The sequence below is a fragment of the Oenanthe melanoleuca genome, chromosome 1A, assembly GCF_029582105.1.
Source record: "Oenanthe melanoleuca isolate GR-GAL-2019-014 chromosome 1A, OMel1.0, whole genome shotgun sequence".
Classification (NCBI taxonomy): domain Eukaryota; kingdom Metazoa; phylum Chordata; class Aves; order Passeriformes; family Muscicapidae; genus Oenanthe; species Oenanthe melanoleuca.
This window is the reverse complement of record NC_079334.1, coordinates 56829171-56952058: the sequence shown is the minus strand read 5'-3', so window position 1 is coordinate 56952058 and position 122888 is coordinate 56829171. Positions and strand designations below refer to the sequence as shown.

General features: G+C 37.7%; 2 protein-coding genes across 8 annotated transcripts; one reads left to right on the top strand and one right to left on the bottom strand.

Annotated features, from left to right (window-relative positions):
- Positions 1-2700: 2700 nt before the first annotated feature.
- On the bottom strand, positions 2701-115086 carry ATXN7L1 (ataxin 7 like 1). Of its 7 annotated transcripts, none has more exons than XM_056514864.1 (12): positions 114817-115086; positions 114255-114323; positions 76940-77044; positions 34478-34700; positions 26551-26834; positions 21625-21707; positions 20516-20772; positions 18348-18540; positions 15887-16008; positions 12401-13355; positions 8478-8552; positions 2701-5804 (listed from the first exon to the last, which is right to left on the bottom strand). In XM_056514864.1, exons 1-12 carry the CDS (start codon positions 114905-114907, stop codon positions 5796-5798), a joined length of 2466 nt encoding a protein of 821 aa, XP_056370839.1. In that variant the 5' UTR covers positions 114908-115086; the 3' UTR covers positions 2701-5795. The 7 variants fall into 7 exon arrangements, with proteins under 7 accessions (XP_056370839.1, XP_056370829.1, XP_056370847.1 ...); XM_056514854.1 differs by having other exon boundaries at positions 2701-5357; XM_056514872.1 differs by lacking the exon at positions 76940-77044 and having other exon boundaries at positions 2701-5357; positions 114817-115084.
- LOC130265665 (translation initiation factor IF-2-like) lies at positions 114907-118102 on the top strand. The gene is made up of 3 exons (XM_056514912.1): positions 114907-115314; positions 115548-115687; positions 117976-118102. The coding sequence occupies exons 1-2, from the start codon at positions 115096-115098 to the stop codon at positions 115566-115568; spliced, it is 240 nt and encodes a 79-aa protein (XP_056370887.1). The 5' UTR covers positions 114907-115095; the 3' UTR covers positions 115569-115687; positions 117976-118102.
- Positions 118103-122888: the final 4786 nt, after the last annotated feature.

Sequence of the window (122888 nt, the reverse complement as noted above, 5' to 3'; positions counted from 1 at the left end):
GTTGGTGTTACAAACACAAATCCTAAAGAAAAGTAACATGGAAGGAGTAGCTCAAGGCAAGATTATAAAAACAACAAAAACCCAAAATGTCCAAGAAACCATACCACAAAACCCACCAACTGATTATTGGTCAAAACAAGAGAAAACTAAAGAAAAAGGAAGGCAAACAATTGCAATTTAAGAGCAGAGCTGACCAGAGAGGAAGGTTTCTTGTGTAAGCTATTGAGAACAGCTTAGAACTGAGGGAAGATATCTATATATTTATATTAAAATATATATATATTTTGCACCTGTGGTGGGAAAGGCAAAGAGGTTGAACTTGTGGTCATTTCTCAGTAGTGACCTATCTCACTCACCTGTGCCACAGCTCACCAAATCAGCACTGAAGAAATTTCCCACTGGGAAGGGACGATGGTTTCTCTTCTGCAATGATTTCACTTGCTGCCTCAGTAGAGCCAGGCTGGAAATGAGCTGACACAGACACAGGACTCCCAGGGCTGCACTCGTGTGCATCAGGCCATTCTTTGTACTCACACCAAAAGGCCTTCACACCTGTGGATTCTGAAAGTGGACTTTGTCCACAACAGACAGCTTTTCTGAAAAACTGCCCTTGTGGTGTCACATCAACCATGTTAGTAATTGCTCCAAGTTAATCAAACCCAGACTGAATTTCAGAGCTTAATATGCCACATTTGGGAAATCAGCAAAGGGCACAGCTAAAGGTAGTGCCCCATTTCAAATCCCTTCTGATGTCCTTACCCTCAAATCAAGTTCTCCTGGATCCTGATTATAATTGCTGGCAAATTTCCCTTAAAGCTTCTCTTCTCCTTTCTGGAGGGACAACAGATCACAGATTAGAGCTAAATATATTTGGGTCAGCCATAAACAACAAAACCCCCACACAAAAGAATCCAGCCTGTGTCATTTGTGGTGCATCACAAAATGAAAACAAGAGCTCAGCACTGTCTGCTGTGGATCCTCCAGTCAAAGGGCAGACTGGGACCTGCTGCTAAATGATCAGCTTTAGCTCTCTGCATTTGCTTTGAATAGTTGCTTTGAGGAAGTATTCAAGGAGCAAAAACAGTATAGAAAAATTTGCATGAAATAAACATTCTTTTGTTCTGAAGTCTGAATGTGTTGTATGACTCCCCTCCAAATATTTCTGGAATCATTATTTGGCATTTTTTCCAATTGTGAATCCTGACAGATTCGGAAGAATAAAACAGATCTTGGTTGCACACAGCAATGATTTTCTTCTAAAATAAATAGTTCAATTGTAAAAACAGAAGCATGAAAATGAGAGTGCAATGAAGAAAGAAGTTACAGTGTGATCTGCTTCCCTCTAAAATTGCTGGTATTTAGCACATGTTAGAGAATACGAGCAGGAGAGGAGTGCTACAAGCAAAATACTTGTGCATAACCAAAAAATGGAGGGAAAACCCAACTCCAAATATGTGAACAGCTTATAGATCATTCCAACAAACCCACAAGAGCTAAAAAAGTACTGATTAATTTTTGGGAAATAAAGTCAGTGTTCTTCAACCTTTGCTGGCCACAGGCAATGATGGCAAGCAACTAATATATCAGCCATATTCTGTTTTCTTGGCTGTAGTTTTGATTTCTAACAGCTGCAAGAAATAGCAAAGCATCTTATAAACAGAGTGTTACTCTTTAGCCATACATGGGGACCACTTTTAGCAGATGAAAATTCAGCATCTACTGCTGCTTCATGATACTCATTATTTCTGTAGTGGAAAAAATAAACTAAAGAAAAAAAAAAAAAAGCTTTCAAAATACAAGTCTCTCAGAGTATCTCAGATAAAGGCATTAATAAGACAGTAGAGAGGAAATTCAGGATTTGCTTTTGTGACAGGTATCAGAAATTCCAAGACATCACACAAAGAGCTGTTTACCTAGAAGGTAAAATTTCCCTCCTTCAATTCCCTTTTCCTGCAAGGCAGCCCAGCTTCCTATCTCCTCTGCCAGTTCTGGCTGTATGCACACAAAAATGCAGTTTGCAGTCCAAACTGCTTGCTTTTAAAATAGGTACTGTAATTGTGAGCATCTTCCCTACCATATCTCCAAGACAGTTTCCAGATACTTCATAAAAGGAGCATGAAAATGTATGTCTTCCCTAGATTTGCAGAAGAGGGTGGTTGCAAGAGAAAAAACTGCAATCCTCTCTGCAGAGCTGTCGAGCCAATGAACAATTTGAGTCTCATTTGATCTGTAATTGGAACAGGCTTTGCACAGAACAAGAATCTTAATGCCTAGATAAGAGCTGTGGTTTTAGTATTAACGATGATAAAAAGACTGGTTATAAATTTGTACTGCCCATTGAAGTGAGAATTTCTAAATCTAGCAGCTGTAACAAAGTTAATTCTTACACTGATAAGGAAGGAGAAAATGCATTCAGCTAAGCAAAGGAATTTAAAAATGGTCTATCAGTGCAAAAAACCTCAGTAGCTGATCGCTGCACGTGTCTTGACATGTAAATACAGAAATATTTTAGACATGAATGCCAAAAATAATCCCAGGGCAATTCAGCCCTGTATAGAAAGCTGGGCAGATCCTTTGAACTACCGTGGAATTCTCAGTGCAGGGCATCTGCAAAGTGTATTTCAGCCTCTGGGAAGAGAAAGGGCAGTCTTGCAATACACACCATTTTTGCTTTTCAAAGAGAAATAATGACAAACCCCATCTGTTTCTTACAAACATATAAATTATTTTATTTACAAAGCCATGTTACAAAAAAAAATAATAATAAAGCAAAAAACAAAAAATACAATCGCTCACTAGAGAATATCTCCAGGCCCGGTGTTGAACCATGGCAGTATCAATCAGATACATGTTTGTTCTGGTTTTCCTTTTTTAAACTGTAAGCCATAGAATTTACTATTTACACCTACTTTAGACATTTATTCTGCTTACAATTATCACAAGCATGGAATGAATTCTATTTGATACTGCTAATACATAAAGGTGCAGGACAAAGAATGAAAATACTTAGTGTTACAAAATATGGATTGTAGAAAAGAAATTGGCTGTACAAGTATGGCATTTTTTTTTCTTAGAATGATTGGACATGCTTTCTTCAAAAGTCTTCTGGAAAAGGTTCTAAAATCTGTAGTAGGAAAGCACAATATAGCAGGTGCAAATTCATTTCTGTGCAACAACAGTTATTTAATATATCCCATGACTGACCAGCTATGCAAAACCCACAGAGTTTTGTTAAAGTGCCATGGGTCAACAGCATAACAAAATATAAGGTGTAAATAGAAAAATTTCTTTTTTTCTTCTTTTTTTTTAAAACAATAGTTCACTGAGAATCAGCAATTATAGAATATGCTGTATAAACTATTCTCTACAAAGGTCGATCAGCACTATTTACAATTGTTACATCGATACAAAAGAAGGCATACAAGTTATCCAAGTCGCTTTTTATGGCTGACGGGCCTATGCATTGCGTATGTGTAACAACCAAAGCTTCTGAGCCTCTATTGCTGGAAACAAATCACAAGGTTTTCAGGCAAATGGGGAAGAAAAAGAACTACATGTGAATGCTACACTAAGAATGCATTATAGGCTGGTCCAGTTTGTATCCACTTTTTTCCAAAAAGTTTACTTCCATTTCATTTTGCAGGCTAAAATTTCCAATACATTTAATTAAATAATGATTCTTTGATGATGAATGAACACCACGGGATTTTACTTCGTGCTTAACTTTCCTGAAATGCTGTCAGGTGTAAGCCAGTTGAAAATAAAATTTAAGCAGCATTCAAAGGACAGGCTCCATAATTCAGCTTTCCAATTAAAAGATGCATGGAAACAGCTAAAGCTTCCTAAAACTACAAAATTGCTCCTTCAGTCACTGATTAGCATTATTTCTCAGAAGCAACCACTGAATCTCACAACCACTGTTTTCCCTCAACAACTAGAAATAGCAGTTCATTGATTACAGAGGATGACTTTGTTACTGAGATTTTTAAAATCCTGCAGTTTTATAACTCAAAATAAATTAAAAAAATCAACATAGTACTGCTCCTAAAACTGAACAAGACAAAAATTGTGCAAAAATAACAAAGATATGTACACATTTTTCAGTCTGAAGAAATGTACAATAAAAACATAATTCAAAGAACATTTTAAAAATATAAACATTGCTTAAACTTTCCTAAGTTTCATACTGTTTCTGAAACTATACCGGTCAGTTAGCTCTGAAGTATAGCAAAACATAAATTATTACAAAATTAACACTATAAAAATTTATTTTAAGAATATTTCTAAACTTTTTTTTTTTCAAAGGGTCTAGCCTTGTTTATAATTGCTTAAACATTTTTAGTCTTAAAATTTGCCTTAACCCTTCTTTTTTTAAAAAAGAAAGTAGTAATAATCTCCCTATTTGCAGTCTCTCGCCTTTCCCCAAGATGTAAATAAACCAGCATATAAGTGCACTTTTAACACTGTAGAAATAAAAATTAACTCCTCTGTACTATTGTTCCAGTACCTAGTATTGGCTTCCTGATTATAAAATCTATATTTTATTAAAAAATTATTCAGTAATCCTATAAGAAACACTGTCAGTGCAATTCTATTAATGCAAGCCAATCTGCTCAACTCCTGTCCTCACAAACCCAAACTGCTCACTGAAGTTATCAAGTGCTGTGTTCTTAAGGGTCTGAAAATCCCCCAAGATATGGGGATTTTACACACTGGGCCCCCCTGATAAACAGTAATTACAGTTTGGTGCAAAATTCTGCTATGCATTGATTGAAGATAGATTCCTTAAGAGCCTGATCCTGGAAGAGGCTGAACACTCAGAATTCCCACTTAAATTATTAAATGCTGTAGGTACAGAGCACCAATCAGGATTAGTCCCTAAAGTTGCAGTGCCCCAGCTGTTTGCAAATTACTAAGAAATGCACTCAATTTTTATCCATAGGACAAGCTTAAATACAGAATTACTGTAATTTTTATTTAATGAAAAAATTTGGAGATCCTTTAAATAAATTCAAATCATAATCTGGACTTTTTTTTTTGGAATGTCCATTGTGTTCTGGTTAGGAAACAAAGGGAGCATTGCAACGCTAACAGCTTTAAAAGGCATGAAACGTAACCAAGCAGAACGCACAGATCAGTGGCAAATACAAGTGGAAAAACTAAACAAATCACTATTACAGTTTTCTGTAAATTTAATTCTCTTTAAAACCACAAATTCATAAAAGATTAAATCCATCTGCAGGACATAGAAAAGAAAAACCCTGTGGAGTAGGGCTGCTGAGAGCTAGAGATTATAGGCTGGTTCCTTTTCCTTGTTATGGAAGAGTCCTTATTCTACCAGTCCGGTTTGATGTCTTCTAAAAGAGAAACCAGAGCCAGGTTCAAAATCACACAATGTCTTTTGGTATAAAACACTTCAATAATGTCTGTGGCTGACTCAAAGCAGGAATTTATTTCAAGTCCCTGAACTAAATTTCCTCCCTGTTTACTGACTATATTAGACCTTTAAGAAAAGGAACTGCTTTGAATAAATGGCATATTTCCTTTTGGGACGGTCTGATTTTAGTAAGCTTTGGTGAATCTCATGTTCATTAACTTGGTTATTGTTACAAATAAAGAGCAGCAATTAGACGACAACTCTGAAGAATCTTTTCCTCTACACAGCATGTTTTCATGCACAAGGAATCCTCATACAGCATACACGTTGTCACCTTCCCTTAATAAAATGATCTAGTTATTCAGTATTTAAAAACCACCGCATACTGAGGTCTTGAAGTGTTAACACTTTCAGGCACCTAAAAGCACTATGAAGACAAAAAGACTTGATTAGTTAAAAACCTAGAACAAGAATAAAATCTGGAGAAAATACACTTTTAATACATACAGGCACAAATAATTTGACTATAAAACTACCATTCCATTAATTTTTGTTAAAGACCAAATAACTTTTGTAGGGAAAAGTAGTATTTCTTTTACTAAAGCAGCAATAGTTGGAAAAACAGGCACGCTTTTATGTATACAATCTCTAGTTCGGGTCTCAAAGAGAGGCAACAATATTCATATTACACATTAATTAAGAAGAATCCATTTGAGTTTAACCTGATGGAGTTTAATGCAAAGGGCGAGAACTGACAGGGCCACAACAATTCTCATGATCAGTCCCACGGGAGTACCCGAGTGAACTGCAACACATGGAGCTAATGATCAAAAGGAGCTACTCCTGTGACATCAAAACAACTACAGGCCACCTTCAGCTCACAACTCAATAAAGAGAAACTCTCAGGTATGGGTGGCAGGTGACTTTCCCAGCACTGCCATGTGTCCTCTCACTCTGACCAGCTGCTGTGGGAAGGCCAGCGGGAAGCTCTCCCAGCCGGACTGTGCCCGGGCGGTCACAGGTGCAGACAAGACTGGGTTTACAGCCCAACATAATTTTCCAAATGCCACATTCTCACCCAGCCACTCAATCCTGTGACGAGTTATGGACCCCTCTCCCTTCTCTTGAGAACAGCAATCTTGTCCTCCCTTTGGCTCCCCCTCTGCACCAGCAGACAGCTCCGCCAGGTTGCCTGGCCAGGGAACACAGCGGAGGCAGTCCAGAGGAACTGCTCCATATGCACATTTAGCTCAGCAGCTGCAACTCTTCTTCCAAATGCATTGTTAGAAGTCTGTTGTTGTGATGTATTCATGAAAACTTGCCAGATTTTTCCAACTATAAACCCTGGTGTATAGCAGAGATTGTCTCTGCCTACAGACCTTGCTTCACTTGGACTCCCTGATTTTCATGGTTATGTCAACACTAACATTCAAAACAAGTGAGCTCAGTAATACCTTTACTGACACAGCATATACTTGTAGATCCACTTATTGTTACCTAATTATTAACACCTTTACAATGAAATATTACAGCATAGTTTAAGACAGAAATTTTATTTAGAGACTCTTTAATTGCTAGATTGGAAATAAGAGCTGCCAACAAAGCAGCTCAGATTTGACAGTGACAAGCATTCATTAAATAGGGAATCATTATTCATGGTTCCAAATACTAAAATCCTGTGTAAGTTTAGAAAAGAAAAAGTGTAATAAAACTTAGTATCAGGTTGATTTTTTTTTGGATTTGTACTTTGAGCTTCACATTCAACTACCAAACTGAAAGAAACATTTTTTTAAAATAAAGAGTTTGTGGGGCTTACAACAAGCAAACACTTTTATTTTTTTATAAAGTTATGAAAACAGGCAGCTGAAAAGCTCTGCAATAATCTCAGTTTACATAGAGCTGACACAAAATTAATGTTTTGTACTCTCAGGTTTTCCCCATGGGATCTAGGCAACAGATCCCAACAAGTTCTGCTCCCCGGGTAGTGTGTATTTTATACTAACACAGGAGCAAGATGTTAAAACAGAAACAGTTTTGCACTTCAGAACAGTTTGTCACTGGCAGTTGGATGAGTGTCATACAGGAAAATGCCACTCCCTAGAAGTATGAAGAAACTTTCTACTTTTTTCCCTTCAGAGTACTTCTTCTATACATATATTACTTTGCATTCAGCAGTGAGAGAAAAAAATAAATTACTGTTTGGCAGGTAATCTCAATAAACGAGTGCTTCAGAGTCTTTTGAATGGGCATACAGTAGTGGGTTATCATTACTATTCTTTTCCTGTGTCTACACAGCAGAAACTAAGCAGCACAACCATTTGGAACAACTATTCATGCATAATTTAGCTAGAATACATAACAGAATTCTAAGACACTGGCTGTACAGAAAAATCCTCTGGATTATTTGTGACTATACCTTGCTGAGATGGGAAATGTTTTCACACTAAAGAACTTAATATGAAATTCTTGACAAAGTACTCAACTTGGAGAGTCAAATAGTAGGGGCCATATTAAAATAAACCAGTGTAGCAGTCCTCCAGACAGATGAAGGCTAGATCAAAAAAGCTGAGTTACAGCATTTATTATAGCCTATTTAAGAAGAGCTCATATTATACATGGATTAGTTATGCTTTCAGATTAGTTTCTCTGAATAGCCAAGTGCCTATTTCTGCTCTCCCTTTGCTGCTTCATTCTGGCCTATTTTTAAATGCTGTCCCTCCTGTGCCAGTCTGGGGACTCTGCTGTGCCATCTTGCTCAGCAGAAGTTGGATAGAAAAACCAACAGAGATCTGCTGCTGCTGCTGCTGAGCCTCTATCACCAAAGCAACAGCCAGGGAGCAGCTGGCTGAGCCATGAGCCAACCTGAGCTGCAATTCAGGTGGTGAAAAACAAGCAAAAAAATTGTAATTCATAATTCTTTGAGAGGAAAATAGCTGAAAAAAAAATTACATGAGAGGAGAAATCTAGTATTAGTTCACCGAATGGCAGCTTCTATAAAGAACTGTATTCATAAAGAAATTGTATTTTAAGGTTTTATAGTACAAAATGCTTCAAAACTGCTTACAGACTACTTAAGTACACGTCTTTAAAAGCAACTTACTTGTCTGTTGTGTACTGGGTTTGATGTACTCGAAGGACTGGATTGTGACAAAGCTACACTGCTATTTTTTCCAATCTGAAAAACATTAATTGAGCAGTATTGAGAGGCATATTTGTCAGTTGAATTCAGATGCTGGCGATGGCCTCCCCTTCCCTGTGTAACGTGGTACTAATCGTGTTGAACTTGGAACACAGGTTTTTTGCCATTGCAAAAGATACTCTTCAGATAGAATCATCATTATCTCTCAGAGCCTGTATACTTTAAAGAGTCTTAAAAGGCACACAAATACTGTTACAGGTCAGAAAATAACATACAAAACAGTTGCTGAGGGAATATAAACTGTAACCCCCCCACCTCCCTAGACTGTAATACTGGTTTCTCTAGTTACTGGAGTCACTTAGAGCAGCTGTGCTCTCTGGTCATGGGATCCTCCCCAGGAGACCTTCTCCACTCCTGGGGAGCTTAAACCAAGTGGCCAAGCACCAGAGCACACCCTAAGTTATTCCATTTTTTTCCATGTATCATTAATCAATAAAGCAAATATTAATCACAAGAACCAAACTCCAGAGATTCAAATTTTCATTTGTATCCATTTACTGCATCAGAGAATTTCTTTGAGAATGAGTGTAAATTGTATACATGTAAAATGTAGTATACATTTTAAAAGTATTTAGTTATAATACTGCAATATTCCAACTGGTTGTTTCAATGTTTGTGAGTTTACAGCACTCTGCAAGAGCAGCCTGTCATAGGTTTTTCTACAATGACCTGTAAAAATGGTGTAGGTATTTCTGTTGTGACACAAGAAGGGACACAGCTGTTGAGTCAGAGTGATTCCTCAGGGGTTACAAAACTACATAAAAATTAACCATGATAGAAATTAACCATGGACACCTGTCTGCAAATGGCAGGTGACTGCAGTGTGAGTAGTTGTTCACGAATCACTGACTTCAAGTAGCATAATATTAATCTTTTGATTGAGACATAGCAAGGACCTGTCTCCTGAACAGTGAGAAATGCAGTAGGCAGTTTCTTACTGACTTGGTGGGGCTGTGGCATTGTCTGGCAGGGCCTTCACAAGAGCAGCTTTCTCCTTCCCTTCCACAGCATCATTTGTTATTCTGCCATTTCACATTCAGAGTGAAAGGTAGCCTCTCTCTTTCTCTCCACACCTGCCCTTTCTCAGAGACTGTTTGAAACAGTGTTCTCTGTTCACATTCTATCCAGAATAAATGTGTAAAGTTTTTATTTACAATCAGTTTTGAAGATGTTCCCATGGGCTTGAAGATTAAAAGGATGGGTCTTTGCCTGTCCTGCTCCCTTCAGCTTGTTTTGTCTGTCACAGCTGTTCTTTGGAGCATAACATTCTTTAACTATAAATCTTGACTAAAGACACACAACCTTGTATCTTTCCTGGTCCTTCAGAACATTGGGGCACACCTGCAAATCTGTCTTCTCTACATACACCTTTACAACATTCATAAACCCCTGCATAAATAGTCACACAGGCTGTACAGGTACAGCACTCTGAAACTAGAGAAAGGTTCCCAGATATCTTGGGTCTTTAATGATGGGAAACCATTTCAAAAGCATAAGTGGGAGGCCAAAACTCAAATCCTTTTTTTTTCCCCCACTGTTTTTTAAAAATGAAGTGTACTTCAAAACCAATGGTTAACGCTTCCAGTTACTATCTATCCAGTCTAGAGTTGAATTAAATAAGAAAACTGTACCTGAGCCTATCACCCATTGCTATGTTCTTAGTTTCTTCAATTTGCCCTATCATATGAAGGAACAAGAGCAAGATTTTAAGCCACATAATTTTTTGGGTGGGATTTTTACTGTAATTGTATTACTAGAACACAGCAAGTCAAACAGCATAGCTTAAAAGGGAATTTAAGTATTGTATTCTCCAGAGCTTCAATAAACACATGTAGAGTATTTATATTTAACCCATATGCTTAAATGGGTACAAATTCCATTTATACAGTATCATACATGCATACAGTATTCTTCCCAAAGACAATTAGCTGCCAGACTGACTTCTGAAACACAATTAACTCCATTTTATCTCCTATTTTTGACTACTGCTGTAGCTCCAAAAACCAGCAGCATAAGAGGAAAGTGTGACCAACTTTTACATATATACATACACATATATGCATATATATATGTATGTATGCATCTGGTCAAATATATATACTCATAACATATATATATATATGTATAGCATATTTAAATATTTCTATATTGTAAGACTCATTACAAATATTTAACCTCTTACTTAAAAAATATTAGTCAGAATTACATTTTTACAAATATTCAGCAAAGACCTCTGATTGATTTCTAATGGTTTATTTACTTCTACTGCTGTGCAGCATGATGAAATACATCTCAAATTGAAACAGGAATGACACACAGGAACAGATTTGATCCCAAGGGAACTCAGAATTTGAACTCAGAACCTCCTCTGTAAGATTTCCTCATACTGCACTAGCTACTGTGAAAAGATGATACAATCCATCTCCTATTACCCATGGTTGTACCAAAGTATCAATTTGTACTTACTTACTTTTTCTTTCCATTTGACACTTTAAACCTTGGGGCAATTTAATCTTTTTGGGCACATTTCAAAATTCAGATTGTGTGAGAGAAGGAAGAATTTACAGCAACCTCTGCTGACTTCAGTTACTTGAAGATCAGTTCTGATTGCAGGACACATTTAAGAGGCTTACAATAGAAGGGCAATGCCACTCCCCATTTTAAAAAGCCCAACAAGTCATCTGTTGCACCTCTGCTGGAAGTAGAAAGAGAAAATACATCTGCTAGGCCATTCTTTGAGACCTTCATTCTATCTCCTATACCATCTTTAGGATTCATTTATTCCTTTTTTCCTCTCCCATTTCTGCCATTATTACTTATGGATTGCTTTACCCCTACCATCTTCTTTTCTAAATTACACTTGTTTTTATATCCGTAGGAAATGAGTGTCACCAAAAAAACAAACAAAAAAAATCTCCTAAGCTACCTTCTCTGGATTCTCTCTGAGGTATCCAAATTTCTATGGCTTTGTCTTTCAGATGCCAGGGCCAAGTACTGTTCTGTGTGCACTGCACAGCACTGCACACGGTAGCAGAATGCAACAATAGGTCACTATAAAGACTGTATTGGCAGTTTTCCCACCAGATCTTACTCCACATACACTTTTGTCCTTAGCACCACTAAAAGAGGAGCCAAAGCTCTGTTGCTATCAATGAAACAAGTGTGTCTAACCTTAATGTGCTGCACTGACTTCAATACTCTGTGAACACATGTACTCTGAAAAAGGTCACCAAATGTCCACTAAAGGTCATCTGATTAAGATCCTGATTTTTAATTTTTCCAGTTTCAAGCAGGAAACAGCATCTGAGGTCAGGCACCTCAGACTCTCCCCAGGAGAAAGGTAGATGTGTTTTACAGAAGAGATATCAAGAGACTTGCATAACATTAGGAAATGAACCAGCAACAAGTTTGGGAAAAGAAATAAACAGAAATTATGACTCTCATCTTCCTGTTTCAATAACACAATTTATTTCAGAGAGATGAGAATTAAGAATTCTTTTTTTTTTCTAAAAATTATTTATCCATTCTGGACATTCAGTTTTACTTTCAGAGATACAAATAGCTACTTTAATAATTGAATAAAAAATCTCATAAAAATATTTTGAGAAAGTATATATAGATGTATATATATAATTTTTTTAACTCTCCAAACATCTTTCTATGACAGGTACAAAACAAATACAAATAGGTTTCTGTATTAACCTAGAAAGTAAGCTATGTGATGAAAACCCATCTGAAGCAAATATGGTATTTTCTTTTCAGCACGAAATATTTCAAGGAAGTCAGACATGATCTGCAAAAAAATAACTGGAAGAGTCCCTTACCTGCCGAGAGATGGAGCTGCTTGTAGGATCTGGCACCGCAGAAATAAGGTTGGCAGTGCTCTTTCTATGAACACTATTCATACCAGGCATTTTAGTGATTTTACAGGCTTTGCTACTAGAACTAGAGTTTTTACGTTTTTTTCCTTCTGATTTGTCAAAAGAAAGGGGTAGAGAAGACACTGCATTATGTGCTCCCAGGGAGTGGTCCCCTGAGTGGTGCACAAGAGAAGATACAGACAGATTAGAAGAGTCAATACTGCTCACTACCATGCTCATGTGTTTCACTGAGTCTGTTGAACTACTTGACAATGAAGTCCGTCCTGAGGGCTCCGATTTGGCACTGAGTGGGCTTGTTCCATTATTGGTATTGTGCACAGACATGCTGTTATAGGAGGATGTTGCCTGATAGGAGTTCAACGTTGAACTGGGGTTCAGGACACAGTTCTTTTTGTGGGACCCTGAAAATGAAGATGAGGAAGATGTCTGCAAAGATAATGAGGATGATGACGACGACGATGAAGACGACGACTGCGGCTTTTTCTTTTTGTTACTTGAAGACTCATCACTCCGAGATGACAGGTCTTTCACTTTTGAGGATTTGCTGGTTTTTGTTTTGGATGGCTTGTGGGATGGGGAAGGGATGACTGCTGGCACTGGTGACACAGCTGATGGCGCCTTAAAAGTTGAGTCCATGATACTTAGGCTTGCAGCCACGTGAGGAAAAGCTGTGGTGTGTGACATAATGGAATTCGTCTCTGCCGTTGTCACAAAGGCTGCATTTGATAACATGGCTGATGTCATTATGTAAGAAGAAGTGATTCTTGAACTGATAGGTGTTGAAGGAATATACACTGCACTGGGGTTGCTGAAGGGCTGTAAGACTGATGCTGGAAAAGGAGTGGAGACATGTGCTGCTGGAGAAGGCATGGGACTGTCTGCCGCAGGAGGAATTTTCCTAAATAGAAAAGAAAGAAAGGAAAAAAAATAAGAAGAGAGATACATAAAAAATTTCATCCAAACAATGCAGAGAGGAAATAATTTCCATTAACTTATTCAAAAAGGCAAACCTAGTTCATTATAATTTTGATTCCTATTGTATTCTATTAATCATATACAGCAATTAAGTGCACAGTATTACAATTAAAACAATTATTACAAATTTCATTTCCTTTTTCCTTTTCTTATTTTACCAAACAATTAAAAAAGGCAAATAAAATGCCTGACATTGGCACCTATACTTATCCTAGTCACTAAGTTTCATTAATTGCATATGTTTTGCTTCAAAGTTCAAGTTGTAGAACAGTTTCAATACCAACCTAAACTCATAGGCTAGATTTCATTAAACTAGTTAATGAGCCAGTCTGCGGGGTTGCGAAGCACTTAATTATTGAGCATAAGGAGGAAAGATCATCTCTTTCCAATTGCACTGCTATTCCCAACAGCTCATTTGAGAGCTGGTTAGATTGGATTAAACAGGTAAGTTATTGATTAATTTTCACTGATACTGAAAAATTGACAAAATATTCAACGCAGCTTGATAAGCTTTATAAACAGCTGAACATTCTTTTGAAAAGAAAGTATAATAATATTACCTGTGAAATTAGTAGGATGTATTCAAATTCCTTTCCATTCAGTCATCATCTATTATTTTATCTAATGTGGTATTATCAAAGAACCAGACCTTCATAAAGTCTCTTGAAAAACTATTATGGGAGCTTTTCCCATTATTTAGACTTAAATTTATAGCCCAGTTTAATCCTATTTCTCTTTTCTAAGAAGCTGCACAGCCCCATAACTCTGCCCTTTTTATCCTCACTACTGACACTTTTCCCATTTTTAAAGGCATACTCTTGCCCTCACAGATAAAAGAGCAGCCCTGGGTGTGCTGTTATATCATAAATGAAATCCTAATTACAAGTGCTCTTTTCAGGTATTCCTCCTATGGAGACTGTTGGACACAACACTCTCTATGGCACAATTACCTAAGAGATTACATACAGTCCATGCCACCAGAAATGAGGAAGTCCTACCACTTGCAATGCAATCAAAGCTGCTTATCAGAGCTGTCCTCCAGGTTTCTTTTAAAGAAGGGCCAACAATTTCTACTCACCTTTGCAAAGTACTTTGAGAACTAGGGATGAAAGTACTTTGTTAATGCTACAGTTCTGAGAACATGGCCCTGCACCCCTGCACCTCTGGCCACAGCTGCAGAGCTATAGCACAGCAGCCTCACACCCAGCTCTGCTTGGGGAGCACAGGGAAAGGTCAGTCAGACGAGAGGAATAAAAGAGGGTTTAGGCACTGTCAGCTTCCTGTGTTATACAGACAGGTGAGTATGGCTGGAGCTCATTAAAGTGTTAGAGATTACATAAACAGCTAAAATTTAGGAAACCTTTTAAAATCAGATTTAGTGGGAGCAGGATAAGGCCTGTTTACTTCTGGTATCAAATAACTACTAAAGTTTTGTTTTCTGTACTAGTTTGTAGTAGTTGTGGCACGTATTTTTTCAGATAGCCAAGCGTCTTTTCTCCTGACAAATAATGCCAACAGGTAACAAACTTTAATCTTCCTATATAAGGAAACTAAAATATTATTATTTGTGGAAGGTGACAAACACTAGTTTACGGATTTACAAAGCAGATTGAGCATGATCAGTCTCTGAACAGACATGAAACTGGCCCTTTTATGACAGAACCAATCATTTCCAAACTGTATCTCCTAGCACAATGGCACTGTTATCATTAAGTTACCAGGTTAGTCAGACAAGCCAAGCATTAGTGCTTAAAAATATATATTTAAATAAAAATCAGACCTTGTTTATCTAATGGCTGGCATCCAATGAATATAACACAGTCCTGATAATAAACAGTGACATGAAACACTGCACTTTAGCATCATTACATTGGAAGAAGAATGCATATTCTGTAGCAGAGTACCCCCAAAAAATCCATCCTATCTGCAGATGCCATGAACTTATATTTACTTTTTTAAAAAAACAATTAACATCTATTTTAGAAGTGCAGTTTATTTCAATGGATCTGTGTAGTCAAAACCTATAGTGCTTGTTACCTGCATATGTGATGGAGAGGTGCTTCAACAGTGAGTAACAATCAGAATTTTAAGGTCCCAAAGGTAGTAGGGGCATTATGGATTAAAAACCTATCATATTCCATCTTACACACAGAAGATGTGCACCAGGTTCCTTATCTTACAACTCAAAAGTCTTGCACAGGAAAGCCTGAATGGGTAATACAGGGGCATGATAAAGGCATCACATTCTAAGCAAAAATCTCTGGCAGAAATTTACATTGGACTAGGAGAATGGGCTGTATATTCCTCAACAGAGAAGAGAAGGTTTGTATACAAGTTACTGCTATACCTTAATACAGAGGTAATTTTACAAACAATGGCCATGGAGTGTTTCATTTAGAAATTTTACAGAATTAAAAATGTAAATTACCCACCAAGTGTAAAAATCCCACTTACTTCCACATCTGTGAGTTCAAGTGTTTTTCTACCATGGAGTTCAGTGCGAATCGAAAATGGTCCCATCTTCTGTCAAAGACATAGTACCCTCTTCCAATTAAGCGACTGCCATATGAACAGAACTGAAAGAAAAGGTATGTTGCTTATAGGAATGTATTTCTACATTATGAAGTATTTATTGATAGTTCAAGGAACACTGTTGTAATTTGTATCATGCATATAAAACTTCTTTTAAAGTTTTAAAGTGTGGTTTTTATTATCTACAGCATAAATACGTTTTTTTTTAAAATTATGAAATATGTGCATAATGTTTCAGCTTAGTGTAAAGTATATTTCATACTTCATTAACAAATCAGTGCCAGAAAAAGAACATAACTGCTGAGGTACTTTTGAAGAAAACTTTCTTACTGCCTCAAAAAGGCAAGTTACACTGTTCTGTGTGTCTTAAATCTCATAATTGCATGACAGCAATAAAAATAAAACTGAAGAGGAAAAAAAGTGCAACGGGAACATCTTTAGTATCCACTTAATAAACAAACCCCTGACATTTCAGTAAAAAAAATTAATTATCATCCATGGCATCTGTGCTACAACAGAACATGGGATACACTCTTCACAGTGCATGAAAATCAACTGTAGGAGCAGTATTTAGAGAATTCTGCAGAGCTCAGGAGTACTTGCACCACTTCCTCTGGAGAACTTCCTGAAAAGCCCTACTACACTGAAATGTTACAATCAGGAATCTGCTCTTGCTTCAGCTCAGTCTTACTCATCTACATGATGCAGAGAACTGCTGCAATGCATGTTTGTAGTAGAGAAATCTGTTACAAATCATCCTCAAAAAACAAGACAACTCTCCATCATACAAGGGATGCAGTCACACCAATTCTGGCTGACAGCAGAAGCACTGATGCAGTAAAACAGCATCCATTCAAAGCACTTGTCAGCTCAATGGACAGCAAGTGGTGACTGCAATTGTTCATTTTGAGTATGTTTCATGACAAGGTTAAAGAGGTTAATTAAAACCTAAGTTGATAAACTAGCCTCACCTCCCAGTGAGCTATTGCTAACACCAAGTACCACCAAGAGGCAATTTAAGTAGCTACTGACTTTCCCCCAATCAATTATTACCTCTCCTGGCTGGGAGAGGGACTTAACAAGGAAAACACTCTACTCGAATATGAAATTCAGCAATTTAGCATGAACTGGAGGTGATTTACACTATCTTTTCTGACTTCACACTGATATAGACTAAGAACTGGTCTCACTACCAGTAACTGCTTCAGTTGAGAGATGCTAAGATTTCAGAGAACAGATGAGTCAGTGGGTTTGCCTTGAACAGAACTAGGATCCTAAATCAAAATGGCTATTGACAGCCATGCCTCACTGCTGAGGCAAGTACAAGAACTGGCTTCACTTACATTATTTTTGAATTGTGTGGGCACCCATGCAGGGAACCTTTAGTTTTTAATTCACAGAGAAGCAGTCAGCAAAACCAAAGTAGCATACAATAGTACCAAGGAAATAGAAGGTTTCTGCATATCCTAGTATTATGTGGACCATGGTCATTCTCATTTTCTCTGCAAGAACCAAATGCAGGATTTCATCTGACAGTCATTTAATGCTTGGGTCATACTTTTTCCTGGTCTCTGACATTAACAAGTTCTTCTTTGCTCTAGAGAATACAAGCAATGCTACCAGTCATCACAATGTTTGTTTTATTCTGCATATCATGTGGAAAACACATAAGTGTATTCCTTGGCTCTATTTTTATGAGAACCAACTCCTAAAAACTTCAAATGTTCTTCCACTGTTTTTGGTTTGAACAGTGTAAACAAATTCACACTGCAGAGATAATACCACAAAGCAGCTTTTACTACTTACAATGAAATTTCTCATTAACACAGGAGAAAGACAAAACCAGCTGCTCAAACATCCTCAAGCCACCACCAGAGCCTTTCCATTTTGAGTGAATGAAGCAATAGTTTCTAAGTCCACATATACTCACATAAATGACATTTAATTACTGCTTTAAATCAGACTACAGAAATGAATGGAGGACTGTATAGCCTTCTGCCACCAACTGCAAGGTACAGTTTTGTAAGAACTGCAACAACCAAGAATATCTGCTCATGTCACATTTAAAGCAAAGCAACCTTCCTCAGTTTAGCAGAACTACACCCAATTTGAGGTCTACTGAGAGGACAATCTAAAAATAGAACTTCTGATTATCTGCTGCCCATCTTGTCCTACATCAGTGTATCATGTGTACTGACCAGTGGTCTCCTCCTACCTTATCACATCCTCACCCCTTTCTGTTGAATGTTATTTTTTTCTCTTTAGAAACAGTTCTCAGAATGTAAGGTCTTCATTCCTTACCTTCTTATTAAATTACTTATTTGTTTGCCCCTCCCTAATTATGCAAGAACAATGGCAAAGCATGCCAGAGACTGACACATACCCCAAGAGGTCTGGGATGGTGTCCAGAAAAATGACAGTCTAATTTCTCAGATTCTTCAGCTCCATCCGCTTCTCCTTCATCACTGGACAATCTGCTTGTGATATCTCCTCCCATGGAAGGCAGTGGCAGTTCTGGTACGTACCCACTGTGATTTGAAGAACTGTTGCTGTTTATGCTATTTGCAGATGAAGGTCTAGAAGGAGAATAAACATTTAAATCACCAGCACTCAAAGGCTCTATAAATCTACCTGCTGGCATCAAGCATCAAAGCAAATGATGCCAGAAATGCTCAAATGTAAACAAGGACAGTAAAAGACATTAAACAGCTGACATTTGGTCTTGTCAGAATTATATTGTGAAGTTGTCATCAAGTTAATGTTAATAGAAGCACTCTTCTATTGCCTGAAATTTTAAATTTGCCATGAAGTTGGATTTCAGATCTTGAGAGAGACAAAGTATATTTAAAACACTAATAAAAATCAGGTATATAAAATCTTCTTATGCTGAACCATTACTCTGCTACTTGATTAATCCTAAGGATCCAGTTACAAAAATCCTGCTAAAATGAGTGTACTAAACACAGGAGTGTTTAGCTGACCCCCTTCTATAGGCAGATTAGTGAGTGAAGTAACTGGGAGAACTCCTCACAGCATTTAGGTTTTCTTTACCTTTGTCTAAAATGCAATAAAACAAAGTAGGAGCATCTTTGCATCACAGGATATGACGGTGCCTTGCCTTTCAAAAGTAGTTTGAAAACAATTAGATTAGAAGTGAGGGTGGAAAAGGTTCTCAATTACAGTCTGCACAACCAAGTATGTTTGGAGAGCTCTGAGGCTGGAGATGTCCACACTGGGCAAAATCTGTAGATGACCTTCTTCAGTCTCACAAATTCACACACTCAGGACAGAGCAGTCCCTCAGTCCTGCAGACAGGAGCCCTCTCCTGACCTGTACAGGGATTGCTCACCAATGGCATCAGCACAGGACTCACACTGTGTCTGACTGCTCAAATCCTCCTCCTCCAGTACTGCTACCTCTGCAACTTCTGCAGCTGACTCTTGTGGAATTGCACTTTAGTTTAGCTACTTTGACTGTAACACCTACTAAACCCCATCTCTACCTGTCTGTCTGCACTCCTCTCTATGGAAGGTTGGTGTAAGGTCACTGCTTTTAAAATATTAGGCAGAGAAGCACCAATTCATTAGTGGGTATTCCTTAATTTTCTTTTCATTCAAACCCTCCCACCTCTGCCACAGTAGGAATGAAACTTCATTCAGGCTTGGTGCCCCAAGAGAAAACATTAGAAACAGCTGTCTCTGTAAAACCTGATATAAGAAATACAAGAAATATCTCCTTGAAACAGGGACTATTGTAGTAGAAAAGTCCCAAAATGACCACCCAATCTGGACCAAGGTTTCTGCAAAGAAATGAATGATGTAAAAGTATAAATATGAACAAACTAATTATAGCAAACTAATTTAGCTCTATGAGCGGCAGCCAAAATTAGTACTAAAACATCCTACAAATAAACAAAACATATGTGAAATTTTCTAGAGGATAACTAGAATTCAGTAGATCAAATACCTCACATTGTTTTTTGCAAAAGGATGCCTTCAGAAGTTTTTATTGTCTTTCTCAAGACTGTTTTTGTCCTTTCTAAGAAAAATCTTCAAAACAAGGAAAGATATGCTATGGATGGTTTCATATCAGTAGTTTTAAATCAACACTAAATTACTCCTTTTTTTATGACAATTCCATTGATGTAATTGGCAAAGTATTTCTGTAGAAAAATTCTATATAAATGTGCAGAATTTTACCACTAATACCTACACTGATTCATGTAAACAGATTTTTATTCTCAAATGCGACTGAATGACTTGAGTATAATGTTTCCTAATTATTACCGACCATTTCAGCAAAAAAATGCTGTTAGTCTAAGATTCTGAGCCAAAGGTGGACACTATTCCTTTCCTCATTCCCAGTTAGATCAGAGGGTACCATGGACAGAGTTCAGTTAACATAAGCTAGCAGAAATTCTTATATTAATATATGTTTTATTGTGCAATAGCCTAAAGCATTAAATTCTTACAAAAGGATCTGTATGAAAGTCTTAAGAAATTTCACACAGCACCTTCAGAATGCAACATTCCACACTGGAGAACTGCTTACCTTGGAAGTACAGAATTTGGTGGTCTAGATTTTGCAGGAGATGTTACTTTAGATTCTTGCCCAGAGTTCACTGAGGATCCTGACAGAGAATCTTGTGCTGGTGTGGGCTGGCTCTGATAGCTTTCCCTTGCAGATGGTGGATGCTCTTTGTCTTTTGCAACTTCTTTTTCCCTGGATCGAGCTTTGTGTTCAGCTAGAAGGATGTCAAACTGTTTTTTACGGCCTGGAACTGCTCGTCGATGATTAAGTGAATGAGTCTAAAAATAGGGTGGTTAAAAAGCATTTGTGTGTGTATGACATTATTTATGAGTCCTCTATACTTCTGATACACTGCTACTCTAAAAGATAAAATCTACTTCAAACAACTTTAGCCACAGTTATGGAAATAAAGCTGCTATTCCACATTATCTTTGATAATTTATAAAGTCCTTCTTAAGAAATGCCAACAACAAGGCTAAAATTACTTTTTGCAATGATTTTTATATAAAAGAGACTATTGACTTACCTTTTCTGAGATGGAAAATAGAATTCTAGAGATTTTAAGAGATTAGGAAAATCATTGTAGCTTTTAGCTTACAATGAAAAGCTGATTTCATTGGATTGAAAAACATGAATATATTTAAAAGCAAATTTAGCTGATCATCTCTACTGACAGGCAGAACATACACATACAAATGTTCATTAGAAATGTCTCACGTTGCAGCTACTTTTTGACACAGGAGTTATTACTACCACAAGGGCAGCCTCCAAGTAATTTATTATACAAAAATATGGTAAGTTTTTTTACTAAAAACTGACTATACTTCAACATTGTTGCACACATGAACCAAAAAAGAAGCATTTAAAATAACACTTGGGCTTCTACATGAAACAGTAATGCTTTTTGCATAATAAAATGACAAGAAAAAAATCTTTTTAGAAATATCAGTGGAATAATGCAGATGCTCTGATTCAAAGAAACAGAATTACACAAAAGAATTACCTGAAGACAGCGCCTGAATACCATACCCATTGTCTGTTAGACAGGAGCAGGTATGACCTCTCAAACTACTGTGGTAGGATTTAAACTATAACAAAGTATCTGATATTTTATCTTCTAAGAAAAATACCTTGCAGGTGAGTGATCTTGTGCAAGGTTTCTTTGTTTCAGGATCCAGTACTCCACAGTGCTTATTTGGGTCAAATTCTCTTTCTGTTTGATGGGAGAATAGAAAACAAGAAAAAAATTGATTATCACAGAAGTTTTAACTGGAGTAGCTTATAATGTTAGAATTTAATTTAATCAGGTTCAACCTGAACCACTGATCCCAACCCCAGCATCTCATAATTGCTATATGCATCACTCATATAGATGTGCATTTTTTTGCCCTTGCATGTTTAAAACCATTTAGAGCAGGATTTCAGCCAAACACTTCATGGAAATAAGTCTGCTTACAGTGGAGTGGCCCAAACAAAGGACCAAGCCAAATCCCTGTGACTTCAGTTCCCTCTCTAATTCTGGCTTCCTGCAAGGCCATAAAATACAGCATTTGCAGTTCTGGCTCCAGAGCTGGGCTAAGACAAAAATGGTATCACAAGTGCTTTAAACATCATTTCTCTGACATACTTAGAAACTCCAGAAAATAACCCATGGTTGATTACTGGTGGCATTTTAAAAATAAAATTTATCTAAACCTTTCCCCCAAATATTTATAAAAATAACATTTATGTTAGTTTTTATTTCCCCTCATGAAGGGAGGGATAGAATTTAAAGTTTGAGATTATGAAAAAAAGGCATTTACATGAGTTCTACTCATGCTTAACATTAAAAGGGCATTAATATTTAATATGTTATATCTGAATATTTAATTTCATTAATATTTTAGTATTTCTATACCACAGATAGCATCATCTCCTTTAGATTATGTTAATATAATTTTAGGGTTTGCACTAAGAGATGTAACAAAACTATGGATATACACTTTTTAATTTATGCCATCAAAACCCTCTACCATTACCTTCATACACCTTGACAAATTATGGTGTAATTGGCAGACTGAATTGCTTTTGTTTGGTAGCAGAATACAAACTATTTGCCAAATCCTATTTTAACTTAGAGTGGTGTTACATCCAGGTACAACAAACATCCTGTACTCAAATACAACATTTAATCAGAGGATTTAAAAATTCTTTATAAACAAACAAATGGAGCTAAGAGGAAGACAGTGATTCACAGCTGTGTAACACTGTTACGACAGCATCACAGCAAGTAGAATAGCTGGAAAAAGAAAAGTAAGGACAAGTAGCTTATGTTAGACAGCAGCTAGCTTCCAGATATCACAATTTCTAGCAGTTTTATGTACTCTGTTATCTGGACTTAAAAATGCTTATGCAAACATTACATGGTTATATTATTAACCTATTAGCAGAGCCATACAAAAAAGTGAGCTTGGAAAAACCAGGTGGCATGGATTTTTTTTTTGTGAAATCTATAAAGGGACTGAAATATGTTATAGGTAGTTGTAGTTTCTCTGGTATTTACAACAGAAATACAAAAGTAGCTGTGTATGACTCAATACAATAAATATTCTTTTTCTACTTAATAGATGAAAATACATGTTCATGAACTAAAGGAGTTAGTTACTCCTGGGGTTTGAGTGTAAGATATTCTTCTTACAGTTTCCTGAATGACCCACCTAAAACCTTCAAAGCAAATTGAAAAAACAAACTAAAGAGACAATATGGACTAATAAATATGCCTTCAAATGAAAAGTCCTGAAGACAATTATAAGGCTAGGGAATGTGTTCTGAAAGTCACCAAGCAAGGACTGTTTTGGACCAACAGGGAAACACTTCAAAAATCAAAAGTGCTCCAGATTGGTACTTGTCAGTAAGTGGCCCAACCAACCAAGACTTGTAGGACTGATTATAGCAAAGCCAGTTATTAGGAAAACATATACAGATAAAATCAACATAAGAAGTTGTAAGAGGAAAGAGTAGAAGCCTCTGCTATTGACTGAACAACAAAATAATATGGTTTCCCATATTATTTTGGGAATAGAGAATTTGAGAAACAGAAAATACTGAACAAACAGGAAACCACTTCTCCTGGCTGAAGCATCTATGGCTGCTCCAGAGAAATCATGAACATCTAATTGCCAGCTACAGACACGCCTTGTTTGGGCAACACACTACATGAAACTTACCACCTTCTTATCAATAACAAAATGCAGCTTCTGACTATTGTGTTAGGAAATGTGGAGTGTGTGTGCCCCCTGTGCACAGGCACAGCTTAAGAAAGCTGCTTTTCTGGAATGGATTCCACTTCTCCATGCTCAGTGGACAAAGTGAAGAGCATTCTCACCAAGAGAAGAGCAAGGGCCAAAACTGAACTGTTATACACTTCTGTTTGCAACAGAACAGTTTTTCTTGGCATAAGCTGTACATCTGCATTTTTTAATGTCATCCCAAAGAGAACAAGAACCAAGAAAGATTTAGGAAAAAATTTTTTTTTTTGCAGCTGCTACTAGGAAACACTGATCCCTTATGCTGGGCAGCTACAGACTGTCTTTTGTGGTTCTGCAAGCTGTTTCCTCTCTCTCAACAAGGACAGTGCTCCTGAAAAGAGGGCAGGTTCATTCATCACACAAACAACCACCAGCTCTCAGCAAAGAAAAAAACAAACTTCAATCACAATCAGGGAAATGGTGTGAGAGACAGCAGAGGTTGCTAAAAAGGGAAGGAAACAGATGCAAACTGGCCAAACTTATTAGGGAGCTTCAAAACTAGACATTCATACAGCTATAGGGCAGCAGACTGAGGGAAACCTAAATCCCTTAGCTGCAGTTTCATCCTTTTCATGTGAAATGAATGAAATTATGGGATATCTCAAATAATCATCTCATTGACCTTCCAAAATCCTCTTCTCAGTCTTTGCACAGTCCTGTATAATAATGGAGAGGAATACATCATAGTGACACACAATCTACAGGCAATTCATCTCCAATGCTCTCAGGACTTCTACGATTTGCATAATCCCTAAGTTATTGTGTTGCTGCATCAATACTCAAGGCAATGGAAGTAAGACAGAACAGATCACAAATCTGATCATGATAGAGGAGCTGTAAAAAAAGGTCTCAGTTCAATGTGTTTGTTAACTATATAAAAGCAAACACATGCCTATCCAGGTACTCAGTCAGTCCTGTGCAGAAATTTCTACCATGTTCCCTAGCCTAGAAGACACAGCAAGTCAGAGCTTAGAGAAAGAATAATGCCAGAGCCACCTCCACAAAAAAAACCCAGCAAGCTGTAGGAAGGCCCTACAGAACTAATTCTCCTTTATGAACACAGTTCTGCAAGCACTTGCACAAAATTGTACAAGTATCACCCACAGCCCTGCAGTGGTAAGTGGTGACATGAGGAAAACCACTAACAGTTTCAACTGCTCAAGGAGGAATTTTGATTAACTAAATTAGCTAAATTCAGTATCTAAACCATTGCAGGAAATAATAGGTTAAAAGGAAGCAATATTCTAAATTAACTGTAAAATGTGGAGTGTTTTTATTAGAATAATATATTGGATCTTAAAAACTGAAATTACTTAAAAAATTAAATGTAAGGGTTAAAGCATAATCTTTAGTGACTCTCTTGTAACATTTTTTTTATGTTGTGAAAAGCTATAAATGAACAACGGCTCTGTTTTCTTGTATGCCACCTCTAACTAGTTAAGAAAGCAATCAGTGTACTGAATCCTTTCAGGCAATGGCATTATTCCATGCCCCACACAGCCCTAGCAAACACCTCACACTGGTCTGAAATCCAGCCAAGGTAGCAGTACCATAGGCTAACTGCCAAATCTGAGAAAATGAAAAAAATAAACCTGATATTCAGGCAAAAAATAGGACACACTCATTAACTGGAAATGAAAGCATTTATCTTGTACAAGTTATACTGGTTCATAGTGCACATTCAGAAATCATGTGAACTAACTTTGTGCCAAAGTGACGATCTAATGCAGATCATGCTGCCATTAGCAAAATTAGCCTTTCAGTACACACAAGAAGTTTCTGCCCGAGTCACAAAGTACTGCCAGCTGATGAATAGACCCTGCACAGCTTCTTCAGCCATAAACTTGAGTCAGTTACTTTTGCTTTAAAAAAAGCCCATAAAATAAAAATCCTCAAAACACTTTGTTTCCTTTCATTCAGAGCAAAAATCTGCTTGCTGCTTTCAGGGGCAAATTCTCTACTTGCTGCCCAACAGCTGGCATGGGTCACCTCTAGGGAACTCCATGGAAAAATAATGCTTTCTCCCAGTGGATGGCAATTTTTCTAACAGAGCCTCTGCCCTCCCACAATGTGGCATTCTGTGCTTTGGTGGCAGGCTTGGACAGGGACCTACATCCTCAAAATTACCCTGCCTAAGGCCATCCAGGGCATTTCCCATTTGATGCAATTTTCTCAACTCCACTGTCCTGTTTTCCTGAGAAAGATCAAGATTCTCACGCTAGAAACATCGTCACTCATGTGAATTGCAGGCAGAGAGGGGTTAAGGGAAATTATGACTTTTAACACTTCTCCAGCATTTCCCATATCTCCTTAAGAATTTTCTCATATCTAAAACAAACAAAACAAAACAAAAAAGTCTTTAAAAAAATCAAGACTTGGAGGATAAACCAATATCTTAAACCTGTTCAACCTGATCATGACTGATCTAAAGTCACCCAACCAAGGCACATTTTCCTTTGTTGTAAACAGACTCAAATCCCATAACGGCATGAAGAAGTCTTCTGCCTTTCCTTTTTAATGAATTTGCTTCCTTAAAAATTTGTATTTGGCCTGTTGATCAGCAATTTCAAGCTAAACAGAATGTGTACTTTGAAAATACTTTACACATGCTGAAAGTGTGAAAGCTTTCATTTTCATACATGCAACCTGGCATCTCACAGCAAAAAAAATCAAACCAAACCCAGCATTTTATTAGCTGCATTATGAGCTATAGGAGCATTAACAAAGAAAAACCGACTGTCACAAACAGTGAATTACAACATCACTTACCTGAAAGTCTTTTGTAAGGCTTGTTACTGCTTTTAGTGCCATTTTGGTGTTTCTTGTCTATTGATGGAGCTACAATTCCTTTGCCGTTCAGAATCTTTTCTGGTGATGGTGGCACTGACTTGGATGTCAAACCAGATTTAACCAAAGTTGGAGCAGGTATGGTGGATGAAGAAGCTGAGGAGGAAGTGATGGTGGTAGTGGTTGCAGAATTCATTTTTACATTGGCACCATCTGCCTTCACTAGGTTAGGAATTTTCTCTAGACTGACTACTGGAACAGGAACGCTGCAAGATCAAAGAAAAATATTCATGTGGTATTTTCTGCACCAAAGATTTATGGTTACTTAATCCCTTTCCATAGATACAAAAATTTCAATGCAAGTGACACAGTATCTTAAGACTAGACTAAAATGAAATACTTGGTACCAGTATTGACTGTTTTTATTCAATCAAGCATTTACAAAGCCAGGCATCTGTAAAGCCTGGCAATGTAGAGAATTATGAAAATGAACCTTTGTATTTTTTTTTAAGATCCACTCCCCTACTATTCAAAAGCAAAATCAGTATTTGGTACTAAGCAAAACATACCCCTTACAAATACGGACTCATGCCTTTAATACAAACACATACCAGATATGTGTATGCTGTACTAAACTCACCATGATAACGAAGCAGTTTGCTAATAATATTAATATTTTTAAACAAACACAAAAATAATTCATTTGCTGAGATGTGTCTGAATGACATACAAGTTCTGGAAACAAGGAGAAAAGAGATTTTAAGCACAGAAATCTTAACAGTTGCCCCTTTAAAAGTATTAAAATCCTTGATGACATGAGCATTACTAAATGTATTTTAATAAAATCTTAGGGACTTAAAAATAAAAATTCTCAGTATAATTATTAACTCAGTTGGCCCTTTTTAGAGTAAATTTTCAGTAACTAACTTACTCTAACTTAACTACCACCACTCCATATTTCTGACACTAACAAATGTTACCTTCTTAATTTGGCAGCAAAAAAGATTGAGACAAATGATTTACAGCTGCAACAGAATTTTAATATTTCTGGGTTCTATCTGCATGAGGAAATGGCCAGTGATAGCTTTTTATCTACTCAGCAGCTCCAAAACTGGATATCTTGTGACTACCAGTTAATATATAAATTACAAACCCCTCCCTACTGAAACAAACCCAAATAAAAAATATAACATAATGCATGTATGGTTAGGGACATCCCCCCATTTACAACTCGCACATAATTTCACTCTTGTGTCTCAAAAATGGCACCTTTGCTGCACCTTTCTACAGAAGGAATGTTTTACAGGTGTGGAGTTTTCACAATCAGAAAAAGATGACTTTGAGATGGCATTCTCCATGGGACACACTTTGGAAACATTGAAGCAGGGTCCAAAATAACTCAAGTCTTGACTTTCCTGGGCTCCTACCAACCTCTGTTTCTCTGTAGCTGCTGAAGACAATAAGCCTTATTCTAAGGGTATTTTAACATAGGAAAATGTATAAACATTGATATAAACAATAACCATATACAGTTATGAAGAAGATTTAGGCACCAAGACATCTTCTGGAGCTGGAATTAAATAATATAAAACTTCTATCTCCTGTGGTACTATAAATGTAGCAGTTAGTCAGAATACAGATGCAACTGCAGTAAAGTGTAGAGCACTGGCCAGTAATTAAGCAAAAAATGCACCTTACAAAATCAGAACTGTATTGAGTATTTCAGTGAATGCAAACGTGTAGCTATGAAAGGGAGGATTTGATCCTCTCCTTTTTTAAACTGCTCTGAATTTATTAAGTTAAACGGCAGGCAAAAATTGTAACTTCTCAGCATAGGAATTATTTTGTTTTTGTTTATAAACAGATGGCAATTACATTTTCTGAAAACAGAAGAATTTTAAATTAAGTAGTTTTACTATATATAAACTATATAAAAACATATGAGCAAATCTTCATGCCTACTTTCTAACAACTATCCTAATCCTAAATACTAATATTCAGTGAAAAAATCAAATGCATTATCTGGTTTAATGGTGAAATATTGTTAATAAAAATGAACAAGGTTTCTCTGTTTTGCAGTGCTCCGAATCTCAGATCCTAGGGCACATATGGATGGATCACTGTGATAATGAAAAATGCCCAGGGGAGGGAATATTTTTGCTTTACTTTGTTACAGACCAATAGGTCAACCTTCATTATGCGTTTCATTGTAGTGTAGAAAAAAAGAAAAATACTCCAGTACTTGTGGACATACACATTCTATAAGATTCCTGGTACTCTACAGTAAATTATTTATGATTTCAGAAGCTACAGATTATAATTTCTCTCTCTCTTTTACTACATTCAACAATGAGGATCTCTAGTTTAGTCTCAGCATAACAAAGAAAGATGAATTTATAACCAAACAGCAAACTGGAAGTTCCACAGGACCAGTGACTGCAGCCAACTACTACAGTCTTAAAAAGTAAATAAAACACAAATGTTTCTATTTGTATTTGATGGTTAGAAAGAATTTTTTTCCCGAATAGAGTTTTTTGAGTAAAAAATTGAGGATTTATTTCAAAAGTTTATTAGAAAAAAAAAAAAAATCCAGGTTTTTAATCTTATTTACTGTATTTTAAAAAGAGTTTTTGATCAATAAGCTTGTTTAGACTTTTTAGACAGCTGTTGAAAGGGACAATTAGAAAAACAACATGCAACAAACATAAAAAGTGAGGAAAAAATCTATTCAGTAAAGATAAGTTTACTTTTTTTGACAAAAGAAACTCTAGTCTAAAGAATAGCAGTATCTACCTAAAACGCAGTAAGTTTGCATGCTACCAAAGCAAGCACATCAGGAATATTCATTATTTCTTCTGCACTTAGAAGGAAATAGGATAACTCTCTCCAGTCAGATAAAAAACACTTTTTGATTTCTTCAGTAAGTGCAAAGTGCCAGTTGAAAAGTACTAATTGCTTGTTTTCTTTTTACATAAGGGAATCTGCATCACGTGGCCAAGGGTTCCAAAAGAGTTGGAGCAATATTGGATCTCAGCATTTTAATTTCCAATTGAATGCTGGCATCTTAGAGGAGCTAGCTGAGTGCTGCACTTGCATCCATGCTGAAAACCCAAACCAAAGTGTCTTGGAAGAAATATTGGGAAAGCAAATAAAATAATCTGATAAACAGTAAGTTGACATGGTTTTGCTGAGGATCAGATTCTGGCAAAGAAATATAGTTTCACTTTTTGATGAGGTTACCAGTTAAGCTGACAAAGATAACTATGAAAACGCTATAGTTTTTGAAAGGAATTACAAAACACAAATAAGAATGATTTAAAAGCAAATGTTAAAAAATATGAAAGTCAAATCTAATTTTTCAGAGATTTATGATTCATTAGGGGTGTTTTGCTAGGGGCATTTTTAGCAATCATTACCAAGTCTGACATGGCCAAAACCTTCAGTGGACTTGAGAAATAAAGATGAGATTACTGGTGATAACATTTGCTGATGCAATCAGGATTGAGGGCAACTAAATAATGAAGAGACAAAGTTATAAAAAGCAGTGTGTTTGGGGTGTTTGGTGAAATTCATTAACTCAAAGAGACATTTTAATACAAATGAATGTAAAGTTACACATGGAATAACAGGCTTTTCAGTCTGCAGTGAAATACAGGGAAACAACACACTGGAAAATACTGACAGAAATATTTACTGGTCACAGTGAAATAAGCAATATGAGGTTTTATTGTATTGTTGTGCTTATATCAAAAATGGGATATGACAAGTAGGAAACAGTTTTCACATGTCCCTGGTTATACTGGTATTGGAATATGGCTTCCAGTGCTGCAGACCAGTGGTACAATACCATTGTTGATGAATTAGCAGGGAACCAAAAAAAGGCTCAAATATGAGGACTACACAAAGTGCATGGTCACTATAGGCTTATATATATAGGCTTATAGCTCATTCTCTTTTTCAAATAAGGTAACATTTCCTTCTGTTTTCTCATGCTTTGTCAGGCAGTAAGAGTAGATGATACTGTAGGTCCCTTCCAGCAAGCAAGAAAAAATACTGTAGTATGTCACACCACTTTTCATACCTTTTACTTCTGTTTACTTCTGTTTTCCTTTCTCTTGGCTTTTAAAAATTATTTCTCCTTCCTATCACATAATTTTACTCAGTTTATGTTTTGGTCATTTGTAATTATATGCATTCTAAAAAAGCTCAGCCACTCATTCAACTCTCCAAATTTGTGAAAAAAGAAATTCACAAACATCAAAAACATACAGCATTGCTCTATTCTACATTGCTGGGATTGCCTCTATAATGTACAAGATGTTTGTGATTTAGTGCTAGATTATATGGTCTAAATTAACCCTGCTGAGTTTTGCTTCCATGCTGCAATAGGAATATCCTTAAATCAGGACTATCTTCACTTCTGCAGCCTCAGTATGAGCAATTGTATTTCCTAACACAAAGAAATAAAAGCCAAGAGATGATTAAAAAATACTTTGAAAAGTGACATTACAAATTGTAAAGGATTGCCCACAGGTATACCTTTGGGATCCTTTTTCTGCTTTCTCTGTGTTGATGAAAATCACATAATTTCCATCTCGTTATTTTCATTTTCAGAACTTCTGGCAGGCTAAACTTTGTGGAGGAAGGCCAAGGAGATCTGCTTCAGCTGGTTTCTCAATGCTAGCTTACTTCAACACTTTACCTCAATTTTATGCTGCCTTAGGATCATGGATAGGTGAAAATGAACACCCTGTAGAATCACAGTACCTAAACCTTCCATGGCAGCACCCAGAAGCTGTGCTGAGGCACAGCAAGCAAAGCAGCATCCTTTGGGCAGGTCAGCAATGATGAAGGGAGCTCCTGGCTGCAGGAATGCCTTTCATAAAGGGTAAGCATCTGAACTATGCTTACTAATTATGATCACTTGTCCATTATTATTGTTATTTATACCAATTCTTTGCCTTTTTCTCCTCAGTTTCTACCCTTCTGCTATACCTTTCACCATTCTTGACTGCAAGTTGCAGAAAATGATGGTTTGCACTTATCTTGTGCACAGTGTAGTGGTGCTCCAGTTCTGCTCTATCTCTAAGCAATGCTGTATTAATAGCAACGATGGTAGACATACAGGGGGAAAAAATCAGAACTGACAGAAATTTCTGGATGATGTAATTCACAATAATACTTTATATTCCAACTACAAGAAGGGAAGTATTAAAACAGCAGCTAAAAAAATGAAACCATTCCAGACCTCTTTTATCTGATCATTCCAATGATGATTTTTAAAGCATTAGCTGTGGAGCAACCTGAACCTCTGGAGCACATCTTAGAAAAACACAGGACATGAATAAGAGAAAGAGCTACTTGGTCAACCGGTGAGATGATGCCTCAACCAAAATTATAACAAATTTAACAACAGAAGTTAGATCTACATGAAGGCAGGCACAGCAACAGATAGATCTACTGGGTTATGCTCTTGCAGACGCCATTCCCAAAATTCGAATTGTAACAACTAAAATTTAAAGAAGATGCGGTACAAAAGAATCAAGCAACTCCAAAAAAGGTTGTTCCAGGTCTGAAAAGCAATCATTGAAGTGATACAATTTCTGAATTAAGCTGATTTGACAACTATCTGGAAGGACTTAGGTCAAATAAATGCTTGGTATGAAATTACAATGTAACAGACAAAAGCACTGAAAACCTGGAAGCTTCTGAAGATGATAAACCTCGACACACTTGGCTACACCATGAATCCCATTTGCATTTTTGAGACAAATGTTTCTGTTTCAATTGAGTATTTCTTTCTAAAAGCTAAGACAAAAAATTCTATGGCTTGTGCAGCAGCTGAATGGAAGACAGAATCTTAAAAATTAATACATTTTAAGAATAATTTCACCTTAAATAAGATCTGCTGAATATTTTCTAGTATTCTAAATAAATATTATAATCCTCTAATGAAATAGGAACAAACATTTTCTTCTGTAACAGCTGTCAGCTCTCTATAACCTGCGATGATTAGCAGACAGATTTTATTCTTTAACAAGTCATGTAATGTAAGGCACTTAACACTATATTTTGCAAGAGAATTTTATTATCTTCACTTCAGATGGTTTGTGATTTGCTATGTGGTAATTACAGTATCTTTAACTACTATATGCCTCATTTTTCTCCAAAACAAAACAAAACAAAACTGCAGTATGATCTCCCAGCACGGCTGCAGGAATTACATAATTCTTGAGTACAACTACTGTCATATTCATAGCCAAACAATCAACAGAGCAGTACAACCCTTTTAAATGGTTAAATCTACCTTGTTAATCATCAGTTAATATTTAGGATGTTCCCAATAAAGGGAAAAGGGATTGGTGGAAATGCTCAGTTATTTTGTTCCCTTCCAGCTTTTACTGACTGCCAGAATGACATCGGTTGCCAGAACGGAAGATTTTGTTTATAGATTCAGTGAGTCTCCTGAAATGTGGATATATAAGTCGCTGTCTGTAACAGGAGGAGAAATAGGTTTATAGTCAATATTGTTAATACTCTGAAGTCCTTCCTGATTTTCTTTTAATTAGACTTATAAAAGAATCCTTTCTTGCATAAAATTCCACCCCAACATTCAGAAGAAAAATTCACTATTCAGTTAATAATATTTGGTTTCAAGTAGTAAAATGACGTACTTACACACAGATGAGACAGAGGCTATTCTTCTATTCTAGTTAACATGTGAGTGTATAGTCTAACCAATCAGATTTACTATTTTCAGAATTTTAGCCTGTAATTACCCATAATGCTCATCATGCTTAAAAAGATGGTGGGTCCAGATTTATAGGAAGAACATGTTTTTCCAGGGCAAGGTAAATTCTACAGCTAGGCAGAAGCTGCTGTCATCGAAATCATGCTAACTTGTGCACATTTCAGGCACAAAGCACAAGTTATGCCTTTAACATAATTTGAGCTTATTCTTTGTCTCATGAGTGAATGGTTTGCATTACATGATTTACTGTTTTAAGGCAGTTGTGTCCAAAAACCCCACCTAAAATCATGACCTTCTTATGCTAGAAGGATCTTTATAAAGTAAGTAGACAAATATTAAGAAAAAGGAAGTCTCACTATTTCAAATTTACAGTTGGAGACTTGAAGCTGAAGAGACCAAGGCATAACAGAACCAGAAACTGAATCCAGATCTCAAGTCACTAACCTAATGGCCTAATCACAAAGCATCTTTCCTGTAGATAATGAAGACAAAACAGTTTCTTAAGGGATAAAATAGTGACCCAGTTCTGCTGTCATTTATATTTTTGCAACTCTGCTGCTATCATCACAGTCACGGGAGGATGGGCACAGCAGTCTCAAAGCCTGTATGTGTACATATATCACAGCACATGATGCAAGACATCCCCAAAATAGTGATTTTTGCAGCCAGAATTTTCTTGTCATCTTATAAGGCACCAAACATTATCAAAATACAAAATGAACTCCAACAGCAGCTGCTATTGAGGATAATTAACTACAACCAGTAAGTTTTCATGAACATCAGTTAAGCCATTATTAAGAACTCTGCAAAAATTATCCTGTTAAAACTATTTAAAAGCATCAGTTCTAGGGGCTGATAGTGTAGTGGAAGATGGACCCTAAAGATAGCAAACTGGGTCAATATCTCACTTGCTATATGCATCTTAGAAAAACATATTTGATGGAACATTGAAAAAGTAATCCAGTCCTTCCTGCTCTTCTTATATATATCTTTTTTTCTTCATTTAAAAATATACCAGTTTCCTCCCTTAGAAATACAGAGGTTTAAACTGCAAACTTAGGTAAAATGAGAATATGGAATTTTTTGATGATTGAGATATATATATATATAGATACTCTGAACACCAGCATCTTTGGTAACTATTACTTTGGTACTTACCATGGTTTATCCCGTGATACTTTTGAAGGAAAGACTGTGTGCTGTTTGCTACTGGAGGTAAGTAGATTGTCTTTGGGCGTTTTGAATGGCTTTGAGTTGCTGCTGACAGGGTTATGGCCGCTGATACAGGATTTCGGTTTCATCTGTACTAGGGATGTCCTGGAATTACAGGCTGGAGAAGCTGGAGAAGGGGAAGGTTTACACATTGAACTGTGTCTTCGTTCTGTAACAGAAAAGGAATGAATTTTACAACATGTCATAGGCTAAAATTAAAAATACAAGTCAGGAAGGAGGAAATTGTTCTTCTCTATGCTAGTTTCAATGATTTTCATTACTCCAAAGAACACTAGTTCATTACTGTTGTGAATGCAATCAAGCCAAATGATAATTAGACAAAATCAGCTTCATGAAGTGCTCTGAAAAAAAAGTAAAAAATAGTAAAATAAATGGCAATAATCTACCAGAAAATCTGTGTGAGGTGTACTTGGTGTCCCAGGTCTTTCATGCCAAGAAGAAAGGAGAGTACATAACAGCTAAGATGATCAGTAAAATGCTCTGTGACAGATATGCAATTGTTCCTATAATGGTTTATGATGAATTCATCTGACCTAGTTATTGGGCAGCTTACTTTATGACTATCTTGTTTCAATTTTAATGAGAAACTGTAAGGAAAACAACAGGAAGACTGAAAAGTAGCAAAAGGTCTACTGCTCCTGGCCCTTCCAGAGAGGCAGGCTCTGCCTGTTTCACTTGGTTATCTCCAAGCAACATTCAAGGTAAAAGTTGGGGCTTTTTTTCCATACAGAGTAAATGGCATGTGCAAAAATCCCAGGAAGTTTATGTCTCAGAAACAAATGTGTCATCTGGAGGTCAGCACTGCTCATGCTCACACCAGAGGCCTCTCAAGCACTACAAAAGAGTAAGGCCTGGCTGACGCTGCACAGGACAGACAGGTTTTAGTGAAATTGTTTTGGTTGGGTCATTATTAGAATTTTTTAAAATATAAATGTCCTATCCATCATATGGTTAAGTAAAAATACTGTTTTGGCCATTCTTTACTAATCGTATCTTTCTTCAGGGTGGAAGAGCCAATGCTTGGCCAGCTGGCTGCATCAGAGCATAGCAAGCAACAGGCTTGTGCTGTGAACTACAGAATGCTACAAGAGACAGGAGCTGATCTCTGCCATAAGATTTTTGAGGGGTACTATAAATCCTGAACAGTCCTGTTGGCACCATTTGTGAAGCACCCTTTCCCCAGCCCCTGACCCTGCAGCGAGCCAGCCCCGGTGCTCCCTAGCCAAAGGCAGCAGCGGGTGGCACGGATGGGCTGGGGGAAGAGGAGATGAACCAGCAGCACAGCCTGGCTCACTGGCACTGATCCGTTTGCTGGTGCCCAAACACCAAGAGCCTGATCACAGCAGGGATCAGGCAGGAACCCGACAACCAACACGGTGATCAAATGTAGCAAGCAGAATATAATTACAGACCAAGTACTTTGGACAAGATGGATTTTCTCATTCAACATGTAGCAATTCTCCCTTGTCTAAAGCCTTCAGCACTTAACTTGAAGAATCCAAGTGGGTGCTACTCTTTGAGATTGACCAGCACCACCCAGTCAACCAAGAGCAGGTTAAGGAAGCACAAGTGAGCTGCTAATACATGGAAAGGTTTTGTATTTGCATCATCAACCCTGCACTTGCTAGTTTGATATTTCAAGGACAGCTAAGAAAAATTTTCCCACAGAGAATCAAAACATGACAATTTGTCTGGCATCCTCACAAGTAAAAACTTGCCAGTAGCAGAAGGATTCAACCATGATTAACTTGCAATAGGCAAATACCTCAAGAACAAAGATAAATGCTTTAAAAAAATTCCAAAATGTTTCTATTAGATCTCAAATGACTAAATAAAGACATTTTTTTATTTAAGATCAAGCATTCCCATATATTCACATTCACTGTCTTAATTACCAATGCTGGAATACCCTCCAGATTCTCCTGCAACTGAAGAACAAACCAGTCTCAATTTTTTTTCAAATACAAAAGTATCTATCCTCACTCCCAAAATGTCCCCTATCATTTCCAGTTTTCACCCCACCATACACTACAGTGTGCAGCCTCTGCCTTTAAAAGTCCTTTGCAGGATGCAGTGGATTTACACTCATTTCACCTCTCATTTGTAGTAACATCTGAGTAAGCTACACATCTGATTCTGAAATGCACAGTTCCATTCACAAACTATTTATCTTATTAGATAATAATTATGATTTCAAGATTTACCAACCTTCTCAGCACCTATTTAATAAATTTTATGTAGGCTAATCAAAATTTGCAACTTTCCCATTAATTACTTGAGGACTGATGAACAGGAACTGCTATGCTACCAACAAAATCAAGCCATAAATAAAGTAAAACTTGGGAGAAAACATGTTTTCCACACACAAACTATATAAACTTAGGATTAATTACTTCAATTTTCACCACAGCTACTGGTTTTCTTAAGCCTGACTGCTTTCTAGTAAACTGTGCCATCAGTATCAGCCCTATGGATATGTTTGGAAATGAAATATATTACTCTTATGAAAATTAATCCTCTGGAAAGATGAACATTCAAGATACTGATTATCTAAATTTATATTTTAAAGTCATTAAGTATCACAGGCCATAGCAAGTTATTTTACAACAGTCTTTTCTTACTGCATTTTTTGTCAAGCTATATGTTTGGTGCTTTTCCAAAGACAACCTTCTCAATTTATAAGTTCCCAAAAGCAAACCAGTACATTAACCTTGGATTTTTTACTCTAACATAGAATATGGTGGAAGAGGCACTGTTGTAATTAGACAATATAATAAAGTGCATCCCACTCTTTTAGGCAGCAGATGTTTACTTAAAAGATGGGGAAGCAAAAAAATGCTTATTTTAGCTGAGTGTCAGATTGGTGGTCACCCTTGTGATCAGAACCAGCTGCTACAGAAAGTCTTCCACCTTTTAGACAGATTCCAGTACACATTTGAGTATCAACAGTGCTACCCAGCTTTTCTTCAAATTTCCTAGAGTGGAAATGGAAATTGTGACCTCAGTAAAGTCATACAGGAGAAAGAATGTAAATAGCTAGTGCCACACAACCAGAGGTGTTCTGAGACACTGCTTGGATGGGTAAAATCTGCACATTTCCTCACAGAAGTTAAAGATACATTAACATCAGCAGAAGAAGATGACCTTGCAGGTATGGCAGTGGAGAGTTGGAAGAGTAATTCCCTCCACAGGGGCAGAAAATCCTGTTTGAGCATGGTTGCAAGAGGCTGTATTTGACAAAGGTGTGAATTCCCAGACAAATCTCAATGGTGAGGGCATAAATTGTAACTAAATATTGGTATAGTCCTTCTCAAGAGCTATCAAGTTGCTTCTCAATTCTTCATTCCTTACAATGTTTGTGGCAGTCAATCGCCCTTAGACACTGGTAATATGTTTCAGAGAAATAGTGGTAATATATGATAAAAAAAGGTCATTAGCTATCAGAATCAGCTGCTTAAACCAGGGTGGTGGTGGTCTCCTCTATCAAATTGACCTTTGTGGTCAAATCTGTTTTAAAATTTTTTTATCAATTTGCCTGTTCCTATTTTAAATATATACGAGGAATGATACATAATGTACAAATCTACTATTATATAGCCTAGGCAATAAATTAATGTGCAAATAAAAGACATTTGCACATCAAATAGTTGTGATAAAAACAAATATTCGCATACTAACATATTCAAGAGACAATCAGCCATCTGTGTAACACTTTTTATGCTCATTTGCAGTTCATATATAGGCATATTAAATCTAGTAGACCAGGTGAACTTGTATTCATGCAGCTGTGGTTGTCCCTATTCACATACACCAGTGATACAGTGGACATTGATGAAACTAAAGAATGAAAGTTTTTGCCCCTAGAATTATAAAATGCAGCAAGACAAATAGAAAACCAGTTATCATCACTGATAAGATACTAACCTAAATTCTGCACACCTTTCAGCAATGCAATGAATATGTGCTCCAGTCCAAAAGGTAATTTTTCTGATTCAAATACTTCCAAATGGATGCTTACATTCTCCATAAATAACAACACATATTCTGTTTTGCTTCTAAATATCAAGTGCTGTCAAATCCAAGAGCACAGGAACACAATCAAACTTACAATCCTATTTACCACATTAATCCTTCTGCAAACTCTCAGCTGTCTCAGTGCAGCCACTGCAAGCAAGTGACAAGCAACATGTGACTTCTGCTGTCAAACAGTTAACATATTAATGGCATTAATCTCAGAGGAAAGTTTAACACTCCCACAGAATTTCCTCACTTTCTATAGAATCAATTTCAGATCAATATCTGTTACTTTTCCTATTCAGTGTCAAGTGTCTGAAGGCCCAGTGCTCCATAAAGTTCTAAGGCGCATTGCAAACGCTGCATTAGTAACATTGCAAATGATCTTAAACTATTCCAGGAGATTCTCCATGTCCTATGGAAACATGGATATAGTCCAATTTTCTCAGCCAAATCTGAATTGTTTGTAGATGTGAAGTCCTTCTGTTGTTGGAGACCTAACTGTCCCTGAATCTCCAGAGCTTCTCTCCTATGCCCTTATACTCCATTTTTAATCCTCCTTCCTGCCTCCTGCACAATGCAACGCCCTGCCTTTCCCCAAATCTCTGCTGCAGCTGCCAAAGTCCTCTAGGTCTGCCTTTAAATCCGTAATTCCACTGGATCCTTTCTGATGGGTCACCAGGGAATACTAGCAGCTGTTTTGCAGGAAACGCCACATCTCCTTCTAATCATAAGCAAAAAAAGCAAAGCAATAGAGGGGCAACATGAGCTTCAGAGCCACAAGCACAGCGTGTGGGAAAATAAGGCAAAACCACATTCTGAGCAGAAAGCCTCTTTTCAAATTTTTGTCTCAAATCTTATACACTAGATCAAGCACTCACTCACTTAGCTCACAGCAAACCTTACAATGATACTACAGCAAATATGATGCCAGGAAAATATGCCAAACGTTGCAGTTTCCTACCAAAAAAGATCTTTATGTGATCCTGAAACTGCAGATATCTCTAATCTGGACTAGAAGCAAAAACCCATTTCTTAGTATACCCCACCTGCATTCACATTCTCACCCAACATGTGCTACTCAAAATCAATCAAATCAAGTGAAAAGTTTTTGCCCAGTTAGTCCCTTCTCCATCAATATGACAGACAATCATGGAGGGAAAATGTAATTTTTCTTTCAGTGGTTTTTTTTTCTCAGATACTTGAAACAAAGCAAGAAAAAAACCCCTTCATGTTGTCAGATGACTAAAACTTTGTCAGCACGAGTCATTTTGAAACATTACTCTTGTTTAGCATGATCTGACTTCCTGTATGCAAGAGGCCTAATGCAAAGATCAGTTTTAGTTGATCCATGAATAATTCAGAGACCAAATATTATGGATTATATCTTGGTATAACACTTGGTAAAAACAAAATTCAATTGCTAAAATTAAGAAAATTATTTACTGCTAGTAAACATTTATAGAATAATAAAACTCCTTTTAAAGCTTGTATTCCTCACAACACTTGAGATCATAGTCCTTTTACTTGGAATAGCATAAAGTAACTGATCCACTTGCCCTTAACAATATGAATACGTTACTCCCCATTTACAATATTTAAGCAGATGGTAATGGAATTTAGTATCTCACAGTCTTGCTGATGAAGATGTTACTCATGGTAACTTATATACCGCCTATGCATAAATTACAGTTTTTCTATTTACATTACATCCTGAGGTGTTTTGTTGCACAGCCTTTATCTGTGCAAAGTTGAGCAATGTATACTTACAATTTCAATAAACAGTAAATGAAACCTACCACATTGTACTGATCCCAGTTCAAAGTTTGCAAATGTACTTGGCATTAATCCTAATAAAACCAAAACAGAAAAGAACCCACACATGCCCAAAAAGCAACAGCCAGCAACCAGAAAATGAACAACCTAGACTCTTGCAGAAATGTGTCATCCTGCAGGAACTGGCAGCTGGTTCATAACAAGAATTCATAAACACCTTGTAAGCACTTTCATTTTGCAGCCACAGTCTGAAAAAACACTAGCAAAACTCAGTACGTGAGGTTAAACAAAAATAAAATTGTATTTGATGTTAGCAAACTACAGCATAATGTTGCAAGATTGAAGGATAACTTTACCAGCTTTTTTGACAAAACACTATTCCAAGTCCAGCTGAAAAAGTTTGGAAATAATATCCGCAAACCGTTCCACCCTTCTTGCACTGCGCACTGGAAAGGAAACAGCACAGTCGGTTTCATTTTGATACTTCTTGTAAACTGACAAAGGAAATAAACTGCCAGCTCCAACCCCCAGACTGATCTGCTGCATAAAACACTGCTCAACAATCACAAGCTTCATTCCAGGTCAAATGACATAATTGGGAAATTATCAAGTGCTAAAATAACCACCATTCTGCTGGTGTTTATTTACAACAAACACAAGCTTCGCTTTCTGACAGAAACCCACTAAAACGATTCTCCATTTCACAAAGTCTACAAGTGAGTAGGATCAGCAAAATTATGCAAAACATCCTGCTAGAAGAAGAAATGTAAACTGAGCCACTTACAGAGAGGAGCAGGCTGCCAACTTAATCTGATTCTACGACGACTGTAAACATGTACTTTTGGAACGTGAAGCGATTCACATTGCCACAGATGCCGTCAGAGAAACACAGCAACGTGATTAGGTATTCTGCACACGGGGAAAAATCCGGCAGATGACCTGCCGCAGCAAATACCAGATCTGTGCTCGCACACACCAACTGTTTTGACTACAGGCACTTGTTAAGCACCAAGTTTCGGTCCTACCAGTTGGACACCAGAACTGAACCCATGCCAAGAACAACACGAGCTGAAAACGGCTGCAGTAGGTTTTTTTTATCCTTTTTTTATTTTTTGTAATTGTTGATACAACTCAAGTAACTGCAAAAATGAACCAAAGTGCAAAACTAAAAGCAGAAAAACCCACAAGTGTACATTTAGAAAAAGATACTGAATTTTTACTTCCTTGATCCAGGAAAGAAGGACAGTTGTTTGTGTATAACATAGTGAGATGAACATGATGTGTTCCTGGAAATTCTTTTATTTATAGGATAACCTGGCATTTGCCAGGATTATTATAAAAGACATGAGAAATAATCTCTAGACTATCACTGTTTTACATTTACGTGGCCAAATATCTTAAAAATGGCAAAATTCCATAAGAGCCACACACAGCACTTCCCAGAGCACTATTATTCCTTCTGAGTAAAAAGCATGAAAAGAAAGAAGGGACAACTAGAACTCAAAAAAATGCTTCAAATAATGCAAGTAATTATCCTAAATGTAAACTGAAGCTTCTGGGTACTTGCCTGCTTCTTTTATAAGGATTTTGAGACATAAATATGAAGCTGCAAGGGTATCACTGAAGTATCAGACAGACAGGAAAAAAACAGGAGTGTGAATACCCTGTCCTGGTGACAATGTCATTCTTCACATCATTGAGCAGGAAGACCTAGACTTAATTGTAGTGTCAAGGCCTGTTTCTACAGCTATAGAAGGGAATATTAATGATTTAGGATATTAACTTGATTTAAAAAGGAATTGAAGACTTTAGTAGGAATTCATCACACCTGTAATGACATAATTCCACACGTGCAACCAGCATTTGCCACTTGAAAATCTGCATTGCTATTGAAAAAAAGACAGTTTTCAACTCTGTATTTCTCAGCTCAGCAAGGCCAAAAATCCCCAGGCAAAAAAGAAGTAACAGAGAAAGTGAATGGCTTTTTTGAGTGACAGCCTACCTAAGAAAAGCAAGGAAAGCTTATGCACAGAAGTTACACGTTCTGCTGGATGAGATGCTCAGATAAGTCCAACATGAAATAAGAATCTGAGCCAAATACCACCTCAAACCTTGTGCCCAGTGCTTACAGCACAAGGACAGCCCTCACCTACCTTTTGCACTGTTATCTTACTACCTGCTGACCCTCATTTTTGTACTCAGAGGATGGAAATGCATTATCAGCCCTAAACCTAGGACAGTCACATCAGGTGAAATACTAAAATATTTCCAGCAATTAAACCACCATAGTCTCAAAGGTAAATACTGCCAACAAATCAGAATTTTGTGGGTGATTTTATATGTGAACAGAAATCTTTTATTTGGCTAAATGTACAAATTTGTAAACAAGTCACCTATTCATTTATACCAACACTCAACCTATATAACTCACTCCAGATTGTTGCAAAATAAAAAAATTTAGTATTGTCATCCTCTCATGCTTTGTACCATTTAACAGACCTGTTTCCTCAGGCAGATCTTTCACATTCAAGGTTGTGTAATGGCACATATTTTTATTTATTTATACCTATGAGGTAAAATATTTCACTGTATCTCTATTTCCATCTTTAATTATATTTACATAACAATAACAAAATAAAGTAATTTATGTACATTATCGCTCTAAGAACTAATTCCCGTAATCTATCATAAATTAAATGTTCAATGTTTCTTTAATGTTTTACTTAATCTAAAAATATACAATGTCATTTCTTTTTACTGTTAAGAAAAGATAAGCCATTGCAGAGTGAGATGGGACTACTGAGGTGGTTTGGAAAATAACTATGCTGTACTATGACTCCGAGAAAACAGGCTATCATTTTGAGGTGACATGTTCTTCATCTGGCTCTGTGAAAAACACAACACCAGATTTTATTCAATATCAAGATCACATATCACTATCTCATTTTATCATTCCATACAAATAACTTCTAGAGAAACAGTAACTTCACTGAAATTAGCACAGAATAACATCTTTGCAGGACTTGCATAGAATCTGTTGTTTAAACCTTCTGGCTTTTTCTGTTACTTGGGATCCAAACCCAGCATCTAGTGAATCAATGTATTTCTTAACAAGCTGTTTCTTAAGCAGAGAAATAATGGAATTTTTTTTCCTAAAAATATGCAGGTTTGAATGGTAAATTGCTCCATCTCTGTTACCTTGAGCTTCTCTGCCCCCCAGCAGCCTCATCATTCCATCCTGTTTCCACAGTCCTTTGTCCCTTCCCCCAAAGATATGGGATAAGCTCTGTTTGGTCTGCAGGTAAACATGTGCCAGCTGTCAGACCAAGCTGCAAATGTGCTACTGCCACATGGAATCCTGTTCTCTGGGCCACATTATTTAAGCTGCCTCCTTACAGACGCTGATTTTCACAAGACTGCTGAAACTTTGGATTTTTGAACTGAATCAGCAAAGAGCTAAAAATTCTCAGACAAAACAGAAAATATATACAATCACATAAGGTTTATTACTATTATTATTTTTATTACTAGTAGCATTATTACAATAATTATAATATTTTAGGAAATCTATATATTTTCTATTTACTTGCTGTTCTGTGTTTGCCACTCCTCATGGGTATTCCCAGGCATCAAATAAATTCCCTCGGAATATTCTGACACCATTTCAAAATCCAGGTAACCATACTGAGCTGCCCAGTACGGGAACACTGTTTTGTTTTGAAAATTGAATGAGCCTACATTTAAGTTCCAATTGGCTTTATCAAAACCAACTACAAAAGCAGCACAACTGTCAGTTCAGAGTATTTCCTCATTCCAAGTATTTTAGATAAATCAGTTCACTCATCTTTCAAGCACATTATTTGCCAGAGGTAAGAAAATGTATTATTTATAATGCTGCATGAATAACCACAAGTGATAACCCCTTAATACATAGTCTCTGAACTTAATGTGCAAAACAATTCCTGAAGAGGTCACTTGCTCATGTTTCTCTCATTACATACAATAGCTCATACAAACAAGAAACCAGACTCTTAACCTTCTACAGAAAAAAACTCAAGAGACAACACTGAAAAAACATACCCAAATACAAAAGTGAGTTTGTAGGGCACTCTTAATCTATTCCTCGCCCTTTAAAAAATTCTTCAGTTCTGTATTTACATGCAGCTTCTTAATTCTAAAGTTGGTTTTCACTTTAACTTGCATCATTTATGACTTCTAACTGTGCAAACTGAAGAAACTCAGACCTAACTGCACATGAATGAAAAAAATGTAAATCACCCTCTGAGAGTCCAAGTGACAACTACTTCATATTCAGTCTCTTCATGCACCTCTTGACTATTCATCATTGCAAGGAACTTGTTATACTACAAATCATTTCTTGTGAATAAACTATTTCTCTATTCACAATTTTAAAAATTTCCCATCATTGCTCTTGTAATTAGAATTTTTTATGTCTACAATATTAAATGCTACACACACACACATACATATATATATATATATGTATATATGTATGTATGTATGTATATATATATAAATATAAGATTTTTTTCTCTGATAGGTATTTGCTCACTTTTTTCAGGTTGAGTCTTCCAAAAGTTGTTGAAGCATGCTGAGTGTTCCAGATGCTGTGTGAAGAAAGGCAGTTTCCAAGGCCACACAGCCATTAGAGTGCAGATCTTAATTTAAAGCATTCCAAGTTTATTCACCCACTGATGTTGCCTCTGTTATAGAATAATGCGGCAGGAATGATACAAAGAAAAGGGATAGGTGATTTCCAGTAGAACTATCTACCAAGGTGCACGAACTGCTGTGACAGCATAGCTGTGCAATTCTGTTTTCCCTTCTCCCACTTCCAATGTCCTGAACAACCTGTCATTCAGTGCAGGTGGTTACAACTTTCCATGGATCTTCTCAGAAGCACACACATACCATACTTTAGAAAAACTTTTGGTAAAAAAAAAATGTAGATGCTCACCAGCTGAAGACACACAATATTTTTCCTACGAGGCATTCTAATTACTTTCTATAATTACTTCTATAAGCTAATAGAAAACAATATCATTAAAGCAAGGCATAGCTCAACTCAGAACAATTCTTGTGTGCTTTAACAAGGACAGTAAGCAAACAAACCAAGATTATTAGAAGTCCAACTTGAAGCAACTCCATACATATGAACTAGTTTTACCTGAAGACATTTAACTACTATATATGTAACAGGATGTCTCTGAGAAGAAGCATGCAACAAGTATCATTCCAAGGTGTTGAATGTTTCATGTGTGTCAGGCATTTTTGGTTTAAACCACAAGAGTCAATTGAAGCATATGTAAAAGGTTAGGATGATTATTTCCTACTAGGACTTAGCTGGCTTTTTATAGTGCTAGAACCTGGTTTCATCCATGCTTGGTGTAACATTTCACTTCAGGTGGGAAGAGATGAATAGGATATATGTTTGCCAATAGATGAAAGTAACCCTTGGTCAGCCAAGAAATGACTAAAAGAGAGTAAGCTTGGAAGCTAACAGGGAGAAAACAATTTTAAGACAAGGATTTCAAAGTGGGTTATTTATAGAGCCAACACTCAATTATCCATGGACAGATTATCTGTACCAGAGATGCAGAAACAAATCATCTCCAGCTGGGCTCATTAGCAGAGGTGCAGCTCATTGCAAATGTCCCTACACTTCTAGGGACATTGTGGGTTCAAAAATTACATAGCATCCTTTTTTCAGCATAAGACTGAAGTCCTTTTTTCAATCTAAAATGAGTCACTTCGGTTGTTTCTGTTTAGCATTTCCAAAGGCAAGAACACTGGGGAAAATGGCAAAGACTTCAAAGCCACAGCCTGGCAGTGTTGCCCCCATGCTCTGGGTCCCAAGAAACTTTATTAACTCAGGCACAGCATCAAGCCCGAGCTGGCTGTGTGCATTCCTGCATTCTGTGTCAGGGCTGCAGCCTCTGCTGGGGAGCTGGGTGCAGACAAGCACCAGATACTTGTGACAAGGCAGGAGCCAGGCACCAGCCAGCATGGCAAACAGCAGGCACCTCAAATACAGCTGGGGTGGCCTCTGTGCAGAGGGACTGAGCTGTGAGATCACTTGAGATTACAACTTAAAGTTAAGTAATTTAAACCAGATATTCTAAATGAGGGAAAAATTAAAACAAGTACTTGTCTAACTTCAAGAAAAACACAGCTATGGCAATATCAACCCAGCTTGAAGCTGTTATCCTGGCCACAATGCCAAAAGTGTAATTGACAGTCAAATACAAAGGTAGATTAAAAAAGGGGAAGGAAGTGGAAAAAATCCAACATGACATTTCTTACCTACCAATTGCTTCCTCTGAATCAGACTATCTTTGCTCTTGCTCAAGGACTGAAACCTTTCTCCATCTGTCAGGAGACAGCAAACTCCAGAAGAGACTACGATCTTCTGGAAGTTGTCCCTTCTCATCAAATTCATGTTCTATAGCTGAAAGAAATCCTACTGTTTAGAGATAACAAGATATACTTCCAAATTTGAGATTCAATTTACTTTTTTCCAGCAATGGGAGTCACTTGACCAAAGAGACAGGGAAAGGACAACAAGCAGGATACTGGCACGATAAATCTCAGCTATAATCAACTGACTCCAGCTTGATTACAGAGGAGGAACTAAACTCTGTATTTGGCAAATGGATCACAGAGCAAGTCTTTTCTAAAGCTTTTTGCTGAGTCTGCCAATTGTTAGCTAGACAGTACAGCAGATTTAACCAGCAATGGCTAACAAGTGAACCAAAACTAACCATGCCTGAGCTATCATCCCTGGGATTTGCCTACTGTATCTAAATACTGAGGGAAAAATGTTTATTTACGTTGAACTGCTCAAGTAGTTTCAAAAGATAGCTAGAAACAGATCACTGAGCCCAGGATGAGAGAGAGGAAAAGGGTTATCTATCCCATCAGAAAATCATTGTAGCACTTGAGGAAATCTGCAGGTCCTAAATCTACAACCTTATTACCCCTTCCTTTCCTCCTCCCTAGTCCCAAATTTCTTGACTTTCCAAGTTGCTTAAGGTCTGAAAAAAACAGGAATTCAAGGAAAAAAAAAAGTTCAAAAGTACAGTCACTATGATAGATAAGATTCTCTCATAAGAGAATTCTACCAGTTTTATTTGTTCTTATTTCTCCTTACATTTCAGATCCCTTAATGCCTACTGCCTAAAAGGTGATAGTAGTGGCAGTTACAAAAGCTCTGCTGTCTGTCTTTGCTGCTTTACCTAAGGACTATTCTCAGTATTAGGGACTAACATATTTTGGAAGGTATAATATTCAGCAAACAAAACCAGAGAACAGATCTTCTGCTACACAGTATTTGCAAGCCTCATGAATGATATTTATCTTAGAATACACACTAATGAGGAGAGCAGCACAAGCACTAGAAGGGAAAAGACTCAATTACTGTAAACAACTGGGAACAAAAGACTGTTAAACATTCAACAATCACATCAACAGAAGGTTTAGACGACTTTACCTCTTGTTTACTGTAACAAGATTAGGTCAACCCTCCCCTCTGCCGCTTAGCCTCATCAAACTAGGGAAGACCATAAAAACAAAACCACTCCACTAACTCATTGAAAGAATTCACTGCCCTGCCCAAAGTATCAGAAAGATACCAAAGTATTGGGGGCTACCGCCACAGTAAACTTCAGCCTGCAACTTCCAGCTAATCACCTGCATATCTGTCAAGCACATACATGCAAACCACACTTACATAAACTTTCTGCTCCCTTACTGCTCCTCCCACTTTAAGATACCAATTCTAGCCAAGAACTTGATTAGCAACAGACTATGGAACACTTTCAGAGAACATCAGAGGTGGCACTAACAAAAGGACAGTGAACTTTTATGGCCTGAAGGCCCCAGAGCAAAGTGTGGCAGCTGGCATTGGGCATTGCATGTTACAGCTGGAGTCGTACCATGAATCAAAAAGAGATGCAATTTCTTTTTCTGCTCTTCCTCCCTTTCAAAACACTCCTGGCACACCTTTGGCTTCAATCTGGTATTAATCCATGGCTGAATTACTTTGTATGGATGGAGAGAGGGCACATTGTATAGCAACCTTGAGTCTTTCAGCATTTGCTTCCTAGAACAGTCTGCTCTTGCCCTGCAAGTACAGTGGGTATTGTTGTCTCCAGATGTAGTCTCATAGAGTCAATATACTGAAAAAGGCCTTTCACAAGCAATCTTGATTCATCTATCAGGGACCTCTCTCTTGTTAGTAATTTTATTCCAATTTAGGAGTTACAATTATTACAATTATTGCTCTCTTACCCCTTCCTGGCTAACTGTAAAATTATTAAACGCCAGAGTTACATGGACTACTTTTGTGGGACTTCTGTCTTCCTCTTCATAATTACCTGTCAAAATCTGGTACATAGTGAGTTTTAAACAAATCATTCTATGCTGGTTTTGTATTTTAATTAAATATAAAGCAACTCTGGTTAGATACCTCGGGACATTTCTCACTTTACAGAAATCAGAGCTCATTTAACAGCCATATATTTCGCACACTTAGACAGATACCTCTATCAGATAACACTGGTTTCAAGTAAACAAGTAGGTTTTATTTTTTCCCCTGAACAGTCTAATGAAGTTTTCTAGAGTCACTTAGATTTATAACCATTTAGAAAAATGTAACAGAGATATAGAACTTCATGTTTTTCTCCTTTTAAGTTCATTAGAACAAATAGAGGGAGAATGTAATCCATGCACACAGCCAGTAATCCAGCTGTAATTCATACCACAGCATAGCAGAGGTAAAGCGGTAATGCCGACATTAAACCTGATACTATTTAGCCCTTAAAGCTTGCAGGTAATCCCTCTCTTTCCAAGAACTGCACACTGAGAGAAATCAGATATTTTTAAAAAATAATTCAGTATAATGAAAGTTTTAAATTACATTTAATTTTTAAATAAAATAATTTAAATTGAGCTTAGACATCTAGAGCCATATTAAAGCTTCCAAAAGCACTCAGCAACTGCCTTGCTCTTTATTTAAAAAGCTCTATGGAATAAATATAAAACAGAGCATAGAAAAGTTGACAGCTGCCAATTCAAGAGTCAGCAGTTTCCCACTGGCATATTTTGTTTAAACTACTTTGGTACCACTGTCATGTTATTCATCAAATTTTTAAAAAACCCTCCATGAATTATGCATTTCTAAAATACTACCCATTACCAATGTAATCACAGTTTGCATTATTTTTTAACCACATTGCCACATGTGAAATATACCCAAAAAAATGGCAAAACAAAACACAGAACGTAGAAACACATACTTAAGAGAGAAATAAAGGTAAGTTCTTGAAAATATGGTTTTGCTAAGTTTCTAGTTACCTGCACTCATTTTTCTTTAACCTTTCTGAGGCTGCAGCAAATTGAGCTTAGTGTCTGCTCTCAAGGCTAAAACTCTTGGCAATAATTTGTGTAGATTTGTGCAGATAAAAATAAAAATCACAGACTATATTAGATTCCAAGACTGTAAGCAACATGAACTATCATATCTGCACAACAGCATGCTGATGTAGTTGGGGAAAAAAAGTAAAAATAATCACAGTGCAGATAACCAAGGGTCAAAGTTCTGGTTATGCATGAAGTTTCACTATTGGCACTTCCTGTTCTCAGTCTAAAATACTCATAATTTAATCTAGTTTGTCCTTCTTTGCTAAAGTAATGAACTGCTATTCTTTCTCCCGCTTCATATACCTGTACTCGGTTTGCTCGCTCGCATTACTGAGAAGCATGCGGCCAGTTTTAAAGGTCTCCGGCGCACAAGAGCATTGCCTTGCAGGCCGGGGCTGCTCAGGCTCAGCCAGGAGCGCGCTCAGGAGCGGAGCGGGGCGGGGGCTGAGCCGTCCCTGCACCCTGCACCGCCCCAGCCACCTCCGAGACCGCAGGTGCTGCGGCAGCCCTCAGACACGTGTCACCTCCCTCCGCACCGCGCAGGAACGCGAGGCTGGGCATGTTTTTCTCCAGCAACAGCTGCGTCCTACAACCTCGTGCGGCTCCTACAGCAGGATTCTCACGCCGCTCGGCCGCAGCAGTAACAAAGCAAGGCAGGATCTGTAGCGACCCTCACTCACATTCAGCCCGGCGCTGCAAACCCCAGCAGCAGCACCTTGCCCCGGCGCGCTGACAGCTCCGCCTGCGGGGCTCCGGCCGTCCCTCGGCGGGGCCGCCGGGCCGCAGGCGCCGTCAGCGGCCGGAGGCTGCCGGGAGCGGGGGCCGGGAGGAGCGAGCGCGGAGCCGGGCCGGAGAGCGGCGGGCCCGGAGAGCGGCGGGGCCGCAGCTCCCCCTCCCGGAGCCGCCGCCGCTCCCGCAGCCGTCCGTCCGCTCCCTGCTCACGGAAAGCCCCGACAGGGAAAGGTCAGCATCAGAGGAGCTAAATGCAAAACTCCTTTCACTTATCATACGATTTTTCTCCTGAAAACCCACCAAATTTCTAATTTAGTTTTGGAAGGTTTAGAGACAGTCAGTCCTTCGACCAACAGTGCCACAGCTTCAGCCACTGCCGGCAAGGATACACACACTACACATTAACTCCAAATTGAGGTTCTGAGCTTCACACAATAATCTATGGTAACTGGTAATATAAAACTTAAGCTTTTGAGGATCTGATTATCTTTCATTTTTACAAGGATTAAGATCCTGTTACAGTCAGCTGCTGGATAAACACAAAGGTCTTTATCACCTATTTTTCTTCTTGCAAGTACTCCATACTCACAAGTATGCAGATATCAGAGCTATGGTGTCACCACCCAAAATAAAAAGTTCAGTCAACAAGCTGTGCTTTGCTGCGGCACAGCTCTGCGTGTTAAGGCAGCCCTGTGCCAAACCCTCAGCCAGCTGACTGCTGCTGGAAATGGTGGGTTCCCCATTAACCAGAAATACTTCCTTTGGCATAACTCTCAAGTTTCGGAATGGCATTATGTTTAATGTTTACCTGATACCATTACAAGTAATTTGTTTCAACTATATTTAAATGGGCAGCTACTCAGCTCTTCTCACATACTTGCAACTCCTCTTGCAGCCAAGGACTTGTTGGCTTGTCCACTAAACCCAGCCAAACCCAGCAGTTTGCAGCAGACCAGCACGGGACCTCAGTTTAAATGCAAATCTATTCTCACAGCTGTATCCAACATGAAACACACCTACAAATGCAAGCTCACACTGCAAGGTATTTTACAATGTTTCAGAATTAAATTCCATATTTTTGAGCACATGGAGTGGTGTTCCCTAGGAAATTAAGATGGAAGATGTTCTCTAGAGTGCTGTATCCCCTGGCTGCACACCCTCCTGACTATGTAGGGATCCCAGTGGGACAGGAGCAGGAATGGCCCTAATTTATTCAAGTTTCTTCTATCTTAATCACGGAAGCTTCTGCCTGAGGCTTTAGAAGAAGATGGGGAGTGTGAAACAGAACCAGAGCTCTCAAAGATTACTTAGAGTAAACAAGCTCTTCAGAAGGCAGTGTGGGTCCTCCTGGCAGTGATTTCAATTGGACCAAAGAGAGAACTGGATTCTAGACATCCTGACCCACTGGACCCAAAAATGGAGCCCAGCAAATTTAGCCAAAAGATCACTGAAGGTGCATTACCAGTTGGTTTGTGGCTTTGTTTTCAATTTAATTTGAACATGGCACTTGTAGTAAAATTAAAACACTGTATTTTTGAGGCATTAACCTACCTAAACAAAATAGCCCTGAATGCTTCTGGGATTCTTGTCTAGGAAATCATTCACTGCAGGTGTACATGCCTCACAGAAGAGGCAATCACTAAAGCCAAGGAATAACGAGACACAATAAAACATAGAAATACAAATAAGCAGAAGAAACAATAATAGGTATAGAAATAGGCAAGGAGTATCTACATGCAAATAAATAATAAGACAAATAGATAAAATGTTTAAAACTGACTGGGGAAAAAAAAAACCCAGCAAAACTGTATGCTTGTAAAAAGCTCCAGCTAAGCTGAGAAATAGATGGTTGAAAGGAACTACTGGTTGTGTTGTATACCTCCATCACTTTATGGCAAGGACATTACACACTGCTCATACCTATTTGTATATCTCAGATTCATGCCTGTGGAGCAGCTGTCAAAGCATGCTGTAACACATAATCCTGAGGAACCACGGGGCTGCAAGGCTGCTGCAAAGTGAATGGTGATTGCTGCCTCACGTCAGCATGTGATAAAGGTCATATCAGAGGTCCTGAACAGCCAGTAAGGCATCAAGAATATTTAGAATATAACACAGGGTAACATTAAGGGACGGTTAACTTCTATAAAGAAACAAAACAATGGATCAGAATTTGAGGGGAGGAGGAGGGGGAGATGGGGAATATGAATAGTAACCATGCAAACAATCTAGCAGAAGTAAATTCAAAACAATGCTTTCACTATCTGAAAATAAAAATCCATCTTCTGAAAATCATGGCTGATGTCAGCTTTTGTTTAAGATACAATCAGGATGTTGACAGTTTTCTGTGTCTTAATATTGGGCATCTCAAGTGATCCATCAATAGATCACTTAAACCAAAGGTTTCAGGAAGTGATAACCAATGCTTTAATTTTCAATCTAAAATGGGAAATTTATCAGCAATATTAAGACACAAATTTAAATAGGAAAGGACTTCTGCAGTTGAGCTGAAGACCACAGACATTTACCTTACAGATTAACTGCCGTAAATAATTATCTTTATACAATGCGATACTAACAGAGACAGTTTGTGCTAATTGACAAGTTCTACATTCTATCATATAGAGAAAATAGTGCACAGGAAATAATTATTTTCTAACTCTAGAATCTTAATACAGAAATTTCTGCATAGAACCCACAATCTGCAGAAAGGCTGAGAAAAAAACTAGTCAATAATTAAAATAACTATTAATTGTAGGTAATATGAGGGAAAGGATTTTTTTTGGTGAAGGATCACTTTCTTTGCTCATCTTGCAAGCTTTAATTAAGTGGCTATGAAATAAGGAGTATCTAAGAATGATTCTTTTGTAACATTTTTTCAGGCTATAAATGTGTTTTTGGTTATAGTAATACTACATATAAAACCATTAATAAGACTGCCTACTTACCAAAGCCTAGATACAGACATTAATTTGCCTGATGTCAGCCTGAAGTTAGGGTGTTTTAAGGCCTATCTTGAAAAGAAAACATCTAATCTCTGTAGTTAGTTTTGGACTGATGAAATTTGGCTTGTGTGTATAGAAGAAAAAAAGTGATATGCCAGTAGCACTTTATGGTGACTCTTTCATGCTGTATATCAGAATACTCCCACAGAATTTTCAACATGAGGCCCAAAATTTAAATATTAAATGCTCTCCTGATGGACACTGGCATTATCAGACAGCTTGCACATTTAAGCTACTTGAACCCAGAAACATTTCTTAGTACCCAGCACACGGAGACTGCCTGGTTTGGAATGTGCATTGGGACTAAAACTTTAAAATGCAGAAACAAGAGTCCAATCTGCTGGGAGTGTACATGTTTCTTGCTAAAGCTGTGCAGGCCTAAAATAGTGCTAAAATTAATTTTGTTTCCTTGTACTGCTAGGTAGGTCAACATGCAGAATTTTTTTCCCACCTAGAAACAAGGCTACAGCTTTGGCAATTCAGCACCAGCAAAACCAGAAGAGACTTCAGGCAAAAAACTTTAACCCAGTAAAACACCAGCATGAATATTTGAGTGGCAGCTGTATGAAGTGTTTCAGGTTTTTCTGTATCTGTACATTAATTTCACTCTGAACCCCAAATCAGGTTTCTTTTGTTTCAGTACCATGGATATTTCAGCCTCAAAGAACAGAAGATGGGTGTTACAGAAATGCAAGTCAGAGTGCTTGAGAAAGCCAAAATTGTACTAATTTTGCATGTGGAGATTATTTCAGACGAATCTCTGAACCTCTAGCTGATTATTTCTGCTGACATCTTATCTAAACCATATTTAGCAGAAAAGACAGCGAACCCAGACTTCTATAAATTCCAATTATCCTGATTCAACTCCTCCAACAAATGAAGCATCTGATCCATTTTCAGAACCACACTCTACAAAGCTGTGTTTGTGGCCTATAAGATAATCCTTTTATTCTTAAAGCATTACAGACTTCATAAACAAATCAAACTGTTGTACTGAGGAAGAGTACAAAGCTCCAACTAACAAGTGGTGCTTGACAGACACCGAGTTGTGCTTACATTACCTTACAGATGAGACTAATGCCTCAACAATCCCAACTTTTCACAGCAGCTCCTCATGGGATTTTGGAATCTTGTTTAATTCTTGGAAAAATGAGGAACACTGATTTACTTGAGGAGTGTCTTAGTCCTACACAATCCACTACTAAATCTATAAATTAGTCTGGTATTTTTGGGAAATCCTAGAAAGACTGAGATAGAATCATACCCTGAGATAGTGCTTTTTTAAAAAATTTATTTTCTTACTTATCCCCTCCATGTATCAGAATTTGTCCATTTTTGAGGCAGGAAACAGCTACTCCACTCCCTTTCACTTGATTTCATTCAGTCCTTGCATTAAGTTTGCTCAATTCTACTCATACAGAGATTTATGACAAACAGGGCTCTCTCCCTTTTCATTATCTATCCAGATCAAGGAGGTGTTGTCCATATAGGTGTCAAAATGTATGCAAATCACATTTTAAAATCAGCTTCTAACAGTGTAAGAAAAGATAACCTACCCTCTGCTTTCTTAGGAAAACATCATATTTTCAGAAAGTGTTTATGTAGTGTCTAGCATGGGATTCTTGTTTCTTGGTCAGACCCCCTAGGGGTTCCTAAAGACCAGTTCGTCCTATTAAAGATGAAATATCATAACAACAAAATTAAGAGTAAATTCTGTTTCCATTTTGAGTTGAACACAGCTTTCTTGCCATAAACCTTCAAACCTAAACTATCTAGGCAAGTTGAAGTACCAAGAAGCGATCCCAATGTCTCTTCAAAAGAGCTAGAGTTAATATTGTACAATCATGTAAAGCCAGTCTTTGTTCTTGATTGCTTATAAATGACTTCAAACACTTGGGCACCTCCCCAGTGCCATGGGTTCAGCAGAACCCCTGCAGGTGGCTCAAGTACTTTGCTTAGGTACACATCATCCTTAAATACTTCTAGGATAACCAGTGAAACCAACCCAACAAGGAACACACATCCCTCCGCCTACACTTAAACCTGAATTCTGCAAGTGAGCTCATGGAGACAACACATCTTTCAGTACTTCTGTCATACAAATTTTTCCACTGCTTTATGTCTCTAGAAGTTTTTGAGTATTTTACAATAATATTTACTAATAATTTCTTGGAAATAATGCTAAACGATATACAAAAAGTTAATGAATTCACAAGTAAAATACACAAAAATAGTATTTCTTATAGGAGCAATGCTGCTGTACCTTGAAGTGGTTTCTCAAATTTATTACTTTTGTCCTCATATACACAGAGCCTCCTTAAGGTATGTATCCTTAAGGGCCTCAAATGTATCCTTTAACTACCTATAGCAAACAGGAACAAATCTGTTGCTTGATGTGTGCAATGTTGCACACACCTTCACAAGCACCCCAACATTATAATTCTTAGCTGTGAAATTCCACAATCACAGGTACTAGTTGGTATCTCTGACTTAATTCAACTGATAATAAAGGGTTTATTTCAATTAGTCTCACATTAGAATCAGTGATTTAGATTTAAATCAAATTCACATCATTTTCACATCCTGTGGGTATGCATGTTTTGACAGCACTGCAAAAACGTGCTGCAAGTTGCATAGAAGTTGATTGAAACCGTCAAACCAGTATTTAATTGCTTGCTGACATGTATCTCAAAAATAGTCCAGGGTGGATTTATCTGAACATACAAAAGGACATGCACAAAACACATTTTAAAGTTATCTGCATATATTGGAGAAATACAGGTTTTATTGCTACATTTTTAATTCCTGAATCAAACACTACAGCTTTTGCCTGTCATTTGCTCTATGACTACACGAATCACCTCAAACTTTGAGAATTCTTTCTTACATATAATGGATATTATAAATTAATACTTACAAAATTAAACAAATATTTAAAAAAAGTTTTAAACATAAAAATTTCCTTACTTCTTTTGTTCTGATCCCCAGCCTTTGAAAAACTGTAACATCTGTGCAGTCTCATTAAATACATTTGCTCAGATATTGTACAAGAAAAGCAATCCACAAGTAATGTGTAAAGTTCACAAAGCTTCTGCAGAAACTTGTATTCAATCTGTTATCTCTTCTCTCCTGAATTTGCTGCTGCAGAAGGCAATATTCTGGACATGTAGTCCAGCAGTCCTCACCACTTTTTCCCCACTTAAATCTCATTTTCTGTAATTTACAATTTTTACTTTAATCCTAATCAGTCAGTAAAGTTTTAGAGTTGTCTTCTAGGCTATGTCTTTTAGTAACTTTAACAGGCTTACTTCACACATTAAAACCTACTCTTCACCACCACATCCCTCTTAAGGGCTGTGAATTGTGAATTCTGTCAAGAGCGCTTTTGGGGAAAAAAAAGGCACATTCCCACCAATTCTCAGAGCACAGAATTGCAGAATGATTTGGGTTGGAAGGACTGTAAAAGTCATCCAGTTCCAAATCACTTGACATGGGCAGTGATACCTTTCACTAGACCAAAGCCCCACCCAACCTGACCTGGAACACTTCCAGTGATGGGGCAGCCACAGCTTCTCTGGACAACCTGAGCCAGTGTCTCACCACTCTTACTTACATTATAGAATTTGTTCTAATAGCTAATCTTAACCAACCCTCTTTTAGTTTGACGCCTTCCTCCCTGGTCTGTTCTACATGATCTTGTAAAAAGTCCCTCTCCAGCTTTCCTGTAGCCTGTAGGTACTGGAAAGTGCTCCAAAGTGTTGCCACAACGTTCTGTTCTCCAGGCTGAACAACCCCTGAGCTTTCTCAGTCCATTTACACAGCAGAGGCACCTCAGCCTTCTGACCATTCTTTGTGGCCCTCCTCTGGGTTTGTCCCTATAGGTCCATGTCCCTTGAGGGACTCAGATTCTGGATGCTGTACTCTAGCTGGGGTCTCCTGAGAGCAGCATAAAGGGGGAGAATCACTTTCCTTAACCAGCTGCCCATGCTGATTTTGATGCAGCCAAGGATATGGCTGGCAATATATCAATCTAGATATGTCAACAGTCTGTAGGTAGCAACTTTGAAAAAAAATAACAGCCCTCAAATTTAAACAGACATAACTCAGAAAAAGACCACTTTAAGATAAATTCAAATGGTAAATCTTTCATCTTCAAGGTCAGGTGTCCTTTTCAAAAGATATGTTTTTTAGATAGTAGTTTAGAGAAGACAGGCAGAGCTAAATTAATAATTAATTGAGGCTGCTGCTCCCTGTGCAACTGCCACTCTGAACCATGAATTTTGCCTTGCACCATCTCTTGCATTCACCTGCTGCCCTGATGGGTGAGCTTAGCTTGCTAAACCAGCAGAAAAGTTACCAAAAAATGGGGGGAAATTTGCTAAACCAAAGTGAATAGCTTTCTCATATTACTTGATAATAAGTTGAATAGTGTCACTGCAGGGTGAGAAGAGAAGCAGGGAAGAACAAGGGTCCCTGGATTGGGTGGGAGGGTGAGGTGTGAAGAGCGTGCTCTGCCCTCTGCAGCAGTGTGCCTTCAGATCCATTTGGGATATCCTGCCACACTGACAGTCAGCAGAGCTGTGGAAAGGGCATGGATGTGACCAACAGAGAAAACATTCCGGAGAGATGATCATATTTTAAAGCTACTGGAGGTTTTGTTGCTGTTGAAACAGGTTCTTGCTTATTTTACAAGGACCATGGTTGCCACTTGGTTCTCAGTCCTTGCTAAAAAAGCACTTGCTGCACCTTGTGACCTGTGGCTGCTCTCACAGCTGACTCTCCAACTCATCTTCTCTTCCTCCAGTCTCTACCAATGAAGGTAAGAGTTTTTTCTCACAAAACATCACTGACCACTGTCCTATTTCAAACAGTGTTATTCTGGGAAACAATGGCAAGTGTGGTAGTCTGGAATCAATCCAATGATACTTGTACCACACTGACTGGTCTTAGTTAACCTATCTGCCTTCAGTTATGGCAACAGAGAGGACATGACAAATACAGTAAGAATGAGTAACTAAGTCTTAATATTTTGAGAAATATGATTAGAGGTCTGTAAAGAACTGGATAAAAAACAGAGAGAAATTTCACTCACTATCACTGTGTATGATCAAGAAAAAGCAACCTCATTTTCAAGAGCAAAACACTAGAAAAACTTAGACTTGCTGAGCCCACTGGACACTGCAGACATACTTCACCAGTGACTTCCACATATGTAAGAAAAGAGAGTTAATAAGAGATAATTAATTAATTAATTGAGAATTTAATAAAGAGTACGAGGAATTTGCTGTAATGATTCTTCATGACTTGGGACTCAACACTATTATGATATTAGCACTTTCCTTGAGAGACTAATACAGTTCATTTAAAAAAAAAGAAAAGAAAGAAAATTCTTTATAGCATAAATACAAGCATTTTGCATATTTTATTTGCCCCAAAGTTTTCAAATAAAAGATAAACTAGAAATACAACTGTTTTACTATTTATTTTCTCTCTTAGTTACTTAACCACCTTTTTTTGTTTAAATAATTTTTAAAAGACAACAATTAAGAAAAATAATCTCACTACACTAAAATTAAGTTCTACATTAAAACAAAGTTTGCCAATACCAAAATTAATTACATTTAATAAATAAAACAAAGGTTGCCCATCAAAAGAAAAACCAGGGTGCAAGATGGTGTACAACTGTTAGTAATGTTCATATGCAGCACAAAGTGATTATTGCATTTCTTATAACACACTGAATATTCCACACATCAGGAAAAGAAAAATAGTGAAAGCAACAGATATGAGGAAGCCTTCTGACAATGTAAGAATAGATGGATTACAATCAGTGTTAAAAAAGCAAACTGCTAGAAAAGATGAGACTTTTCTGTAAATGGCTAATCCACATTAATAAAACCACTTCTAAACATCACTGCAAGTAACAATTTACTTTAGATTAATATAACTTAAGCCAAAACCTATTTTAATGTAACAGCATGGATTACACTTTAAAACAGTTTAGTCATTTTAGCCATCAGCACAATGCACTGTTTCTAGGAATGCAAGTCATTTTTATTAGGCAGCCAGCTGCAGACATTGCTGGAACTAAAGTTCCAGAAAAACTGGGAAAATTACCATTCATATGCTTTCAAAAGCTTCCCATACACATGAATGGAAGCTGTGTTTGAATGGCAGAAGTCAAACAATTTTGAAACTAGATTAAAAGAAATAAGTAGTGATTTATTTGCAGTGTATCTCTTCATTCCACATAAAAATGCTTGTGCTTAGTGACCAAGATTTGGTCCATACTTACAAGAAGATACTACTGCAAAGATGTATCATGAAATAATCTTTGAAAAAAATGAACTAGGAGCAACTGCTTTAAAGAATTACTTTCCTGCACACAGCAGCAGGGATGGCAGTGATGAGTAATGGGGAGAGGCGCTGCTCGGCCAGCTCAGTCCCACAGTGTGGGGGAGGCACTGCGTACCAGGGAACGCTGGCAGGGAATGTGAAGCAGATACTCTTGTATCGCAGGGAAATAAACAGGGCACTAAGACAAATAAAGCTGCTCAGCCTTTCCTCCTGTAGTATTTTTTAAATATAATTAAAATAAACTGCCAAATGTCAGTATCGTATTATGAAAATTTCTTTTATTTCCATATGTAAAGCTAATACTGAATGGGTTTCTTAATATAGATGTCTATAGTGTATTCACCTAAATAAAATTAAGCCCAGGTCTCCATGTCCAATACAGACATATGTGCAAAGCCTACATGATAAAATCTTAAATTTTGTAAGAATACTTATTCTCAAACTTTCATCATTCCTCCTTTTTACATGAAAATCAAACATGTTAGGCCACAGTACAGCTTCCTATTCAATAGTTACCATAGCTATCATTCTTCAATTTAAACATGTTATTAACTATTACAGCTTTACCCAGCAATACTTCTCATTAATATTTCTAGATGATGTAAATAAACTTCTTGCTCTTAGTTTAAAAAACAGAATTTAAATTATTTTAAATAGGTATACTTTAAAAAAAAATAACAATAAAAATAGACAATGTTTCAAAATTTCCAGGAATATCTTCAGGAGATCTGAATGATATACTTAATACATCCTACTGCTGTTTCTAATTGTGTAAAAAGTTGAATTAGTTAATATTATGTTGACCACACTTTATCCTCTCAAATTTTAGAGAAGTTACATGGAGGTTCTTGGCAGAAAATTTGCATGCTTGGAATCCCCAAGTCATTTCTCCCAAATAAGATCAGTACACATCCTGCTAACCAAGGGGATCTCAAAGAAATCAGCTACACCTGCACAAGGTAACGTCTGTGCTATAACCATGGTTCTACTTCCACTTGGATGGTTCAATTATTTAGGAATAAACTGACATTCCTAAAAGTAACCATTAAATGGAGTATTTTCAAACACAATTGGGACTGATCTGTGTGGTTCAGCTGAAACTGAGCTTTAAAGTGAAACATATCAGAAAAATGAGAAAGGCAAAGTGTAACAAGTAAAAGCAGCTTAGGTCAACAATGATGCTGTTTCATCCAGTGCAAATGTCTTATGTGAATTGCATTAAAAAAAGAATCCTACTTGAAAGGGAAAAAAGGAAAAAAAAAAAAAAAAAGAAGGGTCAGACAGGGTGAAATAGAGCCTTTAAAAGCTCAGAACAATTTGCAACACAAATACTGAGGAGCAAGCAGCTTCCTCTTTGAATGAAGCAAGGGTCTGACCCCTTCCTGTGTCACAAGTGCCCGCACTTATTTAATACGTTTTCTACTGGCAGTAAAACAAATATCAATTCTATCAGCTTTACAGACATGTGCATATCAAAAAAGACACCATGCTGTATTCCATCCAGTTTTGGAAGAGATGGAAGATGTCTTTGAATGAACATCTTCAGATGTTTGTTGTCTGAACTGCTCTATAACATTACTTGTGATGAAATAGGTCATAACTTGGACTTCATAAATATTACCTTCAGTATTTTAAGCAGATACTGTAATAACCTAAGAACACCAAATGACTGCTACAAAATTTACAAGAAAGACACAAGATGATCATGGAGAAAATGGTACCTTGGCAACTCATGCTAGTCCATAGTATGCCTTATAATGCTGAGTTAAGCTACACTTCATGCATTAATTTCCTTCAGAGACATAAAATGCCCAGGTTAGATCTGCAGCTAGCTGACTCTTACACAGACACCCACAAGTTTCAGATGATTATGTTAATTGAAGCTATGAAGGCTGTATTACTTTTTCAAAAAATTAAAATAGCAGTGGACCCTCAAAATCCTGTCTGGACACATCTGAGTGAAGCACAGTTTGCAATCTGCATAGGCTAAAGAAGAAAAGGCTGTACAGTGAAGGTATGATGTGCTGCTGCAGCAGGAGAGACAGTTGTGTTGGATCATACATAAAAACACCACCTGTTTTACCTGTTTAACAGCTGATACTATGCAACTCTGACTGCAGAGAGTCAGCTGGCATTCATATATTCTCTTCCCATTAGTCAGAGTTTTCCAACAGATAAGTCTAACTCTATGTGTTAAAGAAAACAATTACATTGTATTTTCTTTTTTGTGTTATATGTATGTTTTGGGGAAGCAAAAAAAGGTCAGTCTAACTCTAAATTAAACACTGAAGTCCAAAACAACAAAATCAAGACAGTAGGCAATTCTAAAATGACATGGAACTAAGTTTAAAAACTGAAAATATTTCTGTTTTATAAAATGCAACTATGGAGCAAAATACCAATGAATAACAGTTAAAGTCTTGCATTAAACTAGCTGGCTTTAAGTGTTTAGTGGAATGAATTTGTTTCTTTAGCTCTCTTTTTAAAGTGTGGTACTTGAAGCTCTATGTATCATTCATTTGATCTTTGTTTCATCTTAGAATACTATCTTGATAGAATTGTCACTTTCAAACCTGTGAGTTAAAATACAAAATTACATATCAGTTATTTTCTCACTGAGTGCTTGTGGTACAAATGCTGGCAGCAACTTTATCATCCCTTCATACAACTGCATCCCATGATAAGCAACTGAAATAAAACTGTCCTAGTGCAGGGGATACTGAGTACCTCGAATCCCTCTGCAGATGAAAGCAAAGCAGAGGCTGAAGTTAGCTTTGCCAGGTTTTATTTACACAGATCTCAACATGAAGAAGAAAGACAATTCGTTCCTTCCTGCCTGCATTTCCAAAATCTACCTTTGTACGTTGACTTTTCATCACACAGAGAGCGAACAGACCACTCACAAGTTCAAGTTGACTGGGCATCCTCAAATGAGGGCAGAAGCAAAAATTCAGCTTTGTTCCCTTATGCCTCCCTCCACCTATTGACTCTGAGTGCTAAGAAAATCACCATGAGAAGGCAGGAAAGCACATGGATAAATACTGGCATGAAGTGTGGAAGAGGAACAAACTCAGAGCATGCATAGGGAAGCATCATCACTTGACCCATGCTAACCATAAGATAAAATCTTTTCAATCATCTGTTTCTAACAACTCCTAAATTGGAAGACGAAAACTACTAATGTCCGTGAGACATGGTAGTTCAGTCCACATGGTTTTGTTTCTCTAATTTATGAAAATAAACTAGAGTGAAAGCTGTGAATGTAACATGGGCTGGATATGCAAACATCTTGACCTGTCCCTCTTCCTAGTACAACAAAAAACCCCCAAACCCTGCTAAGTGTGTTCTTGCTGCAGAATTGCCATTGACCTTTCATTCTTGTCCCTTTTCAAATGCAAAGACAGGTTAATTTTGAGCTATTTTATTTCCAGTCTTCCAGAGAATGTTTATGGAGCAGTAGGGATCTGGGACATGGAAGAGAAGAAAGGCTGAAACACTCCTGTTTTTCCTATGGCTGTCTAACAAACACCAGTTGAAGTTTTCATGACTCCCAGGATTCCAAGCTATAACATGTGAACTCTGATACTGGGATTGTGTGTAACAACCTTATGCACCTCGTTCTTCTGCTTTTGGGAGACAATATAAAGAGGTTTTAGTTTTTCCTTGTGGTTTGTTTTTTACCCACCTCCCCACCCCTTCCACCTCTGCAAAAATAAAGGCAAATATTAAAGGGCACCTGTAGTATAATCATGCCATGCATCAGGGAATATTTATCTCAGTGTATGTATAGCCAATAGCTCTCTACTGGACCAACTAGGCATGAACAATGTCATGGAATCAAAAGGGAACCCTCAGGCTTTGTCAACCAGCTCACTGCTGGTAACTGCTGCTTGAGTATTCGGCCTGCCCTCCAAAACACTTTATATTCACAATACATCAGTAGTTATCACTGGGCCAGCAAACACAGCAGCTGATATAATATGGCTTTTCCCCTCAAATATCAATATATTCCTGATCTTCTCACAATTCTGTAACTGCCTTTATTTCTAATTTACAATCAGCTACTTTGGCTTGGTTCAGAGAGGGGATTCGTATCTAAAATTCTGACAGAATAGTAAATTATGTCTAAATATATTTTTTTATTAGAAAGCCATTTAGTGCTAGGTCTTTAAACAAGATAAAGTTGGTGAAAGGGAGATGACTACTTCCCTGATTAAAGCACTCACCTTTCTGTAATCTGTCTGAACACAAATCTTCCCCTCTTCGTAAAAGGTCTCTGACAAGGATAAAGCCTTGTGAAGGGTGTTAAGGAGTTGTTCTCTCTCCATCCTGCTGAAATTATTTCAGCCTTTTATAAACACATTTCCTGAACCACAGATTAGATGCCAAGTATCTTACTTGTCAAAGTTAGGGACGAATATAAAAACACCAAAAGGAAAGAAGAAATCCTGTGGACTGGAACTTGTGTTTTCCAATAGCCCTCAGAAGGATAATTCTGTTTGCTGTGTTTTAGAAGCCCTCAGTCTGCAGGTAATTCTGTTCCTCTCAATCATTTGAATTCCTTTTCCATATAAAACATGCAACAGGAGAAGCAGGCAAAGCCTCACAAGTGGAATTGTTCCACCACACCTTGGCAGATGAGATTCCCCAATTCTCATTAGCATTTCTTTATGGAAAGCAGAAAAAAAACCCTGTCAATACCAGGTAGCTCGCTTAAGGTGTGCTCAATTCAATTCCCCTCAGATTTGGGAAGAGAAGTGTAAAGAGAATGTCCCAAATTCACATTAACTGTTCTAACCACCATGCTAGTTTCTAAAGAACAGAAATAATTTTGCAGACTTAGAATTTAATTTCCTCTGGGGTTTTTTTTTTCCAGTCTCTTAAAAGAGATTTTACCTCAGGCCAAGTGCAACACTTCACCTCTATGGGCATGGAAATTATTTTGGTAAGAAAATGAGAGAAAGATCACTTACGCTCAAGCCATTTTTTAATGTGAAAAACCTCTGTGTTTTCTTCTTCAGCAAGCTATAGGGGAAAAACCCCTATTCTTTTACCAGTTGTATCTACTCAGGAAGTGGCAATAAACCACTCCCTAGTAGTTATTACAGAATTAAGACTACAACAGCATTTACAGTGCAATGGACAGGTCAGGCAATATATGTGAATACATACAGAAATACATACACATAGAAATTTATGCACAAATAAAACTTTGCTTTGTTTATAGTCATAACAAAAATTATCTTTATGGTCTAGATGCCCCAAAGGACTTAGAAAACCCATCTCCAACTGAACTAGTGATTTGACACAAGGGAAATCCAACTGACACAGTCTACTAAACCTCTAAGTGAAATGAGGCCATGTATACACATTTCTTGAAGTAAAGATGCATGCTGTAGAGACAGAATGGAGGGTTGCAACCCTCACCCAAAGGCTACAGAACTACTGACAGGCCAAGGAAAAGAGGATAAAAATGGTCTCTCAGAAAGAATTTAGCAATGACATACAGCAAGAGCCTGTATTAGTGCCCAAACTACTCAGCATATCAAAAAATGATTGAAAAAAGGTGGTGGTTAGTGAGAGAACAAGATTTTTGGTATATAAGTATTTAGAGCACTGAAGATGAAAATCAACTGATTGCAGAAAGACTTAATACTGACCAGTGTAATGAAATAGTTTTCTTCTTTCGTGTCTGTCACTTTACATTTCTCTACATCGAATTTAATTTACTATCTTCACTTTATATATAAAACTACACTCTTTTAATTATTATTATGCAGTAATGAAATTCTGGTCTTGTAACAGTTCTATGAAATGATCACCTCAATGATCTGTGGTGGTCACAAAGACAAAATAAATGTTAGGCAAGGAATACAGAATGACATGCCACTGCTTCCCTCCCTTCAAAAATGGTTTAGAAGAGTTAGGCAAGATATAAAAACACATAGGAAAGACATTGGGAGTTTCCACAAGTGACAATTAGACCAATTTGGACTTGTCAAACTGGAAGAGTGATGACAGAGGAGGGTTATGGTGTACATTTATTATAAACATGGACAGGAAATGATAATTTGTTGCTGGTTCAAAAACAAACCAAAAAGCAAGGTATTCCTTCACACAGTGTACAGCTAAGAATCCTTTCCAAGGGACCACATGGCTCTCAAGTTTCCATTAACTTCAAAAAGCTCACTGTATCAACAGAGTTGTTTAGCAGCCATGTGACAAATACCAGATTTTTCTTTTCAAGGTTTCCCTTTTTGCTGCACCATTTCTGTACCCATTTAACTAAATATAAAGTTCTGAACTGTGCTCTTCTTCACAGGCTTATCTGTCTGGTCTTGACTATGCCTTTCCCACTCAAGCAAAATGCTGAAACTTTTACTGCTGGTTTCAGCATTCTGAAATGTACATCTGGTATCAGACAGTGACAAAGATTTATTTAAACTGCAAATGAATCCTTTGTTGTCCTAGCCAGATTCAAAAGTATGATTTCTACTCACATTTTACAGTTGTCATCTATCTAGAATCACAGAATGAGAAACACTCATTTTCAGACTCATTAGGATAAGCACAATACTTCCACAGAGAAAGCTTAAAGAACACACGAGGATGCACTGGTCCCCACAGTTTCTGCAGTCCTGTCACCATCACATACACAGTAAATCTCTCTGAAACATCTATTATCAATGTAACTTTTACAGTATTGTTGGCCAATTACTGGTCCAAGTTTCAGCTTGCACAGATATATTTCTGCTTCAGTATTTTTAGGTAGTAGTGGCACTGAGAAGAGACTCCTCCCTGACAGTCCTAACCAACTGAATTAAAAAGTGAAATAGATTTTCAATTACCAATCTCAAATCTAAAACATTAAACTACATTTAATAAAAAAAAAAAAAAAAAAAATCAAAGTTCTCTAGTTACCCAGTAAAGCACACCATTGATGACATACTCGTGAAAAGAATATCTTGTAAGATAGAGGGTATTAACTGAAACCACATGTATCAAATAATGATAAATTAATGCTTGCCTTAAACACACTTCTCACATGCAATGCTTGATATTTTATGTAAGTATGCTATTAGTTATACTTCACTAGTTGCAGAGCAGATGCTAGGCATGATAAAAGTATTTCACAAGAAGTCTGCCCAAAAAAAAGCAAGTGGAAAAATATGTTATTTCCCAGAACACTAGTCAAAGAAAATGTTCCTAGTTAACAGCATCACTAATCTCACATAAAAACATAAATAGTTAATGAGGCAAGTTTTCTAAATTTTTTTTAGGCATCTTAACATTAGGTAGGTTTTGGTACAGAAAGCTAAATCAAGTATTTGAAAATGGATCATAATGAAAATATGCACACAATAGAGTAAACCAGTGGTCCCTCATCATTTGTGTAACATTTTAAACATTTCTTTCACTGTATCATGAGTAATACACTAAATGAGTGCAAAAAATTTATTTTGAAAACAGAAGCCTACCGTGTGTCTAACCTACCTGTAGTAATAGAACAAGGCCTAATTCAATATTTTACATTTTAATGTGACAATTATTACATTAATATCACCAGTTAAATATAAATGTAATAAGCCATTAAGATAATTACATGAATCACTACAGGGGTATGAAATGGGAAACACAAGGAGCTTCAGATGTATTTGAATAACAAGAACTTTAAGTACAGTACTGTATACCCACAAATAAAATGTTTTGAATAGATTTGGCACTAGTCAGGTACCAAGAGGTTGTGTACTATTACTACAATGAAATAAACAGAACTCAATAGATTTTAAACATGGGGATGTGACAAACATGTTTGCATACTAGATGAAAAAATAATATTAAAATAAACAAGAAAAAATATTTTTAAAAGTTAAACAGGTATACAAAATCTAGGATAAATGTTACTACTGAAAACTGTGTAAAAAGTAATTTGCAAGTCTTGTACTAGTGTTTTTATCACAGATGAGATTTCCCTCTACCAAAAATAAGTTGTTTTTTTTTAACACCAAATTTTAAAAAAAAATTATTAATGAAAGGCATTTAATGTAACTACTTCCAGCTTGAATTAAAAAAAAAACTCCTGAAATACAGCCAAATATTTAACTTAATTGCTCTCCACTGCACATCTATGAACAAGGACATAAGACTACCCTGTCCTCTGCCTGCATGCCAATGGAATTTTTTCCTCACCACACCCCAAGTGGCCTGTAGATGTTAGAAAGGCAACACAAACATTGCTGGAAAGAAGCACTTTGGCCTCTCAGAAGCAGAACTTCCAGAACCTAATACACTGCCATTCCAGTTTTCTGTCCACTCACCATTGTGCATGACAAGGCAGCTGTGAGGGTCACAGCTGCATTCTGGGGTCATCCAACCTCTCCCAGGCTCAGTTCTCAGCTCTGAAGGAAGCCCTTAAACACCCAAGACAAGTTGTGACTCCAGCCCCACCTGCCACCTCACCTGCAGGCTCAGCAACCACAACTCATGGCACAGGAGATGTTCAGCTGCCAGGAAGGACACTACCCCAGAAAAGTGCTACTGTTTATGCAAGGAAAAGCCAAATAATTAACAGACAGGAATCAACTTCATGAACCAGTTTACAGAAAAAGTTTAATACAAGGACAGTAAGAAATTACTACACTTGTGATACGCTTTGCATGAAAATACTAAATGATAACACAGTAGAAATCACTACATTCAGAAAATTAACTAAACCCAAAATACCCAGACAACTACTTAAAGTCATGGTGAATGGGGAGGGCTATATGTAGACATGACTTCTACAGACTTGAAATATTTAGTAGTAGCTAATTCAAATGTTAATTACCTTCTGTAACACATATAAAGTGAAACACTATTACAAAAAATCCTACACCCAATACAAAAGAACTCCATCATATCTTGTCTACTCACGTAAGAGATAACAGAGAGAAAAGACTTGCTCTCAACACTTCTGTACTTCTGAATGCAGTGAAGAAGCAATGGCTTCTTAATTGGGTATTTGGCAAATTCAGGTTCCACTTCAAATATTCTTTACTTAGACAAACTTTGATATAAGAAGGAATTTGATCTTGCTTATCTTTTACTCACCAAAACCCTTCAAATTGTGACTTCAAAAACCTCTTAATTCTGTTTTGGACTTTGTCTAGGAATAGGACCATAAAGTCTTTTTGAAATTATTTTTTAAAAATTTGTTCTTTAAGATAGAAAGCATCCACCTTACTCAGTAAGGCATGCTATGGAAAATTTCAAGCCAAATACTCTAAATTTTGATTTTGTCAGGTTTTTACAGATTATGATAGAAAATTTTCACTACTTCTCCCCTCTCTCCCACTATTACAACCCTCATCTCTTCACCAATGAAGCAGCCAAAAGACAGATGCACTAAACACAGCCCTGTAAATTATAGTATGTAGGAGATTAAACTTAAGCCTAATACTACAGTCAACCTTCAACAGCTGAGTTCTATTAATGGACACTCCTTAAAAGAAATTCTTATTGGTTACTATTTAAAACTACAACTCTATTAAAATCTTGACTGAAAGAAATTACATGTGATACATATTGCCCATCACTGCCATGACAACACTCAGTTCAAGTATGTACTGCATTGTTTATTTAACCAAAGTAAAAAAATACAAAAGGGCTGACTAATCAAATACTATCAATGAATAAACAATGTGAAAGAGATGAGTTAATTTATAATGGTAGGGATTATGTGTAAACTAGAATAATAAGACTTCCAGTGCACTGAAAAGCCCAGTGTAATTTTTATTCTTTCAATCTTCTTCCTATGTGGATTTATTTAAGATCAGCATTGTAACATTTCAGCACAGTCAAGGCACCATAAAGAACTTAGTAGAAAACACCAAGGGAAAAGACAATTAATTGATGTTTCACTTCCAGACTTCAATTTCATGGACAGAACCAGAAATATGGGGAGGGTGTGGGTAGGTTAGTATGCTGAACAGCATGTGTGGCATTCTATTCACTGCTGAATGTTTTCTCCCGTTGAATACTTATTGCTTTCCAATGCACAGCCCTTTGAGATTCAACACTCCACACTATTCCTGCTTTCTCATTCAAAGAATCTTTTGAATGAAAAAAAATTTAATTATTGACACATCAACCTAAGGCCAAGTTATCTGTGGGAAGTTGTTGGCTTCCTACTTAAACTACTTGTTGACCTTGTAACTCTTCATGTATCATATCTGCTTCTGTATCTGAACTTCCCTGTTTTAGGCTCTGTCACTGATGATGAATTAGTAACAGAAAATACAAAAAAAAAGCCAACCCGATCCAATATTATACTACTTGCTTCTAAGGAAACAGGTCAGCAGGTCTGAACACAGCTCCACTTTTATTCACATGTTAGACTAAGTAAAGAAAGCACAGCAAACTTCCCCAAGCCTTGAGCAGGTCTTAGCAACCTGCCAGGTGAAGACACATTATGTTGCTGTTGCTCTGAACATCAGATGCACATTTTTCAGTCCCATCACAGTCCTTCTCTTTGATCTGGGTGTTACTCACTACATTCAGGCTCCCTTTGTCTGATACACCTCTGCTGCAAAAAGCATGTGTTGTCTTGCTTTAGCCTCTGCTATGGTGGGTGTGTTTTCCTCTCCTAGGAGGTGGAAGGTGAGACAACAGCTTCCAGGTGCTAAGGTTACTAAATTCAAATCTCTCACTTACTGGACAAGTAAGTACACAGAAGATAAGATTTTGATGTCATTTTTCTTGAATGAACATGGTCTGGTCAATGCACCTTTCAGTGAAAATATAAAAAAAGCCCAGGACTGTTTGCAGTCCTGAATAAGCACAGTAGCCAATACAGAGGTGACCAACATTCTCACACATACAAGCAGCTATGAGGGATTTTTCTTTATTTTATCACTTGAATCAAGTATTGAAATGTCAGCTGGTAGCCTTTTAAGGAGCTAAGTGCTTTTCTGGCCAGACAGTATCAGCAGTTAGCATATAAACAAAGTAAGATTTTGTAACAGAATAAACAAAGCCAGAAATTTGCATTTTTGTACCTATTCAGAGCCTCAAGAATTGCTGACAGTCTAAAAATATGTCACTCCAAGAATATGTAAGGAAAAATATGAATTCAAAGGAGTGCTGGCTTAGTTTTTCCTCTTCAAGGGTAATACTTGCTTGCCCTGGATGGTCCATGCAGGTATGTATTTAACTACCCCAGGAATGGTGAAAAGATGGATGGTGACCCCAGTTTCAATGTCTGCCATTATGCTGGGTTTGGAAATCTTACAAGGACATGGACATGACAGACCCACACATACCATTGCAGGAACTACAGTTGAGATTTTCATCACTGACAGAAGATAGAGGTTTATGCTACTGGCTGTACTTCTGTCTTGAGAACAAGGTTTCTCATAGAAAGACTGCAAAGCTATCAAAACTTTTTTTGGAAACGGGGGTTTCTGATTTAGAGCAGGGGAAATTAGAGTGTCAGACAAAATCATTGTATCCTAGGTAGTCACACAGATAAAAATACACATACATAAAACATTTAAATCCATCTTCCTTTTTTCTCTAGCCCTACCAAAAGAAAAACTTGAATCTTGTCAGTCTAGCTGCTACTCTTTCCATTTAAAAAAAAAAGCCATAGGGATGAGACCAAATTTTATTATTTTAATTCTTTGATCTTTTTAATTCTTTGATTTAAATTCTATAATTTTAATTATTTTAATTTCTTTTGAAGTAGAAAGTTATTTAATCAATAATGATATCTTAGAACAAGTTTTGACAAGGCTATGAATAAAGAAAATCACAGTTACGGGAGAACCACTCAAAATGTCATTGCCCTTTAAAGGCACAAGAGTGCCTCTGATAATGCAGGGAATAAAATATTAACAATTACAAGCCCCCAACAGATGTGTTTAATAAAAGGCAAGGTACTGAATAATCAAAAAAATAAAGACAGAATAATCTGTTAAATACAACACTGACACCTGGATCAAAATCCCTATGCAAGAAAGGTGCCAACTAACTAGTAATGCTCAAGCCAGAGTTAAAAAAGCCAATCATTCTTATTCATACATTAAGTTCAGCCTTCTTGTCTTTAATCACAGTTTATTAAATTGTAACTCACTACTAGCACAATGTAAAACACCTAGTCTGAGTAATTCAAAATATATAACCTCTCCCAGGAAAAAAATTATGATATGGAAGGCAAAATAATTTATTTATATTCTTCAGTGCTCTATTACTCTTCAGTTTGCTTTTCTTTTAAATGACACTTACACAGCCAAACAGAAGGCTAAAAAGGAAATATCCTTTTGCAACTTTCATGAGGACATGAAGATACCAACCCAAGGATTTATAAATCAGAGGTAATGAAAACAAAGCGTAGGGTTTTTTTCTTTTTTTAAGGAATAAGAATTCCTACTTCTTAATTTGAAGCCTGTTAGAAGAACTCTATAGGCAGTCAGGATAGATGTCAATGAGCCTCCAAGTAAAGAAATTAGCAAAAAAACAGCTGTATGCTACAACTTCATAAAATGAGGGTTTTAACTATTCAATTCATTAAGATACCATCCACCACTTTGGAAACTGTTCCAGAGCATGTGTGAAAGATTGTTACACTGCTGCAATTGTTTAATCAAGCTGCATTATTTAGCTGTGCTAACTCACCTCTCCCCCTCTCAACCCCCCAACTTTTTCATTTTTTTTTTTTAACACTTTCCCATCATTAATTAGTTTCCTCACAATAGAAGCAGAAGTCAAGATGTCTTGACAAGCTCTCTAAAAGTACACCGCTTGACCCTAACTGTACCTTTTATAAGAGTTTTTCCTTTTAACTGGGAAAGACAAAAGTTAACAAGACAATTAATGTACAAAACATTTTAAAAAATAATCAGAACTGTATCTGATGCTCTTCAGTCTAGTAACGGACAATGCAGTATAAGAACAGGAAGCTTTAATCTTTCTGGCACCAAAGAAAAATGGAAATGTCTCCTGGGAAATGGTACAGAGTGCCATCTTCACCAGTGTTTAACAATGACACAGAACTGGAGTTAACAGAAGCCAAAGGGACAGAGTCAAGCATAGACTGCCAGCCTAAAAGTCTCCTAGAAAACAGATGGACAAAAATCCCTAAACAAACAGCAAGAACATTATAATACTTCAGTATTGTACTATGGTACAATATTTTGATGTTCCAAGAAGTAATCTTGAGGTTGGCATTTGAGAACAAATTAAAATTTTCTGAAAATCTAAACTACAATTTCTCATATGCCAAGTACACTTAGGAATGCTACAAGCTGCATACCCAGACTGACTTTTTATTCCAAACTACTTTGTGGATGAATAAATATAACTACATGTTAACACATAAAAAAAAAAAAAGTAAATCCAAGATACTGTACCACTACAAGAAGTTACTCAAAAGAAACAGCTTCAGAAGCAAACACCACTATTTCAACCCTATTGCTGATGACATTATGATGTACTATTTTTTAAGTGCACAATAATACCAAACAACCTCAAGGAATTATTTGATTTGCGTGGTTTATCAAGCAGCCTATAACAGCATGTCTCTTCCAGGTAGGCTTACATCATATATAAAGGAATGGTTTAATGCTTACAAATGGATATGTTTATCTTGCAGATGCAAGGATGTAAAACTGCTCTTAAAAACAACTCAGTATTTCTCTGACTTACAGGCTAGAACAGATCTGTTACCTTGCAATACCAAGCTTTATGTTGTGTTCACTACACATACTCTCAAGCCCAGCAAGTTGGTCCTCTAATTAGCCAGATTTCTTCTTTTACCTTCCTGATTTCTGCTGCCTAAGGTTCTATGATGCACTGCCTGCCATTAAAAATAGCTTGAACCACAACCAGATTTTTCTTAATATTCCTGCTTGATATTTCAGGAATCAAACCCTTAAAAGCTAAATAACATCTGCCTCTATAATCTTCACAACTTCCCAGAGCTATCAACAAGGATTGCTGGCACTTGTCTGAAATTAGAGGCAAATAAAACAGCGGGTCTTCTTACACTAGAGAAAAGCAGATGCCAGCAAGGGCTCAAGAGAAGTGTTACAAAAACCTTTGCTAAACTAAAGCATTCCAGTGCTGCTCTGAAGCCAAAACCTTCAAGTTACAAAGCAGGGAACCTAGGAACATAAAGCATGTGCCTGGCATGGACCTAATTTCTTACTGAGAGGATATGGATTGGATCTTACTAGGGATATTAGCAACAAACCACACTTTGTGGGAGATTCTGGGATAGATCTCTACAAGCCCTTGTCAGTAGCAATAAAGACTCCCCATGATACAACCTACAAGAGCCAAAAAAACCAGTAGTGCCTTCTAATGCTTTCTCATTCCATTGTGTGCTACAACTTTGAAGCTGCAATTCAATACACATATAATAATGCATTTTGTGGTAAATATGATAGTCTGAAACACCTCAAAGTCTTCTGAAAGACATGCCTGGCATCACTGAATTTACAAGCATCCTGCTGCATCCTCTAATTAAAGGAAGTCCAATCCACCAAAATGAATGTGTCTGAAGGTGATAAAACTCTAAAAAGAACAGAAAATTAAATATTCCTGCTTCACAGAAGACTTCTGTGCAGCCAGAAACAATGTCTCAAATGAGGCCTTGTCCAGACTTTTCTCAATGGACTGCTGGAATCATAACATATCCAGCAAAAAAATATTCAACCACAAGCAGTTCATGGTTGATGTGCTTTCTAATGGGACCTATCATTTTCTAATAGGAAATTTCTATAATTTTCTAATCAAACAATAAAACTACAGATCAATTAGTAACATCCCTGTGTAGTGCTTTTTTAAGTCTTACTCGTTTCTTATTAAAACAATGATAAATAATTAGATGCATTTCACATATATAATATGGAGTATTTTTAACAGATTAATTTTTTGAAAATAAATTATTAGTATTTTACAACAATTATCGAGACTTTGAAGAAACCTTCTATCTTCTAAAACTTTGTTTGTATGGTTTTAGTACATTGCCTTTGCTGTTTCTTCTTTAAGACAAAATAATTTATTTATATATTTAAAGCCCTTTCACAGGCCTTTCAGCAATATTCCACTATACCTTTCCTGAAACAAGTCTGACTAGATTAAGTACAACCTTCAAGAACTTTGGTCAATTATTTTCAGTATTCTCTGGGGGTTTTTTAACACAGTCCAGTTTTTTCCCAAGTCTTTACTGATCTTAGGCTCTTAAATCAAGCAATTCAGAACTTAACATTCAATTACCCAGTGTAAAAGGATTGCTATAATGAAGTAAAGGGAATGGTAAAAATAATGGAGTGATGGAGAAAAGAGAAAAACAGACAGTAACTCATGAGATCTTTGTAGTTTACATGCATTACACTAACACTGATGATAATGCATTACTTACAAAGAGCTCAAAAATTCTGACACAGAGGAATTTACTCTCGTCTAGAAGTAACACCATTCTGTGTGCCTACTACCTGAAAACAGGACCAACTTTCACCAACTGCTCAGCAAACCAGGTTAATGCCCAGGGAAGAGCACAGCTGTGGAAGGCTACAGCAAGGCCACCCACAGGTTCTTCCCTCCTGAAGCACATTTTATTGATGCACAAGTTCAGTGTTTATGTACCCACTGTACCTACAACCAATATGCAGAGAAGCTTTTCAGTTTACTCACTGAAGGAATCATAAGACACCCGAGCTGGGCAGAAAGGAACCATGTAAGACTAAGGGCAAAAAACAAATTTTGAACAAAAAACCAGCAGGATGGCTTGTCAACACATTAAAATCAATACTTGCCCCCACCATTAAATTAATAAGCTCTTTTCACCCTAGAAAATACTTCTAGATCTTTTCTCATTCACTGGATAGAAAGCTGTATTTCACTATAACCATTTTTTCACAATTAGTTCAATCTAGGTCAAAGCTGGTGGCAAGTCTTACAACTGCCTCCCAACACAAATGCAGTTGCTCCTGGTTTGTTGTTAACAGTCTGTCCATACAAACACAACACAGTATTTTGGTAATATGTCTTTAAAAGTAAATAAACTATTTTTCTGTCCATCCCGCTTCCATTTTTGCACTACTGGGTTGCTTTGCTGCCAAAAAGACTAAAAGAAGTACAGGATTTGTGAAGTTTCCTTGTATTTAGACAAAATATTGCTGGGCTATTGTTTTTCTTAAGATATTTAACTGATTCCACCCTCAGCAGTAGCTGTCTTTCATTATTGTGCAACTACTTTCAAATTATTTTGATTAAACTGAATTTTATTAAACCTCATATAAAGCTAGCCATTCCAGTGTCACTCTTTGCATGCCTTAAAAAAATAAAAGAACAACTAAAAATCACCACAGAAACAAATCACTAGACAAATAACAAATAAACCACTAGATAAGTAATAAATAAACCAGACCTTCAGATGAAATTTTTCAGAAATAATTGAAAGTAGTTTGTTAATCAATACCAAAAATTTCTAACTGGAGTAATTCTGCTTTCAATTAGTCAACACAGAAATCATCATATTGTTGTTGTCATACTGAGAAATTAATACATGCATATGCTTCTCAAGACTCTCTTGAAAAATGTTAATTTAAGAAATGTCTCAAAATGCCACTTTTGTAAAAAATTAAACCTTATGATAAATATAAAAATATATCCTATATATAGTTATGCATGAATCCCATCAGAAAACAATCCATAACATCCATCTTCTACTTAATGTAGATTAGTATCATAAACCTCACTTTGCAGCTTTGATAAAAGACAATCCAATGTTAGGTCATAATAGTTTTAGCCTAGCTAGTCTCTAACTAACAGGATTTATTTGTTGTAACAGGTTAATTTAATTTAACAAGTTCAACTTGAAAAGCTCAGCTTCCAGAACAGCTAATTTAACTTCCTCTAAAGGAAATACACTTATTTGAAGGCATTGCTGGTATTTTCTGTGGAAAAAACACAAGATAACCAGAAAAGTCTATATGCAAGGCCTCTGTTATGCAATGATTCTTATGAGAGCCATATGCCAGTTTGGCACTGTAATTCAGGAAAGAAAACATTCACTTACCGCAGTGTGACTGGAAAACCTGTGGCTTGACTACCTGATTGCAGATATTGCACACTACAAGATAGAAATCATCATGAGCTGGATAATGGCCAAATAAGTGCATATCTGTGGGAAAGTTAAAAATATATACAAGAATTAGAAGTTATGCTTTAAATATATATTAAGAAAAAAAAAATTGAAAATACTGTAGGGCCATTACTGTTATATTAATTTACACAAAGCAAAGGTATACATTGCTCCATAAGAGCTTCTTACTATGTTAATGAGATTTTTTCCCTCTTTTGGATTTCAAAGTCCTGTACTAATGCTGCAGTCTCATCTCTCAGTTTGAGTCAGAACACAGACTGCAACACCTTTTCTTAACACTCACTGCCAAGAAGTGGAGTAAGCATTTCTGTACTGGTCAAATGTTGAAACAGTAAAGGAATAATTTATTAAATATAAATAATTATTTAAAAAAAAATCTCTGCCTACAGTTCCTTACAGAAAACATGTTGCATAGGTTATACTCTACGTTACAATATTCTAAGCTTGACTGTAAGTTGCTTGAAAAAAGCTCCTGCTTAAAAGCTAGTTATAGTAACCAAGGTCAAGGATCCTACAGCTTAAAATACAGCCAGGAATGCCATTCCATATGAAATTCCTGATTCTGTGCAAATGCCCTTCCTTAGTTCCAACACCTGCTGTTTGTTCCCAACAAATACTGTGGCAAGAGACCAAGCTGATTAATGAGGTACTTCTTGGTGATGGTATGAGGAATTCAATGAAATCCAGACAGGTACAGTCAGATGATGACAGGCACTTGTCCCTCTCAGATGAAACACATAACGCAATACCTGCATTCTTTAGCCATTACAAACAGAGTAAAATGGGCTCAAATTACCAACTGAATGCCTCAGAACTCTAACATTACAAGAGAGGTAGCTTGTTCTACTCTTCATTGCTATAACTTAAGAACAAGCACACATATTCATCCACCACATCTCAGCTTGGAGGACAGAAACCCCAGTCACTTTAAGGCATTTCAGTGGGATCATGTCACTACACCCAGTGCTGCTAATGAATGTGTTGCTCCATTAGTAACCCCACGCCAAGTAATGGGCCCCACAGACCACATTATCTCCCAGATTATAAAAATAAAAACCTTATAAATTTCAGTGTTATTCAGGAGCATCTGAAATCTATTACAGAACTTAGAAATGTAGACCGAAATATTAATATGGTGCCTTTTAAACAGGAGGAAAATCAGGAGAATAAACATACAATAGCAGCTGATTGATAAACACCAACAACTAAATACTATTTCTCCAGTAAGTTACATATTTCTAAAAAATAGCAATTTCTTTCAAAAACTGACTCAAGCAGGTACTTTAGTTCACTAGTTCTTAACTAAAGCAATTATTTTGACCTACTTTCATAAATAATTCTGCCCTGGCCTCTGGCATTGTAGGTAACATCACTGCTTATGATGGCAGTGCTTGGCATGATGAAGTGTAAAATGTCTTCAGATCTCAAAAAAGTCCAGAGGAACAGGGCATCACTTTCATGGTAATACAGGCAGTACCACAAGTAAATCCAAAGAGGCTCATTCAAGAATTCTTGGGCACAAACCAGCCCCATCAACCTGCAGGTATTTCATAGTATGATATGATGTGCATTGTTCCTTTATCCACTGAAAAGTAAAACACTTCCTTTCTGTTACTGTTTGTACCAGGCTAGGAAATCCAGTTGAAAGGTTATGCAGACATGACACCTTTGCAGTGCTGGTCTTGCACTAACCAGGCCTTCAAATGCAGTACAGTCAGATGAATGCAATCAATACATTCAGCCTAAATTTAAAAGAATGCCAGTGGTGAGGTATAAACCTCTTTGGTGTAATTAGTGTTAGTACTGGTAAAGCCAGAAGTGCAAAGTTAGGTTTGATCAAATCTTCCTTACTGGTAAAACAAATAAACAAGACCCTAAGCAGGCACTAAAACAGGTTTTTAAATTCTATTTATTGTTTTAATATGATAATTCAATGACCTTTAAAATTATTTTACAGTGACAATTCTTAGCTGAATAGTTTGGATCAGAAACTACAGATTTCCAATAACAGCACTGTAAGTTCCACAAAAGGCGTATTTCTTCTGGGTATGATTTGACACAAAGTCTCAGCTCCAAAACATGCATTTAATTACAGTTATGAAATATTTTTTAAATGGTTTTCTGTTGTTTGAAAGGTACAGTGACAATCTTCCCATGAAAACATACAGACTTTGCCCTTCGCAAACAGAAAAGTTACAACTGTTTTCCAGTTTAAATTCCTTCAGTTCATTTAACCTTCACAGGTCTGTATCTTAACCTTTAAAACACATCCAACTCCAAGGTATCTAAAGTTTGGCTGGGTCTGAGTCTGAGTTTTTATGATTTCTGGCTGCAAGCGTTAACTTATAAAAAACATAAGGTATTAATGCTGGCGAGAACCATTCAAGGAGACAGGTGGGAAAAGGAATCAGGTTAGTTCACAGGATCACAAAACCATCTACCTTTGCATCAGGCACTGCCAAGGAGACAGAGCAAGCTTGCTCTACGACCCTTGCAAACACCACTGCACCTAACAGGTAAACAGCACCATTTGAGGTTGGTTTTTTTTTCCATACAAAGAAACTGCACAGATTTAGGAGAATACACCAAAATGCTGCTGTGATATACACAGTATCAAAAGGATGCACAAATACAGAGTAAGTGACATCCTGAAGCAGCATTTTGGAAGTTTCTTTCATTTTGCAGGTGCAATAACCCAGTGGAGGTGCAAGTGTCCATTGTAAATGTGAGTCTTCTGTATGAAGTTATCAGCCCCCTCTCAAAAGTCACTTAAAATAATCCAAGAATCTCAAGGACATAAGAATGCAGGTTGAAAATAAGAATCGTGGCACACAAATATACTGTCAGTATTGAATCAGAATAGATAACAAACTTAAATTAAACACCATCTTTCAGGCTTTTAAAACTCCTTAAAACTCTCACTATGCAGAAGTTTTTAAGAAAGGAAAACTCCTTAGGTCCAAGCAGGTTCAACTACTTCTCTTAGCTTATTCATGGTAACCAGATTGGCACAAATCTGTTTTCATTATTAAATTAATGATTTGTAATTATATAAATTACTTTTCAATTGAAATTGCACAACATATTAATATTGCCTCACTACAAAGTCCAACTGGGGATACACTTTATTAGATGCAATAATACTACTAATGCAATCCAGATCAGAGAATTTACAATGAATAAAGCAAGGAACATTTGAAATTTAAAAGAAAGTAGAAAAGATAAACAGCTATATATCTTTTCATACAGGTTTTTCTGTTTTTAATAAGAGCAGTTCAATGCTACCATGTCCTACTCTAAGTAACAAAGACTGAAAGATTATTTTAGACACTGGTATCATTCTTAGATCAGATTGCAGCCATTTGACAATTCAGACCTTCTGTGTGCAACAAAAAAAGACAATGGCCTCTCCAAACAAAAAAACTGTCTTCTAAAGGCAATAATCACATCTCTCTGCCTGCTTAGTCAGAAGCAATGGTGATAATCTTTTCAGAAAAGATTACTTTTGGGGAAGAAAACATGCCTCTAAAGTCAGCTCAGGAAAAACTTCTTCATGGAAAGAGGCAAGACCACTGAAAAAGACAGGCGATAATTATTGAATAAGGTGAGCGACTATCAAATGGTACTGAAATAATTATCAAGGTACAAAAAGAAAATGGAGGGACAGAAAAGCAACTGTAAAGAGTATTTATTTTCTACCAAAAACTACCTACCCCTAAAAGTGAAACAAAGTGACCACAGTGCATGGCTCACCACACACTGGCATGGCATCCTGCTTGCTCCCTCTGTGTCAATACAGTGGGAGACAGAAAGGGCTGCCCAGCCCTTCTGCAAGGTAAAAGCACTCCACAGCCCCCATAACAGTCACCTCATTTTACTGGAAGATACTTCCAGCAGATTCAAAGTAGACTCTTGATGGGAAAAAAAAGTGGTAACTTACTTTTCAGTACCCACACACTTTCCAAAAGGGCCATCCACACATACCTCACTCCTTGCAGTGATGAATTGCCATCCTCTCAAAATGAAACAACTGACACAGCCATGCCCATTGATACTGTACCCTGCTTGAAAATGAGCTACTGAACTAACAGGATGCAAAAGTAGCCCATATAATGGGAAAGATATTCTGTATAGTTGGAAATCTGAGATAGTGAATGCTGACTGCTTGAAATTACTTTCATAGATTAAAACCTTAAAATATTACTTTGTGTATACTTTGCTGTGGCACTTGAAAAATGATTACAATTTCTGCCTGTAGGTTTTGTATTACTAACACTTGCAAATAAAAAGAGAGCTGTAGACATAAGACATAGTTTTGTAAGACAACAATTTGGTGAAATGCACATCAAGAACACAAATATCATAGAAAAAATAGAAAATGTTGCTTCTGCATATTGTGGCACAAACACAAAAATGCAGGTGTCAGATACAACTTTTTATCTTCTTCAATAATACAGAGAAAGGAGTTATTTTTAGTAACAACAATCAAAGGCAGATGACTTTTATGAAGTTCCTTCTCTATTATTATATAATTCATAACCATTTACATCCCACTGTATAATAAAACACAAGCTAGAAATAATCTAAAACATTCTTCCACTGCAGAATTAAGGTTGTCAAACAGTAAGACCTCACAGTATTGCGTGGGAAATCAAGTTTTAATGATGATCTTTTGCTATAAATTATAGACACTTTAAAGGTTCACTTATATATCTGTTGCTCCACTAAATATACCCACAAAGTATTTGAAAAATATTACTGATGCTTATGTGCCAAGAGAGAGAAGGGGAGCAAGCAGGGAAAGAGAAAGACTATTCAAGACACACTGTACACTGATTTAAAACTAAAAGAGAAAAGCTTAAAAGGAAAAAAAAAAAGCAACAGCAAGAATGGCAGTGGACAAAACTAAATACATGTGATTCTTCCAGCTCCTGGAGCTACACATTTTTAAACTCTGTGTCTAGAATTGTGCCAAATATTTCTCTCTTGTTCCACAGAAGTGACAAATCTGTACATCATTCAAGAACTGGAGTAACATACAGAATATTTCAGTGTAGTAGATTACTTCTACCTTTGAGATTATTTAAAAAACTAAGTAATTCGAATGGTGAATTGAAACCTGAAACAATAAAAAGACAATCTTCAGGACATTATTCTGACAGCAGTAAAACATGCATGAATAGACAGGTTGGTCTTATCATAGAAATAAATGTCACACTCTTTCCATTTAACATGAGCTTATTCTCTCCTGAGTGTAGTTTTTCTTTCTTACACAAAAACCAGTAAGCCACTTCAGTAATTAGTTCGCCAGTATAAATTGCATTTTACCCCCGAAAATGTCAGTCACAGTTGCAAATTAATCACAGAATGATTTAAGCTGAAAGAGATTGCTGGATGTCATTTACTCCAAGATCCTGCTGAAATTGTGGATAACTTGAGGGTCAGAACCACAAAGTAATGCTCAAGATCACTCCTTTTCTGATGGAAAAATGCAGGTCATGGTTAAAGTAATAATAAAGTTGAGAAAAATAAAATTAAATATTAATGACTGAACTAACACAGGACCAAACACAACTGTCCTAAGTCCCAACTGATGCCCTTCAGGTGCTAATACAAGGAGCTTAAGATTCTGCATGCTAAAAAAATCAAGTGAGAAAGAAAATCAATGAGAAGAAAACAGAAATACTGGCCTTTTCAGGAACAACAATAATAAATGAAACATGACCATGATGAAGAAAAAAAAATGCAGGGACAAAGCAGCAAATAGACTTAAGTAGCAGTGTGGTAAAGAGTCAAGGTCATGACACCTTTAAACCAGTCCAGTGTGGCTGAATGGTATGCTGCCTCCTAGGTTAGAGCAATCATGAGGACAGTGGCAATCCTAAAGAATGCTGGGAATAGTTCATTAATTATAGTGTAAACAATAAATACCACCCCCAATGATGCAGAAAGACTTTGTACTGCACTGCCTTATCTAGGCATTATGAAATGGTACTGAAGATGGAAACGGTGCCTTCCATTTCCAAAGATCCATAACAAAAGAAAAAACAAAAGTTCATAGTTGGGAACCAACAATCTAAACAAATATTGTGGATTAACCATATCTGTATATCTTTTGCAAAAACCTTTGTCTGGAAGGGATTATAAAGTAAACTATGCAACACTGACATTATTATTTTGCACAAGACACAACATAGCAATAAACAGAAGAATGAAATAAGCACAGGAAAATGTGAGAATGCTGTTCTTCCATAATTCTGAAGGCTTTTGCAGGCTATTTGCCACTCCAATCTAAGGTAATTTGGCAATAGAGGACCAGAATTGCCTAGGCTACTAGATTAACATTTCACAAGAATACTGGAAAACACAAAACTCACACTTCAAAAAGTATGCTGCATACCTGTGACACCAAGAAATCTCAGTTTTTCATGTCTTGAGATATCTAGAGTTTAAGACAATACCTAAAGTAAGTTTTTCCTCCTTGAAAACCTACTTTTTAAAACTTCCTTATATGGAGGCACAGGGCCCCTTAGCTCCTGGGGTAGGCAGGTCATCTTATGGAACCTTTATTTCACTTTCTATACAACTCAGAATTTAAACCAATCAATGCTTGGCACTGTCTTGGCACAACACTTGGTACAGTCCTTTTGGACTCCCAGCTTCATATTCCTGCCCCTCCCATGTGCTTGTACCATCAATTAACTGATTACACAAGGAGTCAAATTCAAGCCAACTCTGAATCAGGAACAAAGCAATACGAAGAAGGACAGAACAAAACAGGAAAAGGTTTTCTGACAGTTTGATTCCACAAGCTTCCCCACTGCAGAACCTCACAAATGCAGAATTCCCCTCATCAGCATGAAGGGAATGAAATGCAGAGCCCAGAACTGGACAGCAGGAGGGACAACAGGACCAAGATCAGTACAAACTGCAGTGGAGCAGTGGTACCCCTCTGCATTATGCTGAAATCTGTCAAACAGCTATCTGTGCAATATTAAAGGAAGACACTTGGCTCCAAAAGAAGCTTTGTAAAAATACTTGCCTCTCAGTTAAAAATAGGAGTAAAGGTATTTATTAATTCGTAACATACAAAAAGATGCAGAAACATTGCATTGTGCCTGTGTGGCTAGGTTTTGGTAGTGGGGAGAGCTAGAGAGGTGACTTCTATGAGAAGCTGCCAAAAGATTCCCCCATGCCTGACAGAGCCAGTGCCAGACAGCTCCAAGTCAGACCTGCCACTGGACAAGGCTGAGCCCATCAGCACATCAGTACCTCTGTAATAACGTACTTAAGAAGAAAAAAAAGCTACTGTGCAGAAGTAATTGTGAATAGAGATGCAGAGAATATGTGAGAGAATTAGCCCTGCAGACATCAGGGTCAGTGAAGGAGGGGGAAGAGGTGCTCCAAGCACTGGAGCTGAGATTGCTCTGCAGTCCATGTTGAAAACCAGCTTGTTTCACCACGGAGGTCCATTGGGGAGCAGAGATGCACCTGAAGCCCATGGAGGACCCCACACTGGAGCAGCTGGATGCCCAAAAGGAGGCTGTGCCTCCATGGAAAGCCTGTGCTGCAGCAGGCTCCTGGCAGGATCTGTGGCCCCATGGAAAGAGGATCCTATGCCAGAGCAGGTTTGCTGGCTGGGTTTGTGATCCCCTGGGGGATCCACACTGAAGCATCTAGTCCTTGAAGGACTGCACCCTGTGGAAAGGGACCCACACTGGAGCAGTTCATGAAGAACTGTAGCCTGCAGGAAGGATTCAAGCTGGAGAAGGCTGTGGAAGGACCTACACTGGAGCAGGGAAAGACTCCTCTACTTGAGCAAGCAGCAGTGGCAGAAGCAACATGTAATGAACCATAGCCTCCACTCCTTGTCTCCCTATGCTGCTGGGTGGAGAGGAGGTAGAGAATTGGGCATAAAGTTAAACCTGGGAAGTAGGGAGAAGTGGGGGGAAGGTATTTTTAGGATTTGTTTTATTTCTCACTATCCTGCTTTGATTTTGACTGGTAATAAATTCAGCTAATTTCCCTAAGTCAAGTCTCTTACCTGTGACAGTAATTGGTGAGTGACCTCTCTGTGTCCTTATCTCAACCCATGAGCCTTTGGTTATATTTTCTCTCCCCTGTCCAGCTGAGAAGGGTAATGATAGGGTGGCTTTGGCTTTCAGCTACGGTCCAAACACCACAAGCCTATCACCTCCTTTTACTTAATTCCCAATGTTTCTAATGATTTCTATTATTGAACTAAACTTTAAAACCAGATTCCCATTTTGCCATTTAACTTTTCAGTTATTTTGTAGAAAGTAACCAGACGGGGTAACTTTTACCTTATCAGTTTCTGAACAAAGTGACTTTCCTGCTTGCTCTAGAGTTAAAGAACTTCCCCATTTCAGACATGAAGGGTGCAGGTACTCAGAAACCAATGTACCTTTAAGAGAGGAGTTTATAAACCACTGAGTTCTGTTGGATGACTATGAAAAATTTGGTTAACACTTTACTTTTTTTACCATCACAGTTTAAACTAAGGGCAAATACAACAACAAAAGTTGCTAAAATATATTAATAAATATTAGTGAACATTTGCATTTGGACACTGCAGCTCAGGGCTGGAGTGACAGGGGACGGCACTGGAAAGATCAACTAGAGCAAAGACAGCCCATTCACCAACTTGGCAATACTCTGTACTGACCCTTCTCTTGCAAATCTGCATGGAAGAATTTGGGAGAGGAACAAGGCTGCAAAGCAGGACAAAATACAGTTTAGCAGGGTGAAAGACAATAAAACCAGTGTTTGTAATTGAAATAGACATCAGTCAATTACACAGTACCTAGTTTTCAGTAAGGTAAGTGTAATTATAACATAAGAACAGGAGGTAATTGTAACAACTCCAGTAACATCTACAAAATTGTTAACTGCTCTTACATTTTTCTTTAATTATTAGATTCTACTTCAGGGGAATTAACTAAAGGAGCTTCTTCCTCAGGAACCTGGATTTTAAATTGCCTTCTATTTTACATACAACAACAAATTTCAGAACTATAGCAACTGCTTAGGAAGTTTATATTATAAAACTGTACAAAGTCAACACCCAGAAGAAAATCTTGCTACATTGTAAAATAGATACCATTTATAAACTTAAGATCCAAAGACACATACAAATGACACAAAAAAAAGAGAACAAAAATCCTGAAACAAAAACAATTTTTCCACAGATCAGCTAATAAATATGACTCAAAAATCCACGAGTGCAAAATACAAGGAAGAAATAGGCTTTTAATATGTTCAAAAGCAAGCTAGAAGAGTAATGTAAATGTAAACAGTATCTTCAGACAACAGGTTAACATTTAGATCTGGCTTTTGGGATTTAAGGATATGTGTGCCACCAAATATCTCTATTTTCCAACCAGATATATTTAGTTTAATTAAAGATATCACCTCTAGCTACAAATTTCATCTTGCTTATGTCTGGAAATCTTCAGGACAGCAATAGTATTATCAAATGACAGGAAAAATTAAATTACTGAGGTCAAGGAAAAGAAAAGACACATTATTTATAAGGATCCAGACTATGTGCTCCAAATCCAGAAGAAGAGGTGACATTCCCTCTGTAGAACATATAGCATAACTGTCCTCAGACTCCTGATTTGGAAAGCATGGCAAAGCGCTGATCAGAGATTTTCTAACCCTGCAGGTACAGTGGATCTCTCATAGATCTCACACATATCACTATCAAAAACCTCAGAAAGTGAGCATGGCTGCACACAGGTGTGCATACAAGGGATAAGGAATGTGCAGGAAAATCATCAATCTCTACATTAGATTTCTGATTTCTTAGCATCCCACAGGCAGACATAAGGGGAGGAATGGCTGGAAATCATCTTCATTTCTCTCAAAATTCAAAACAAACATCATGCACCTTGACTGGGCAGTCTGCACAAACCACATAGCAACAGAACAATTCTTTCTTTCTCAAATATGTATCAAGAAGAGTCTCACTGCAAATGAGACTTGTCAGCACAAGTAGTACCCTTCATGGATGACGGCACTAAATTTTATCTCAGATTGATGTATAGCTCTCTAAAATCAGACATTTGACCTTTAGCAACAGTTAGAGGGCTGTAGCACATCCATACTTTCTGTAGCAGGTGGACTCTGACAACTTCTATGCTGGGAAAACACACCTTGACACAGGAAGAGATGTCATCTGCAACTTAACTACAATAACTCATAGAAATACAGTGTTTCAGCTTTTGATTTTTCTGCATGAAGACGATTAAGCTTTCTGATACACAGCCAAATAAAGTAAACAGGTATGGAAGCATCATGAACATACTGGTCCTGCAGAAGAAGTAAGATGGAGATCTGGAGATACCAAATGCTGGTTGACAAAGAATCATAATAATTTAATAACCCATCTGTAAATTTCACAACAGTACTTCTGTACTACACATCTTTAGAGTGAGTCAGAGTGAGTACTAAAGTGGTTTTCCCTTATTTTCCCCCATTTCCCTCATAGCTTCAATGATCTTTTTTTAAGTGAACAAATACTAGTGATCTGAAAAATAAAGGAAAGGAAAATAACTTCTCTGACATTTATTGACATTTTCTTTTGGTTTTTGTTTTTTTAGGGAAATGTTGAGTATGTCATATTAGGGACTACTAATAATCATATTAGGGATTACTGAACTTGCAGTAAAAGGACAGATGTTTTAAATGCAATTAGTTTGCAATACTTTTACTAATTCCAACATTTGGAGTGCTAGTAATGAAATACAAGGATAGCAGGTTTTCTTCTTTCATTTTCTTGTCAATGTACACTGAGAAAAGTTATCTGTGCAGTCCTATGGAGAAAAATCCCATGGCCAAAAAATCCCCTTCATTCCTATTTCTTCTGTGCAGACTGCCATGAAACAGACTTTAATCCTCCAAGTGGTGTTTCCTTCATAAACACTCAGCAAGACACAACTGGCACTCACAGGCTCGCCTGCAAAGCTGTATTATCTTCTGCAGAAGAGTGACTCTGGTTTAAGGCAGTACAACTGGACTGAAGGAGAGAGCTGGCTTAATTCCTGGCTCCCAAACAACATTCTTGCATGACCCTGATTAGATTTTTCTGTGCCTCAGTATCCCATCTCTAAAATCAGGATAATATGCTCTTTGTCTGCCCTGTCTGTTTAGATTGCAGCCTTTCAGTATTCTCTTACTATTTGTCCATACACTGGGACCACAATGGGGCCCTTCATGTTGGCTGGGACTTCACTATGACAATAGAAAAAGCAATGAATAAGATAACTTGCAGTGTGTTTTAGAAGCAGTGTGTGACAACCTTGACAGAAATTCTGTTGGTTTTTTTTTTTTAAGGGCATAAGTTATTAAGGATTAAAGAAAGTCTAATAAAACTGAAATTTTCACAGCTTCCTAGGTCACAATTTTAATAACATGATTATTACTACTATTATTAAAAATAAAACAGCATTATCAGAAAAATATCTCTCAGAAAATGACCAATTTTCATAGCAGGGAAAACTATGAGTAAATGACCAAATAAACATTGAGAAAAATAAAATCTTTACTCTTACCTGTGTACTTTTACAAAATGCTAAGTATTTCACTGATCTTGACTTCCCCTACAACAAGAGTCAAGGCCAAGTACATATTTTAATTCAACTCTCTTCTCATCCAAGATGGAAAGTGTCTGCTCATTTTTAATCAGCAGTTGGATATTAAATGGAAATGTATTGTCTGAATATACTGTCTAAAAGGACACAAATAATTCTTAAGCCAATTCGCTAAGCTTTTTCTGTATTGCCCCCTACACCTATAACAGCACCTCTTTTCAGGAATATTGCCTCTTATGTAACTCAATTGTCTGAAAAAAGTTACTTTCAGATAGACTTCCAACAACATCATCTTTTTCCTTCACACAGTTCCAAATAAAATAGTTTTAGTTCTGTTTCTTGTTGGCATACACATCAAGCTACTGCTTAAAGTGTTCAACTCTGGGGTTTCTTCAGTTAGAGGAATTTATGCCAAGGAAAAATACATGAGAAAAAATATTAATGAATAACAGGAGGTGGAAAAATGAATGAGAAACTTTCTAACCAAAGTCCAAACATACAAAATATCTACCCCAAGGCCACTTAGACAAAACAGTAAAAAAAAAAATCCAACAAACTGAAGAGCAGCCTATAGTTCCACTATCATACAACTCCAAAAACCAGCTCTCATTCTAAGAATTCTGGTCTCAAGGGAATAATTATCTTTGCAAGTGCAATCAGTCAAATACTTGTACTGTCTGAAAAAGCATACATACATCAATAACTCTTACACTGAGATTTATACAGCACACTTTCATGCACACAATGAACATTTCCCAGGATAGGAATATGGCCCTACATGGTTCAAACAGGTCAGGCAATGCAGCACTCTGTGCTGGTACAGTAGTCTTGTCCTTACTGCAGGAGGCAAAAGCACAGTTCTGCTGGACTAACCAAGCCCAGGACAAGAGCCTGCTGCTCACCTCAGGTAATGTTCTTACCTCTAACAGACACAACCCTTAAAAGAACATGGTCATGAAGGGCTCAGATCAATACAAGTCTGTATGCCACTAAAGTGGCCATCAGATCTTCAGTATGAATAAATTAAAGAATATATACACATTGCATTCAGATGTGTTCCATTCCTTCTGCCTCCCTCCTTCCTTCAGGAGTGCTACTAATAATTTCTCAAAGGTACAGGATCAACCACAAATTAAAGCCACAAAACAAAGCTTTGCAGTTAAAATGACCACCCTATAAAGGAGCAAATCCACTAGCAAGACAAGCTAATGAAATTTGTTGCCATTAAATGAGAGTAAAAATAAGTTTTTTGTTCCTACATCAAGCAAAAAAAGGCCTTAAGAAACTTGAGGAGATTTTATCAACTGAAGAATGAGCAGAAGAAACTTGAAGTATTTTCCCTCTGAAGCATCAAGATATTTCCAAAACATTTAAAGGGCAAGTCTAAAGTAACCTGCCCATCTAGTAGCACTGAAGAAGTAAAAGGAAGAAATGAAAAGCAATGGAAGGCACACTTACTACTTGTATCTGTCATCAACTTCTTATGTTGCATAGTACCTACTCCTTAGACAAATAATTGGTTTAACATTGTCACTCAAAGGCAGGTATGCCTTTGATAAATATAATAAAAGCTATTAATGGGGGCTCTTTCCTTTTAATGAAAGAAAGCAGCAGTTTATTAACTCAATCATGTTATTGTTGTGTTTCAATTTCTGCTACACTGAATAACTGCACAAGTCATTTTTTCACCTGCACATATGCAATACTCACTATCTAACACACAAAAAAAATGCAACAATTTTTTTTGGTGCTCTCAGAGACTTGGGAAAGTTTCAGATGTCTCTGCTGGAGTTCTTTTGTTTCCCGGACAGGAGAAAAAGGCGGCTTTTGCAAAATAAACTACTCAAAATATGGGGAGATAACAGTTTTTCCTAATTTTAATCTTAAAGACATGGCTACTAAAAGAATCTTTCCAGCTCACTGTTCTTCACAACAGTAGATCACTTTCCACTACCTGGCAGCAGCAATGACTTACTAGTGCTTGATTGGTACTTCAAGGGGAAAAGTACCACAAAGTAGCATTTCTTCTTCAAATACCACAAAGTAGCATTTCTAAGACTTCAGAAGTCTTTCTCTTTAAAGGGAGACCACAGCAGGTGATCAAGTATCAGCAGGCTGAGTTGAGATGTGCTACACTGATGAAAAAGATAAGAATATTTCAGATCCAGGAAGGTAGGGAGCTTCCTTCTCAGTGCAGCCGCAAGTCACCACTCCTTGCAGCAGGTACACTGCAGCTTTCATTGCTGCTGACACCTGACTGAAATTAGGATATGAAAGGCTCAGACACTTTTACTGGGTTGCTAAGAACTTCCTAAGAACACACACAAAGAAAATTTCACCAAGATTAAAGCAAGCTGCTGAAAATGGCTCTGTCTCAGGTTCTTGGCACAAACGTGCAATAGGTAAGCAACCTCTGCTGACATGACCTGGTCCCAAAGCAATGCTTTCACCAGCATCCAGTTTCCCACATTCATCTCATCCACCTAACAGCTCACTGACATGAGCAGACCACTTAACACTTCTCATGCTGCAGTCTGATGCCTGTCAACTTTGCTTAGAAGCAATCTCCCTTCCAGCATTATACTCTTCTGAGGATTTGGGTGCAGCAAAGCAATTGCTCACTTATTTCTGAGGACTGGGGTGTAGGAAAGCAGCTGCTAATTTATTTCACCCAGTATTGAGAGTGTTGTGCTAGCTCTTCAACAACTAAAAAAATATCAACCAACCAGTTCTGTTTAAAGACTGATTCTTCACGTGTTTAGAATCCACAATTTTTTCCTCAAGTCCGCTGTGCCTCCTAGTACTTCGTAATTTATCTAATTGTAGGGTCATTGGAACAAGAGGTTTCCTAGATAAAGTTCAAGACACAGCTTTTCAGATACACTCAGCTCTCTGGCACATATCTGGCTTCAGCAGTGATAGTACCTTGAACTGACAGAAGAAAAAGGAGATAGAGGAGCAAAAATACACTGCCTTGTCTCATGGATTTAAAGTACACTCCAGCATCATAAAGCAATAAAAAGTCACCAAGACGCATGGACAGAGACCACTTAGGAGGCTTTTTCACCAATCTCATTTAACAAAAATGCCTTCCACATTGTCACAAGGAACAAGCCTTACCCCTATTTACTTTTAACAGTACAGATTCTTAGAGAGCTGTTACTAATTACTGCATAATCCAACAGACAGGACAGTGGACAAAGGAAGAGTCAAACCCTGCATTCCTTCATCCCCTATGGGGAAAGCTTTCAGACAAATTTCTTGAATGCTTAGTGTCTTTTGCTGTACATCAATACGAATTACGTACATTTGTATCTTATAATTAAACACTTCCAAATTTACGAATGAAAAGCATCACACAAGAAAAGAAGCATATCCATTATTATGCACATTTGAATAAATGCTAACAACTCATCTGCAACTTTATGTGATAATTACAATGGCATAAGTGACAGCTAATTTCTATCACAGCATTTCATCTGGAAAAAAAACCACTGGTATTACCACTTTTCCAAAAGACTGAATTTAACAAAATTCAGCTTCTGAAAAAAAACCCAAAAAAAAAAAACCCAACAGAAAGTAGCCTGAGCTTGCATGAGCTGAAGCTGCTTCAGTGTGAAGATGTACACACACATTTTGAGGGATACAACACATCTCAGCACAGGACTGCACTGAATGTGCTATTGCAGCACCAGAGCTGTAGAAGGTACCAGCCTCAGGAATCTTGCCAGCAGGTTGGTGAGAGATTAATGTGGTGCACAGATTTAATGAAAGGTAATGAAGGGTAATGCAACACCAGACAGAATCATTATTCTAATCAAAAGAGCCTGTAAAATTCTTTGTTAAAGAGTCTAAATACCTAAGTATAGAAAAAACTAACACTAACTAACACTAACACCCCATTCAGCAGAGCACAAAGAATGACCATATATGTCTGTAGAGTGCATTTCTGGAGTATCATTCACAAAACCTCCAAGTTAGTGATGTGCACTTCTTCAACAATCTCGTCTAGGACAGACGTGAGTTCTGTTGAAGTGTGTATCTGAATGGCAGACACAGCTTGTTCATGTAAACTCCCTGTTAACAAAGCTTCTGTAAATGATCTATCCAACCACTCTGCAATTAAATACCATCTTGTTCCCAAGAAGATCATAAATATTTTTTCCAATAACTTTTCAACAGAAAGGATATTCTGAGCAGAAAGGTTGAACAGTGCATTTGTTTTCAAGCATTCATCATAGGATGCCTCTGCCTAAGGAGAACTCTTTAAGTCCCAAATACACTTCCAGCATGTTAAAATACAAAGCATCTTCAAAGCTTCTTAAATTAATTTCACACCACATTTTTTATTTTAAGTCTCCACATTCAAGCACAGTACATTATTTGATATCTAAAATGTGGTCATTTGACTCTATTTAAAACTTGTCTCTCAATTGCAAGCATTAAAGATTAAAGAATCCCTGTAGTTCATAAAACTGGACTATTTTTATTTTGATTATAACATGTTTCTGCAATGCAAAAAGCCTGCAAGGAGTGTGAAAAAGAAAGCACTAACTACAAAGAAGCACATCCTCTGAGTAAGTTACTAGGATGCATAGTTACTGCATAGTTACATGATGATACAACAGAATTAAGGTAGTTTGGACACCTCACCTGTACATTTCTTTACTGATTTAATATGTTTTTATTAGCTGAAAATTTATTTTTAAACTTAAGTTATTCTACCTATATTTGCAATACTTGAAGGATACTTGCAACAGCATTTTAACTACTAAAAGTCTTGTAATATTAAAGTTTTTCAACATGGTTTCATGTTAGTGAAAAAGTTGGTTTTTTCTTCCTGATTGTATCATCCTAAACTCTTCATAAACACAAATTAGAACTTGCTAATTACTACTTTGCTATTCTTTCATTATTTAAGTGAAAGCACTTTCTTTTTCATGCTAAATTTTACAGCTGAATTTTACCGCTAGCACCAGCAAAGTCATCAGCTATTAAATTCAACAGCAATACACTAACATTTTCACTAGAAAACACAGGCATAACAAGATTTAACCCTGGGCTCAAAACTTTTGTCTATATCTCCACATAGACAAAATAGGAATACTGAGTTTCATCTCAGAATTACATTTTACAGCAAGGAGAATATTTCAACTGTTTACCACTTACAGTTTAGACACTGACCATTTGGCCATTCTCAATTAATTTATTTTGGTTTAGTATCAACAGGGTAGCTACCAGAAATTAATGGATAACTCCCCTTCTCAAAAAAGGAGAAAAAAATAGAGCAATAATGAAAAATAAATTTTAATACCATAAAAATCACTACTAATCATTCATGCCCAGTTAATTATCAAAACATGCCCTAATCCTTTTTAAAATAACATACTCACAGCTAGCTCACAATCACTGTTTACATTCCAAGTGCTTTACAACTGCATGTTTCAATAACCTTACAAGGACTTATTCCTCTGTGGAAACAGAGCATTACAAAATGTCAAACTTGTTGCAAAACTGCTGATGAAATTATGAATAAAATCACCTCTACTAAAATTCCACCAAAAGGATATTAAAAAAAAATATACAAAAAAATCCCAAAAAACTAAAGCATTCCTTCCAGGTGAGTATTTCTTCATTGAAAAAAAACCACAAAACCAAAACAAACAAAAAAAACCCCCCAAAAAACAAAACAAAACAAAAACCACAATAAAACCCCCCCCCAATTCTATTGTCAACTGCTATTTCACAGACTTGAATTGCAGTTCAATTTATTAGAAGTTACAGAAGAAATTACATTTCAATGACTGAATTACTATTTTATCACCATGTCATCTGCATACAAGAATATAAGGATCTCCTCAGGTGGCATGCACAGATTTGACTGCATGGCTCTCAGTTACATTCAGAAGACAGTTGGATTTTACAACCTCCAAACTTAAATGAAAAAGAAATGTTCCCATTTTCAAAACAGTCAATATTCTGAAATTTTAAGAAAGATTTTGGACATGATTTTGCTCATGTAAGGTGAGCAAGACCATTCATAATGAGAGCTATGCTGCTGTTAATGAAAACTTTGCCCTTTATCTGCCCATGCAGAGTGCTGAACACACATACCAAAGCAGTCAGTAGCCCAGACACATCAAAACTCAGGACACTTTAGGCAAACAAAACCTTAATCATTTACCACACTTCTTGACTCCTTCAAACAGATTCTGGTGATTTGCAAGCTCCCATCGTCTTCACATTAGGAATATCTGAAGCACTTAGACAAAGCAAATTAGGCAAGAGGTCACACTGCTGGGCAGGACACAACCCCTGAAAGTTCAGATTATACATTCCCAGACCCTGCTGCAGTACGAATTCCCCCAGCTCCTCTTGCCTATCCTACTCCACGGTAACTTCCACTCACCTCTAGCCCCTCCAACCTTTCTCTTGCTCAAACCTCTCTAATTAAAACAAAGCTATGGCCAAAAAACAACAACAACAACAAAAAGCCAGGAGAAACCCAAAACTTTGTAAAAGAAGATGTCACATACAGCACAACAAGCAAGTTCCTTGCTGCAACATGTCTCTGAATGAATCAACTCCATAGGAGCACTCTGAGTCAACTTGCCTTCTTAAAAAGAAAATAATTAACAGATACCTGCTAAAGAGAAGGAAAGCCTCCTTCAAGCTATGGAACACACACTGTAGCATCAAACTGCTTCTCTGCCAACTCCTTTGGTCTAAACACAAATTCTGAAGAAAAAGAACCCCACATTTCAAAGTTAGCTGAGGTTTCAGTACACAGGTTACTGGAGTGCAGCCCACAAATATTCCTGTATACAATGTATACTCCAAGGCAAGCTTTGCCAGTGCTGTCTAACATGCGACCTGGATTTTGCTAAGTACCTACATTTGACTGCAAGTACAGGAAATTTTAAAAACAATTAAACAAAACAAGAACGATAAGAATTAAAGTACACATATTCTGATCACAAAATCTCTTCTGTAAGACAGTCCTTAAAACAGACACTTTCTGGAGAGACCAAAAAGCAGTTTTTCTCTCCTCAAATAAAGAAAAATTAAAACTTAACTTGACAGCAGCAATGTAAAGCTGTGGTTGGTCAGTCTCCATGTTCCCACATACACACTTGGTCCTCCAGCATCTTTCATAAAAATATCAGTGGTAAGGAGGATGTAGTTTCTATGCAGATACAACTAGCTATGCTGTGTAAATAACAAGATCTACGTCTAAGGTGAATATTATTGAAAGCATGTCATGTGTTGCAATTATATGCAGCAACTTATTTATTTTTATTCACCTCAGCCTCACACAATCTCCATATGCAGGTGCATTTAACCATAGCACTCCAGCAAAACAACTAGAGATTTATCTTATATGTCTGTAGCTAGTCACTTGGCCTCTCCATGTTTCTCTGTTTCTCCATCTGTGATGCTTCACAGAAAGCTTGAGAGGCTTAATTTATTATGCAGCCTGCCAAGTGCTTCAGAGAAGTGTGTTACTAAAGCATTTAAACTGTGTTTGCTGGTTCTGAAAGGGTAAATCGTTAACCAAACCCAAATGAAACCAACAATATCCTTAAAAGGTGGCTGCACTTTTTAAATGCAGAAGAATTATGTTTACCTTATTTGCCTTTATAGAAAAAAAGCCTCCAGACTTCAGGTATTTTATTACATTAGGACATCAGGAGATCTGATTTTCTTCTGAACCCCTTTTCCATCCATTTACTGTTACACTCCCAAAGGAGGTGATAAGCAGAGAGAAACAAACCAGCAATGCCAAATCAAAGTGACACATGCCCAGCCAGACTCACTGTCCAGAGGCCACAGGGAAAGACCTCTGCTAAGGAATCAACAATGTTTAACTGACAGCAGATGTCAGCTACAGGTTGCCCAAGCAGGGCAGGAAACAGTTCAGATGCTAATAAAGACAAGGGCAAACTGTTCCCAACACCTGGAGAACAATGTACTAAATACTGACAGTAAACATATTTAAGCCTTAGATGTTTTTCAAACCAGTATCTCATGTGAAAGTTTTGTATCTCTACAAACTCCAGGTATAGGCTTTTGCTCTTTTCCAATTGTTGTTTTTACTGCAGTATCACTGCAAGAATTCTCAGGAAGCCATTTCTGGCAAGCAAAACAGTTCACCTAAAAATATTGACAATGGACAAAGATTGTCTTAAAATACCAGCTATATAAAATACAGACACATACAGAGCAACTCCCAAAAATTAGTTCCATTTAAGGGTATATAATATATACTTTTATAGCTAAAACCATCTAAAGGAGGCAGCTGGAGCAAAATAAGAAACTCAAAAGAGAAACAAATAATAGTACGATTTCTTGTAATTTTTAAAATTATTAAGATATGAGTAGCCAAATAAGACAATCTCAAATGTATCACAGATTAAAACCAGTTTTCATTTAGGCAAAAGAGCCTCAGCACTCTGCATAAAAGTTGCAACATTAGATCAAGGAGCATAAGTGATACCTTGAAAGAGGGCAGTTTTGAATCACCAGATACCTAACAAAAATCTTGAAACCCAAGAGCAAACATGATTCCAGACAATTTTCTAGACATGAATATATGTGTACACATATGCATATATTTTTAGGAAATCTGCCAGCAGATTTTCAGCATATAGCAATGCTCTGGTGCCATCCCTCATTTTAATCCAGCTTTGTGCTTTATTTCTTTTTCAGACTGCAAATGTATATTTGTACCACACTTTGCTGCTAGTGTATCCAGCACACAATTTAAAAGATGGCCTGATGCAACTGTCAGGATTCTGCAATAGCTCTCTGCATCCTTAAGCTCCCACATCAGCTCAAAGCATTTCAATTACAGACTTCCACATTCACACTGCAGAAACTATCTTGTCTGTAGCATCCTGAGGAGTCACTGTGGTAAAAATAACATTTTTTCTTCCTGCAGGTCAGTGTGGCTCTCTCTCAGCAGGTGACAGGCAGTAAGAAAGCAGAGTTTCAGTTCCATCAGATGCACAGAGATGGACATACTTCTCTTCTGGAGCCAGCACCTGACCTATGTGCCATATCAAGAATATAGTGTTTACCAAGTTAGCAGGCTTCTGCACATTTCAGGACAGAAACTCTTCTGGTATGACTGCTGCCATTTGTCTCTTGCAGAAGCACGCAGTGACATTTTGGCAAGCGGAGTGGGGAAGAGAGGAAGGGCTTTTTTGTAATTAACAGACATCAGATGGGAACACACGGCTCAAGATGCCTTGCCTTTTTGTAGGTAGGACACTGATAAAAAAAGCCAAGAAAATGCCCTGAATAATTTGGTGCTGTCATGCACTATATGAGGTTCTAAAGCTCTGCATCTTATTCCTTCCGAAGCAAGCACAACTTTTATAAGATGACAGTCCTAATCCATTTAAACTTTGAGACTGTGGCATGACAATGCAGAGCATGATTTTCTTCAATAAGCTTTCTGTTCCTGTAGAAAGCAAATCAGAAGTAAGAACTTTGTGCTCTTAACCCTCCAGCTTGAGTAACAGTACCTCACAGGAAGTTGAAGCCTTAAGCTTTTTACAGTACCACTGAGGTTCCATACCTTTTAAAGATCTTTATCCAACAGCAATAGCGATACAGATCTGCCTAACACACAGCCCAGCAAACCACTGCCTTGGCTGGACACAATGTGCCAGCAGAGTAACTTCATCTGACTATTTCCTCCAATTTTTAATGAATCTCTCCCTCCTGCAGGGTTTCAAGTCTCTTTCTTGAATTCTTGCTTTCATATCAGAAATTATCCTTTTTAGTGCCTTATGTCAAAGCAAAAATCATCTTCTGTTGTCATATTTGCCACAGTCTCAAATACAATTTACCTGAACACAGGCATGGATTAAATGATGCTGGGAAAGTTAAGTAGACCAATCATCTCATTGATGATCATAGCTATTAGTATTTCACAGCCTTACAGCAGATCCTGACCTAATCCAACATTTGTTGGATAACAGGATATACCTATTGAGGAGACCATGACAAAATCCAAACTTTCAGTCCAGCTCACTATAAATTAACACTAAAGGTGACTCCAAACATAAACCTCTAAATATTTTGCAATTACTCAGCCAAAAACTGGGTGATCAGCTACTCATCAAGCTGTGCAACACTGTCACAGGCAACAACCAGGAAATGAGGAAGACTCAGATTTCCTGAACCTTTAGAATCTCATGGTATCACTACAAGGTAGCACAAGATATGTGTGACCCTGTACACTCCCAACCAGAAAAAGCCCACATGGGGCTTCAAAGTTCACATGGCTCTACAACAGAACACACACTAACACATATTTAGAGCAAACCTCATTGTCCAATTCACAGTTTGTTTTAGCCTTTCCAACTGCAGCAAAACCAACAACAAAGTCTATTCCACAGTGAAATACTGAAATACTTTATTTTTTGTTGGGTGTGTAAGCCCCAAACCCTGACTTTTAATAAAAAAAATTCAATATTGCCTATTTTCTTTATTTAGAGCACCAATTCACACTGTCTTTTTTTACAGTTTTTGGAGGCAGCAATACTGGTAAGAGGATGAGGGTGAAGAATTTATAAATTTGAGAGGCAGCACATTTGCTCTCCACTTATTTTGTATAGAGTACTTACAAGAGTTATAGGACCACTGGTGCTGGGAAAACCTTTAAAAGCAGGTTAGGTGCTTCTTATGCACATACATTTCCCATCTAAGTTGAATCTACCTTAAATCAGCACTGACTGGTCTTGCTGTCAGCAAGAAAAATGTGATACTTTCACTCATACAGGTGGTGATTTTAGAAAAAAAAAGGCAAACTAAATACAAATACCAATATCTATCCAACAATCCTACAGTTTCTTGAAAAAGTAGGATAAAATGAGTTCTCATACAATTCATTAGAAATGACAGAGCTTTTTACTCTACCACAAAGACTGCCCTGCTATATTCTCATAAATCCATTGCCAAGAAAGCAGCACCAGGGTAAATCTGCTGATGGAGACTACTTTGCTTTGCAAACAAAGTCGAAGAAGGTGTTTGGGTCCAGCTGTCAATTACCTGACCTTACAATGAGAAGGCACAAATTATCTGCAATGCTTCTGAAAAGGCCAACAATTACATTGGTACATGATTAAGTTATGCTTAGAATTAATGACTGGAGGGATATTAGTGGTTTTGACTACCAGGAAAACACAAAACAATGTTACTTCCTCTTTTATCTGCTGTTAAAGGACAGTCCCTTCTCACGATATTAGAAAGCTTCTTTTTGCTTTAATCACCTCATCTTTTACATGAATTTCTTTTTTTAAAAAAAGCAGCAGAAACAATGTATGAAATTTTAGGGACTTAGAACAAAAATCTTCCTTATGATTTGTACTGATTTTCTATGTTAAAACAGGCCACATAAATTAATCACACTGTTTTAGCCTCAAGCCCAAAGGCTGGCTAAAGCACTGTGTGGTTCCACTGAAAAGACCAGGGCCTTGTGCGAGGATTTTGTGTGACAGAGTCTGCTACACCCCTTGAAAAGCTGCTCTTATTTAATTGTATCATTAGAAAACTGCATCTTATTTCTAGTCTGAACTGATCTAGATTCAGCTTTCAGCCATGAGAATCCCCTTAATCTACCTGACAAAGAACCCTCTAACTGTCAGATACCTTTACCCTGTCTAAGTACTTATAGACTTATCAGGTAGCCTCTACTGTCTGTTGATAAACTAAATAGATTGAGCTTCTTAAATCTTCCATTTTAAGCTGATTATCCAGGCCTCAAATTAATGTAGATTTTTTTCTGAACTCCTTCCAGTTTTTCCAACAGCAGATGTGGACATGAGAACTGGGATACAACACCTCAGTAAAGCTGTATAAAATACAGTAGTATTCACCTCCCCTACTCTCCCAGTCATGCACTTTCAGCCTCCTTCAAGACTGCTTTGCACAAGGAGTAACACTTCAATGAATCAACCCTCAAAAGCAATTCTTCCATCTCTACTTATATTCAATCTAGTTTTTTCAAATACAGAAAATTCAGAATGGATCATGACCAAGTTTACTTGTTTGCTGTAAAGAAAAAGACATGTATTCTTAATCCCTATTGCATAAGCTCCAAGTATGATGAAACATATAAATTCAGTGTCTGCATTTTACAAGAGAAAAACTGCAGAGAGAAAGATTACACTGCAATCATGTAATAGTAACACAATTTAAAGCTCCCTCTTTAAACTACTATTTCATTCAATAAACTCAACATTCCCAGCCTATTTTACACTATGGTGCTCTGATACTCATTTATATATTCACCTCTTGAGGTGCTTGGGTGGTCACAGCAGGTCTTATTCTCAGCAAAATCTAGTGGGCACAACAAAATATTGCTTCAGGCTAAAGCCAGTGCTCTTCCAGACAAAAGGCAGAGCTGCAGGCTAGTCATGGAGGATTTGATAATGTTATAAATCTACCCATGTAGTGAAAATTAATTGCTAGTTATAATCTTCAATTATTACTGTATCACCAGCTAGTTCCCCTTCCTATCCTGGATGAAAAAGAAAGCTGAGTAAAATCATGAACTATCTAGGATGACCATTTTCACAACATAATAAAAAGAAAAGTGCCAAAAAAATTCAATTAGAGATTACAAGATCATATCCTATCATATCTGGTAAAGTCCATGGTCCTCACTGGTAAAGCAGGTGCAGAAAAGATGATGGTAATTTTTGCACAGAAAAGTAGCAGTAACATCAAATTCTGCCTTTAAGTAATTTAAAAATTATTGAAAAGCACCATACTAGAATATATGGTGACTTGCTAAAATATAGTGAAATACTGCAGGTTTTTGCTGTAATAAGAACTGACCTATTATTCTAAGAGTGGTCTGGGTAACTGTTCTTTAAGAGAAAAATAAACCCTAGCAATGGATTTTGAAGCATGTCAGTCCTTACTTTAATGTAAGTAAATGTCATATAAGTAAAATTTGGTGTCAATGGCAGCATCAACTTTTAGAAAACAGTAAACAGAGTGCTAGTCAATAAAGCCTGTCATAGGGTAAGGTAATGTGTTCTGGTACTTTGCTTTTTCTTTTTCCCCCATAAATAAATACATTCTGTGTATCTGTATTCTCTTTTTAATCTAGAAATAAGGCACTGTTCCTTTCCTTTTGAAATTGTTATGCAATAACCTACTTCAGTGAGGACTGGATTATACCCCATCAGTGAAGAGTAGGCTTTCAGTGCTATTTCAGTTAATTCCAGTGCAGGTATGTTTGGTCTTTCAGCAGTAGCAGCCATGTTTGCCCATCCTCTTTCAGTGACAAAAAATTTCTACATATAGCTGGTGGGACACCTTGGGCCACTTTACAGAGAGGTGATCTATAAACTTGTTTCTTCTCATGACTTCTTCCCATCCACTCATTCCCTCTGCCCCTCCTCACATTGACGTGAATCCTATTTCATACCGATATATTTCTAGATATATACACGATGTCCTGGTTATTACTCAAAGCAGCTTCAATATAATGATTTTGAACACAGAGAAAGTCTCTCTCATAACCTCACAGTATTAAAATGAGCAAGCTTTCAAATGCACTTGTTCTGTGTATTTCCATGGCACAATATGCTTACACACGGTATGTCAGAAATCTGCCATGGAAAGCCCACGTCTAAGGGACTCTCCTAAAAAAATTTAAACTTCAGAAATTTGGACACAGGCTCATTCTAAGGTTGATAGTTAAAAACAAGAGTCAAAACTCTTTAGAATTATGCCTGTCACTTACCCTCCAAGCCTGTAATATACAAACAAATAGGCAGAAAAAAACTAATACAGAAGAAAGAGTGTAAAAGAATGCAAAAGAGTGTAAAAGAAAAACAAATGTTGCATACACAATGTGTTAGTTTCTCTTCACTTTTTGCCTAGTGGCAAAACTAGGGCACTATTCAAGAGAACAGATGAAGCTGAAGCCTAATAATAAAGGGAATGTTTAAGTATTTGGAGAACAGAGGGCATGTTTAGGGAACACAGTTAAGAAAGATTAAGATTTATCTTTCAATATTGATGTTATTTTTGCAGTCTGGCAATCACAATTAGTTTTGCTTTCCAGTGCTGAGACAGTAAGACAATATTAACAAAACAGGGAGAGTTTATTTTTACAAATGAACTGCTTTCACTAGAAATCTGTTCTGTATGCTACTTTCCTGTGTGCTATACTATCAGCTTTGATGCCTCCTTCCTCCACATCAACTAATTATTCTCTACCTCCTTCAAATTCCTCCTTAAAATAGCTTACTGCATAAAAATTTTCAACATTCATAGACTGATTTTTATCTTCACAACATACACTACTTATGGTTTTGTCTGAAATGTATTGGAAGCTCTCAGAAACAGAGACCATATCTGGCTTTTTTAAAGCTAACACTTACACACATTACATCGTTTGAACATATATACAACATCTCTTTAGAACTCTTCCAAATAACATGCTTAATTACAAGGAATTAAAAAAAACAAACAAAACAAATGAAAAGCCCACAAGAGCTCCCACAGAGGATACACTCTTACCTTCCAGGAAAGTGATAAAAGTTTACAATACCTTTGATTTGCCAAGAAGCTTGGAAAACAAATAGTCAGAATAGTAACAGGTATCTTGAAAAGCTGGAAAGAATAATAAATGCCACAAAATAAAACTTGTAGCATTCCCTCCTTGAGCAATGCAGTCAAGAATAATTTTTCTTGATGAGCGAGAAACCCAAAAATATGTAAAGCTGCATTACCTCTTTCAAAATTTAAATACCTAAAAGGCTTGGTAATGTTCACACCCAGTGTGTTGTGAGTTATGAGAGAAGCTGAAGAAAACTTACACCAAGCACAGAATGTTCGAAGACTCTATTAAAAGCACTATACACACAGCTCACCATAATTTCAAGAGCTGAAACATTTTTCCTCCCATTTCTCCTCATGTTTTTCCACTGCCATGCATTCAGTTTCTTAATATATTTGCCCAAGGTTCTCCAAGTCTTCTAAAAAGCCAGAAATACAGCAAAAGCATGAATACAATCAGAACCACAAAACTTCATGATAGTGCACAAAAAAAAAACCACCTGAGAGACCCTGAAGAGAAAATCTGAAGACTTTTTCTTTCCCTGTTTTCTCAGCACCTCTGCATGGTGACGTGTATAAGCTGCTGGGATGACTGAACATTGATAACATACAGGGACATGCAGAAAGTTGCTTGGGAAAGGCAGGCAAGGTAATGAATAAAGCCTTCCAAGTCAAAGGATCAGCTCAATGCTCTGCGCGTGAAGGAACAAATCTCTCCCACAGCATTTTCCTCTCCTTTAAACACTTGTTTAGATCTACTAAAGAGATGTGAAAACCTGAGATTAACTTCTTACACACTGAATGACATGAATGACAGCCATTCCGTGTAACCCCTCTAAAATTACTAGGTCCTGCTTTCTCAGAGGAAAAAAAAGTGCTGTATCATAAAGCATGCCTGCCTGTAGCATGTAGACAGGAACAAGCTGCTTTGCCCTGCAAGACAAGCACAAGCCATACAACCATGGTTACCGCAGCACCGCGCCCAAGCTCTCACGATACACCCTGAGCAGTACGACATTACCCGGGGCCCAGTCCACGATAATGCAATCAATCCCGTGGCCTTGTCTCAGCTCTGGAAGCAGGAAGCACAAGTCAGTATCAGTATGTAACAAATCATGTAGACATATTATCTACTCATGATGCACTGCAAGGAATAGAACTATTACTTTCATGTCCATTATGCTATGCGATAGATATGATCAGACACTCTTCTCTCTCCTTGAAGAGCTTTTTTTTTGGTGATGGTTTTCGCTCTGCTTGCCAGTATTAGGTCCAACTCCACCAATCCTGAACTCACACTTGTCTTAAACATCTATTTTCTTTGCTATATTCTCGCCTGTCCTAGAATTTGCTGTGGAAAAGAGAACCAGTCTGAAAATGAGGTTATCGCACATTTTCTCTCTCTCTCTCTCCTGCTGCTTACTAATCTGTGCCATTCCTCCAGTTGAGCTGAACCCACACCTGCAATTTCAGCCTTTTTTCTTCCTACTTTTGACTCACTCCTCAAACCTTTTCTTTTGTATCTATTTCTTTCTCTGCAATAGAATGCAAATATTTATTCCAAGAGAAAGCGAGAAAACATAATAACCATTTCACATTCTCCCTTCCCACTCTCTTCCTCTCCGTTATAGCTCTCCCTTCTTCCCTCATACAATAGATGCAAAACACATCTGTCCCACTCTCTTCTTGCCTCACTTATTTCACCCCATACCTAACATCTCCCTTCTCCTCCCACTCTGACAGGACAGCAGGACAGCCAATCAGTCTTTTCTGGCTTTGGAAGTGTACTTCTGACCCCTTGATTCTCTAACTATATTACTTTTCTGGTCCTTCTTTCACCTCCAAGCTGATTATGCTGTATTTGACAAAAAAATTACACTTTTGTCTCTAACTTCAGCGTGAGGTTTTTTCATCTGTCCCTTGCAATACAGTGAAACTATTCTCACTAAAATGTCTAAAAATCTTTTACTATTGCAACATCACAAATTAATCATTTCCATCACTCATAACTCTGGCGTGTTCTTCAGAAAAATTAAATGCTATTATCCTTTTGAAGCATTCACTCTCAGTTTCTGACTTCTGTGACTCCCCCCTCTTCTACGGCCAATCCTTCCTGTACCAATCTCTTCATAGAGTACTGGCAGGCTCCTTATTCTTCTTTAGTCTTCTAGCAGGTCTCCATTGAGCTGCATCTTTTGCTGCTACTTTTATGTCTGAGAATTTGCATTCAGTTCCTGAGAGCAGATCTTAAATACAGCAGATACATGTAAACAAAAAATCTCATTCTATCTGACACCTCTTGCCACTGAGTAGCTGTTAGCTTCAGCTTGATACAGCCAGAACAGTACTTAGATCTCACCACTCCTACCCTCCTTTCTCCACCTCCTCTCTTGATCACCCTGGACAGCATAATCAACTTGTCCATCATTTGGATATAAAATACTATAATAAACTATTATGTCATCTTTGCCAGTAGCTTCTCTCTTGAACCATTCATTCAGGTTACATCTACATCTAAATGCTTCTTCCTGCCTTGCATCACTAGGACACAGTCTGCTCTAAACATCTTCAGTGCTAAAGGTTTGTGTGGGCCTTCACCTCACATTAGTTGTATTTTCTTATTTTTCATGCTGACAAATATTATCCTGCTTTTCCACGCTGTTCCAAAAGTTCTTTCTTGAATATTGTCATACTGCTTTACTCTCTGCATCCTTTTATGCAAAATCCTCCATTCCAAATTTAAATATTGGGAACAAGTAATCTTTGCTTTCCAGGCTCCTGTCTCATATACACTAAACTGTCGACATCCTATTTGCTGTCACACCATTTGCTCACATTTCTAGTTGGTTCATGACATCAATACCCATTTATGAAGCTTTCAACAATGAGTCTGTATTTTCATTCAGGCCAATTTCCACACCTGAGTAAGGATACCTTCCAAGCTCTTGCAAAATTACTTCATTGCCATCCAAATACCACCTTAAACCCTTCCTTGCTACAGTTCTAAGAAAGTCCCTTTAGTTTAGGCTAAAGTAAACCATCTATCACATTGAGCAACTAAGCACTTTTGTTTGTCAATATTAAAATTCCTGCTTTGTCATGCATTAAAAAATTAGTTCTCTGCAGCACAATTTCACAACACATACAAGCACACACCCTTCCTCCCTTTGCTGGTGCCCTGCAGAATAGCACTGAGTGCCTGATGGGGCTGCTAAGCATTAGGACCATGCAAAAAATAATACTGCCTCCCCAGTCATTGCAGTAAAAGATCAATTACTTATATTCTTCCAGATTATTGTCTTTTGACTATCTCTATTATCAGACCCAAACAAACAAGATTTTGGCTCTGTCAGTGTTTGCTGGCATGGTCCAACAAACTTTTCATATGTAAATCACTGTATCATCCTGTCTCAGTAAGACATAACTAGGAGCACCTTAAAAAACAACTGAATATACTATCACATGATAATCTACCTAATCTAGACAATAATAAGTGGCCAGTCTGAAAGCCACTTGAGGACAGCACACTTATCAGAGATTAAAAAGTGAATACACATAATAATTTACATTTCCTTGAATCTTAGTTTCCATTCTGACCATTTCAGCTCAAGATGATGACAAGCTCAAGTCACCTTACTCTATAACTGAAGAGGTCCTGTCCCATCCTCTTTTGTCTTGCTAGAGAAGTGAATTTTGATCCAGCAAACTTCTCAAGAACTACTGATATGACATTAGCAGTGTCAATCCATACATAACTTCAAATTCCCACACTCTGCCTGCCCCCTACGTCTAGTCCCCTGCAGTAAGAAAAGAGAAAGAATGACTGGACAGAAAACACAAAACACTGTATAAAACAAATATAAACAAAATAAAGAACATAAAGAAGATCACACAGAATCAAACCCATGAATTCTTGCCCTTTGCCAGTCACTCTTATGTCTTGATGCTACTTCATCAGCTCTTCTGTCTCTTCTGCTGAACACCTGCTCTCAGGGAACAGAAAGGGAAGCCAGCCTAACCCCCTGTGCACCACGCACAGCTCTGTCACAATAAAACTGCTTCCGTTTTACAGATGATTCAGGAGGGGCCATGGACTAAGTGAAACTGCACTAGACAGATACTGGAACCAGCAGTTGTGCAGAACCTGGAACTTCCATCAGCAAGTTCTTTGCTGCTTCTGGCTGATGCTCTTTCTGATCTGGGAAAACGCCCCTTCTTTTTTGCCAAACAGCACACACTTTGTAAATACATGAACACAGAAATCAAAAAACTGGAAGACCAAATAATTATAAATTCTAATTACTGTCAAGTAAACAGAGAGATAGGAATAGTGTTGGGCTTAAGCACTGTATTATTATACAACTTAGTAAAATATGAAATTAAATTACTAAATAATAAGCAAAACATTTTAGAAATAAGGAAGACCTTTCTACTAGTACAAGACTAAGAGCAATCAGAAAGCTGACTTCCCCAGCAACATCAGTGGCTTTCAGGCATGATTTTTAATAAGCCATACAAAAAGTTATGACAAAACCAATCCCTTAAAATCAACGACAGAAAGTGGCACAAAAAAGAAAAAGAGAGAAATTATTCATGCCATAGTGGGTTTTCCTCTGTTCCATACCAGTTTCAAGTAGCTGTGCTGGATTCTTCCTTCATTTGAGTCAGCTTAGTCAGCTGCATAGCACTGCAATAAAAAACTGGGCCATTTTTACTCTCATAGCATCTACCCTTCTCAATCCAGCTAGAGAACTACCAAAGATTTCTTGCTATAGACTTGCTGACAGACCTCTGTCAAACACCCTTACTATGTCACGATTGCATTTGCCAAGGGTTTTTTCTGCATATTAATTACTTAAAGACACCAGCTTCACCTGGCATCCTGTACCATTAACTCCTGAATCAGCTGTTTGAAAGACAAGCTGAGAACTTCTGCACCAAGTTGAACTTGGAAGACAGAAAGTTCCAGTAACTTAATCTATGCCCATACAAACCAAAAATCTTTCTTTCTAGTTATTCCAAAACCACTCTTAATAATGAATAGTCACAGCATTTAGATAAACTTATATTGGAGTTAACACTAAGAAACACTCATAGCAACAATATTTTTTTTACTGAAGGTGGTCTTTCTCAGTAAGGCATGCAGTGACTACCAGAAACTTTCACTTGGACTATCAGAAATTTATGCTTTCTGCCTACAGGATGCCTGTGATTCACAACTTAAAATGTAATTTGTAAACTTTTCTATGGGATTTTCCACTGCTTTTATCCCATTCATACACCTCAGCCTTGGTTAAATGGCTAGTATTTTTTTGCCCAAAGGTAAAACAGAACCTGATAGTGTCCTAATTCTTAATTAACTAGGAAAAAAGGGCCTATTTCAAAGAAATTACTCCACAGTGGAAATGGTTCAGCCCTTGTGTAGTCTCTTTTTAACACACAGAAATCTGTATTTCATCTATAAACTACTAACTACATAAAGAGGCAGATCAACAAGAAGACACACAGGTATTTTTATATCTAAATCAAAATCAGATACACAAAGTCCTTTACTTTCTGTACTGACAGCAAGTACTTTGGTACTTACTCTAGTAAATACATAAATTTCCCTCTTTCTCAAGTCTGGTTATAAATTACAACTAGTAGAAGGAATGTCAGAGACAGATCCTTAGTGACAGGGCTGGCAGTTGACAGGGAATCACACATGGTTTCCCCACACATAATCAAAAAAAGGTACCTTAAACAACAGGAGATCTAACCACTTCAGAACAACTGATGCACAAATAATGCACTTCATCAAGATATGTGCACCTAACAAAACCAGGTTTTTTAATGAAGTCATACACAGTACAACCGTTTTAGAAACATATTCAAAAAACATCAGAATCTCGATTCAAAACACAGAACGTCTGATCAGAGAGGCTTACCATTATTCCACTCCTTTTATCCAGTGTGTGGGATGAAGAACTAAAGGACAGGTTTCAGAAAATAACTATGAAGATAAACTACAATTCTGACTAAATTTTCTGGGCACTATCATACATAATGTTTCATTCTTCCTCTGTCATCATTCCTTGAAACACATTAAATGAGGTGACAGCCATAACCAGGAGACATGCCACCCCCTTGCAGAAGCTATCCATATAAAAAAAAATAAAAATATCAGAGCCAGATATCATATATAGAACTGATCAGTGACTTACACACCAGAACGCACACCAGAATTCAATCCCACTGTCATTTCTCATCCTAAACAAAGACCCTATGGGGATCTCTGCTTACTGCTCTTATTCCCAACATAAAGATAAGAATGGTAAGAAAAAGTTTCTCTTGAAAACAGTCAGTTTAGTGTCCTGCCAATTCTCAGTTCTTTCACTCATCAAGCACCACAGAATATTACATGTGTTTAAGAATCAGTATCTCTGGAAGACTGTATTAGCTTATAGAGAAGAGACAGAAAATTATACAACATTCAACCCTATATTTTACCCACTGCAAAACCAAAACCAATCCCAATTCACCAATTGTGGTGGTCTAAATTCAATAATCTCACTTCATTTAGAAGTATGTGCTTAAAACTTTGTTGCAATTTTCTTCCCCTCTCAGCCCTTTCTAACATTCCCTACTACCACAAAGGTGGAAGATGAAGGTGGTAAGTAAAGTAAGAATGGCTTTATTCTTTTTTGTTTAGTATGTTTTTTTTAAAAATACCAAATAGCACCACAGGCAAACCACTAGTAAACACTACAAATAAATAATAATTAAATTTAACTCCAATCTCTATGCTTAGGTTTACCAGCTGGTTTTGTCTTCTCTCACAATCTCCCCATAATAATTTTAGTTCTCTTCCTCTTACTTTTCATAAAGTAGAATACTGTATGTCACATCCCTTTTCCCCCTACAAAGGTGTTCCCTACCACCATGTAATCTTCTTCACTTCTTATTTTTCCAAGAAGAATGATAAAATCATCCAGATACTTTTCTGTGGAATTAAAAAGATACTGAAAGCAAAACTAATCAGTATCCCTTTAATTTTGTTCTTATGTTGCCAAAGGATTTATAAAAAAATTTTCCATCAGATATTTGTGTAGGAAGTCAAAATAGGAAAAAATATATTGTCAACAATTATCCAATAGATTTAAAACCCCAGTTTGCATGCATAATCATAAAGTAAAATGGTCAAGTTTGGGGTAGAACAATAAAAATCTCTTAACACAAAATCAGAAAAACAATTAGAATTTTTTCATAACACTCTAAACGTCAAACAATAATGAATCAGTATGGTTAGTGAAAAGATTATCTAAGACAAAACACATCATCAGAGTGAAACTTCAATAATACAAACCTACTGAATTGGGAAACTGAAGTTGACTGTGACACCAAGTACCCAGACAGGGACCTAATATGACCACAGGTCATATTTAACTCTGCTGTAATTCACAAAGATACACAGGGTATCTTTTGCTCCTTTACAGCCTGTATCTACCTACAAACATTCAATGCTTGCACTTTACTACACCTATTATTAATACAAGTTCTGTACGCAAAACCAAAAAAATCCCATTATTCCATTATTTTCCCAAATATTGTTTAATGTAAAACACAAGCCTCCAAAATTAATCTATAATCATTTACAGGTTATGGTTGTTAATAACGGAACACTGTACCTGCCTCAGGCACACAGTAACTGTGATGTGTTACAGAACACAAACTCTCAAATACAGACTTCTTTTACTATGCCTGCTATCTGCAAGAAAATCTTCAATTCTTCAAATATGCCATTCAACCTTTTAAAATTCAACATAAATTCTAAATGCTGCCCTAATTCTGATAACCCCTCTTTTAGCTAAGCCGGTTGCTTGGTAGTGATTTGTCAGATAAGTTACACAATACTGTTTCTGTTTCCTGATTAGATAAGCAGATAAGTTTTTGGGTATTTTTTTTGGGCACAAATATTTATGTATAAAATTTCTCATTTTCTCTGAACACTTGGAAGTTTGTAGTCCCCTCTCTACAAATCCACATGCCAGTAAAAGTCAACCATGGGCAGACTACATTTGCTATAAGAAAACTCAGTAAGTATCAGCATGCAAAAAGCAATTCTGTCTAGAAAACCGAACAAACATTCAGGAAATTTCTCTCTCTCTATGCTGCCTACATATACACTACATCATAAAGGAAAGCAGTGAGCAATACTTCTGTGTCTTTACTTTTACCCTTAAGATGGGGCACATGGCCTCGGTGCATCTCTTGCATCACAGAAATGAACAGCACAGCCAGACTGTGACCCCTCAGCCAGGCAGAGACTTGGCAGGCAGTGCTCCTTCCCCCCACCTCCAGGAAATGCTGCCTCCCACATCCCCTCCTGGGCCAAAGCAAGGAAGAAGAGCAGCCCACCACTCTAAACACACAGTACACAACCAGAAAGGAGGCAGCAAAGCAGAGATCAAGCTAACTGGAAGCACTTTTTGCCGCCTAAAACCATTGTTTTTCTACAAAACACCTTGTCATGGTCTGAAGACCAACATATCCCCACTCTTTAGCTCCCACCATGCCCAGCACACAGTTTCACTCATCTAAAAAGCCTTCTTGCTAAACTGCTTACAAAGGAATGGCTGCATAAACCTGGTCCCATCAACTAAAGTTGATGAAGTGCAGACAAATATAAGAAGTGCAGAGAGATCAAGTTTTACACTGCCTATCAAACAGGACAGTAATTTTTGATACTTATAATCCTGTCCGTCTGTCACCCCCACCCCCCCATTGCTTGATACAAGTAGGTTACAAATAACATCTGATTTTTCTAAGACACCACTTACAATCTCCTGGCACCACAGATGCCATTAAGAAAGTCTTCCGCAGTTGGTAGGATTGTAAAAAAAAAGGAGTTGGGTTTTGTATTCAGACCTATCATAACCACAACCCTCTTCTAGGAATAAAGCAGGCAAAAAAATTCAATGTGTCACACAAACACGCGAGCAAAGTCAGAGTAAAAACACAAGCATTTCTGCAAATACATGAGAAATGTTTCCTGCAGACCAATCAAACTCTTGAAATTTTTCCCCACCTTTATTACCATTATTAATAAGGATTGTGAGGCTCAAGGAAGATTTACAGTGTGTGTTCAGACACACAGATGGGTGTGGTGAAAACAGCTGTATTAAAAGACTGCCTAAGTGGATATAGTAGAAATATTACAATACATACTAATTTATTCAAACTTCATGGAAGTTATTTCTAAGTGATCTAACACAAGTTACTACTTGAAAGCAATAACGTCCCTAAGGCTTTTTATTTTCTAAATATAACAGTCAATTTTGGGTTTTTTTACACGGTATTATGACATAAGTACTATAAAAGCCAGTATGTGCTTCACACCTGTCATGATCATAATGTCAGCAATGACATTATGCTTTGTTTGGAAGTAATTTTTCTGATTAGTGAGTTTAAATAGAGCTCCTTTGATGGAGTCTCTGACCGCCCCCCAAAAACTAAACAAGACTGGAACTGATCATTTAAACTGAATGTTTCTAGGAAACAATTTGCATATTATGTATAACTAAGGAGTAGAGACGCTTCAGTCTTTATGTCCCAAGCTTATAATAGGAACTTGTGTTCAAGTACTTCTGTGCACAAAACATTTTATCTCAACGAATTAAGCTCCTTATGAAGGCACAGCTGAAGCAGCAAAATTTTTGTTCAATTATTTCTGAATCAACATTACTGACAGACGTACAGAGCCTTGAACCTTTTACCTATAAATAACAAAATGAAAATCCCAGCTCTGCTGCTAACTTATCCTTGGCTGACAAAATAGAGAGGTTCAGGCACGTAAGAATCAAGATAGGAACACAGTCAAGCTTGGCATCTCTGTAAAGGTCTTTCAGAAAGGAAGTTTTATGGTATTTTAAATAACTTTAATGCGTACTCCATGCAATTTTTGCAGTTTATCACAGAAATCTACATTACTCATTAATTCATTCTTTTTTCAAGAGCTTGTTTAGAAAACATAAGATTCCTTTGAGCTGCCAAGATGCTCAAAATCGAACACACGCATAATGACAACTGTAATGTAATGAGAACCTTAACATCATTTCAGAATATATATTATGATATTATAGGTAAGAACATGATTTCTCTCAATATGAGTAAGTCACACCAAAGTTTCACTATGATGGGATCTTTCATTATGAACTGACTTCCCAAGACAGAGTGGTTGTCTACGTAAAGTGCTTTCTTAAGGAAACAGAAACAAACAGAAAGCTACTTGATAAAGTCTCCTGAACCATTTCACTAGTTGCACTAGGTGCTACCTCAGCATGATGGTCATGACACACCTCACAAACAAAATGTTTCTCCTCTCGCAGCTGACAGAGCTGTGACAGGCCTGGCATATTGGCAAATACCACTAACCTGGAATATGCCTGTTCACAGACGGTACCAGAAAAACTTATGGCCCAAACGACTAATTTTATTTGTTTTTGCCTAATATGCATGGGTTAGTGTAACTTCAGATAATATTTGATGCTGGCTGCTCAGCTGACTGTAGGTCACACTCAGCAGTGTAAATGAAGAATAAAATATGATTTGAGCTGAAGTGAATGAACTCAAAAGATTTTAACAAACCCTTTCTCACAGCAAGGGAAAACATCTCCACTAAGTTGCTAACAATAATATAATGTTTAAAGTTTATATGCTTATCTTCACACCAGCAACTGGAACGTTGCACCAAGGGACAGGGTCCACAAAAAAATCCAATATGGCCACTGATGTGTAGTTGTCTCTTGCCTCAAAATTGTCTTATCTTTTACCACGTTTGTCAGTTGCATGTATACACCTGTTATACCCCTACTTCAAAAGAAGTTGACACAGTGACAGTGACCTGCATGTATCCAACCATGAAACGTTCTTCACGGCAGGGAAATCCATATGCTATCAAACAACCCTGTCAAGGCCAAACCACAGTCATTCACAACCACCGAGAGACAGACAGGTAGAGAGGTGTGCCAGCACTATCCACTTACCTTCTTTATTAAGCCTCATAACCTCCCTGCTTTTTCCACCCTCCTTTCCAGTCTCTTCCAGATCTACACCTGCAGAAGAGAAGCAGAGTCAGGAAGCGCCGAGGGCCCTGAGGTGTGCATTTATTGTTTGGCGAGGGGAGGAGGAGAGGTGAGGAGGTGAGCAGTGTTTCTATTTGCAACAGCCAAAGCACAATGGTCGGAGCATCTGCCAGGGAGCGGAACCGCCGGGCCCCCCGCGGCAGCACCCCGACCCCCCCCTCCCCGCCCGCGGCATCCTCCGGCCCCTCCGCGCATCCTCCCCCTCGCCCCCTTCCCCCACCGCGGCGCCGGCCCAGCGCCGCGGGGCAGCGGCACGGCAGGCGCGGCGCGGCGTGCGCCTCCCGCACACATGGCACGGGGGCTCGGCCGAGCGTCAGCTGAGCGCCCGGGGGGGCGGCACCTCCCGGCCCCGGCGGGAGGAGGGAGGGGAGCGGAGCGGAGGGGGGGCGGCCCGGCCGGACCCCGGCCCCGCTCCCGGGGCAGCGGCGTGCGGAGCCGGACCGCGGCCGGTCCCTGCCCTTACTGTGCGGGGGGGCGGCCTCCCGCACCCAGGCGGCCCAGGGCTGGCCCAGGAACGCCTCGGGACTGGGCACGGGCCGCTCCAGGGCCGCCATGGCGCCGCGCCTGCTCCTGCCTCCTTGTTGCTTTTCCCGTTTCCTTCGGCGGCGGCGGCGGCGAGCGAGCGAGCGAGACACGGGATTCGAGAACGCCGCACGTCATCCTCGGGACGTTCCGCCGCCCACACGGGGGTAGTGTCAGCCCCTGCTCCCTATCAGATCGGGCTCCCCGCCGCACAGCGCGCATGCCCGCGCCCCCCGCGCCTGCGCCCCGCGCCGCCGGCACCGGGCCCGCGCCCGCCCCGAGGGGCGCCGGACCCGCGCAGCCCCGCGCTGCCCTCCGGCCCGCCCGGCCGGCGGAGCGGATTGGAGCGGGGCCGGCGGCCGAGGAGCCCCGCCGGGAAGGCGCAGCCGCCGGCCGTGTGCGCTCGGGCTACGCGCCCCGCGTCTCGCAGCGCCCCGCAGTAAGTCCCCGGGACGGGCTCTCGGTAGCTGCGGCGCGGCCCCTCCGCGCCCAGCGCGGCCGCCAGCCGGACCCGGAGTGCGGGGTTGGGGCTCCCCCGCTCCCTGCTCCCAGCTGCGCTCCTGTGGATCACCTATAGCCACAACCACAGCCATTTTGTTCTCCAAATACTGCCCGATCTGTAGTAGGCTTCGTCTGTCTGCAAATGGGATTTTTCTCGTTTTGGTGTTCTAGGCTGAGGCACAGCAGCTCTGAACTCGCAGGTCCGGCTACTCACAAACAATACCGAGGTTTTCATCTCGCTCTACATAACCTATGGGACGTACATGCTTTTAATTTAGGATAGTGCAATTTTTGCTTATTTCAACATTGAGGTAAGAATAGAAAATAACCGTGAAAATTCTTATACTCAATATACCTGCTCTGGATTAGGAGTTTCAGCATAAGCCTGTTGCTTCAGCTCACACCTCTGAAGCCAAATATAAATGCTCCCAATGAAAGACTTGGTTTCATTTAAGCAGCCTGACGTATTTCTCATATAGTGTCTTGCAGCTCTGCAGCCCCATTAGGGGTGGTGGTGATGAAGTTAATGGTTCAACAGGCACTTCTTAGAGGAGTGATGTGAGCTTTGCGTGGTCCCATCCCTGTCCTGCATCTTTTCCCAGACACTCGTTCACTATTTGCTAGTTCAAATAATTGAAAGGCAATACCAAAATTAAAAATAGAATTATTGTGGACTCAAAGAAACCAAAAACAACAACCCCCACTCCCCAAAGAAACACACAACAGAAAAAAAAAAAAAAACGCAAAACAAAACAAATCCACCAAAAACAAACCCCACAACAAACCAAAACATTTCAGGCCTGCTCAAAAGTTTGAGCTGTGGCCAGAAGAGCAGGACAGAAGTTGCTGAAGTCAGCACTTCTGCCTGTCGAAAGGTGTATGGTGCTGCAGTCTAGAATAGATTTAAGTAAATTTCCCACAACTTCATTAGGACTAAGCTCTTTACAGTGCTAAAATGGTTGAAGATTTGAGGCAAAGGGCAGACACTTTTTGCCTTATGTACACTGTCAACACGCTCCACCTCTTCCAAAAAGTAGCTGAAATATACAAGTCCCATCCCTAACACCCAGAGGTGAGCCTAAAAGCTTTCATTCCATATGGCCTAGCCAGAGTGCCTCCAGTCAAGCAAACATTAGCTACAAGAAACATCAGCAACAGCATCAAAGAAGCAGAAAGCTCATCAAAATACCCTTCAAATAAAACCAGGCAATCACAGCAGGCTTGTTAGCAACCATTGTGAAGCAGACATAGGCTGCATGACCTTTCTTAGACTACATGTGGAATTTCCAGAAGCAGGAAGAGCAGTTGAGATGTAATACAAAGCCCAGATCTATTCTGGAATATTATGTGCAGTTCTATCCACCAGTTAAAATTAATCTTCCTACACAAAAAAGAAAGTGTGGAAAGGGTTATGAGAAAGATCAGAGGAATTAAGATTTGATCATTTGAGGAGCGTTTTACTAAGTCTAACAAAATTCACCTGGTAGTGCCTATGATTGATGTTTTTAATTATAAGGACACCTAATCATCAATGAGGAAGAAAAAAATAAAGAATAGATATAAATTGCTTATATTGAGGTTGAAACTCTGCCCACTGTACTGAAAAACTCTCTGGTCAGGAGTAGCAACATGGAATTCCTTAGAAGAAATTATAAATGCCATGAACTTAATAGTTTGACACTTGTGTTCAAATTCCCTGCAAGATGATTGAACAAATGTCTTGACAGTGGCCAAATGGTCTCATAATTAGAGGAGTTAAACTGCACAGCTTATACCATAACACTGGTGTGATTACCCAGATGTGGATCTGGAGAGAAGATACAAAAGAAAGGCATGTGAGCACCCAGGAAATCCCCATCGATGAAAACCAATATTAGATTTCAGGAAAGTATGGATGGCCAAACGTCTAACTAATATTAAACACTGACACAGGATACACAAGTAGTAAAGCAATTCCTAAGCATACAACTGAGAAGAAGGGAATGGGGTGAAGTATTTAATACTGCTGCCTCAAGCTGCCTCAAACCAAGGGGGAAAAAAGAATTAAAAAACAAAAAGGGAAGACACTTTCCAGCTTTAACACATGGCACTGATCTACGTGCTGCTTACCATGACACACTGCAGAACTACAGTCTACATTCTTAACAGAAACAGACCATATGAAGGAAAATTAGCATAAAATCAAAGATTCAAGATGTACCAATTCCTTCCTAAAAAGAAACAATCCAGTGACTTACAGTTTGAGAGAAAGGTTTCCAAAGCCCTCCCCAAGGAATTTCTCCTCCCTACCATATGTATACAAGAACAACATTATCATTAAATGGTTCCACAATCAGAATCATAGAATCATTTACATTGGAAAAGACCTTTGAGTCCAACCATTAATCCTAATTCCATCATTGAAACATGTCCCTAATTGACACATCTACACGAATGTCTAGCTCTCCTGTGATCAGCATCTTTTGTTTAAAGAGTGTGAGTAGTGCTTTGATTACATCTTTCTGCTTTGATTACATCTATGCTGCCTTTATGATCTGCAGGAAGAAATAACACCATCCCTGAGCAAACCAGCCATCAGTTTGTCTCCATTGTCTTGTAGGGTGCAAGTCCTGAAGATGCTGAAAAATATCCTCACTTCTGCACAAGTACTTCTTCCCAGAAACACCTCTTATTTCACTCCACATTGATGTCAAATAAACTAGAGTATGTTACATAAACAGCTGTGATTGTGCTCCAGAGCCTTATGGCAAAATAGGCTTTCCCACTGTTAGGAATGTATGTAGTTCTGTCTTGTGAATGTGAACTTGAGCTGCAGCTTTATTGTAGCAAGACCATTTAGCTGGGTTCTTCTTCCCTTCCTGGCATCTGCTTCCACGAAATTCATAGAAAGACAAACCTATTTAAGACTTTCATTCCTCTTTTAGATTTTTTTTTCATAAGCTGTTGGACCAAAATTTATGGGTGGAGAGGAAGAAAAGTGAGGGAAAGTCACAAACGTGGTCACGGAAGACTTATTTCCTTAGGAAATCAGTAAAAAAAAAAACCTGCACATGAATGTGCAGATTAAACATCCTCTGTTTTTTTCCCACCTGCTCAGCAATACATAAATTTAATTTTTCTATGACCTTGAACAAGTCAGTCTGCCACAGAAAAATAATTAAGTCAGTCAGAAAAAGTCCTTTTCCTCTCTGGTCCCTGAGGATTTTTTTTAATTTCAATTGACAAGCAGAAGCTTTGTTTTTCTATGTGGTTTTTCAGAATTCAAGGTAATGCAATCTTGATTTTGGTTACAGCATCTAAATATTACAGTGATCCAATCATAACATGGTATTAAAAAAGTAAACTATAAGCAAATTATGGCCTTTAATTAATAAATGGCAAAATACAGATAAAACCTCAACTCTAATCATTTTAATCCATGTATCATTGGTCTTTTAATAAGATGATCTCCAAATGCAAAGCTTTTGCCAAGTAACCAGAAGATGAAAATCATATGTTCCTGTACCTACTTATTAGAATTATAGTTAAAGACTTGGACTTTATAAAGGAACAGTATAAGTTATGGTATTAGAAGAGATCCAAAGCTGCATATGAATCTTTGGCTTGTTTGGAGACCAATACAACATTTTTGTAGAATTTTCAGGATCTGAATGTGAAGACATGACAAATTAAAACAGCAGTTCTCACATGTGGCTGTCAGGAACATCATATGTAGACACCATGTACAAATAAATAGTGGCATGGTTTAACTTCAACTGTGCTATCATACACTGAGAAAATACCATGAGAGTGCTTGAGAATGAATGTATAGTTACAACAACAACAACAAAATCGTGTATACCTGGCAATACATGCACCAGATGGCTTTAAACTGGCTACAGAAGTGTTATAATAAACCAGCTGTATAAGGCCTCAATATCATAACAAGATTATAAACATATGATGCTTGTGACAAAGTCATGATTTAAGCACTTTGGCAGGAGGTTCATAAACACTTCCCAGGATCCTGTTTTGCAATGGATTTACCACAATGCCAGTTTTGTCTTATATTGCAGAAATTATTACATAGCAGACAGTTTTATGAAGCCAGGTATCTACTTTGGTGCAAATGGAGCAGTAAATGAATCACAAGATTTTCTTACAGATAGTCAGTGATGGAGTTTGCATAAGAAAAGCACCAGCAAAGTAGCTGTCTGTCAGTCACAGGGGTGCAGAAATTTAATCCTTCAGCATTTTGAGGAGTGCAAAACAAATTTGTATGTTTACTTGTGTGCAAACTATTTTTATGGTGGACTTTTACACTCGGGCTGGTTTTAAACCTGTAGATTATCTGTTTGTAGTCATCTATTTGCAGTCTCTCTCTCCACAGTGGATAAATGAAGTTTCTATTTCATGCTACAGCAACACCTCAGGTTACCAGAGAAGTTTGTATTGAGAAGGTGCAAAATCCACCAAATGGATAGTTCTGCATTTCCCATCAAAACAGATTCTGAAACTTTTAAAAATACAATGTAACATTATAGCATGCTAAGTGATAGTTATGGTTGCTGAGTTCATTAAGTTAACTGGATACTTTTAAAAAAGTCCTATATCTAGCTTTCTGCAAAAAGGTGTGTACTGGATGCCCATTAAAACAATTCAGGACTTAGCAAGCCAAATGTATAAGCCACTATGAGCCAGTCTCCCTAGAGCCACTCTGGCCAAAAGTGTGGTCCCTGTACTATTTCTGATCTCTCTGTAATTTCAGAAGGTGCCTCAAACACTATGTGAGTACCATCATAGCAGACTTGAGCTAGAAAACGGTATTAAATAGACATTTATAGCAGAGAAATCTATTTTTAATGCCCTCTGAAATAACACAAGAAAAAAAAATCTGAATTATGCTTTTGGTTCCATCTTAGCCAAAGAAACTAGCACTTAAAAAAGAAATAGAAAAAAATGGAGAACTGAAAAAGAAATTCAAAGTGAGATACTCTTGTATCCCTACAAAAACATGTTTCTCAAAAAAGGGTTGCAAATTCCTTCACACAAAACAAAGCAATGCTCGAAACACTGCAGCAGCACAAATCAGGTGATATGGGAGGTCTAAAGAAGAGGTTGACCATAGAGGTTTATGAACAGACAATGCACAATTAGGTAACTTATTACATTGGACTTTGGGAAGTTTAAGGAAAAATGATACCAAAAATAAAGCTATGAACTTTAAAGAGATGGAAAGCAAATTTTACTGCACATTTCAAACCCTAGAGAGTTATGCAAGCAGTGTGAAAAAAATTGCACATCCTTTTGCTCCAGCTCCTAAACAATTTTTCTCATGTGTTGGTTGTCATCTAAATGCATTAACCTACTACTGTACTGTCTTTTCCAGAGGATAAGTTTTCTTCTCTACTTTATTACCATTGCTGGAGTATTTCTGATACCAAAACTGGCTATGGTAAGTATCAGAGTGCTGTTGGCCCTCTTTGTGCAGTGCAGGCATGTATCCTCACTGAACATGAGGACTTAACAATTGCTTTGGAGAACCAAAACAGTTTCTTTTTTTTTTTTTTTTTCCCTGCAACAGTTTCAGGTTTCAGCCAGGAACCTCTGAGAATTCAGTTTCTGACCCACAGTTGGCAATATTTTCTCTCCAGAAAACATTCCCGTGTCCTGACCTCCACCAAACACTTGAACATCCAGTCAGTGCTATAGTATAACCTGTATGAAACATGGATGCCAAACTCCCTTCTTAAAACACACTGCCCAGAGTCCCTGCTCTAACTCTTCATCAGCTGCTCTTGTGGCAAGAAACTGAGGATTAGACCAGGTCAGAGGAGTGCATTCCCTGAAGAAGAGTGACCACTAATGCATATGTTTTGGAAATTGGAAGACATGAATGACAAGTCAAAGAGCACTTGGCAGGCTAAAATTCAGTTTGCCTGTATTGACAGATACTCAGGAGCTTTGGTAAATAATTGTAACAATAATATTCTCAAAGGCCATATCCAGGTTTTAGAGGAAGGCTCTTAACCATCCAGTTGGGACAGAAAGGAAGAAACCTGTACAAGCTCCCTGCATTTTTGAAAGACAGAGCAAAATTCTTTAGATTTTGAGATATAAAACCTCTTGGGGATGGAGAAAGTTACCTTGCCTCAGTATGAAGTCTGCTTTCAAATAGCGTGCTGCTTTTCTGTGCTTTGCCCTCCCACAATCCCGTGGGAATAACCAAAACCACAAAACATGAGTCCCCAAAGATCTTCACACATTTCTCGTGAGGTAGGCATAGAAATATTCTTTCATTAAAAATTAACTTTGCCCTGATGAATAATGTATATTATAACTTTCCATTCACCAGTATGTTTGCATGTGTTGGCAGCACACAATAGCAGATTCCTGCCTTTCCCTCATTGCATTGTAGCCAATTTTCTCCTGTTCCTTCTCAACATAGATGCCATATTTGTCCTGTTTGTATCCCTCCTTCTACCAAATGCTTCCCATTTCTGAATTTTGTTCCCACTTTTCTGTCACTTTATCCTAACCCTGCATGGTGTGTTTTCATCTCCTGCTGGTTACTCCACTGAAGCACCAGTTTGGGGCCTGTTTTGTGCTCTCAGCTACTCTCTCACCACCCTCCCACCTGGACCCAGCTGCCTCACCAGAGGTGACCATGTCTTTTAATATACACTGCCTTGTTTCTTATCCCCTACTTCACAGTTAGGAGACTTTCTTCTTTCCCTCAGTGGAGGACACGTCTCTCCCAGTCCTGAGTCTCCTCTCCCCTCCCACCAGTGAGCTGCCTCTTCCATCACAAAGCTGTTTGGAGTGTCCCTCTTTTCCTCTCCAAATGATTCCTCCTGTCTTGGGGCATGTCCCCTTTCCTTCTCCCCTCCTCTCAGCAGCCAGCAGTCCTTCTGAGCCTTTCCCTGGCCCTGGCTGGAGCCCCTTGGCCTCAGAGCAGAGATCTGCCTCCTCTCCCATCATTTTCCACAAGTGCTGGTGCCCTGGCTGTCCCCCTCTCTCAGCAGCTCACTGATCCTCACTTTAAACAGGGACTCATCTCTGCCAGGGCAGGTGCCATGTGTGACTGGGCTGAGGGGAGGCACCCACGGCTGCCAGAAGGTTTCTGCCTGGGAGGGATGTCCCTCAGTCCTTTTAATGTCCTTCAGGCTGGCTGTGAAAGTTTGGGGTCAGCCAGAAAAGAGGTTTGAGTGAGAGTCACACTGCTATACCTTTGGTAAGGTCACATTTTGTCCTTGGATCAGTGGAGAGCAGAGAGAGCCCAGCCTGTTCACATGCCCCCCAAGCCCTCTCTGCTTCTGAAAGCTGGCTCCAATCACACCTTGCTTGAGGTTCTGAAATGTTTTGACAGTTGTTATAGTATGTCCTACTTCCAGCTTGTACAGGAAGCAGACATGTTGAAATCACAGAAGAAAGCAAGCCTGTTCATCTTGTATTTCTGGCTGAGGCTGGAAGTGGAGTGCCAGAAATCAATTGTGTCTCATCTATTATACAGGGAATTCTCTTGTAGCTCTT

Bases quoted from the DNA above. Each gene is read 5' to 3' on its own strand.
- LOC130265665 (XM_056514912.1), top strand. From the start codon at position 115,096: ATGCCCGCGCCCCCCGCGCCTGCGCCCCGCGCCGCCGGCACCGGGCCC. The intron at 115,315-115,547 runs GTAAGTCCCCGG...TTGGTGTTCTAG, and splicing joins GCGTCTCGCAGCGCCCCGCA to GCTGAGGCACAGCAGCTCTG.
- ATXN7L1 (XM_056514854.1), bottom strand. From the start codon at position 114,907: ATGGCGGCCCTGGAGCGGCCCGTGCCCAGTCCCGAGGCGTTCCTGGGC. The intron at 16,009-18,347 runs GTATGTGTCAGT...CTTTTCTTTCAG, and splicing joins ACCATCCCAGACCTCTTGGG to TTCTGTTCATATGGCAGTCG. The intron at 8,553-12,400 runs GTAAGGGACTCT...AATGTTTTTCAG, and splicing joins GCAGCTCCATCTCTCGGCAG to ATTGGAAAAAATAGCAGTGT.